This window comes from Siphateles boraxobius, unplaced genomic scaffold, assembly GCF_051911475.1.
Source record: "Siphateles boraxobius isolate OS27281-9 unplaced genomic scaffold, OSU_SipBor_1 12, whole genome shotgun sequence".
Taxonomy (NCBI): domain Eukaryota; kingdom Metazoa; phylum Chordata; class Actinopteri; order Cypriniformes; family Leuciscidae; genus Siphateles; species Siphateles boraxobius.
In genome coordinates this window covers 17,880,023-17,982,546 of record NW_027508722.1, presented here as the reverse complement: position 1 = coordinate 17,982,546, position 102,524 = coordinate 17,880,023, and the positions used below count along the sequence as shown (strand labels likewise).

At 41.4% G+C, this 102,524-nt stretch overlaps 1 protein-coding gene across 1 annotated transcript; it reads right to left on the bottom strand.

The window, feature by feature from the left end:
• Positions 1 to 4,892: 4,892 nt before the first annotated feature.
• Positions 4,893 to 100,980, bottom strand: grin2db (glutamate receptor, ionotropic, N-methyl D-aspartate 2D, b). The gene is made up of 15 exons (XM_077209701.1): positions 99,854 to 100,980; positions 58,604 to 58,936; positions 57,346 to 57,552; positions 55,393 to 55,659; positions 53,171 to 53,499; positions 50,196 to 50,310; positions 42,309 to 42,514; positions 33,140 to 33,308; positions 21,706 to 21,859; positions 21,095 to 21,220; positions 20,421 to 20,650; positions 18,948 to 19,108; positions 17,791 to 17,978; positions 13,304 to 13,545; positions 4,893 to 13,106 (listed from the first exon to the last, which is right to left on the bottom strand). The coding sequence occupies exons 2-15, from the start codon at positions 58,904 to 58,906 to the stop codon at positions 9,930 to 9,932; spliced, it is 5,874 nt and encodes a 1,957-aa protein (XP_077065816.1). The 5' UTR covers positions 58,907 to 58,936; positions 99,854 to 100,980; the 3' UTR covers positions 4,893 to 9,929.
• Between the last annotated feature and the right edge of the window lie 1,544 nt (positions 100,981 to 102,524).

Here is a 102,524-nt window from a genome sequence, read left to right as displayed (position 1 = left end):
CAAAACCCAAATTAAGATATTTTTGATGAAATCTGAGAGCTTTCTGGCCCCCCCGACTGCAACGTTATCACCACTTTCAAGGCCCAAAAGGGTAGAAAAGACATTGTTAAAGTAGTCCATGTGACTACAGAGGTTTTTTTTGTGAACAAAAAAACTAAAATAAAGACTTTATTCAACAATTTCTTCTCTTCCCTGTCAGTCTCTGATGCTGTTCATGTAGTAATACAGTGCAGAACTTCCGGTTTCTATGTCAGAAGGCCGTCTCAGTATTGGCCGGCTCCTGCGTCAGCATCACACGCATGTGTCGTGGTGATTACAGCAACAGAGACTGACACAGAAGAGTAGAAATTGTTGTATAGTCGTTATTTTGTTTTTTGTGCACGGAAAGTATTATGGGTTTGGAATGACATGAGAGTGAGTAATTAATGACAGAAATTAAATTTTGGGGTGAACTAACTCTTTAATGACACACGCTTTGCATTCGCCAGACACTTTGGGGGCAGTCATGGCCTAATGGTAACAGAGTTGGACTGGTGACTCAAAGGTTGCTGGTTCGATTCCAGTACCGGCAGGAATATGACTGAGGTGTCCTTGAGCAAGGCACCTAACCCCCAATCGCTCCCCGGGCGCCACTCAAGGCTGCCCGCTGCTCTGGGTGTGTGTATCCATGTTTGCAGTGTGTGTGTGTTCACTACTCACTACTCTGCTCCTAATGTGTGTGCACTTACTTGGATGGGTTAAATGCAGAGGTCAAATTCCAAGTATGGGTTACTATACTTGGCCATCACGTGTCACTTTCACTTTCACTTTCACTTTGTGTTTGCTCAAAAAACCTATGCGTTCCCCAAAAAAACTTTGCCACCACTCGCAAGCGAACGCAAAATTTATCGGGGAAACGCAAAAACTGACCGAACGCGAAAGCATTGAAATATATTTCTTCCATCACAATGTCCCTTTAGGGGCTCCGTACATTCATTGCATTATTTTCTTTTTCTGCATTCACCGTTCACAGTAAACACACTCTATTCAGAACCTTGTTTTCCATCATATTTCCATGATATACATTTCATATTTTCTAAGTTTGAGTTTGGCTGGTTGGCAAAGTCCAGTAAGCTCCTGCTGGTAGATTCTCCTGCCAAAAAGCATCTCTCTCTATTGACGTTCAAAAATTGCAGTGTATTATGTAAACATTTAATTATGTTATAGATATTTAGTCAGTGCCCATTTTCTTTGAAATGATCTTAAAAGCATGAAATGGGCTTATGTTTATCCCTGTCTGCTGCCTTTGGCGTCACGGCTTATATACAGACGGGACTTTAGTAAAAGGTTTGATACTGGCACCAGTCAATCAGGATAGCCATTACGTCATTTCCCTGGGGCTTTACAGCTCAGGTGACTGGCTCAAAAACTTCACTTGCAATTGTAACTTAAGACTCTCTAGATTATTTCATTCATGCAATGTGATCCACTCTGTACTTTAACCAAACACAGACAGACAAAGCGCTTAGACAACAATCAAGAAGCCAAACACACACAAAGCAAAACCCGCAGCTTTCTTTATTTCCAGCTCGTTGATCTTAACCGCAGGGTAGATTAGTTAGGAACTCTCAGACGCTGATGAAATTTGGCCATCCCAGTTGAGTGCACTGACTGGCCAACTAATCACTCTAATTAGCTTAATTACTCAATTAGCTACTCAGGTATAACAAGTTGCAGCATGTATACCCCTCAAGAATCCAGATAAATGAAGGTCAAAAGAGTAAAGATCTATCCGTTTCAGTGGTAATAAACCACAAGCTGCGTAACATTTGGAAATTCACATCTATCATGGTCACACTGATCTGAATAAATATATCTTCCAAATAACGAGGATTAATTGTTCAAAGGGAAGCTATATTGAACTGGCAGCTTTGTGGTCAGAAACCATAAAATGCTAAACAAATTATGCAGCTTTTTTCCCGGTAATTATTTTCTGTGACACCACTGTTCAACCACACCACATTAATGGCTTCGAGAGCTTTGTACACAGCTTATGATATACACTTATGAAATATTTGTTTACAGAGAGATAAAGGTAGATTCAGAAGATTAGAACATCAAAGTGCATCTCTCTCTTTACTGTACAAAGCAGAGTTTATACTGGCCACAAGCCATCAGAGCTTATTAGTCCTGACATTGCACTAATGAAGAGGAAAAATTCTGCATCTATACCATCCCCAGACTTCTTTTTTTCTACCTCCTCTCTTCTCTCTCTTCTCTCTCTCTCTCTCTCTCAAGACGACCAAAATCTGACCAATTACATGAATCTATTACAGCAAAATGAAAACATCCAAATGTGCTTGTGTCTGGTCTTGCTTTTCCTACTTTCAAATGAAATTAGACACAAATTACATTTCAGAAACATTGCTTCTGGAAACCAAAAGACACCGGCAGATAGCATCTGCAATTCCCACAGAAAACTACTCAACTGTGCCATCCCGTAATGATCACATTTAAATTAAACATATGCATCGGTTATTATAAACTTTTCATTTTTATTCACTTTAAAAGAGGATTTTAACTATTTGAGAACCAAGAGCCTATTTCAGGTGCACACTGAATGGCACAAAGCAGCTGCAAAGGATCCAAAGGCATTTGAACTGACAAAAATAACTGGGAAAAACAAGCGACTTTAATCGCCTCTGCACCATGTGCAGCATTCGCTCGAAATGGTTTTATCTATAAAAGCAGCAACAAAGTCCTGCAAGATAAATTGACATTAATGCTAATGTCAATAATGATGGGAGACGAGCACTATGCCATGTGAAGTTGGAGTATGCCCCAGTGAATTCTGGGTAATTTGTCACTCCGTCCCAGCGCAGTAATAGGCTATGCACGTGAAAAAAAGGAGATCTGACATGATTTGCTTTGTGGATGAAAATATGCTCTCTATCCCTCTCTCTGTCTTTTCCCTGTTCTTGCATTTTTCTTGTTTTTTATTGAGAGATCAAGTCGATGCTCTGGTGCAGCTTGCGGCACGCTGGGCTAATGATGAAAGAGAGAGTATTGCTGCTTCTATCATATATATGAGAGTGCGTGCGAGCATCAAATCCAGTTACACTTTCTTCGCTCGCTCGCGCACACGTGCGGTGTTAATCTGAGCATTGATGCTAGTGAGAGGATAAGTGAGGACTCAGATTCTGCTGTGCCGCGGCAGAACTCTTCATACTCGCGCGGCTTTTGAGTGACATAAACACGGCTCAGAGTTGATCGATGTGCAGACATCAGCACACCCCAGAGATGGATCATCTACAGCCGCTGAAAACACTCCCAAGACGAGGCTGAAAGCTCTCCGCAATCACAGCGATAACACTAGATATAGTGAAGTTCAGCTATCTCACTCACACAGCATGCATAAAACACAAGATATCCGACAATCTCTTTCTCGCCCCAGCGGGCACACATACACACGCGGCTCCAGGGTAAGCGAGGACGGCAAGAGCAAGAGCTGATTTCCAACAGCAGAGGTTATTATTTGGCTATCATATGCTTATATTTCAAGAATGTTTTTTTAGGGATAGTTCACCCATAAATGAAAATTCTGTATGACTTCCTTACTTCTGCTCAACACAGAAGATATTGTGAAGAATGTTGGTAACAGTTTTAGTAGCCTAACAATTGATAGGCTGATAGGCTACATTTTTCGAAATAGTTCCACAATAGTTCTACATGTTCCACAGAAGAAACAGTCATACAGGTCGGGAACGAGATTAGGGCAAGTATGAGAAATTACATTTTTGTGCGAAATATCCCTTTAAATTTAACTTGACACTAAAATTACACTAGTCACATTTACCGTTCAGCTAATTTTCATGGACGAAATTCGGTAATTTCAATAGGAATCCAGCAATGAATCTGAAAGCCCCTTTACCCTCAAATAGGGCGCTATTTGAAGGGACAGCCATTTGTACTGTATGGTGTCCGAAACCATAGTGGACGTTACTGAGGGCACTCATTAAATCCCACAATGCACCGCAATAACGAGTGTAGGCTACAACCGATATACGCTCAACGGCTGTCCGAATCCACTCACTCGTTTTCATTCACTCCCTCAAGTGGACTATTAATGGATTCATGTAGGGAATAGTGAATGAGGGTATAGGGGGCGATTTCAAACACAGCCCTAGATGCAGGGGGGAAAAAGTTGCCTCGAGTCATGCGACTGAATAATTTGCTCATAAAAGACCCAAGTGACTAATTTCCATTTCCGTATTTATTTTAAGCCAATTTCTCTGTAAGTGATGATTTTGCTTGAACAAATGCAACAAAATGCTGCCTTAACTTATTGTTTTTCAACACTTTTTCATTAAATGTGAACCTTGGTAACATGTAATAATAATTACAAAGTTAATTAAAATATTATATGAATAATCGAACTACCCATTTTTCTATCTAGACTAAGTTCAGTTTAAAAAAAAAGAGAGATAAATTGATTTAAGACAGAAACACAAATACGAATGCAGGCTTGCACATAATTCATTAATATGTTAACGCATTGATAATAATATTGTGCAATACTGTGTGCAGTTTGTATTTGTCCTTTTAACTGACAATAGAGGAAGATCACATGACTGTGTACAGAGATGGTGGCTTAAATAAGGTCAGGTCTGGTCTTCAAAGATCAAAGCTCAGAACACATCGCTCAAAGGAATAGAGAGGGGGGTGATTCAGAGAAACACGTACCAAGAAACTGAAGAAAATTCTTACCATGATACAAGAGAATTTACTTCATCACCTCCACAGGCATGTGTGGAAGGCAAGACACAACATTCTCACCCGCACAGACAAACACATAAGCATGCCTTCACACACACACAAATACAGTTACAGGACAAATAAGCGAAGGCAATGAGTATTTTAAAGAGTATTCTTTATGAAGCAATTCTTAGCACTGACCCCTTCAAACCCCTTCCCACGACATGATGTCAAAACCAAACAAACTCTGATTGGTGGATGAATTCTGTCTGGACTGTACAGTGCAAAGGCAACAAACATCCTCAACTGCTGCCTGTCACACACATACACACTCACACTGCCTTTAGTTACAGTGCAGTTTACACAATGCCACATCAATCATTTAAAATAAAATAGTGAGAAAGTAAAAAAAATAAAAACTCCCCAAAATTTTCACAATAAAAAAGATTTGCTCAAAAATAAAATCTTAGACAGAATCATTTCTAGCTGTTAAGACTAAAGTAAAACAGTAATTACTCCTTTTCCTTCTGTATTTTGAATGGGAGATGGGATTATATGATTGTGATGTGACATGAAGGACCCTGTTTAAATATGGGTTTCACAACATGTAAGAGCTCATTAATTGTATGACAAAACAAAAATATAGTGAATTTCCAAGCCTTGAATCTCATTCATTATTGTTGGTATTCAGCTGCAGCTTGTGTAATAAGGGTAGGCTAAGTAAAACATGTAGTGGTCTATCACAGGGGCTGACCTGCTTTCACACAAACACACACTGATCTCTGCTCAGCTGTGATCAAGAGGGAAGAGCTGCGCTTTTATCCGTCGAGCTGACTGTCAAGTAATGCCTCACATCATCGTGCCAACAGCTACCTGGAACAACTCTGAGTCTCAAGCTCCTGAGGGAGAGAGAGAGAGCCAGAGAAAGTTCTAGAACACCTGCAGGATTTGTGCTATCCTTGAAGCTGCAGGGAGTGTGTGAGTATGTATGTCTGTCCTGAGTGAGTGAATTATGCATTATAGCAGCCCGACGAGTGAGAGGAAACAGTTGAAAAAACAATTGATTTAAAAGAGGAAAAAGGAGACAGAGACTTTGTATTGGTGTATATATAAATGCTGTATGCACACACACACTTTCTTACGTACAATCACCACATAAATAATGAAATGCCTACAAAGCTACTGTATATGCAGTGCAAACCAGCACATAATCTTTCTCTTTCTCTTCCTCATTCACTCAAGTACAGAGCCTAAATTCATTGCTACACTCACTTGGCAAGTCCAGATGGAATCTGAAGACCTTTTAAAAGTTTACTGGGGAAAATCGTCAAAAAGGATTTATATTTGATACAGTGTGTTAAATGGAACTTGAACAGTTCTAAAAATATATTGCTAGCTGAAAGCTTAATCAATAAGCCCAAATATTTAATACAATACCGTTCAAAAGTTTGGGTCTGTAATTTTAGGTTTAATTTGAATATATTTGTAAAAAAAATTCCAGTGATGGTAAAGCTGAATTTTCAGCATCATTACTCCAGTCTTTAGTGTCACATGACCCTTCAGATATCATTCTATGCTGATTTGGAGCTAAATAAACATTTCTTCTCAATATCAATGTTGATAATATTTCTATGAAAACTGTGATACATTTTTTTCAGGATTATTTGATGAACATCATTTATTTGAAATTATTTTTTGTAACATTATAAATATCTTTACTACCACTTTGGATCAGTTTAATACATCCTTGCTAAAGAAAAGTATTAAACTTTTCACACACTGAATCTAAAGTAGCAGCTGACCAGCCCTTAACACAATTATGTGACTTTAATTTCCCAGCCAAATATTGACCACCATGGACAATTCTACCAACAATATCCAACCCTTGAACTTGGTCAATTTCACAATCAGATCACAAGTCTAAACTGACAAGGGGAAGCCTTTAGTGAGTGTTTGTTTGGAGATGAGTTGACATATCTATTGCCTACGGTACCTCATGAGTCAACAGTACGCCAACATTATGTTACAGTTACACACATTACCCATCATGCATCTAGTCAGCACAGTAACAAAGAGTTGTGTACAGTACAGCCCAGACTCTCACTACAGTGTAATGGTCATCAAGTACAACTCTTCAGTCATTTATCAATTACATCATATCTTTAATTGATCATTATCTTAAATAATCAATTGATAGGAGCAGGAACACAGTAGCTACTGGTCTCTGTTTTTTTTCTTTTTTCGTGTTTTGTTTTTTTTGCTAGCTGAGAGAACATACAGAGGGATAAACAGGGAGATTAAAAATATCTAAAAAAGGAAATGCCAGAGGTACATTGTTTAAGTTGCCTAATCATTGGTGTTGTGGAAAAAAGATATTAAGTATACTACAGAATAAGAAGAAATCAGTAGTTATTATTAGACTGATGGGTGGCTGAATGGATGGATGGAATACTAACTGGCTTGATGGACAGTTGGAATGGCAGAATATCAAAGGGACAGACAGCGATGAGGGCAAAGGGCTAAAACACAAATGATATGAAAGCTATTTAGGTAGTATTAGAGTAATTGTGAAGATCTGCTATAAATAAGAAAAGATGGACAGAAAGATGGATGGATGGATGGATGGATGGATGAAAGGATATTAGACTTGTTTTTTCTTCTTCACAGGCACTAATGTTTTCACAGTCATATAGGAGGAATCAAAATTCAAAAATGTCTCCAGAGTCTAGAATTGCTACAAAGCTAAAACATTTAAAACTATTTCTACCACTTCCTCCAAGTATATCAAACTTAACTCATTATATATATATATACACCTGTCTGTATATATATGTATATATTTATTTGTACATATATATTTTGTATAGATAAATTATATGATGGCAATGAAAACTGAATACAATGGGCAATAAAATATCTATGTCAATTCACAGTATAACATGATACATTCTCAAAAACATAGTATATAGAGATAATATTTCTTTTTTGTTCTCAAGAAAAAGCTACATGGGAATTATAAGTCTGTTCTGTACATGCAGTCACAGAATTCTGTGTTAGCTTCTCTGACTCAGTAAGGGTCAATGACAGATCAAGTGTACTCATGGCACACTATATTAATTCAATCATTCTACATCCATCTTCCTGCCCCTCCCCCTTCCATGCCGGGTGCGCTGGACTTTCCGCTGACGCACCCGTATTCCCGGCATTGGAAGAAATGCTGACCGAGGGGATTAAGTGGCTGTGTGTGATTCAGTTTACACAACACGCAATTCAATACCTGAGCTTGTTATTTCTTGACTCATGCGATGACAGGTGCGTCTTTAAAATGTGAAAAAGCCCTAAATTTTATTGTAGTTGATGACGAACCTTCCCCAGGGGGTCTTGTTTAAATGAACAAGATATGAAAGGGAGACAAACATCACTTATATGAAATAAAGGGCAATCAAATCTGTTGATCTGTGACAACATGTACAAGCCCTCTATGCCCCCCAGAATAAAAGTGTAATTGTCACTTCTTGTGATGAGTAACTGCATCCAGAATGCTACAAAATCTACCGCATGTCTACTTTTTGCTAAATCATTTCAAAGCTACATTCAACTACAACAGGGGCAAATAAGCGGTGCCTGACGTCAAATAGGTATTCAGAAACCGAATTTCTGTATGACTGACATCAATACTCTAGCCAAAATAAATGGTGTAGGATGCTTTTGGTTAAAAATCGATAAGAAATGTTTGTCCTTGACTCTTCATTATCATATGTTAACATTTGCACTGACAAGAGCCAGCAACTTGTGCTTTATTATATGCAACTCTGCACTGGAAGTAGGCTTGACTTGATTATGCACAATCAGTGACAACGACAGCCACAGCTTTTTTAAACATTGCCCTTAACCATCCCAGAAACACAGCAAGCTGTCTGTTCGAAACCTAATGCGTGATGATTAAGGAACAAAACAAGCATGATCCACTCATGGTCCACCATTTATAATTGTTAACATACGGTTTTTAATATTATGTAGCCATCTAGTGCCAATCATAAATATTGCAACCCATCATCATATGATGAAAGACAAGTATTGCTTGTATGCAAAGAAAGGACCATCACACTGGGCAGCGCCGTGGATCTAGTTGTGACAATTTGAAAATTCTGTTATCAAAAGAAATAACTAATTAAAAATTGCCTTCACATCTATAATCCCACTATTTAACATCAGACACAGCTGGTTTACCCTTTTGTTAAAATACGACCACAGTGAGAGCAATAAACAGCATAAAAGAAAAGGAAACCTGAAAGGAAAAGAAAATATACAGAAACAATTGCTACATTTTTGTTTTGTTTGTGTTCTTATTGTTTATCTTTTGAAGTCTGTCTCTTTAGAACATAAGGTCATCCCTATTTGATGTCAAAGTGACACCATGGCATTGGAGTTTTGATAGGACAACAAAAGTTCTGATGAGTGAAATGGCTCCATGTAGATTCTGATTATCTTTGAATCAGAAATACAGAAAGAGTGACAGTTTACTCTCGTTTACTTTGAGGTCTAATTTCAATTCATAATTTTCCAGCATGGCCTTGAAAGAGGAAGCCAAACAGGTACTGATGCCATAACATCACTGTTGCAAGTGTCAAAAAAAGAAAGAAAAAAGGGTATTTCTGTATCTATGAGCATCAGGTTGTCATGGAGACAATTTTTCAGTCAGTGGGTTGATGCTGATCATCTGAGGCTCTCCAAGACCGCATTCAGATTGAATTTATATTAATTTTGAGTCATCTGTAAATAAACTGAATAGCCAGTTTGAGCCACAGCAGTATTTGTTGTCTGTAGTCACATGTTGTGTGTGGACGATCCAAAAATGTCTTTTCCTTGTTTGAGGGAGTGTATATGTGTAAACATGACATCATTACTCACAGAAAGATCCCAGACATTTGCTATCCACTGTTCTCATTGGAGGAGAGGAGCACAGAGGACATCATAATACTCAGCTCAGACCGAAGATGGAGCACGGCTGGAGTATCCATTGTGACCGAGGCAGAATCTGTTGAGCCTTTCCCTGCTTTGACTGCTGTTTCTTTGCTGCTCTGGTCACTGTCGTGGATGTTATCCTCGTCTTGGTGCGGCGCATGTATGTGCATCACACTCCAGCTGCGCTTCACAGTAGAGCTCACATAAACGCGCAGCAGCGAAGCCCCGTGTCATACTTCACTCTCTAGGCTGGAGAAATGGGCAGAACCACGGCGTGAGCATAAGCTCTTGGCTTTGAGTGGCAGGTGTGGGGAGTAGAATCGTCTTGGCTGGGGCACAGACCGAAGTCTCTGGTACTGAAGCTTAGCACTGGCGGTGGCTGCCTGGGAGGAGCCGGAAGCAGCCCCAGGGGAAAGCACAGGTGGAGGGGACATGGATGCAGAGGATGGAGGTGGAGGAATGGGCATGGGTAGGGAGTTGGGAGCAGAAGGTACAGATAATGAGGGCAGGAGTGGCTGAGGTGAGGAGGGAGATGCCTGGGGTATGTGTTCTGAGAGCTGGGCTTGCTGGGAGCTTAGGTTGGACTGGCTTCCGGATTTGGATTTGTCAGGATTAGGGGGTGCTTTGGGCCGAGAGCTTCCACTGAAGCTGTGGCAGTGAGGAAGCATATCCTCCTGACTATGGGACTGAGCACTGCTGTGTTTGTGGTGTATGTGGGGTCTACCGTGCCCATACTCTGTACACGTACATGATGCTGCATCTTGCATTCTATCCCGAGACCTCTGACCTTTGCTTTTTGGCCCACTGCGGCTACGCTTCTCACCCTTCATCTGTAGTTTGTCCACTGACCAATAGCGTCGCGGTGGTGGAAGGGAGGTGGGAGGGGGTGGCCACTGTGAATCCAGCCCTCCACTGCCTCCCCCAGAACCCCATCCAATCCCTGGACCTGAACCCCAGAAATCACCTGCCACACCCCAACCTTCAGCCCGACCCAAAATGGAGTCATCTCTACTGTTGACACTTCCACCTTTCTCTCGAGCAGGGTATGTTCCAAAAAACCATCCCCCACCCCCAATTCCACTGGCTCCACCTACACCAGTTCCTTCCCAGTACCTCTCAAAACGGCCAAACTCTCCTGAGGACCCCTCATCAGAAAAGCTTTCCTCTGCTCGTATTCTGTCCCTCTCTGACTCAGACACTGCTCCTCTCCCTGCACACCGCACTCTCTCCTCTATTCTCTCCCTCTCTCGTTCTCTCAATCTCTCTTCTTCTTCCCCTTCCTCATCCTCATCCTCAGAGTCCCACTCATGGAGGGACAGGCCTTCTCTTGTGTTAACTCGCCCCCTTTCATAGTGGAGAAGCAGTGGCTTGCGCTCTCCTACTCTCCCTTCTGCATCTCTCTCTACCCCACTACTCCTCCGTCTCTTGGACGAGGAGAGGAGTGTATGTAAAGAGGAGGGAGGGGAGGGTCCGGAGGCCTCAGTGCCACCTGCTTCTCCTCCACTGACCCAGAATTTGACTGAAGAGGGGAGTTTGTTGAGGTTGGGATAGCGTTTACTGGATGGTCGATGTTGTGAATGGGAGCTTTTGGGTCTTCTCTCCCTTCCTCTACCCCCCCCACTCTCGTCCTCTCTATCATCCCCTTCGTCCTCACCTCCATCTCTCCTCCCTCGTTCTCTCTCTACCTCCCAAGCTGAAAGACTGCCTTTGTCCACAAATGCGCTGCGGTACTGAGTGGAAAATGATGAGTACTCTCCTTCTCTATCACCATCCCCCTCTCCATCTCTCTCTGCCTCCACATCAGCCTCCTCTGGCTCTGAACGCTTACCGGAAGACACTTTCTTCTTCTTTTTTGTTTTCATTGCCTTCTTTTTCTTCTTTTTCACCTTGCGTCGCTTCCTTTCTCTTTCTCTTTCCCTTTCACGCTCCTCCCTCTTTTTCCGTTTTTTGTTTTTCTTCTTCTTTTTCTTTTTCTCTTTGTCTCTCTCTTTCCTACGTTTCTTCTCTCTTTTCCTTTCTGTGTCTCCCTGGGCTCCACTACTCCTCTCTCTATCCCTCTCTCTCTCTGCCCACCCTGCCCACCATTCCTGGAGCTGTGCTAGCTGACTGCCACCCCTCTCTCTTTCTCTATCCTTCTTATGCTCCCTGTCTCCAAAGGTGCCCCACGGTTTACGTGGGGGTATAGGAGGAGGAGGTCCATGAGTGAGAGATCTAGGGGAAAGGATGGACCGTTCTCTGTCCCTGGTTCTGTTGTGGCCCTGCAGAAGACTAGACTCTTCAGTCAGCTCATCCAAATCCTCCTCATCCTCTTCCTCACCCTCTCGATCTCGGGTGCTTCGAGATGATGCTGTGGAAGTGGATGATGGAGAGGTGGAACGTGAGGATGTGGCTGAAGTTGTGGTTGAGGAGCTGGTGGTGGATGAGGAGGATGATGTGGAGGTGTAGGGGAGTGAGGGAGAGGGTGATGGAGGAGTGTAGGATGGGGAATGTGTGACTGGCACAGGGATGGGGAGAGGAGGAGAGGGTCTCGGTCTTCGACTCACTTCCCTGCCTCCACCTCTCCGGCCCAGTGGCAGGATGTTTTCATACAGTGGGCCACCAGGTTCTTTGGGCTTTTTTGGTCGCCGCTTCCTCCAAAAGGATGAAGGGAGAGGGGGAGAGGGGTGCTGCAGCGGGGGGTTAGGTGTCAGCGGGGCTGGGGCCTGGCTTTTAGGAGGAAGCCTTGGAGTTCCCAGAGATTTAACCCCTCCACCAGTACCCACTCCCACCTTCTTCCCAATGCCATGGTCCATGCTCTTCTCCTGATAGAAAGCCACACTAGTTGGTGGGGGTTGTTGGTGGGCTCTGGGGACAGTTTTTGGAGTTTGAGAACCTGTCTGTTGTTCCAGACATGTCCCAAGTCCCTCCGGATCAATAGGTCCATAGTAGCGCTTATATCCATCTAGACCACTACCCGTACCTCCACCACTTGCCCAGGTAGGTGCCACCTTTTGGGGTAAGGGCCCTGTTTCTGCTAGGGCTCCTCTCACACCCATGGAGGTGGTGGCACTAGCGGTTTTGGGTAGTCTCCAGCGGTCCACAACCGCCAGTCTGCGATCTGGCCGGGGTAGGAAAGTAGTGCATGGGAGCGGAGCTCCTATAAGTTGAGTATTTGCAGGACCCAGGGCTGCTCCAGAATGAACAATTGTGGGAGGGGAACCAGGAAGAGGTGTTTTGTAAGACTGAGGAGGTTGAGGCTGTTGTGGTTGCTGCTGCTGCACCATGGCAATGGCTGGATTGGATACAGCTGAAGTGACCACATGTGAGGAAGAAGCAGGAATCATGGCAGTGTGATGGTGGCCAGGAACTGTGACTTTAACCCCACCTTGTGCAGTTTCATCTTCAAAACTGCAGCAGCTATACATTCCCTAAGAATACAATACATTTTGTTAAGTCATTTTCTGATAATAGGGGCAAATTTGCATCACTCTCACCCTATGTGTAATACCACAGGCATGTCCATGTTACCATCTTTCTTCTACTCAAACTTTCAACCAGTCTTTTATCCAGTGTCTAATAATCACTCACTATTTCACTTTACACTCTCACTTTCACTCTCTCTCACCCTGCTGAAGGCGAGTAGGAAGTCCAGTTTACCAGACTGGCCCATTTTGTTCATGCAGTGCCGCAGCCTCCAGTAAACCAGGTGTTCCCAGGCGAAGACCAGCAGACTTAGGCCCATGGCGACCAGCAGCATGTAGAACACACCGGCCATGTTGTCTATGTCTAGTTTGGAGCTCATCACTTCAATTTTATCATTATGACAGATTCCTGAGAGCCAGAGACGCTCTAGCATCTCAATCTCATCTGAGTGGAGAGGGGAGAGAAATACAAGGCATTAACATTACTAATTTTCTCATTTAATAAGTGATACAACTACTTGGCACAGATGTATCAATAAAACATGTATGAATGCAATATGGCATTGCGTTGCCTTTCTCTCATGCTTGCTGTAGCAGGAAGCAGATGCTAATACTAAATGTGTGTAAATCTGTTGTGAACCTAAGTCAGGTGCTATTTTGAGATCTGTAGAGTTTTATACTGAAAACATTACAGGTCAGAGGTCAAGTGAACAGATCACTGTGGGTAAATGGGAACGTTATTGTTAAGGTCTGTTTAGAAGCTGATCAAATGGTGAAGTTTTTGTTAATTTTGAAAGAGTGAAAGGAAGAGGAAAAGAGCAAGAGGCCTGTAGGCTAGCAAAGGCTAGGTCCTGCATAATGATCTACCCATATCCTCTTTTCCTCAGAGGGTAAATGAGAAGATAAAAAAGGAAGGAGAGCAAAGTTCTTTGTCTTTTCAATGCTGCATTGTATCATGGGAAATGAGAGGATGAGAAGAAATAAGTAAAAGGCATGTGGAAAAGAAGAAGAGAGTGACTTTGTCATTATGACAAATAGCAGAGGAACCTTTTCTATTCAGAGAGGATAAAGTTAACATAAAAAGAGGGATGAAGACAGATGGTAAAAGGGGGAAAACAGTACATGTGCATGTACATGTTTGTCTGTGTGTGTGTACAGGTTGTTAAAGATGGAACAGAACAGGGAAAATAAAATAAAGGAGGAGCAACAGAGTGATAGGCAGAGGGTAGAAAAACAAGAGGACAGAGAGGGAGACAGAACGGTGAAAGGGTGAGATCATAATCATTTAATTGTGCTGGAAGATGGTCAGGCCTGCTGCAAACTCAAGAGAAAATCAGAATCTCACCTTTTATCTACAGAAAGACGAGCTTGTGAATTACTGCAATCCTTACTAGACCGAGGCATGTACTGCAGCATTAACTGCTTTGTTGAGAACTGGCCAACTGCACCACGTTATCTCAGTATGGGGCATCTCAAAATAGTGTTGTGTAACACAATAAAAGTACATCACCCATCACACTGTAAATGACAGTTGCGTTGATCTCACAGAGTTTGAATTATGGCATCTGTCTCTTATGCTATCAAAACAAACTATCCAGCAAGCGTAACCTGCGGGCATTAATCACAATGTAGATGAGGTGCCGAAGACACATCACATAAAATATTTCACAAAAGAAAATGCAGTCAAGCAGGCCGACGAAGCGCAAGCTGAATCACACATGGGACTTGAACAGATAACAGCACGAGCCCGGCTTGGATTCAAGCACTGCCTCACTCTGTTGACACTGTCCATTCACCTCCTTCTGACTCCTGCCAGTGGCTCTGGCAAACCACTTCACTGACCACAGCCAAACTTAGCAGGTGTGTCCTACTGAGAACATACATATACACACACACAGCTATATTATAAACACACAAACACCATTCACACACTTGCACAGCTTTACAGATGCACGCTAAGTTACAAATACACACCCACACATTCAGTACAAATGTGCGCATGGCACATTCTAACACATGTAGACATACTTTCACACCTTTGCTCTTGCCATAACAGCTTCTGTTTGGCAATGGAACTCATGGTTGGCACGATTAAGTGGGCACATTTTAACAGCTAATGCTTTAGCAAGGTCTTTAAACTCAGGCAGACAGCCAGTCTGTGCCATTTGTGTGACCTCCAACACTGTTCCCTGTGCAGCACCCTCTGATCCCATCCTGACCCAAACCAAACCACTATCATGCTAAAGCAAACATTGCTCTTGGATCAGCCTTAAAGGTCAACACTTTTATAAACCGATCGCAACCACAGAGGCATCTCGGACCACTGTAATAAGTCCTCTGAAATTGTTAGTAGGTAAAAGGACTCCTATTCTAGACGATCACAGCAAAGAAAGATGCTGGCCCTGAGTTAAAATAACATAACGCTTTTAGCAGGTAAGAAGTGCTTTTGCGTGGTACGGACCAATAAGGTTACCTGTGGAGTTTAAAAGAAATGAAAAGGTTGCAGATAGACAAGTGGTTTCCTGGGGCTTTTAAGGGCTCAAAAGAAACATAAAAGTACAAATTATAGCTGTAGCTGTTGTACCTCAGAAAAATTATTCAGTACCTCCATAGTAACTTCCCACATGTTTAAGCTTCAGAGCTAATTTCTTGGATTGGCACAATTTCATTAGTTATTTTCATGTTATTTTGTGTTAATACAGTATGCAATCAACAAATATGCTTATGTAGAAAAGACAACCTTTAAACTTAAGAAGCAGCTAAATTTTAGCAACAGCACTGACATTTTCTTTAATAATTGTCCAATGAAGCATTTTGAAAAAGAAGAGTGATAAGAGCTGCCATAACAGCAGAAATTCGTTAAATCAATGAGATTAAAATATTTGACAAAATATATATATATATATATATAGACTCATTATCCCCAGAAAACCACAATGGTTTTTAACATTTTAAAGGTTAAACAAGGACAGAATTCAGAAAATAACATCAGATAAAACTCCCACCAACCAGATGAATAAAAAAAAGTCACTGTTCATTTCACTTGTTAAGCTTCTCAGCTGTTAAATTGTGGTGTTAGCTAATAGAACCTGGCACCAGTGTGACGATCGCACTGTGGGAACCTGGCGTACACAAACATTCTTTCAGTCTCTCTCTCTCTGACACACCAAAAGCCAAAGAGGATTTAAACAGCAATCAAACAAACCATCCAGTTGAAACAAAACACTGTGTGAGATAGCTAGTGCATTTATGTGTTTGTGTATGTGTGTGTTGGGAGAAAGCAGGGAGGATGGTGTATAAATGACAATTAAAGAATTAGTACTTGGACAAGCACATTTGAATCAGATGCGTTCCACTCTGACATTGCAAATCCATAACAGCTAATCCTCTATAGAGTGTGAGAATGGACAGTCACTCAACACACACATCTCACACAATTGTTTGGTTCCAAAACCTAGTGAGCTGACTAGCTATCTGCTGCTAACACAGGCAACTGCCTGTGTAGTTTTCCTAACCATTATGGAACTGTCTAACTTACTAGTTTGGAATTTGGAATCCTTCGTGGCCTACACACCATACAAACAGCACAGGAGAAACAACTCACAACAGTTTGCTGTTTGCATGTTTTTTAAGCTTACAACGTGATACGTGATTACACATGGTCACAAAAAATATTTGTTGTCTATAGTCAATAAAAAAGGTTGGTTGTCTATTGTCAATGGTGTAAAGTGAAGGCTTTCTGTTGGTCAATGCAGCAAATCCAGGTGACCAACTTGAACCTGTTGCGAAGTCGGCATGGGAAAACCTTTCACTCTCACACAAAATTCCAGAGCGCACGTTTCCTATTAAAATGGCTGTATTTCACATGCAAAAATTTGACAAACTACATTAAAGTCCCTTTGTAGTCAATAATTTTATCCCTTAAAACTCATCTTTGATCACCAAAATAACATATTTAAAAAAGGTTCCTTGAAAAAAAATTCTTCATGCCTTAAAATAGCTTGAATGTAACTCTACACCCTTGCCTCCACGCACTCACACCAGCTCAGAGAACAACTCATTGACGTGATTGGTTACAAGGTAGTTTGTGATGTCAGAAACACCAGCGTTTTTGATACTGTCTTTGGTTCACTGCAGAAAACACTGCAATGGTGTTGACTTATGAATTTGCACGTGGTTTGTCTTAAAGCATATTAAAAAAACAATATAGTCATATAAACCACATTAAAAACTTGATTTTCACCACATGGGGTCTTTAAATACACAGCTTGATGACCCACAATCCTGCATCAGGCAGCTCATAGGTTTTGAAACAGAACACAGACTTACTAACTCCATTTCTCTCTCTCACACACCACTTCTGTCATTCCCAAGACTGAATCTCTGATACATGATACATCTCTTTTATGCATCAATAGGTTGCCATCATCTCCTTTAAATCAGTAAACAGCCTGCTAGCACAAAGACAAATGTCACCTAGCAGACAGCAGATATTGCGTCATGTTAAGGAAACTGGATTACAACAAAATGGCTGGGAAGATGGCTTGAAGCTAACAGTACAGGCTAATGAAGTCTTGTTAAACATACATAAAAAAGACTTTAATCTCCTACATCCCAACAGCATAAGTGCACCAATATACAATTCCTCCAATTTTAGCTCTATGATACTGCAGAACCTTCCGACTCTCACCGTCGCCCACCAGCTGCAGTAAGGCCAGGTCCAATGGCCGTTTCCAGCGGGAGTTCTTGATCAGAGCGATGCCGTAACCAGTTGTGGCGAATACTTTCCCTGAGCCGATGGTCATTACTTTGCAGCCTTCATCTTTACGAGCCATGTAGTTCAACACTGCAGCATCATAGATTAAGGCATCCAGCTTACTGCAGACACAGACAGGAAGAGTAGGAGTCAGAAGAGACAGAGAGTGGGATGGAAGAGGGAGATAGACAGAAAGAGAGCAGAGAGGAAAGTTGTATTGTGGCAGCATTATATTATCACTTTTGCTAAAAATAGATAAGGAAATGGCAGGCTCAGGAAAAAACACGGTTTGGATTAACAACTCATGATAAATAGAGAAAGAGTGTGTGAGGTGTACAGGGCTAACAGAGGTAGTGTGGGAGGAGGGAAAAAGTGCAAACACATCGTAAAGAAACTCCTGTTCGTGAGAGCAACATGGGGCTTGGAGGTGTAAGGAAGCGAGTGGAAAAGGGAGAGATGTTAGACAACATGTTGAAAACAAGGTTATTATTCTTTATGTAAACAATTACAAAGACAGAAACTAAATAAACACAGCGGAAGTATTTTCATTAACAGAAATATAAATGAGTTTGCAAAGGAATGAAAGCTACACTGAAATGATCAGGGTTTAAGTACTGCTGGAACTTTAAGAATTTGTTTTTGTTTTTTATATAAAGCATTTCTCAGCCAATCAGTTATTTGAGGACAATTAGAGAAGAGATCTGACCAATCAAATTTATCAATCAAAAACAGTAGGTTTTTACCGCTTGATCCCAAAACTATAAATGTGCACTGTGAATGGAAATTAAACATAATAACAAAAATATAACTTTTGATTTTGATTTTGACTTTTTGATTGTTTTTGCTTATGAAACACTCTTGAACTCCAATGTGGATCCAGTCCAAATGAAAAGCTAGGGTGATTAGTAATGGTCAGTTAAATGGTGATGTTGGTCAGTTATTCAGTTAAATATACATTACAAACAAGAAAGAATCATCTATGCACCATTAAAACTAAAACTGAAAACCATTATACAATACAATACAAAATTCAAAACTGTATGAGAAATAGAATGACGGAAGTCAGTGAGAGTAAGAAAACCAGCACAGACCCAGATTTGAGGTGGGAGATGGCGTCCTCCACACTCCTCTGGTTGTATTTGATCATGTACTGGTGCATGTCTGGATAGTTACTGCGGATGTTTTTCTCTGTGCTTCCGTTAGGGACCGTTCCAAACTTCAGAGGGGGGTACTGCTCTGTGGGGTGCTGAAACTGAGAGAGGGAAACACAGTATGAAACAGTGATTGAAATTGATGTTGCATTTGTTTTTTCAAAGTAATTAGTGGACTAACAATAGAGCACAATGAAAAAAATATTGCAAGAATAAACATGAATGACGTGTGACAGTGAACGCATGTTAGAAACAGACTAGAACTACTGCAGCTGTCAAAACCAACTATAATACATCATAAAAACAGAACAATATACAAAGCAGCAGTGCTGACATGCACATTGTGTTCATTCTGCTTCACAATAGTGAAGCAGATGGGGGAAACTATTTCCATTTAAAAAGGGATTACAAAATGAACATCAGGCACTTAGAAAAAGATTCAACAAAAGCCACCACAAGTTAAATGATTTTAAGTATCCAGATTTGATGTAGCTTCTTTTCTGAAAATGACAAAAACACAATGGGACTCAAATACATTTCATTTAGTGTACATACGTACATTCATTTGCCATGAAAGCAAAACAGTGTTTTTTTTTATGTCAGTGTGTTTCCTCAAGAATCCCTGTAGATTCTTCAAGGTCAACACTAAGAGCGAGGGCAAAGGAACATTTTCACGCTAGAATGGCAAATTACTGAACATCTCACAGACCCACGAGCACTATCAACGTATTAAAACGCAAGCACAAGTATAGAGGCAATATACTCTTGAGTATAAATTGTCCTTATTGTTAGCTATGATAAGGTCTTTTATAGAATTAGGCAGCTTTTCATGTAATACAGGAGCTGAATGGTAAAGATGTAAAGATGAGAATGCAGGGCTATCAAATACTTGCAAGTGTGTGTGTGTGTTTGTGTGTACACCGTTAAAATGTTTGAGGTCGATTTTATGTTTTGAAAATAAATCTCCTTCACATTAAGGTTCACATGATCTACAGATTTGGTGCTCAAGAAACATTTCTTATTATTATCAATGTTCAAAACAGTAGTGCTGCTTAATATTTTGTGTGTAGTTTATACATATTTTATTACATTTTAAAATCAACGTAATAGTCTTTCTTCCAAAATGTGTCATTTCACTAATAGACTTTGAAAGCATAGGCTCTTCAAAAGACAAACAGTGAGAAAATGTTTCTTCATGCTGTTCATCCACTTAACAGCCAATTTAAGCTACTGTCAATCTCAAATTCCAGTCTAACTCTAGTCTCTGTAGTCTTAAAGTATATTGATCCCAAAATCCATGTCAACACCACATCACAAATTATGAAAACGTTATATGTCCATCTACAGTATACGCACCAACAAACACAAGCTCTCTCTGCATCTACAGTATCTCTGAAACCGCTATTCCCTTACCTTTTTATCGCTGAGGCCAGACACAGTGTCAATGTATTCCTCTTGGATCATGAAGGCAGCCAGGTTGGCAGTGTAGCTAGCCAGAAAGATGACAGCAAAGAAAGCCCAGACAAGAACCATGATCTTGCTAGTAGTTCCTTTGGGGTTCTCCACTGGAACGGAGTTATTAAAGACCAGTGCCCAAAGAAGCCAGATTGACTTCCCTATTGTGAACGTAGAACCTCCGGCCTCTGACAGGGAAATGCAAGCGAAACAGAGAAAGAAAGACTTTTAACATGGCCTTGAATTTTAAAGGCACTTTAATTATTCAGAAGCTCAAAACAAACTAAAAAATATCATAACTGCTAAATTGATAAAAAAAAGGTCTTCCTAAGCTATGCAGACGATGAGACGTGAGAGGAGTGCCAGTGCCAGAGGATGAAGAAGAGAACAGAGGGAGAGGAATACAGAGCACATGTCTGCAGTGCTTTATTATACATGAGTATCTGAGAAACTGCCTGAACCAGATATCAAGCCCACGTCCAGGCCAAAAAAGAGGGAGGTGAACTCAACCATTAGAACTCCTGAATAAACTCAGCGCCTGACACGCAACTGATCACATTTATCTCTGTTAAAATAACGCTTGAGACTACTAATTATTATTACGTGCAGGACTTAAAACAACCCAGACTCACTCTTGCCACTCTGAAGGCTGCGGTTGTACCCCACTGGACTGAAGAACTCAAAGATGAAAACCGTCACTGCTACCACGGTCAGGCACATAACAAACATCATCACCCACACAGCAGGGCTGTACGGCTCTGAGAGAGGGCACAGAGAAAGAGAAGAGGACAGAGGAATCAAAACCATTAGTAGTAGTTTTTCTACTTGGTTTGTACACAAAAGAGCAGAAATCAATACCAAGCTTGTAGCAAACATTAGAACTGGAGGAGACTTTTGGAAATGATTCAATTTGAATTTGAATCAAATGAACTTATTAACTTGACTAGGCTTTTAAAACCATGTTATATTTGTGAAAAATAAAAATAAAAAATAAAATAAGTTTATTATAAAAAATAAAAATAAAATAAAAAGCCTGTTTGTAAAAATGTTGATTTAGTACTTCTCACTGAAGTGTGAAAAATAGTTTGTTTTGAAAGGGAACTGTAAGTCTGATTGATGAGCTCTGGAAAGATACGCACCAGTACCTGAAAAGTCATACATCATAATCACATGCAGCAGAGACTGATTAAAGTCAAATATGAAGAAACATTATGGCTCACATTATGGCTCACATGAGACTCACCAAGAAAAGCAGAGGGAGAGACAGTTCCGTTACTGCGAGAGACCATGACGCTGATTCCCGTCTCTACAAAGGGAACAGAGAAGTCCACGACCTCTGACCTTTCCTCGTTGATAGTGAGGGAGCCGATCGCCATGTCTGCCCGCTTGTACACAACCTAGAGACCAGGAGAAAGTAGAGGATTGTATTTTTGCCCTTTTGCCACTTTTATTTGTAGCAGGAACATTTTATTTACAGGATTTATAGGGACTCTTTTTACAGGAGCACGATTCCCTGTAAAATGCTGCTGTGGCCCAGTAAAGTTTTACTGATTCATCCTTGTTTGACAAGGAAAATTATATACTGACATGAGAAACTAAGCTGTCTGAGTCAATGGATTTGATCATCTCCAAAATGTCAGAGACTAAGTCAAGGTGGGAACCTCTTTCCTTACCTTTGATCTTCGTGGGAACCTCAGGTTTTGCTCAGAGATCATGTGGCCGCAGTGACTTGCAGAGGAATAAGAGATTGAAAGGTAGCTAGCTACCATGCTAACTAATGTGTGAATGAGTAGCTATTGCAAATCCCTATATTTAACTGGACAGTGAAGAAGTGACAGGAAACTACAGGAAAAGTGAGGGAGAAACACGACTGGGATTGGGACTCGAACCCAGGTCCCCACGAGCGCAACAATACTACAGGGCTGTTGAATGCTTGCATCTGATTGGTTGACAAATGTTCTAAGGTGTACAATTATTTCCAGGGAAACGCACAGCAAAAGTAGAAGGTGTACAATTATTTCCAGGGAAACGCACAGCAAAAGTAGTTCCAGGCAAATCTTGAACCGCATTAAAGCTCCATATCACTTCGCATTGTTAACTGTAATAACGGAAGATAGGATACAATTCATAACAAGAAAAAAAAAACACAGATAATTGTGCTTGATCTGCAGTTTTCGATCTAACTTCACAATCAACTGAAACGCGCAGTTTTTTTTAAACTTTCAAGTAATTAAAGAATACTGGGAAAGTGTATCACTGTTTCCACAATAATATCAAACAGCACAACCGTTTTCAACATAGATAATAAGAAAGGTTGGACCAAATAATCATTTTTGAATGATTTCTGAAGGATCATGTGACACTGAAGACTGGAGTAATAAATAATATACTTATTAGTAATAATAATAATATTACTTATCAAATAAATGAAGCCTTATTGAACATAAGAGACTTACATTTTTTTTGCAATGTATTATATATTTTAAACCTTTTTAGCACCTTATATATAGCCATTTATATAATTAAATTATATTTAATTAAAATACATATTTTTTAACAAATATAATTAACAGAATAAATAATTATTATAATAATCGTTAGTTGTAGTCCAAAGTTTAGGAGGCCGAAGCTCTCAAGGTAATGTTTAAAGTCAACTTTATTTAGGCTCTATTTTCTTTGTCAAAGATAAGGTAAAGGTTGACTTTTAAAAACATGTTAAGCTTAGAATTATGTAAATAAGAAACTGGACTACCAAAATAATCTGTTACCCATAGTTACATTAATGCCACACAATAGTACTGCTCCAAAAGTCACCAGAATTAAACACTTTGGTTCTTTGAACCCTACCTCCAGGCCCCCCAAGAAAATAAGGATGCACTTTTTTTTTTTTACTTGAAGGGGAGAAATGCCAGCAATGCCCCTGGTAGAAAGAGGACATAAAATATTAGGGAGAGAAGAGTGGAACGAGCTGGGGAATTGACACAAAGATGAATCAAACTTGTGATGCCCGCATGAGCACCACGGTCCAAAATTTCCTCTACACTTTACTGATCAAAGCACTCACTGTGCACTAAAACTAGACATTCAAAGAATTATCAAGAACTGGTAAAGTACAACGGCAAGGAAGTCCTCGGCAAGGAATCAGCATTTTGCCTGAACACAGGGGCCATATGTGGTGTGTAACAGGTGGTCTATCTGCAAATTCAGAGAACCTCCATCTCTAATTAATATTCAATCCACATACTGGCTGCATTCCAGTATCCATAAATTGGTCGGGCAGATAGTGTAGTAAGAAGCCTGCACACATAGACGCTCCAGGAGGCAGGTTATCCATCTCAAGACAGTATACCCCATACAGAGAGAAAGCATGTACGGGAATACCAAAAAGGAAGGAAAACATTAACATCTTTACTTTCCAGTGCAGCTCTTTTCTCACTTTGCATTTTGTTTTATATTCCTAAATGGTGTGAAAAAGCTCATGATGCAGAGGAATGGGATTTATGGTGACGAGTGCAGAGTTGAGTCACTGCCTAAAGTCAACCAGGTTACAAGCTTTCCCAAATCTCCTTTGACAGTTTGAACGCTGCATTGATTCTGAAAAGATGCGGACCTGCCTGTGCCTATAAATGTGTATGTGGGAGACGGGATTGTTTAGGTAGTGTAATTTCAAGTGTGCAGCAAAAGCTTTTGCATCCTTGTGGAAAGTGAGCCTGCATGTTTGTGGGTCTGCAGAGAATGTGGAAAGAACATCGATGAAGTTGTTTCCTTGTGAGCACGCTGCAGTCCCGGTCCTGCTGCAGGCCGGCACAACGCACCGGGGAAATGTGGACCTGTCGTTGATAGAAGATCAAAGCCGCTCACGCACACACACTCTCGCAGCCTGAGAAAATAACCCTTAGCACTGCGCCTACAGGGGCCGTGCTGACAGCTGATTGGCTGAGCATCAAAATATGCAGTGAAAAGACCAAAAGCGAGTGAGAGAGGGAGAGAGAGAGAGAGAGAGAGAGAGAGAGAGAGAGAGAGAGAGAGAGAGAGAGAGAGAGAGAGAGGGAAAGGAAAAGATTGAGGAAAAGAAAAAGATGTGGTCACAGAAAAAGAGACATGTTGAAAACCAAGGAGCAGGGGGAGAAAAAAAGAGAACACATAAGATACCATGAGAAATATTAAGAATAGAAGGATGGAAATGAAGAAGGAATGAGACGGAGAAAAGAGCTGTTTCCATTCCCTAGCAACTGTCTCGAACAGGCGTCACTCCAGGGTGTGAGTACCACAGCGGGGTCTCGCTCTCAAAACAACAACCTCCTGTCTGTCATTCACACTCACATGCATTGGCAAGTCTTTTTGGGCTGGCTTCAGGCCTCTGTCTTGAATACATCGGTGTATGTGCGTGTGAGCCATTAGTCAAATTCCTCCGCGCTGTGTTAAGAGGGTTCAGAGTGTTTCAGCAGTCCTGGAGGCCGGCAGATACGGGTGGGAATTCAGTCATCAAACAGGCCAAGTTACATCACGCACTGTCCTGGGAACTCTTTACAAAGAGCAGCACTCAGCCCTACAGTCCTAGAAACCAAGCACTCTCAAGGACCCCATGTAAAAATAAACAAAAGCCTTGATTTCTTCAGCTACCCTTTACAATAACTTTCATTAAGAAAATTAGAGATGACATTCTTATCTCTAATCTTATGAAAACAGAAGTTCAAGATGTTTTTTCTTCTTTATGGAGAAGGTCTTTACCCCCTTTTTAAAAGAAATTAATACTTTTATTAATGCATTAAATTGATTAAAAGTGACACTAATAACATGTTCTTTTGTAACTGTAGGCTCTTTTTTAAACTTACTATTTAATCAAAGAATCCTGAAAAAAAGTTATCATGGTTTCCTCAACAATATTAAGTAGCACAACTGTTTTTAACATTGATAATAATGAGAAATGTTTCTTGAGCCCCAAATCAGCATATTAGAATGATTTCTGAAGGATCATGTGACACCAAAGACTGGAGAAATAGCTGATGAAATTTCAGCTTTGCCATAAAAGGAACAAATTACATTTAATTAAATATATTATTACAAATATATTACAATAGAAAACAATTATTTTAAAAAGAAAAATATTAAATAATGGTAACATAAGGGATTTGGTTAAATATACTTAATTCAAATTACAAACACACCTTAATTTTTTTTCTGAGATTAATCGTTTTAATCGTTTTTAACAGATATAAATAAAAAGCAAATATATATACATGTTTGTGGAAAATAAATATTTCTTGTTTTGTTTTAACTTCCGAAGGATTTTTTACCTGTCCAGTCTTTTTTTTTTTTTTTCTTGCTCACTCATGGTTTTATGGCAATATGCCCTCGGGAACAATATTTATGCTTATTGAATTGGAATTGAAAACATAACTGTACTGGTAGAAAATAAATACACACTTTTATTTTTAATTACTTTCATTTTAAATGCAATTAAAACAAACAAGTATTGAATATAAAATATTTCCAGATATTTTGATTTGTTTTAGTTTTACTGCAATGACAATAAAAAAGCCAATTATTTAAGTTCGGAACAACATATTGTCTATATAATATTACCCTATTATATTTTACTATATACTGTATTAGCTGTTATAGGGTCTGAGAAAAATTGCATATATTAAAATATAAAGCTGCTATTACATTTTAGGAAGTGAGTCCCTCTCAAGGGGATCATCATATTTGAAGGTCCTTGGCATGAAAAGGTTTGCAAACCCCTGCCTTAGAGTTGAAAACCCTGGATACTCTCTCACCACACACTCATAGGGCTGGTCGGTATGATGGTATATATCGTTACCGCGGTAGAAAATGTCAACCGTAACACCTTTTTTTATTCTGTGTATACCAGAGTAACCCCAGAGTGCAGTCTGGACGATGGGGCGGGGCGACACTTTTAGGTGGGGCGACACATGTCGCTCCACCCCCACCCGATTTTATTGGTTTATAATACAGCAATCTTATTGGCATAGACGCATGAGCATGCGCATTCCTTTATGTAGAACGAATGGTACGAGTTTATGAATGATCTACGACACTGTTTGGCCGTACTATATTAAGTGATAGCCATGGCGATTTCAGTAACGATCAATTAGATAATGTTTTGATGAACTTACGAATCAAGATAGATGAAGTTACTGTCAAAATGTATTCGTATAGTGCTCAATTGACATCGTTTCAAAGCAGCTTTACAAAAAGTCATATTGTAAGCTTTAATATTGAGCAGTTTTATGGCATGTCGATATCACAAAATATGTTGCTGATAAATCATACACTGTCTGAGATTTAGCCTAGCTATACTATATTAATTTACCCTGCAGATAAGTCAGTGCCACTTTTGGTGGGCAATGAGCATGCCTGCATGAAATTACTAGCATATGAAAGGAGAGATCATTTCTAAATGGGCTGATTTAGACAATATTTTTCCGCATGTCATGCAGGGCTCTGTAATTTTACATCATTCGTTTATGCTTCTTCGTTTTTCCATTAGGATCAGTGAATAAACACAAACTCGGGATTTTACACAAATGATGATAATTCCCTGTATTTCAGTAAAACATCGGATAAATCCTAAAGTGTGTTTTATTTTATTTTAAAGCAAAACCACGGTGACAAATAAGACAATAATCGGCTACCAAATAGCATACAAGCCCTGGCCATTGATTTTTGTGCCTACAATGGGAATAAAATCCGTGCAGCGCTCCAATGTGAAAATAAATAAATATATATATTTTCTTTTTTTTACTAAAACAGATGTTTATGTCGATCTATAGCAAATATTATCATGTATTTTACAGAACCAATAGGCCCTCATATTCTATGAACAGGTAAACAACCAGGAAACATGTTCCATTAAACATTTTATTTGCAGTTTGTACCAAATAATGCAAGCATTGGACAACAAATCTCGTTATAAAAATGACAACAAAAAACGGTTGTGCTGTAGAATTTAAATTCAGCTGCTTACATTCTTACAGTGAATTATCATCATTTGCTGTTTGTGCTGATCGACAGATCCTGATAGAAATATGAAGAAGCCAAGTGAATGACGCACTAATGTAAAACATCTCCCTGAAGTACAGGTGTCGTCATCAAGCTTTCGTTTTTAAACAATAACTTCATCTATTCTGTGTCTTAAGTATAATAAAGTTTTAGCCAATAGATATTAACAAAAATTACCATGGTAAACCAATAATAAGATACGATTAAAGTTAGCATTTAATATTTATTTAATACGGCCAAATCATTCACAAAATCGTACATAAAAGAATGTGCATGCTCAGACCTGTATCGTCTACACCAATAAGATTGTGGTATTATAAACCAATTAAATTGGGGGTGGGCCTAAAAGTGTCGCCCCGCCCCATCGTCCAGACTGCATTCTGGGGTACTATGTATACCACGATGTAAATAAGTAAATAAGAGATTTGTAAAAGAAACATGGAGAAAGCAGATAAAGAGGATCCATGGGAATTACGTTTTTCTAAAGGGTTGTTGTCAACGTGATATTTTCGGGGAAAAAAGCGCAGCAGTCAACTAGAGCAGTGTAGCACCAGTAGGCTACAGTTTAGAGGAGTGCACGTTCGCAATGGGGAAAGCATGAAGCTTACTTGACAACAACAGTTCATATATCAATATTATAACAAATAGAAATAACTTTAAATAATGTATAGTTAGCTGCATCTCTCCTTCTCTTGTGTGTAGTTACTTTTTAAACACGAAATTCGCATTCAGCATGACACGCAAGCGGTTGCCGTGGTACTGAACAACCTGCTTGTTAAAGCTAATGTACAATCCTGTATCTGAGGCAAAATTACTAAATATGCAGCGTGAGTTATATTTCTAACTCCAAACAATTGGCCACTGAAGCAGCTGATAAAATCTTCCTTTGATTCGATACGCGATTACTATTTGACACTTAAATTAACCGATCGCGTTTTACTGATACAAAGACGCGCGCGTACACATGCACTGAGAGGGAGCGCGGAGTGTCAGTGTTCCCTTTCGAGAACGTTCACTTCGTATTGCGTAGCTATACGCAGTGGGAAAACTCCTTTTCTCAGGAATATTGAAGCCATTATTTTAAAACGCAATGCAGCTGCACAGCGAGCACAGAGCAGAGCGTCTAGCCCCGCCCAGCGGCCAAAGGTCACGACGCCTAAAGGCTGCAAAGCACTACCTGTTCCCGGTACGTCAGGGCCACCGTTCCAAGCCTCGGGAGCCATCCTAGTTGAACGACAGGGAGGAAAAGAGAGGGTTTAAGTCCCGCTGCGGCCGGACCACCCTCAAAGAAAGCTTGAGTACTTCTCTCAGACCCCTCTTCAGTTCAGGTGACTGGAGATGTTCTAAATGTAGTAAGTGGGCCCCTACAAACAAACGCTGTTTTAACAGCGACCCAAATAAAGCTCAAACAGAGCGAGAACTGAGTGTCTTCCTAACAGCCCCCCTTACAGTTCGGCTGGCTGGAAATGTTCAAAAATCAGTCGCCAGTCCCGTTACAAAGCATGCGCCACTGATAACAAAAGCTGCCTTTATAGCAAACCCAAACACACTTGAAAATAATATTTTTCTAGCTCTCAAAGTCCAGGCGGTCGGGTCCCCGTCACAAGGCACCCCGCCCCCAGATTTCATTCAACCCCCTAGCCACACGGGCCAAGGCCTGGCAGGTCATCCCCGGGGTATCAGACTAGGTAATGAAAACAATAAAGTGAGGCTACTCGCTCCAGTTCACTCGCAGACCCCGCGCTTTCGCTCACATCCTTCGCACCGAAGTGTCAAACCTACTAATGAAAGGAGCTGTCGAGACAGTTCCCCCATCATTAAGTGAGTCGGGCTTCTACAGTTGCTACTTCCTCGTACCAATTCTAGATCTCAGACACCAGAACAAGGACCTTATGAAACGGCCATTCAAAATGCTTACAACCAAACAAATCCTCACGCAAATTCGCCCAGGGGATTGATTCTTCTCAGTGGATCTGAAAGATGCTTACTTTCCATCCAAATAGCCCACCACCAAAGGCCATTCTGAGATTCGCCTTTGGGGGCGGGCTTATCAATATTCAGTCCTACCATTCGGTCTGTCTCTGGCACCCCGTGCATTCACAAAATGCATGGATGCTGCGCTTATTCACCTGAGACAACGGGAAATGCGCATCTTGAACTACCTCGTCCTCGACGATTGGCTCATCCTATCCCAATCGGAGAGCGAGTTGCTAACCCACAGATCCTGGCTCCTCAGCCATCTAGTATGCTGGAAACCCTGAAAACCTTCCTCCCACATCTGGCGGGACACCACTGGCATATTGTCCGTGCGGACCAGGACGTGGTGTCCCTATATAAATCCCTATATAAATCGCCAGGGCGGTCTCAGATCGGCAGCCTGGACGCTATGGCCAGACTCCTCCTCCTTTGGGCAACCTGCACTCGCTAAGGGCGGTGCATGTACCAGGCAATCTAAACCAGGGTGCGGATATGTTATCCAGAGACTATGTCCCCCCAGGGGAATGGTCTCTCCACCCTCAGACGGTTCACATGATCTGGAGCACCTTTGGCAAGGCAGAGGTTGACCTCTTCACCTCAGAAGACAATGCTCACTGCCCATTTTTCTGGCCCAGCCGCCCTCTTTATGCGTTCCCTCCGGTCTCGATGCTCCCACATGTCATCGAGCGGATCAGGGAGAGTAAGTTCTCAGTCCTCCTCATTGCCCCCCTCTGGAGATCCAAAACTCGGTTCCCAGACCTGACAAAACTGCTGAAGTCAGCTCCCTCACCCATGCCACTGAAGAAGGACCTCCTTACGAGGGCAAACTGGTCAATCTAGCACCCACGGCCAGATCTGTTGGCCTTACATGTATGGCCCCTCAATGGATATCCAGGGACCTCCTAGAAGGAGTCCAAAATACCATGATTGAAACTAGAGCACCATCTACCAGATGCCTCTATGCCCTCAAGTGGTCAGCGTTCGTAACCTGGTGTGCAGCACGAAACGTAGACCCACAGATATGTGAAGTACCTCTAGTACTTTCCTTTCTTCAGGAGCTGCTGGACGCGGGCAGGACCCCCTCCACGCTCAAAGTATATGCGGCAGCCATAGCGGCTTTTCACACCCCTGTGGCCAGCCTTTCCATGGCGAAAAGTGACCTGGTCATTCGTTTCCTCAAGGGGGCCAGGAGGCTCAACCCACCTCGGCCCCCCTCTGTCCCCTCCTGGGACCTATCTACGGTCCTCAGGGCCCTTAGGGGACCCCCGTTTGAGCCACTCCAGACGGCTGACGTTAATCCACTTTCACTCAAAAAAAGCACTCCTGCTAGCGCTGTTATTGGTCAAAAAAGGTAAGCGACCTGCAAGCACTTTCCATAAGCCCTGCATGCCTTGAGTTTGGGCCTGGCGACTCCAGAGTTGTGCTCAGACCGAGGCACGGCTATGTTCCTAAGGTGCTCTCAAGACCGTTCAGAGCCCAGGTGATATCGCTATCAGCTCTTCCCCCATCGGAAGATGATAATAATTTGAATCTGGTCTGCCCTGTCAGGACTCACAGAATCTATCTGGAGCGCTCCGTCACATTCAGATAGTCGGAACAGCTCTTTGTTTGTTTCGGGGGCCGCACTAAAGGTCTGCCGGTCACGAAACAGAAACTTTCTCCATGGGCCTTCAATGCCCCATAGGTGTTAGAGCTCATTCCACTAGAGGCACGGCCTCCTCATGGGCTTGGTCCAGTGGTGTACCAATGTACAAGACATGTGTAATAGACATTTGTATTGTCTATTATGATATTGTAATCAATGTTTTAACTGTATACGAGGCACTGTGAGCTGACATCGCATTTGTCTATCGTCCTTTCACTGCTGTGTGCGGTTCATAGGTAGGCTATATCCCAAAATTAGTTTATGTCTTATATTTATATCATATTATGTTCTTATATTAGAATATCAGATCAGCAAGAGTGCCGTTTTCCCGTGCACGATTGCAACTGTGATATTGATGTTATACAACAGTTAAATTAACAATAAGTGAACATTGGGAGTTACTTTTTAGACACAATATTGTCAATATTGTTTGTTTTCCCTTTATTTCGCCGACTAGAATTTCAAAATGAAACCGTAAAAGAGTCTCAATGCAACAGACAGCGATGATTTATTGACTGAAATCCGCGTTTTGAAGGAATCACTTGCTCCTTTCCCGAATGAATCAGCCGTTTGAACAAATCGGTTGAATTAATGACTCCCTCAACTCACTTATTAAGACCGTGACTTGCCGCCGCCTACTGGCGGTTTTAGGTTCATATTTAAAGTACCCTTTAATTAGAACATTACAATTAGAAATCATTTCATATTTAAATATTGATTTAAAAAAAAATCTCATAGCTTTATTTATGCAATTATAAATGGAGTGTAAATATATTAATGCCGCTTCTGTGTCACCTCTAGACTGCACTGCAAAGATGGATTTTGATTAAATGATTTCATTTGACTGGTAACAGTGGTACTGTATAATTATTGTATAATTAAGTATTATTGTATAAATAAGTATAATTACTGTATAATTTGAATGTTAGTATTTGACATAAAAGGTGATTCATAACTCTAAATAAGTTTAGAAAGAATGTCCATATATAGGTGAAAATGCCCCTGGAAATCAATTTAAGGTGGCAAATTAAATGAATAAAACATTTATTAAAAAATTAATTTCGGTCCCTGCTTTTAACTGACCACTGCATAGAATATTAAAAAATATGAATATCTTTGTGAGTCTGCTGTCAACAACAGGCCTAAACCAGCCATGTCACCAGCACAAAAACACAATCAGTAAAATATCATCTAATTATCAACAAAACATTGAAAATATTGAGATATATTTTTGTTAATATTGCACACCCCTAATGTACGGTATGAATTTTGATTTCTTCAGGTCTTAAAAAGCCTTAAATTTGACTTTAAAAAGTGTGCAGGAACCCTGTAAACGGTTAGTAGTTACCTAGCAAGTCAGTTATTTTCAGTAAATGAATTAATACGCTTCTTGGTCCCCATTGCTTTTGCTCTATAGTTCTCACCAAAATGAAGAGAAAGAAGGACATCATGTCAATTACAGTTACTGTGACTAATACTGAATATGTAATGCAAATGTAAAAATATAATGGAAATGCAAATGCATTGTTGAATGATTATAAACATGGTATTTTGCCTGTTAATGTCTGCAGTGCAGTGCAGAAAATGATATGTCAACAATAAGGTCTAAATGTAACTGGCCCCTATAACAGTACAACTGGCCCTATCTTGGCCCCCCCAGTTGAAATGGTCTAGAACCGCCACTGGCTCTCACATACATCCTTATACAAAGAACATTGAAAGATATCATAGGCTCACATTGCTTTCTTACTGCAAATACACTGCACCATGACCTCGTCTATCCCATAATCCCAGTATTTGATCATCATGAGTACTAATACTAAAGGGAATAGCAGCCTTGCCTTTAATCTGTCCTCTCTCTACCTAATGCCTGTATTTACATATGCAAGTAAAGTCTTAGAGATATCGCTGACAGTGCATCCAGGGCACTTGCTCATCAGAATAAGGAGAATAAAGAGAGGCGCTGATGGGAATACAACAAGCCTGGCCAGTTTAAATTAGACGAAAGATTTTAAAAAGCCTTTCTCACCTCTCCCACCATCCCGTTCCAAACACCATCAATCTTTTTCCCATGTTTCCCATTGGTCACCAAGTAGAGGTCATAGGTAAAGCCAACAATTCTGGCCAATCGCTTAAGAATGTCAATGCAGAATCCCTTGCAGCACTGTTTCATAGGTGCCACCCCTTCCTGAAGTGCACTGTAATCAGAGAGAAAGTGCCCACTTAGCTTTATTGGACGTGACAAGAAAATCCATCACATTGCAAAAAAGGTTCAAATTATTAACATTTGTTAATGCATTTGGTACCCAACATTTTATCATTCCTTTTTAGGAATGATATATTTAGCAATAAAAATAAAAAAATTAAAAAAAAAAAAAGTTTAGAAGTTTGGGAACAGTAAAAAAAAAAAAAAAGGACATTCACATTTTTATTCGGCAAGGATGCATTCAATTAATCAAAAGTCACAGTAAAGTATTTTCTTTCATCAAAGAATCCTGAAAAAAAACACTATCACAGCTGACACAGAATACTGGAGTAATGATGCTTAAAAATTCAGCTGTACCATCACAGGAATACATTTTAAAATATATTCAAATAAAAAACAGTTCTTTTAAAGGGTAATAATGTTATTACTTTTTATAATATTATTATCTAATAATTATTATTATCTAACCCAGGACGACCCCCCCAAGACAAAACAAGAGAAACACTGTTAGCAGAGTGACAGAGAGTTACAGAGGGAATGTGAAATAAGGAAAGACAGAATAATGAGAAGGTCAAGATTTTCAGTAGTAAGTTGTCTTGGTACAAGTCCTGTGATAAAACTTAAATTGATGTAATGAGATGAAACACAGACGCAGAAACACACGTACACAACAAGAGCTCAAGCAGATTGACAAGTAACATGATGGCTAAGTATGAGTAGAGATCGCCACAAGGCAAATCAAAATGGGGGGGGTATAGCCCCAGGAACTTCACAGTAATATCTTGGGGGAAGAAAGTGATATCTTGGGGGAAGAAAGTGAGAGACAGAGATAAAGACAAAATTGAAAGATTGTGACAAATGACTGGAGAAAGATGACCAAAGCATCCAAAGAAAATTCGTTGGAACAAGATAAAAAAATAAATAAAACAAATAGACCTTGCTCCTATACAGTATCGGTCATATGCCTATCAAAGTTGCATTAATTTGATCAAAAATACAGAAAAAAACAGTAATATTATGAATATTGTTAAAATAATGATTTTCTTTTTTAATATAATTCGTTACATTTATATAGCGCTTTTCTGAGTACTCAAAGCGTTTTACATGGAAGGGGGGATCTCCTCAACCAACACCTTTAATATACTAATTAATATACTTTAAAATATTATTTATTTATTTGATGCAAAGCTGAATTTTCATCAGCCATTACTCCAGTCTTCAGTGTCAAATGATCCTTCACTTTTATTCAGCAAGGATTATTATTATTCAGCACTTTTTAAATTGATAAAAAGTGACAGTAAAAATGTATATTGTTAGAAGATTTCTATTATGAATAAATGCTGTAGCAGCACAGGTTCCAAAAAATAATAAGCAACACAACTGTTTCACAACATTGATAATAACCGAGTATCAAATCAGCATATTAGGATGATTTCTGAAGAATCATGTGACGCTGAAGACTGGAGTAATGGGTGATTCAAATTCAGCTTTACATCGGAGAGATAAATTATATTTTAAAATGTATTAAAATAGAAAACGTCTCAGGTTACGTATGTAACCCTGGTTCCCTGATAGGGAACGAGACGCTGCGTTTGAGACGCGGTGGGAACGCTCTGCGTGATTACGTCGTGAAGCACGTGTAAAATCAGTCCAATGGAAGCCCGCTACGACATAGGTGACGTTATAGACCAGTAAACTATAAAGCAACTCTGAAATCAGACCGCGATAGCTTCTGAAAAACCTGAAGCAAGTCGATCAGGGCATGCAGGAAGTATGGCAGGCAAACGCAGCGTCTCGTTCCCTATCAGGGAACCAGGGTTCTTCTCCTTCTCCTTCTTCTTGTTCGTCCATCAAAAATTGATGATGACCATGGCACGTTTGTCATTTTGTTGGGTTTTGATGAGTGCGCAGATGGCTAAAGAGGCCAATCCGAGCCCGGAATTCCCTGTGGCACACTGGACAGGTCAGGAAGGATGTAGAACTCTGAGGTGCATCCACTTGTTCTTTCTTGGTAACTTTGCGCTGCTGCCTCTTCAAGATAGCACAGGAGCTTCTCCTGCTCTCACAGAGGATTGCACCGTCCTGGACTTTTCTACTCCAGGCAGATCGGTCCTGTGCTAGGGATTCCCAGCTTTTCAGGTCGAGTCCAAAACTCTTCAAGGAAACTTTAAGAGTGTCCTTGTAGCGCTTTTTGGGGCCACCTTGTGCTCGCTTGCCTTTTTTCAGCTCGCCAAATAAAACTTGTTTTGGAAGTCTCACGTTAGACATTCTAGTCACGTGACCAGTCCATCTAAGCTGTTCCTTCGCAAGCATGGTGTAGATGCTGGGGATATTTGCCTTGCTGAGGACTTCCGTGTCAGGAATTCTGTCTTGCCACTTGATCCTCAGCAGTTTCCTCAGACAGCTCAAGTGGATATGATTCAATTTTTTGGCATGGCGCTGGTAGACTGTCCAAGCTTCGCACCCATAAAGAAGAGTTGGCAAAACAACAGCCCGGTAGACCTTCAATTTTGTCTCCTGCTTGATGCCAGTCCTTTCCCATACTGAGTCACGTAGACGTCCAAAGGCTGCACTGGCCTTGACAATCCTGATGTTAACTTCATCATCTATGTGCACAGCACGAGACAGTGTACTACCAAGGTAAGTAAACTTGTCAACGGCTGAAAGCTTTTGCCCATTCACAAAGATGGTTGGCTCAGTATAGGGTTTACCAGGAGCAGGTTGGTATAAGACTTCAGTCTTCTTTGTGCTAATTGTTAGGCCGAAGTTGTTGCAAGCTGAGGAGAGGTGGTCCATACTGTCCTGTAGATCTTTATTTGAGCCAGCAGCCAGAGCACAGTCATCAGCAAACAAGAGTTCCCGAACAGTTACTTCCTCCACTCTAGTTTTGGCTTGCATCCTCCGCAGATTGAATAGCCCGCCATCAAAACGGTAGATGGTGTTAATCCCAGTGTTGTGATTGTGGAATGAGTCTTGCAGCATGGCAGAAAACACCATGCTGAAGAGCGTTGGCGCTAAAACGCAGCCTTGCTTCACCCCGCTTGTGATTGGGAACGGATCAGAGAGTTCTTGCTGATCTCTGACGCTGGCCATCATGCCATCATGGAGATTGCGCACAATGCCAATGAACTTGTCTGGACACCCATACTTGGACATGATTTTCCATAGGCCCTCCCGGCTGACTGTGTCGAATGCTTTTGTTAGATCAACGAAAGCCATATATAGATCAACATTTTGTTCTTGGCATTTCTCCTGTAACTGCCGAGCAGTAAATACCATGTCAGTGGTTCCGCGGTCTTTTCTGAAGCCACACTGACTCTCAGGTAGCAGACCCTGGTCTAGGTGAACAATTAGGCGGTTCAGAAGGATTCTTGCCAAGATTTTGCCAGCGACTGATAGTATGGAAATGCCTCTATGGTTGTCACAGTCCTGCCGATTGCCTTTCCTTTTATATAGATTGATTATAGTAGTATCCTTGAACTCCTTAGGAACAGCTTCTAATTTCCACATGGCCTGGAAGAGATCGGTCAGTTTCTCGACTAAGCGAGGCCCTCCAGCCTTGTAGATTTCTGCTGGAATGGCATCGGACCCTGGAGCTTTGCCTGATGAAAGAAGTGTTATGGCTCTGCTGGTTTCCTCAGTGGATGGTAGAACAGCCAAGGACTGGTTTATTTCAACTTGAGGCAATCTCGCAATTGCCTCCTCATTTATGCATGATGGCCGATTGAGGACCGCGCTGTAGTGTTCGACCCACCTTTCAAGTATTTTGTCCTTCTCCGTAAGGAGTGTTGTTCCATCTAAGTTCAGGAGAGATGAAGTTCCTGAGTGTTGGAACTTACGTACGTAATCTAAGACGTTCCCTTTCAAGGGAACTCGAGCTGCATTTGAGACGCGGTGGGAACCCCACACCCACTACGCCATAGTGACAAATGCCTGTTCTGTGTGAAGTCCTGTGCACACTAAGAAGCAAGCAACCTCGCCCCAGGAGTGGAGAGGTCAAGGTCATAAAACCTGACAAATGTATGCGGAGAGGACCATCCTGCCACATTACACATGTCAAGAAAGGAAACTCCCGAAATTAAGGCCATAGAGGCCGCCATACTCCGGGTAGAATGGGCCCGCACAGCCATAGGTGAAGGCTGTCCGGCCGCTTCATAAGCCAATGAAATAGCCTCGACTATCCATTTACTCATAACCTGCTTAGATGCAGGGCATCCTCTCTTGAGTGACCCAAAATAGACAAATAGTTGCTCAGATTTACGCCACAGGGCAGCTCTGTGAACGTAGGCATCTAAAGCCCGGACTGGACATAACAGGTTAAGCTGTTCCTGGTCAGGGGTATTAAAGGGTGGAGGATAAATGGCCTGCAGCACTATTGGGCCCCCAACATTCAGTGGGACCTTAGGAATATAACCCGGCCTGGGGTAGAGAAATGCCTTCACCATACAAGGTGCAAAATCCAGACATGAAGGAGCAACCGACAGAGCATGTAAATCACCACTTATCTTGATAGATGAGATAGCAAGGAGAAATAAAGTCTTTAGAGTGAGGAATTTTTCTGAAACCTCCTCGATGGGCTCGAAGGGAGCTAAAGCCAGACCCTCTAGTACAATGGCCAAGTCCCAAGCCGGTGCTCTAGAGTGCAGTGCAGGTCTCAACCTCAATGTACCACGGAGAAAGCGAGTAATTAAAGGGTTTCTCTCGATAGAAGTACCCCCAGAGGGGTGTGGTAGGCAGATATGGCTGCCACGTAAACCTTTAGGGTGGAAGGAGATAACCTGGCCGAGAAACGGTCTTGCAGAAAATCAAGAACTGAACCAAAAGGTCAGTTAACAGGATCTAACTGACGTTCAACACACCACGTGGTGAATAGTTTCCATTTTAGCGCATACTGCCTTCTCGTGGAAGGAGCTCTGAATTGAAGAATGGTTTCTACAACATCGGTCGAAAGACCGGTTTCCCTGAGCCTGGCTCCCTCAGAGGCCAGGCCCACAGTTTCCACAACTCCGGCCGAGGGTGAAATATCGTGCCCCCCGCCTTGGACAGGAGGTCCAACCTGAGTGGGATCTCCAAGGGGGAGCCGTCCAGCAGAGACACCAAGTCCGAGAACCAAACTCGGGTCGGCCGATAAGGGGCTACTAGTAGCAGACGAGCCCCTTCTCGGCGAACCCTCTCCAGACCCCCTGAAGCATAGATATTGGCGGAAAGGCGTACAGGTGCAGCCTCGGCCACACCTGCACCATTGCATCCAGACCGAGAGAAGCTGGCGTTAGAGAGAACCACATGGGACAATGGGTTGAATCTGATGATGCGAAAAGGTCTACCTGAGCACGACCAAACTCTTCCCACAGGAGCTCCATCACTTCGGGTTGAAGTCTCCACTCCCCGGGCCTCAGCCCCTGTCTCGACAGAATATCTGCTCCCACATTCTGACGCCCCGGAATATATACCGCCTTGAGTGACAATAACTTCCCCTGGGCCCATAGGAGGATCTGATGGGCCAATTTGCAAAGATGAAGCGACCTAAGACCCCCCGGATGGTTGATATAGGGGACCACCGAAGTGTTGTTTGTGCGGACCAACACATGATGGCCTCTCAGGTCTGGCAGGAAATATTTGAGTGCTCAAAATACCGCCATCAACTCCAAACGATTTATGTGCCAGGAACATCGATGGTCCTTCCAAAGACCCTGCGCCGAGCGGCCACTCATGACCGCCCCCCATCCTGTGAGGGAAGCATCCGTCGAAAGCGTGACGTGTCGACAAGGAGCCCCCAACACTGGGCCCTGGGTGAGGAAACAAGGTTTCTTCCACATGACCAAGGCACGAAGGCATAGCCGCGTGACCTTGATCCTGCGGAACGGATTTCCCCTCGGAGAAAACCCCTTGGTCCTGAGCCACCACTGCAGGGGTCTCATGTACAGTAGGACAAAAATTAATACCGTTGGACGCAGCTGCCAGTAGACCCAACAGTCTCTGAAACTTTTTCACAGTGAGTGACTGGCCTAGTTTGACATTCTTTGCGGCTGTGAGAATCGCAGAAATACCAGCAGGAGACAGGCGTGCCTGCATTGTGATCGAATCCCAAATTATACCTGGAAAAGTGGTCCTCTGAACAGGAAGGAGCACACTCTTTTTGATGTTGAGCCGCAACCCCAAACTCTTTATGTGGGACAGAACAGCATCTTGATGCTGAACTGCCACCTGCTCTGACTGAGCTAAAATCAACCAATCGTCGATGTAATTTAATACGCGGATGCCCTGGAGTCTCAACGGAGCAAGAGCTGCATACACGCATTTTGTAAAAGTGCGGGGAGATAAACTTAGGCCAAATGGAAGAACCCGATATTGGTACGCTTCGCCCCTGAAAGCGAACCTCAGGAACCTCCTGTGATGAGGATGGATAGATACATGGAAGTACGCGTCCTTCAAGTCTATTGTGACAAACCAGTCCTCGGACTGAATCTGTGATACAATCTATTTGAGTGTAAGCATTCTGAACTTGAGTTTCTGAACTCTGCTGTTTAACTGGCGCAGATCTAGAATAGGACGCAACCCTCCATCCTTATTTGGAACAACGAAGTAACGGCTGTAAAACCCTGACTCTCTGCTGGGAGGAGAAACCCATTCTATAGCTCCTTTTCGAAGAAGTACTTCTTGCTCCACAACCAGAGCCTGCTGTGAGTCCACCACCGTGGGGAGGACCCCTTGAAATCTGGGCGGACGAGAACTGAACTGAATTCTGTAACCCTTTTCTATTATGTGCAGGACCCATAGAGAAATATTTGGCAGAAGTTTCCACGCTGTCAGAAATTCCGATAAGGGAACCAGTCTCTCGAGACTGGCCTCTGGATTTGATTGAACAATCATTTCGGCGGCCTAAAGCGGCGAACCGGCAGGGAACAACCGAACTGACCGTTCTACAACCCTCCTCAGAGGATTGCACGGGGACGCTGACACCTCGGCGCCCTGAAGCGGCGAACCGGCAGGGAACAACCGAAGTGGCAACGCTGCGGCTCTCCTCGGAGAGTCGCCCCCCGGAGGGTGCCAAGGAGGGACGGTTCCTCGGAATCGTTCCTCCCTGGAGGGGACCACCCTCAGAAACCTGATAGCCTTTTTGGCGTCAGGACTTCTTCTTAGACCAAGCTCTCCTAGAGATAACAGTCCTCAGATCTTGTCTACCCCTAACAGGCTTGGGCTGCGACCGCCACTCAGGAACCGTAGATTGAGGTGGTGCCCGAGCGACGACGCTCTGTTTTTGCTGAATTCTGTGAGCGGAGCTCGTAGACGGACGTAGCCTTTATACCACGAGCAGCCTCGGGGACACTAGACCCGCGAGGAAGAAACCTCTGAAACACAGCCGCTTGTTTCTTATTTTCTTGAAACCTATAGACAACACAATTTATAGCGTCGCCGAACAGACTTGTAGGTGACAGCGGTGTGTCCAGAAGAACAGATCTATCTTTATCCTTTATTTCAAATAAATTTAACCATAAATGGCGTTCCGTGGCCGGAGAGATAAATCTGTCGTGCAACGCAATTCTCGAATTGCGTCAGCACTAACTTCCTCACAATCGTCTATGTCCCTCAGCAGGTCAGCCTGGTACGCTTGGAGAATCGACATAGTGTGCAAACATGCCGTGGCCTGACCTGCTGCCGAATACGCTTTACCCACCAACAAAGATGTATTTTTTAAAGGTTTGGTGGGTAACGTCGGGGCTTTCAGAGGAGAAGATGACTCGGGGGAAAGATAACTCGCTAGTGTGTCTTCCGCGCGAGGCATAGAAAGATAACCAAAATGCTCAATACCTTGAATTTTGCTATAATTACTGGTCTGAGGGTTATGTACTCTGAAAGATGCCGGTTTGATCCACGATCTCGACACCTCAGTGTGGAGTACGGGAAAGAACGGGAGTTCCTGACAAGGAGGTCGTGATCTAGATGGTAGAAAACGCTCATCTAACAGACTTTTTCTAGATTCCACATCAACATCATCGGCTGGCCAGTCAATATTTAATTTAGCTACAGCACGAGATAAAACCTCCATAAGCTCCTCATCAGCAGGGGTATGAGCTGGCAAACACTCAAAATCCCCCATACTCCCGACATCCAGATCCTCAGAACTGGATAGCCGCAATATTGGTGCCCCAGCCCGGGAAGGAGAAGCCACTGAGCGGGCTCCTTCCTGGGCAGAGACACCGGATCCAGCAGGTAAGGGCTGAGAAAGGGCCGTGCCCGTCTCAAGCCCCGCTACTAGATCCATCTGCGAAACCCAAGATGAAAGTCGACGCTGAGCCTCAGCAGCAGCGGGACCCGCACCCCGGGGAACGCAAACCGAACCGTCCTCAAAGAACGATCGGCGGGAGCGGAGCGTCCTTATAGATAGGCTCATACAATGCTCACAATCAGCCCCCTCGAGGCCTTTATAGTTTCCTGGTCTATGACGTTACCTATGTCGTAGCGGGCTTCCATTGGACTGATTTTACACGTGCTTCACGACGTAATCACGCAGAGTGTTCAAAAGACAGAAGACAGCATACAAAAGACAGATAAAATACAATAAAATAAAATTTAAATTATTGAAATTTGGCAAGATATTAAGACATTTAAACAACTAAGACTACTCTATTATATACAAACAATGAATGAGTTAATATAAAGATTATAGCTTTGAAATCTGAGGGTTTGCAGTACTAATAGAAACTTGGTTGTAACAGATGCATGGCTAAAACTCCTCCACTAACACCTGCATTTGATCAGTTTCAGACAGTTTAGGAAAATGCGGAATGACATTGGAATGCCTGTCTCACCGAAAGGTCATATACTAATCGTACAGGGAAGAAACTCCTTACCCTGTCCACTGAAACGCACAATTTTCTAATTTAACATTGTTGTGTATTGTTCAAGTGAGTCCCATGAAACCAAGGTTCCTTTTCCCCAGTATAGAAAAGCCCTGATAAATGGCAGAAGAGGAGGTCTGATGATTACTAACCTGGCATTAAGAGGCCGTCGGCATGGCACAGAGTCCCTAATGCAGGTTCCAGAGGCAGGGTCTGCAAGCTCCACGATAACGAAGGGGCGCTCCTCCAGGGTCACAACCCTCAGGTGCTGGGCATCATCGGGCGGCTGCAGGAAGGGGCCATAGCGAGACCAAGCAGGGTATCTCAGACGTAACACCCCGTTCTCCCACCATCCTACCTACGACCACACAGACAGTGCATGGTCGAGGGTCAGAGATCATTTGCGACTTGCGGTTGCAAAAATGTGGCCAATAATATAAAATAATAATCATTGTGGCCATGATAAATCAATAATATATGAAAGTCAAAGGTCTTTTCAGCGATTTCAGCTATTTAAAATGGTCTATTCTAAACAAGTCACTGAGGCTGGATTACAGGCAGGAATGGCTCCCCTTACTCAGGTTAAGCCTGTAAAGTGGGGAAGGATAGTGAAAAGTGAAAAATGAAAGACTATCGCCTCTATGTTCCTCTGTGAGCTTATAGCTGAGGGCTCTCTAAAAACAGTCCTGTGCCCTTTTTACTCACTGGGGAAGGAGCGGATTTTTCTTCAGAGGAAAAAAAGACAGATTTTTAGCTAAGTGATGGGCCACAGAGGAAAAGGTTACGAGCCTGAGAAAATCCAAAGAATGGGTAAAATGTGTCAAGATTGCCTATGACAGCATATCTGAGCTCATAATCCATATACAGAAGATCAAGACCTGCAGAATTGTACTGTATGTATCAGAGACAGTAGTACACACACAGACCTTGATAGGAAATAAACCACAACAAAGTTGGCAAATGCATGCTTGATGCAATTAAGTATTATTTATTCATGCATTTTTTTCATCAAATAATAATATATTATTGTATATTAGGATTTATTACAATTTCTATTATTAATATATGTAGATTATACTTTGTATAAAAAAGTCTTTATACAAAAAGTATAATCTGCATGTATTAATAATAATTAATAATATTTAATTCCAGTGTTGTGCAAGTTACTTCCAAACTGTAATACATTATATATTACTTGTTACTGTTATTTAAAAGTAATTCATTACCTTACAATATTACTGTCTCAGAATTGTAATGCGTTACATTACTCCTGTATTACTTTTGAGTTACTTTCACCAAAATAACAATACAGGAGAAGAACTTAACATTCTAAAATAAGGCTGTGAGGATATGCCATATCCTATGAAACCGAAACGCGACACTCAGATCCACGAACCTGCAGAATCGCGACACACCCCTTCCAAGTCCCAGCGTTATCCATACCGTCCAGATCCAATGCTACCACATCTTTAAATTACTATTAGTATTATCTGAAGTTAACTTAACATTATAAAATACGTAGACCTACACCACAAAACTAGTTGAGGATAAATTATTTAAAATTTGGGAATTCCAGCTTTATGGACATGACATTTGCAGTCAAAACTTGAAATATAAATTCTCAGAAAATGCATTAATACCAAAATATTGAAACGTCTGTTTATCCATAGGCTCCTCCCTGAAAGGAGTCCAGACATTAGAAAAATATCAGTCTACACATGCGTTTTATATTTAATATTATGGAAATAGACAGTCATGCGTGACAAAAAAATCTTTAACTTTTAGGAGGCAACGATTATTTTTTTTATTCTGTGAATTACACTGCGCAAATCGGATGAAGAAGGGTTGGCTCTCCACAGAACATAAAATATTCATGTTATTTTATTTTTCGTGTTCCCATTTATGAGGAAAAAACAATGTTACAGACGTGACAGTTCTCCGTTACGGACGCGACCGCTCTGAAGCGGCACTAAAAGACTGCTTTAAAACTTTCACAGAGACCTTACACACACAAAGCCTTTCTTTAAAGTGAATTTCGTTTTGTATTAATTGTATCTTAATTTTAACCAACGTTTCGTCAACCAATTGCCTGGATTTAAGCGCGTGAACTGGAGCGCGTCTCATAAATGAACCGAAACTCAGCGTATAAGTAGCCTATAGCCTATTCACGGACTTGAAAAATATATCTATATTGAAATGTCTACTTGTAAACAGAACAATTCAAAACGAAAGAAAACAGACTGCTCTCTGCTTATGAAATGAAATGTGCATTTCTCTCTGGTGCATTCACTAGCCTACGGCGAAGATCGCGAGTCAGCATCGTCAACTTCATCTTGACTTTATTAATAGACAGTTAAAATGTCTCCTTGCTATATTTGACATATTCATAATCATTGCTTTTGCCGGTTCTTTTTGACAGCTTTTAGGTGCTTTATCGGCAGCGCCGCCGCCCTTACATGAACGCGTCACACCGCATCAAAAACATGATTGCGTGATGAAAACATGAAAAATACCACATAAACATAGCCTAACTGTTTAGAAAGAAAACACAGAACGAATAGCCTAATGCGCGTACGTCCATCTCGCGAATGTATAGTCTTCTTCATGCCATCTTCACCATTAGCTGCTTTTCCACTGGCGAGCACAGAAGCCTAAATCATAGGCTACCTCACGGCACTTCTGTAAAAAATAAATCGCTATACAAATATTTCAGACGCTACCATTTAGTCTTTATTTACAGACTTGGACACCACACGCGGCTATTGACTGACCACGAACAGTTAATTTAGCCTACTTGCATTTTTCATTCGTTAATGTCTCGCGGTCTTGCTGTTTTTTGTTGTTGTTTGTTTTACAATTAAAACTAAAAGTCTGTTGTAACGCAAGCCTTACTGAACATGTACCGAGTAAAATATTACTGAAAATTGATAAGTAATGCCTTACACTACTGCGTTACAGCAAAAAGTAATATGTTACTGTAATGCATTACTTTTGTAACGCGTTACTCCCAACACTGTTTAATTCTTATCCTTAATAATAATAATAATACTAATACATTTTCTTATACCTCTTATACACAAAACACAACTAAAAAAAGTTGTTACTAAAACTAATTTGGAAGACCTTTATCCAAAGCAAAACACATACAGTATAAGAAATGCTACAACACAAGTAATTGATCATAAGACAGCAATAACAGGAATAGCTGCCATACAAAGCATCAGTTCAATTTAAAGAGATATTTCACAGATATTTCCATATGCCACAAAAAAATTTATATTTAAAGAATCTTCACATAAATCTTTTTCATACAACAGCTAATAGTGATCAAATGTTGTCAAGCTTCAAAATGGCCAAAAAAGCAATGCAAAAAGCACCATAAACATGCAATCCATATATTTACATTCAGACTGAAATTGAAGTCTCATAACCCAACGCCATGATGTCATGACATCAAATATCTGAGACAAATGACAAACCTGCAAAAAGGTCATATGTGCATCTACTTTAAAACCCCCTTTAGAGTGCTTTTATTTCATTTCAAAAGCTTGACAGTTTGTGATCCATGATCTGTCACTGCATGAAAAAAATATGATGATTTGCTTGTGAAAAAATAACATACAGGTTTGGAATGACACGTGGGTGAGTAAATAATGACAGAATTTTTCCGCTTTCAGAAATATTCCTATAGGACACAACAACCTCTCGTTTGTAAGCAGCAAACACTTCACGCACAACTGTCCTGTCCCAATCCCAACTCAAACTTTGTTCCCAGCATTGAGCCATAGGAGTCTCCTCAACACACCGGCAGAGACTGGCAGCTATCAGCCCCAAAACAGCCCTGGAGAGCTATTCAGATACAGCAAAAGATGTTCAGCTCTTATAAAACTGTTACAAAGTCTCCATGGCAGGCGAAGAATAAATATACTTCTCATACGCTGTGTATGTGCAAGCATACGACTCTAAGAGATCAGACAGAGGCTGGCAGCTAGAAGACTGCATATTAGCACAGGATCAGTGCAGAGGCAACTAATTGAAAGGAATAGAGCAGGAAATGGCAGCAGTCAGCATGTGGATTCCTGCGAGCGCTAGTCTCATTGAGCTAGTTATCCCACTTTCTAACTGCCCTGTAACAGAGGCTGTGCCACTACAAAGGCTCCGAAATCAAACGCATCCGGGGCGGATCATTGGAAATTACAAAAAGCCGATTCGGCGACATCAGCTCACCTGGTCGCTGTCTCGTTCTCTGTTCATCAATCTGTCTGCTTGGGTCGGTTTGACTGTCCATTTGTCTGCTTTCTCTCTCTCTGTCACTCTCTCCACCCTTCTTAAACATCCACGTTTACAGTGTGTTAATCCAAAGATCTATTTTCTCTGAGCGCCACTGACAGGAGGGAAGAAAAAAGAAAGGGAATGTTGTGTCTGCATCTGACAGACAGCCTCATCCCAGAATCAGCCGCGGAAAGAGAATCAGCCACACATCTCAACAGGTGACAATGTCTTGTATTAAGGATGTCTGAACAGCTTCATAAAATATGCATGGCGTGTCACAAAGTAGCACGACCAGGCAAGATAGGACTGTGTGGGATCCGAGTGGCTTTTTGCTGCTGCTTGAGGGATAGAAATGCTAATCATGCAGAGTGTTTAGTGTCATGTCCTTACAATACTCTCTAATGTGTTTGAACATGCTGTTGGGTTTCTCTTCTCCCTTTCTCTTCTCTGATCCTTCTCCTTTTTCCCCCTGAATCTTTCTTAGCATCTCCCACCTCCGAAATGCGGCAAGTTCTCAGGGCCGATCCGTGTCAGCCAGACGTCTTAACTCTTCTCGACATCGGAATTTGGGCCGACAAAACGACCGAAATAGGAGTGTTGAAGCATGTGTGGAGATCCAGAGATCCTGCAGTGAATAACAAAGAGCTGGAGTAGCAGAGATCTGGGCCCAAGCTGTGGGGGCAGAGCCTCACGCAGGCAGAGGTAGAGCAGGGGCCTGATCAAACACAGTCTCCCCCGGGAACCGATAATACTTTCACAGGGTGAACTACAAACACGCTTCCATGACACCCCCGTCCCTGTGAAAGTCCCTGTGAGAGGAGGATGAAACGAGGCGTTTTTACCCCAGTGCGATCCTTACAAATCCACTAGAAGATTTACACAGCATAAACACACATGGACACATCCTGACAGGTACAAAGAGGGTTTGGAAAAATGTGCCTGGCATTTCATTTCTTAAACGTCTCCCCCCCTGATATGTATCGATTTATGAGAACAGCATGGACAAATGGGATCAAAAGCACTGTAGATGGTAGTTTGCTAAAGCACTATAAATGCTGCATGTGGAAGCCGTCACATGAAGTGCCTTGTGCACGAAAGCTTCTGGTAGTTGAGTCATCCGCATCCATTGTCTACTCCATGTTAGACGGAACGCATTTAAGACAACCAGAGACAAAACGGAGCGAAGACAAAGACGGCGTGCATCACATTTTAATAGAGTGCCCTACTAAAACAAATGAAATCGAAAACCTCCTATAGTCAGCGTGGAAGCCTTTTAAACATACATTATGGCACCCCATTAAATATTTTATGTGAATCACAAAGACTCCGTGACTCTGAAGTACAAAAGCATCCAGACGTCTCTAACAGCACTTTTCTCCAGAACATATCTGCAAATGAGACGCAGGCGACAAAGCCAGAACTAGCACCATGCAACCCTTAACAGACTGTTGCACCGTTTGATGGGTTTTTTAAGAGTTGTTCCGTGCAAAGATTTCAAAAACTACAAAATACCACTGTTTTCTATAGAGTGTGCCATTGCTTGACCAAAAGTTTTAATGGAATAGAAAACGAAAACTTCTATCAAGATTTACTCATGACATTTCAAAAACAGTCATTTTGGCTATCTGGCACACAAAGCTATCGAACACACTCTGATAGCAATTCATAACTATTTTCCTATTTGGCGAATTGGTATGAATTTGTACAGTCTCATTTGTACTTTTTCGTATGATGTGCTTACACCACACTCATGGATCTTCATGCTTACAGTTTTTTTTCTAAAAACAATTGTATGTTTTCGTACAAATTACATTGTACGAATTCACATGAAATCGCCACCATATTAAATAGTTTTGTAATGAGATCAGGTTGAGCTATAATAAGACTTCAGAAGATTTTGAATATAGAACATGATTTAAATGAAGCTCTTTTACTGTGACTTTTTTTGCAGTCCCAGTAGTCACCAGAAAGTGTGTAGAAAAGAACATGATTAAAACACTGCTTAGCATCTCCTTTTATGGTCGACAGAAGATAGAAAATCATTTGGGTTTGAAACAACATGAGAGTAAATGACAGAATTCTATTTTTGGTTAAACTATCTGTTCAATACAGGATGAAATAAAAGATTTTGAGGAAATGAAAGACTGGCCTGCTTCAGAATGGACTAAATGTAGAACAGGCAGTGAAGAGGAGCTCATTGGCTGGCACCTAAACAAAGCCTATACAAGAACATCGACAAAACGAACACTCAACCTTTCAAGACGCCCTGGGCAACACAATCCCTTTGCATCCTCTCACTTTCCTACAGGAGCATGTTAAGGTGAATCTGTTGCATGATAGAACGCGCTGCCGTTTGAAGTGCTATCAGTGGCATGACAATACTCGTGAAAAGCATTGATTTTAAGCTATGTTGTGCTACTGAATACACAGAGTACAGTATATAAAGCACACAAATAAATATGGATGGTGAAAAGCAATGGGAATCAGCAGAAAAATAACCCCCACTCTATATCGATACTTTTTTGCTCTTATGGCTCAATGTCAGTGAATATCGCCCGAAGGAGTCAGAATTTCTCCCAAGTACATAATCCGCTGTCTTTTTCTCTGTTAACAGATTGTACAGGTGGAGAACACAAGCGCTGCCAGGGATTACAATTTCAGTCTCTACCCTTGTCTTTGTGGCATCTAAATATTAATAATTCTGTTTTAAGGCACAGTTTGAGTGGCACCTTCATGTATATGACATTCTCCCCGGCTATATTTACTTAGTTGGGTTTGGTATCAGTTATTTTGTCTCACGACAGCAGTGCTCTGCGGGATAAATGTAGAGCCACAACGTCCCATGTGGCACCAACGATATGCTGATATACAAGAAGCCAATACATTTAAAAGAGTTTTTATTCGTTTATTTATTTATTTATTTTCCGCTCAGAGATACTTAACACAAGCATAACTAGCGAAGTAAGGGGAAGAGGGAAAAGAGGAAATTCAAATCCACTCTCTAAAACCATTTCACAATTGTTTATTTTCCGTTTATTGCTATTCACATAATAATAATAAAGTCGCAAGCTAATAATGTAGGAAAGCATTGCTAATCTTAATAACATACTGAGGGTACCATGGATATGCATAGATAACAAGGCCAAATGTAAACATGAGCTAATTGTACATTATGTACGTCCTCTTGAAACCCTAATTATATGTTTATATCACTGATGCTTTAACGTTTCTCTGCAGTACAGCAGAATTGCACCGTTAACACCACAACGCTCTCTCTCCTGCACAATGTGATGCATTGTTCAGAGTTAATTGTAATGGGGTTTTTTTCTGCTGTGGACTGTCATGGGAAATGGTTTTCGAAATTAGAGTAGTGTCAAGTAGTATATCATTTTAAAACTGTTTTCAATCTATATGTCTTACTGCTACAATCTGTAATATTAGGTTTTCAGCTCTTAGACAGCAAGTACATCATTACGATAGTCATGATGGAGTAAATCGCACATTTTATTAGAGCACTGTGCTGTCATTACCTTTAAATCCCAATACGTACCGCAATCGCTCTTATGCATAATTAACAGCGCACAAAACAGTCCATGTCATAAACAGACATCTCGAATGATATGTGGTCTCTCAAAATCCTTTCCAGCGCATTGGTACTGCAGTGCTCAGCATGGCTACTGCAATGCTGCTTTTCATCCTGGACATTACCAATCCATAACAGCAGTTACACAAGAACGAACAGAAATAGAATTCTGATTAGTTCTTACGTCTTCCCAGCCACTCCCAGGCGTGTAGGAGATGACATCCAGAAAGGGATTGGCCAGATAGCCCTCGTTACTGAACGAATAGTCCCGCCCACCGAGAGTGATGTTACTGAAATACCTGCAAAGTGAAGAAAACAGAGCAAAAACAGTCTGTTGAGATGGAGGACACCCAGAAAGAATTAGTATTAAAGACTCAAGAGGACACGTCAAAGAGGAAATCTCACACAGAAAACTTCACAAACATCCTAATTAGGTCAGATTGCAAGAGTTTGTTGAAGGTAACCATTTTATTTCCTTCAGCAATGGAATCAAAGGAGGCAGTCACTCTATTTCGAGCACTTAATCTAAACCAGTAAAATACCCAGAACAGTGCCTAAATGTGACATTCTTCAAATGAATCTTTTTATCTTAAATCCAATATGCTTTTGGCAAAATGAAGACTTGCACACTTAAAAAAATTGACTGGGTGAACAAGTTTAAAGGAGCAAAGTTTCCTCTGCTCTGTTCTTATGAGCCTTTTGTGAATATTCCTCACAAAATTCTGCCAAAGATCTGTGCGATAAATGCGTGCAAAACCATTATGTATAAGCCTATTTAGCAAACCCTTATTACAAAAGCAGCACTAATAAACAGGTGAATCTCTTTTCCCCATCAATCCTCTTCTGATGTGTAATGAGTGTGAGTGACACTGGTTGTTAAGTTGAGAGTTACTGCTCAGTGAGTCCATATCATGTCTCCTTACTACATCTAAAACATGTTATAAATGATGATTAACATTTATTTTTTTTCATTCAGGCTATTGTTCAGAAATTCTAGTTTCATCACTAGCAGCCAGTGTTTTTCTCATCAAAATTATTGATGAAATTGTTTGTTAATGAAACTTTTTTTATTTTGCAGACGATAAACGATTTTAACTAAATTTAATTTAAACATACAGTACTGTTGACGAAAATAAGATGAGAAAAAATTACACTGATTCTTTGAATGAATTTATTCTTAGCAATAATGTCAGGGATATAAAATGTTTGAATATTTCAGTACATTTGTCTACTAAATACTTTAGTCTACTAAAATTAGATGCCATTTTTGTCAAATTTTACTTAAATAAAGAATATCAAATTACAAAGTTTTAGCTAAAAAGGAAGATTTAAAAAAACGGCTCACGTCATGACAAAATTATCCATGCAAGACTTCTGATTCATAAGCCACTATAGAGCAGTAAATGTTCATATTATTTTGCACTATAACAAGTGTTTATGATTATGATATATGCTAAAATAATATGATAAGTACCAGTCTGCAATATAAAGGTCAAGACTGTTTTTGTACATCTAAAACAACTGGAAGCAGCTGATACATCCTTGCACATTCAAGTTAAAAACGGACCCATTCACTCTTACTGTACGTAAGGTGAGTAACGTTCCCATTATAATAAATGAAACTGGCACATGCTTGCTAATTATAATGGGACTATTCTAGTTTTGTTTTGTTGCTTGCTTTCAGGATAGAGACAGCGTCAAACTGCTGCAATTGTTTATCCGCTCCCATCCACTTTGTTGTCTTAAACACAGGGGCATGTTGAACGCCTCTTCTACAGTCCCTGTGGTGGGGGAGTAAAGGACATCCATGCCCCAAAGGTGCAGTACTTTCACTCTCATTAGAGTGTGTCATTAAGGATAACCTGACTTACTATAAATGCAACAAAGCAGCAAAAAAAAATAAAAATAAAAATATTGTAAAGTTGAAGGTTAATACCAAACAAAATGAGCTTTAAACACAGTTCTCAGGGTGAACATAAATTGAGTGCTTTTAAAAGATTTTCAAGATCACACAGTATAATAACACCATAAACTACGCTGAAAGAACCATTTATTTGCATGTGCTGGTTTAGCACTTGATTCACTAAATGAATTATACAGGCAATATCATGCACACACGTTCACAAAAGCAGCTTTATTAGAGCTGCAATACCATGGGCAAAAATGGTTTAACTCTTTAGTAAATTTGCTCCAATGGGAGTGTCTAAATTAATTACGTATATGGTTGATATAACTATGGCTACTCCATATATTACAAAATTGAAATGTACTTTCTAAATAAATGTCACTGGTTATACTGTCCACAGTTCATCACAAAAATAATTGTTTAATAATCAATTATCAAAAAAAATTTTTTTGAACTTTTTCATTATTTTTGACCAATACAAATACACATGTATTATATATTATTATATATGTACTACTATACAAAAGTTTGGTGTAAGAAAGATTTCTAATATTTAAAAAGTATTTTATGTTCAACAAGGCTGCATTTATTTGAACAAAAAACAGTTATAATGTGAAATATTATTACAATTTAAAATAAGTTTTCTATTTCTAAATATTTTAAACAGCTATTTATTCCTGTGGTGGCAAAAATGTCAGCATCATTACTCCAGTCTTCAGTGTCACATGATCCTTCAAAAATCATTCTAATAAACTGATTTACTGCTCAAGAACCATTTCTTCTTATTATCAATGTAGAAAACATGTCTGCTTCTTAATATTTTTGTGGAAACCGTAATGCATATTTTTCAGGATTATTTGATGAATCGAAAATTCTAAAAAACAGCATTTATTTGAAATATTGTTTTTTGTAAAAGTCTTTACTGTCAATTTTTTTTCAAGGTAATGCATCCTTGCTGAATAAAAGTATTGATCTCTTTTTTTACTGATCTCAAACTTTTGAACAGTTGTACGTTTATTTTAAAAACTATTTTACAGCCTTCTTTCACTGCCCAATGAAATCTCATTTGCTAAAAATCAAATCCCGTCATAAATGTCCCACTGAATATTAATTTTCACTTAATACAACACATTACATTAGTTAAATGTTTTCTAATTCCTATAACATAGTGTTGTGCTTGGTGTAAAACATGTATCTTTCTGTGCAAAACATACAAGTTAAATCTTGCATCGATGGAAAGAACTATCTCTTACTTCATTCTACCGCGAATCCTCTGCGTTCTGTTGCCATCCGTCTGGCAGTTAGTGACAAAGTGTGGACCTCCAGTGGCTCCGTAGTCCTTGCGCAACGCAACAGCTCCGTGGGTAAGGATGGACACCCCACGGGCGATACGTCTGCGGGGCTCGTCCCTCCAACCCTGCGGTCTGACTGCAAAAAGGCGATTGGGTAGTCCGGTCATGCCCAGCTCGGACAGAGCTGGACCCACCGCGAACCATATGTGGGAGGCACTGGCCTGACCAGCTGCCCAAGCAGCTTGGAACACCTGTTCTGCTTCCTCCTGAGAGCAGTACAACAACCGCACCTACAGTAGGAGTGGGGGCAAAGAGGACAGAGGGGACCAAGATGAAAACCAGAGAGCAGGAGCAAGAGAGGAAACAAAAGGAGACAAACAAGAACACAGAGGTCAAAAGGGAGGAACAGACCACGAGCAGAATGAGAAGAGGAAATGGAAGAGAGGATAGGAGAGGTATTGGGATTATATATTTCAGTGCTGGAACCGAAGTGTAAAATGATCATGAAAATGTCACGTCTTTGCGATGTACTTGGGAGAGCCTCTTTCAGTGTTTGAAAAACGTCTTAAAAAACAACATTTAATTACATTTTACTGTTAAATTCTTATAATGAGAGTATTTCCATTTACACGAGAGCATCCTAATATCAAAAGAGCGATTAAAATGTCGCCGTCATCATTAAATTTCAGATACTTCATAGAGCACATGCAGATCAAATGGAGCACAACAGAAAGGGAATGCAATCACTTGGATCAGTGCATTTGGATTGAAATTTGAAACCCTATACGCACTGCAATTAATGATATATGAACAGTAACTTTAATGGGATTACTGAAAAATAAAGGGTTCATTACAGGAACTAATAAACTGATTACAGTAGACTGATGTACTACAGTATGTACCATGTTCAGAGGGCAGAATGTGTTTGTTCCTGCAGAGTCTCAAGTTCTACCTCTTAACAGTAAACTTTGCTATTTAAATGTTTTTTTAAACATGTAATAGATAGAAATGTCTAATTGTGTTACAGGAGAGGAGCAGCTTTGGAGTAATGGTGCTGGGACATTCCTTAACGAAGAAAGACAGATACCGGATGGAAAGAGAAGGAGAGAAAGAAAAAGGGAAGAAATGAGAGTAGCACAATCTGGGAAGGAGAGAGAAAGGAAGAAAATAACAGAAATAGCTAGGCTAAATACTTCACCTTTACAATATATGAGAGAGAAAACAAAACAAAAGAGACTGTAAAAAGAAGAAGAAAAGGTCAGTAGAGAACTAGAAAAAGAACTAGAGAACGAGGGGAAAAAAGAGAGAATTCAACCTGTATCTGAACTCACCAGACCTGAACAAAACAGACTAAGTGTTGATATTATGTTCTTTTCTGTGTGTGTGTTTATGTAGAGTATACAGTATATCCTGTCCGTGTCTAAAGTAGGGGTGTGCGGTACCTCGAAAATCACGGTATGAGAAATATCACGTTCATGGTAAATGTATATATCACATTATAAAATGGACAGGCCTGGTCCTAGCTTCTGATTGGTCAACGCAGCATTCCAGCCATGCTAAAATCCAAATTTTAAATCACGCAGCAGATACGCTGAAGAACTATAGCAATCACTACTGACTGAAGCATTTTTACCACCATCATACTACTTATTGTATTCTACTAAGTAACTTTCGGTTTTCAATTTTTTTAACGCATACTTTATATATGTGTGTAATATTTATTTCAGTGTGTGTGTGTGTGTGTGTGTGTGTAATTGAGCAGAAGCACTGCAGACTGAATCTAATGCATACGGCATTGGGTTGCACCGCCACAGGCTCTGTGTTATATTAACACTGACATCAGTGTACTGGGACCCACAAGGCACAATAACACCCTCTAACACACACATACACAGAACAATAACAGCCTGGAGCCAGGGGGAGACAGAGGACAACCTGTGACACACATACACATTACACAAATATAGGTAGAGATGGGAAAGAGAATGAGAATGAGAGGAGAACGGAAAAAGGACAGTGAGAGGTCACAGAAATAGGGTGGAGTAAACAGCCAAAAGAAAAAGTCAAAGAAATGGTTAAGGACAGGAAGTGATGTCAGGTGGAGGGAGGAAGAATAAGTAAATGATTAAATGAGCGAGTAAGCGAATAAGTGAGACATAAATGCAATGACCTTCCCTCTCTACCTGTGCTTCATTCTCTTTCAGCAGCCGTCGTGCTCGCGCTCCTCCTGGGTCATCGGTTAAATTTAACATCACTATGCTCTTCTTCTCCCAACCGATGAATGACCCGTCGGTCAAACCTTCCACTATCGACAGGAAGTCCTGGTAGCCATGGTGACGTGTGGACACCACTGAGAAGGCCGTCCAATCGTACTCCTCCAGCACCTCAAAGATCACCTCCAATTGGAGTGCGGTGGAAGAGCTGAACTGTAGGAAGATTGAGCCGGTCTCCTGCAGAGCAATTAAGAAGGTAAACGACTACATTTCCCAAGACTAAAGACTGTCGATTCATTCCTTGCATAAGGCATCATGGGAACTACTTTTCTAATGTGACAATCCCTAATCGTGACATCAGACAGAGCTAGTCTTCTACAGTGCAATTAAGGGGAAAAAATAACTAAATTTCCTGTGATTGAAGACTATTTATTGCCTCCATAAAGCATCATAGGAATTCAATTTCTTATAAAGAGTTTCTGAGATATGCAGCCGCTGTAGAAACAGGAGGAAGGTACTTCAGTGACTCCAATCGTCACCGGAGTGCGTTGCACAGATTCCAATTTAATTTGCAATGGAATGGAGTGTGCGTGTAGGTCCGTGAGAATGTAGGATTCAATGCAACATCATCAAAAGGATTTAATATCATGTCTCCAGAGTTAATAATAATAATAATAAAACATTTGTAAATGAAAAAATCATGTCTTTTTCCTTTTGTAGTTTTCATACTCTGCTAAAGAGAACATGTTATAAATGTCGAGGTGAGCAACTGAAATTGCGAAACCCAGACCGTAGCACTTCAGTGAACACAAGAGAGAAAAAAGAGAGCAGACCATATGGCCTGCAGTGGTAATGCATGACCCTTGGCCTTGCTATTTATCCAAATGGATGTTAGTAATGCCATTCCTTCCTACAGTTATCGGTGTGCCCTGATCAGGCCCCGACAGAGACGACGGCAGCCCTATCTCTGTCCGTTTAACACTCCTCCTCAGGCGGTACCATTAACAAACAATGCCCTTATAGCACTGCAGCAAGCCAAACACTATCTAGCAAGTGTTAGAACTCATTAACACCAAGAGCTTGCAGAGAGATGTTTGTGAGGAATTTCCACAATCCAAAGAAACTCCAATATTGTTTTTTTCTTTAAAAGGAAAATAGTGCTCCCAAATTATTCAGTGCAGTTAAAGTGCATCTGACACTGTTTAAACTGGTCTGTTGTGAGAAATCCTCAATGGCCCAGTTTTATTTTGTTATTAAATGGCATAGACAGTACAGTTTATCAGGAAAAAACACTATTTATTTCAAGACAGCTATACTTCAAAATTAAAATCAATCGTACTGGCTGTGAACAATCGCTTTTAATAGGCATTTGACTTAGCATTTCCTTACACTAGCAGGGTTATAAGAAATGCTTTATAAAGGACAAGTTTAAGTCTGTAGACTTTGGTTCTGTATTTAAAATCATTTATTTAGTAGGCATCAGTCTATATTGAAAGATTTGCTGTGAAATACAAGGTTGATCAATTAAATGTGCACAGAGGTTAAGTCAAATTAATTTAACTCAGAGTATGGAATCATTGTAAATTATCACTAGTTGCTTTCTAACTTTAATGCACTTACAGTAATTGAGTGAAATCAAACTTGCAGCCACATTGGTGAAATTTCGCATACAAAAAAAAGGTTTATTAAGGTTAAGTGTAGCAATACATGAAGCTCTGATCACACAGCCTCACTCATTTACAAACCAAACAGCTGTTTGTTGGTCAACGCGTCGAATTCGCATGACCAACTTGAACATGGGTGAAATCTGCTCGGGGAACTCCAAATTGTGTGGATTCCTATTGAAATGACAGGATTTCATCTGCAAAATTTCTTTGAGCAAGAGTAAATGTGACTGCATCTTAATTCTGTAAACAGCCATACCTGTGGTACCCTGCCCAGACCCGCTCCCCCTCCCACAGCAACGATGGGGAGGCCGGTCTGGGCCGAAACGAACTCCAGCATGGGGGCCAGGGGGCCGGAGGCCAGTGGAAGGGGTCTCTCATCTTCATACACTAGTCCCTGAAGGGGTCTGGCTGCCAGCAGGTCACATAGCTGAGAGAGCAGCGTCCTGGGACTGCTGTCATTCACCTGTAGTCAATTCACATTCACTTCACATTCATGTTCACATTCACACCACATTAACTTCTGTAGTTTTGAAGCACTCCTGTTTAAGTGCCTATAATATTACTCTAATTTTGAAGCACTTCAGATAACTTAAAGTCCACCTGTGGTGAAAATCAAGTTTTTAATGTTGTTTATATGTCTATGTGTTGTTTTTAATGTGCTTTAAGTCAAACCATGTGCAAATTCATAAGTCAACATCATTGCTGAGTATTTTCTCCTTAAAACTGCAGTGAAAAAAAGACAGTCTCGAAAACACCATTCTGACATCACAAACTACCTTGTAGCCAATCACGTCAACGTGCCGGTGGGCTCTGGCATATCATTAACAGCGAACAAGCAGGGAGTCTCAAGAGATGCCAGGTTATCCCGGTATATATCTTTTTGTTGATATGAAAAATCAGGTAAATTTCTAGCAATATAGCGGATGAATTATGTATATTACGATGTTATGATGAATTATATGCCTTTCTCCACTGAAGTTCTGAGTTGTTCAAAATGTTTCTGACGATTGTTACTTATAAGGCAGACTGAGAAGGACGAACGGGAACATAGTTTGTGCAACATTAGCAAAACATTATTAGCTGTTTGATAACATAGTCAAGCAAAATGCCAATCATATTAATTACCGTTATGTGTCCGACGTTGTAAAGAGCGATACCATTGTGCAGCGTTTACCTCAGTAAGTTGGCCTAGTGAATCTGTGAGCTGGCGTGAGTGGAGGTGGGGCTAATTAGCATATTCATGATTCCGCGTATTCTAAATGAATCAAGGGTGTAGAGTTACATTCAAACTATTCTAAGGCACCAAAAAAATTCACAGGAAAAAAACCCCTTTTAAACATGTAATTTTGGTGATCAAAGATGAATTTAAAGGGATACAATTATTGAGTACAGGGGGACTTTAAATTAACAAAGTGTTTAGGTATTCTAGGTTACTCTATAGGTAAAATCACAATCTGTCTCCACCCTGAAAGCAATCAACTCCGTTCTAGTTGCATGACCTCTTTCAGACTGACCTGAAGCCAGATTACGTTTGCAGATCCCCACTGGGTGACGACGCTCTCACCAAAGCTGCTGTGCACACGTCCGAAACCTGGGTACGGCACCCGACCCGCAGCTGCTGCTGTCCCTGCTTCCCCTTGTTGAACGGTTGAGCCCGCGTGGATCACTGCGATGTTGAAGTGCATTGATGCCACCGGGTCCCGTTCACGCTCTCGGGGCCGGAGCAAGAGATGAGGGGAGGAGCTAGTCTGACCCGCCCATTCTACAAGGGCCAATAGCAGAGACAGCGTGGGTACTGTGACCATGGCAACAAACATGGAGGCCAAACGAGAGGGCACAAAGAAAGCCTGAGTGAAACCAGGAAGGGAAAAGTAAGAGAGAAACTGCAATTAAAATAAAATTATAAATTCAATATATTGCATACAATTTTTTAAAAAACTTGAGAGATACAGAAAGTAAAGAATGAGAGAAAGAGTAGAACAAGAAAGATACCAAGAAAGTAATAGAACAGACAAAAGAAGGGAAGAAAATGAAATGGGCTTTATTCAGGCCACAGGCTGCAATGGAGCAACACAGGAGGAAAACAAACACAGAGAGAGGGTAATTGATTGAGAGATAGAGAGAAACTGCATGTGATTTTGTGCATGTACAGGTTTAGCTGGTCTAATGAAGGCCTAAATGTCCTAGTGAACCCGTCTTGTGAGAGAATCTGAAGTGGACTTAACTATTTGGAGGGCTCACCGATCAGCCAAATCATGTTTTACTTTAAAGGGATAGTTCACCCAAAAATGTATATTTTGTCATAATTTACTCATCCACGTGCTGTTCCAAACCCGTAAGACTTTTGTTCATCTTTGAAACACAAATTAAGATATTTTCATTATAACAGCTGCACAACTACCACTTTGACGCTGCAAAAATTTCATAAAGCGATTGTAAAACTATATGAATTGAGCAAATCCAAATTTTCTGAAGAGACACAATAGCTTAATGATGAGCAGAATGAATGTAGGCTTTTATTCACTCAGATCTTATTAAAAAATATGTTCATTTGTGTTCCTGAGAGGAACAACCCTTACGGGTCTGGAACGACATGAGGGTGAGTAAATGATGACATTTTTTTCTGTTTGGGTGAACTAGGCCTAACCCTTTAAATGTAATCATGTCAACAGGCTTGTTTCAAGGGTTTTGCCTACATTATATAGGCCATTGACTAAAAAATCTTTTAAATCTACTTTAAAACTCATTTGCATGTATTCTGGATTCATGTTAGTTTTAACTTTTTTACAAATATGTAATACATGATGTGAATGTACACATCCTAGTCATTATTTTAAATATGACAAAAAAAACAAAGGTTATAAGTAAATATTTAAGGTAAACCAAGAAAGCAATTCGTAACCATTTTATATTTTGGTGAATTTGTATGAATTTTCAGAATCACATTTGTACGTTTTTGAGCGATCTGCTTTCGCCCTACTGAGGGTTAGTGGTCTCTGTAAGGAGTAGAAGCAAAGAAACACACGAGACAGGAGTAACAAACTTCATCAATCTTGTTTACTCTTCACTTCCGATCTCACACATTACACCACTACACAACACTTCGTTATAACACCCTTTTAAAATAGTAGTCCCAAAAACAATTCTACCTATGCACAAACACAACAGTTAGATTTAGGGGTGGAGTTTCATTCTTATTTTTTTTTTCTAAAAATCCTGCGATTTCAGCAATCCTATAAGACCATTACAAATCACACTGTAGGACATGGATCTATTAAACTTGGGAACGTATAGAAGTATAGAAGAATAAAACAGCATCTGCATGTGCTAGTGGTAAACCAATAGAACAAGATGAATCGCACCTTCGCAAATGTTGTTTTTATGTGTGCTGGGAAAAAAAGGATAAAGCGAAAGAAGAGAATATGGACAATGTCATGGATATAAAAGAGGCCTGCTCGGCATGCCAATTTTGAAAAGAGAGCTTGAGGTAAGTAGTTTTAAGTTTAAGTGCAATATCAGGTTAATCAATATACCATTTCATGTTTTCATGGACAAAAGTTTTAAAATTTAAGCAGTGAAGCAGTTTTTTCCCCCTGAAAAATAAAGACTATGCCAAACTAATTCAGAAAAAAAAAATCATCACCTCATTAATAATATAGCTTCTAAAGTCTGTGTGTGCACACTAATAAAAACAGTCAAGGAATGAATGGTGGTTACTAAGGTGAATAAATAATAACAAACAATAAAATATAAACACCCCCATAAATACTTCATACCCACACTCACATCAACATCACCAAACACACGCACCAATAAAATGATTTAGAGAGTTAGAGGTTAGTGCAGTTGATATGTAAGAAAGTATCTCCACTGTCTTAATCTCCTTTCTATCTCAGCCACACACACACACACACACACACACACACACACACACACACACACACACACACACACACACACACACACACACACACACACACACACACACACACACACACACACACACACAATACAAGCAAATCATTTTCAATTTACTTTTGTGGCAGCCTCCTCCTGCCTGCTCCTCTCAGTTTCATGACTTCGGCTGCTAATGCAATTGCTTGGAATCACCAGGCTCTGACATAATATTCCCTCTCTCCCAAATCTGTCACCACTCTCTGGGTTTCTTCTCTTTTTGTTGTATTCTCTTTCTCCCTCTGTTATATTTATCTATCTCTATATCTGTTGGTCTGTTGACCCTGACAAGTCCTTCAGATGAAGGAGAGAAAGAATTAAGAGGCCAAAGACGACGAAAGAATGAGAAGAATATGGGAGGGATGAAGACAGAGAGAGAGAAGGAGGGAGACAGGCAGACATTGGAATTCTGTTTGGCTGAAAGAGGTAAATATAGTCATAATGACTAAGATGTGGACAGAGATGGGGAGGAGAGGGAAATGGAAGCAGTGGAGAAAAAGAAAGAGGGATGAAATATGGAGGAATAGAGGAAAGGAGAGAAATATTGATTACTGGGGTATGTGTACGTGTTTGGCCTGACCAAACACACTGGCAATCCTCCAGTTTTGACAGACAAGGGATTGTGTGTGTGCGTGTGTGTGTGTGTGTGCGTGTGTGTGTCTGTGTCTGTGTCTGTGTGTGTGTGTGTGTGTGTGTGTGTGTGTGTGTGTGTGTGTGTGTGTGTGTGTGTGTGTGTGTGTGTGTGTGTGCGTGCGTGCGTGCGTGCGTGCGTGCGTGCGTGCGTGCGTGCGTGTGGGGTTGGGGTTGGAACGCACGTAAGAGCACAAGACCACATTCCACAACAGCATATTACTGTTTTTGAGTCACTTCAAATTAACCTGGTGTAATCACAGCCTGGGCTTGTCATTTGGGATCCCACTGTGCTAATGTTGTGCAAAAGCAGCAATTTACAGCCGCTTCCACAGGTTGCATTGTACAGTAGGAGATGTGGGAAGTGCACATGCAGTCCTGAATTCATCAAAGAGAGCCAAAAAAACTCAATGATATATCATCCGCAAAGGAAGGGACATGTGCTTCCCTGTTGCTTACAGACCCCCAGGCGATTCTAAAATACTACAGAGTACATTACTATAACGGCTCCATATAAATTTAAATCTTTTGTGTCCCTGACTGGTTTATTAAATGTGCTGTGAACACTATGCTTGAACAGACAAGTTCAGTTCAGTTATTTTCAATGAAGTCTATGATCATACAGCACAAAGTATATGTTTAAACAATTATTAGATTAATAAGACACAAGGTCAATATCATTATATTCATGCATTTAACATAAATATACATATTAGCAATATTTCCACATATAAAAGGTCTATTTTGCCAAGTCTGAAATTAAATACTTTTTGAGATAAAAAAAATTGACATTTGCTCTAGCTCTGTTTACCATGCTCATGAGAGGAACAGCAATGTTTGATTTATGAAAAAAATCTGTATTTTAAGGCATATCTTTTCCAATTAATTGTTGATCCAGTTGACAAAAGCAGTCTGAATGATTTATTTAGAAAACGTGTCTGGTTACTCACGTAACCTATGTTCTCTGAATAGGGAACGAGACGCTGCATAGCTTTAAGCCGCAGTGGGAACGCCCTCTGGGTGTGCCGATTGTCTGAAGCCCTTATAGAATCACACCAATTCATTGGCTGATGGCGCGGGCGCGGCCCCGACGCTCTAATGTCGTAACATTATATACGTGCGCGCGCCATCTGCTCCTCAGATTTCTCTGCCGGAAAAGAAACTTGTCGGCAGCACAAGGAGCTTGGCAGTGAACGCAGTGTCTCGTTCCCTATTCAGAGAACATAGGTTATGTGAGAAACCAGAGACGTTCTCTTTCATAGGTTCACTCAATGCTGCGTAGCTTTAAGACGCAGTGGGAACGAAATACCAAACTCGCCAAGCTAACGCGCTGCCAAAGCTAGTAAAAGACCAGAAATTTTACACGACCGGTTCAAGCAGATAAAACTTGGGACCCTGGAGTCATGTCAAGATCCAAACTATAGAATCTGACAAAAGTGTGTGAAGAGGACCAACCTGGCACCACACAAATGTCTTCCAAGAGGGCCCGTCTAAAAAAGGCTTGAGAGGAAGCCACACTTCTAGTGGAGTGTGCTCTGATGCTAAGAGGTGAAGGCAGTCCACGCACCTCATAAGCCAGTAAAAATAGCATCCGTAACCCAGTGAGAAATCCTTTGCTTTGATGCGGCAAGCCCGCGGCGGCCAGCACCAAAATATACCAAGAGCTGGTTTGATTATCTCCAAACGCCCGAGCGATCCACATAGAACCTCAAAGCTCGAACTGGACAGAGCAAATTGAGCTTCCTGTCCCCTTCAGAGGCAAAAGGAGGAGGATGGAAAGCGCTAAGGTTAATAACTTGAGAGTGGAACGTTGTGGACAGAACCTTGGGTACATACCCTGGTCTCGGCCTTAAGGTAAGCTTGACCAGGCCAGGAGCGAAGTCTAAGCATGACTGTCTAATAGACAGAGCCTGTAAATCCCCTATCCGCTTTAAAGAAGTTAAAGCTAACAAAAAAGCCACCTTAAGAGTCAGAATCAGCTCAGGGGTTGACTCGAAGGGCTCGAAGGGAGCCTCTGTCAAGCCCTCCAGGACGACTGATAGGTCCCACGAGGGAATTCCAGGAATCTCGTCTGACTCTCTACGAGTGGCGAGAGCCGCAACGTATACTCTAAGAGTGGTAGCGGCCGCTCCAGAAGCAAACTTTTCTTTTAGGAATTCCAGCACTGAGCCAACTGGGAAGCTAACTGGCTTCCTATCATGTGCTGAACACCATGACTCAAACACCCTCCACTTGGAGGAATACAGCCTCCTCGTAGAAGGGGCTCTCGCATTTGCAATGGTCTCCTGAACATCAGCTGAGAGACCAACGCTTAAAGCTAGCGGTCTCTTATGGGCCAAATGTACAGCTTCCAAATGTTGGGGCGAGGATGCCATATCCTGCCCCGAAGTTGGGAAAGTAGATCCTCCCTGCAGAAGAATAAGCTCCAAAAACCACGGCTGGGATGGCCAGAATGGGGCTACAAGAAGGATGCGGACTCCGCTCTCACTCTGGACAGAACCGCCTGAATCAACTTGATGGGTGGGAAGGCATAACGTTTCCTTATCGGCCACAGGTGGGCGAATGCATCTATCCCCAACAGAGCTGGTGGACTCAGGGAGAACCAGAGCGGGCATTGGGACGACTCCTGAAATGCAAAGAGGTCCACCTCTGCTTCCCCGAACATCTCTCAGATCAGAGCCACCGCCTGACGGTTCAACGTCCATTCCCCTGATCTGAGCTTCTAACTCGACAGGAAATCTGCTGCGAGGTTCAGAATCCCCGGAACATGAACTGCTCTCAGAGAGAGGAACTTGTCCTGGGACCACAGTAGGAGGTGACGCGCATGCCTGTCCAGGGTGCGTGACCGTGAACCCCCCTGCTGGTTTACATGGGACACTACTGCCATATTGTCTGTTCTGACAATGACATGGTGTTCTTTGAGAAAAGGGAGAAAGTGATGCAGAGCCAGGAAGACGGCTCTCAGCTCCAAGCTAATTATGTGCCAAGAGAGGGTCTTGCCGGACCAGATCCGACCAAACCGATCCCCAGCCGGTCAGAGAGGCATCCGTCGTAATCATCTGGCGACGGAATACCGCACCCATGTTGACCCCTTTCCGAAGGAAGAGGGGGTCTTGCCAAATGCACAGGGCGCGGAAGCAATTGCACAACACCTTCAATAGTCGAAGGGCTGAACCAGTGGGCCGAGCCCCTGAAAGTTTCATCCACCACAGAAAAGGCCTCATGTGGAACAGACCCAATGGTAGTACAGGGGAGGCTTCGGCCATGAGGCCCAGAAGCCTGCGGCAAGTGCCCACAGAAACATGATGGCCTAGCGTGAAGCGGGCCAAACATGTCACCAAACTGGAAATCCGCGCAGGAGCCAAGCGGGCCTGCATAAGAACGGAATCCATGTGCACCCCTAAGAAAGCCGTGTTGGGCTGGGGTAAGAATACTCTTCTCCGTATTTAACCTCAAACCGAGAGACTGAATATGACGAAGGACAATGTCCCTGTGGTGAGTCACCAGCTCCCTGGAGTGGGCTAAAAGGAGTCAATCGTCCAGGTAGTTGAGAATATGGATGCCCTGAAGCCGCAACGGGGCCAGAGCAGCATCCATACACTTCGTGAACGTCCTCGGTGCTAGAGCGAGGCCGAAGGGGAGGACTCTGTATTGGTACACTCTTTCTCGAAAGGCGAACCTGAGGAACCTCCTGTGTCGTCGCTCCTGGATGTGAAAATATGCATCCTTGAGGTCTACTGTCACGAACCAACCGAATTTGAGATATGACAGCTTTCAGCGTCAGCATCTTGAATTTTCCTTTGTAAATTTAGACGGCAGAGGTCTAGAATGGGTCGTCGGCCACCGCCATTCTTCGGGACTAGGAAATAACGGCTGTAGAAGCCCTGTTCGATTTCCCCCAAAGGAACCTTCTCTATCGCCCCTTTGAGTAGAAGGGACGAAATCTCCTGCTGTAGTACAGAAGCCTCTGTGGCGCTGTTGACTACAGTGGGCAAGACCCCGCTGAAACAGGGGGGGGGGGCTGTGACAAAACTGAAGCGTGTAGCTGAGTCGAACTGTGCGAAGGATCCAAGGCGATACCCCTGGTAGGCGCTCCCATTCTTGTGAGAAATGTGATAGAGGAAGAGGGGTGCTGCAGGTCAGAGGACATACCTGAGTCAGGGTGTCTCGCTGGTTCCCGTGGGGTGGCGTAGTTGTTCGTGGAGGAGAGCACCTGGCGTCCTGACACGTGATGGGAGATACCACTGCCTGGATCAGAGTGACTGGGTCTGCCTGTTCCTGAGGAAAATGAATTGTGCCTTCGCGGATGCGGTCGGCAGGTATAGAATGCGTCGGGGGTTAGGGGAAAAAGAAAAATGCGTCTCCTTCCTCCCGCACCGGACTGAGTAAAAAGGGTAAAATAGGGTCTGCACTTCGAAACACGCTGGGTGGCGAAGGTGTCAGGGTGGGAAAAGGAGAGCGGGATAGAGGCGGGCAGAAACGCTTGCGTGGTCTGTTCCAACCTCGTAGATGGAGTGGAGCTCTCCTTTTTCTGACTAGAAGGTCAGGAACAACTCAAGGCAGCTGGAGTGGCCGGCTTGTTGGACCGCTTCAACTGAAGACGTCTGTGAGGTCGCTGGCGGGGAAATGGGCGACCGCGGGCTCCCCAAACCGTGGTTGGTGGGAGATGAGACAGGTCAGTCCTCCTAGTAGCGAACTCCGCTCTATGAGAGGGGCGTTCTCTGGGTTGAGAAGGGGAGGGGTTGGAGGATTCCCTAACCCCCCTAGACATAAACTGCTTAAACGCAGCCGACTGAGATTTAGCAGCTCGGAATTTCTCAACCACCGTGTTGACCGCCTCCCCAAAAAGACCAGACTGTGAAATAGGGGTGTCTAGGAGAAAAACTTTCTCCTTGTCGCGGATCTCAGTGAGATTAAGCCATAGGTGGCGCTCCGCAGCAACCGCACCCGCCATAGAACGGCCTACAACGCGTGCGGTGTGCTTGGTGGCTCTTAGGGCCAGATCGGTGGCTTTACCAAGGAGTCACTCCATTTCCCAGGAGTCAGGAGTCACTCCATTTCCCTCGTCCATTTCCTTAAGGACGTCCGCCTGGTAGGCCTGAAGAATGGCCATAGTGTGTAGGGCCATGCCTGCCTCACCAGCTGCCATGTAGGATTTTCCGATAAGGGAAGAAGTAGTACTTCACGCTTTAGAAGGAAGGAGGGGACGCGACTTTCAAGATGGCACCGACGACGGAGCGAGGTCATTAGCCAACGTGTCCTCGACTGCTGGAATGGCGGAATAACCCTGCTCCACGAACCCACGAGGTTGGTGAAGTCAGCGGCTGCCGCGTTAGTTAGACGAGTGGAGAAAGGCTGCTTCCAGGATCTGGAAATCTCGTGATGCAGATCACCGAAAAATCAGCTTTCTTCGCTCTGGCCTAGAATTAGGGCCACTAAGAAACCTCTCGTCGAGTTTAGACGACTGTGACTCGCGGGGCTCGTCAGGCCAGTCGATAGAGAGCTTTTCCGTAGCGCGTGAAAGTACGTCCATAAGCTCCGTGTAAGCCACTGTAGGCTGCGTTTCCTGGCCGCTAGGCGGGATAAAGTCATGAGTTAAAGCAGGCCTGAAATCTTCGGAGTCAGAAGCTGCAGTAAAAATTACGTCTTCCAGCCCGAAAGAAACTGTGTCGCGTGCTCCCGGGCTGGGGCATCAATAACCATGCGCGAACTTGACTGGCATGCAACGTGCGTGCTCGGGAGATGCGTGCTCATACTCCACATCTTCGAGCTCTACATCCGAACCCCAGGTCGCGGATCCTCGAGAGGCCTCGGCGGTCTCTGGAGCGCGATGGGGGGAAACGATTGACTCCTTCTCAAAAACCGCGAGCCTAGAGCGGAGGGTTTTGAGAAGCAGATTGTCACAGTATTTACATTTAGACGATCCTAAAACAGTCTCACGCCCATGTGAAAAACCCAAACACTCAACGCAATTACTGTGAGGGTCGTTGCTCGCAATGAAGCGAGCACATGGCGGAGAGCAACGACGATAATCCATTGCACTTCACCGTAAGGAGAACAGAGTTCCACTTATTCCAGTCGCTGAAGTGCGGAAGACGACAAAGCAGATGTAATCCTCGAAATTTTGGCTCAGAAAAACCGAAAGCGAAGGGCATGAAATAGCCGCTTCGTGAAGGCAGAGAAATCTGAGGAGCAGATGGCGCGCGCACGTATATAATGTTACGACGTAAGAGCGTCGGGGCGGCGCCCGCGCAATCAGCCAATGAATTGGCGTGATTCTATAAGGGCTTCAGACAATCGACACACCCAGAGGGCATTCCCACTGCGTCTTAAAGCTACGCAGCGTTGAGTGATTCCATTTTAAAGTTATTCCATTTTAAAGTTAGAGCCGGAAAACTGTTTTTGAGTGCGGTAAGTGTATTCTTTCGTGAGGTACTTTTTTTTGACTGACAAGTTGTATTTATTGTTTCATGTGCCATTGTAATGATAATACGGCAGGTGTATTAGTACTGTATAACACACCGTGAAGTGTACATTATCAGAGTTTTTTAGTTTAAGTGCAAAACAGGTTTAACTGGAAGGAGGAGCTGTCGGGACGGTTGAAACAAGTGTTCATCATTTTGTTATGTTCATAATAACAGGCTATTCAACTAGCAAACACTCAATATAACTCAAGGAAGAAATGTAAGAAAATGAATTGTAAACTGATTTGTCTGTCTTCGTCAAAATAGCCTATGAGATTATGCAAAATGCGCATAGGCTTATTATCGCCTATTGTCTATTGGGCAACAGAACAAAAATGGTTAATATGAACCTTTAAATTTAAATAAATTACAAAATATGTTTGTAACAATATGTACATAAGTTACTTGTCAGGTATTGTTCATAAAAACAAGCATTAGATGAATAGTTGCCGTTTTAACTGTTATGTTTCATCCGTCCCACACGTGTGTTTCAATCACCCAGCTCATGCGGGACGATTGAAACAAAGCACAACTACCTTTCAAAGTAAATTTTTACTTAAATCATTCTATATTTGTACCGAATAACACATGATGCTAAGAGAACATGTATGTGAGTTGTTGATCACAAAAAGAACGACCATAAACGACGTTTATCTGAAAAGTATTTCAACTGTCCGGGCTCTCCCCTACTTTTTTAAAATCTTTCAATATAATTAAATTGTGGTACTTTTACTTTACCTTGAGTTGAATAAAAATAAAGTATTCTACTTCACTACATTTATTTTTCATCTAAAGTAAGTACTTTGACAAGGGTGCTGACGGAGCAACAGGGAGGGCTGGCACTTTTCAAACTACTGCGGTGGAGCACTGCGCTTCAGCCAGTAGCAGACAGGTCTGACTCAGGAGCAAAACCAATCAAAACTTCCCGTTCAGTTGAGCTGGGGGACGGGTCGTTCAAACCGCTTTTTGACAGTCAATCACTGGCACTTGCATTTTGAATCAGTATCGTATCCACCTTATATTTTAAGTAAGAGTGGGCACCACCATTTTTTAAATATAATGTGTAAGATTTCCGGTAAGTCACTTCCGCCAATCGTAATGTATTATGAACTCGTAGTTTTGCGACGACTTTTGACTGGCTAGCTAACTTTTAAAATGGACTACAGACAGACTGGTGTCCTTTGTGCAGTTAGTGGGTGCCATAATAGAGTGGTTCAAGGCAAGCGTAAAAAATACCTGCAAGATATTTGTTTTAGCCATAATCCACGCACCAGAACTGAATGTGGATGTGGGGCACCCTATGATCTTCACGCTGCAAGAAGCTCGTCGGCTTTGGTTAAAAGCATTATTGTAATGTGTGAACACGCTGGCAATGCAAGTTGCTTGTTTTGCTAGTTTTAGTCGAATAGTTAACAGTGTATCTGTTGCATTAACCGTTCAATCGTCATTTTGAGTACTTTGCATGCACATGCTTAATGTGTGACACAATGCAGAAATGGTGTATGTAAAATTATGTTATTAAGGTTCTAAACCCAGAAGTTTATGCATTTCTCTTGTGTGTATTTGAGCAACAAATTTCTGTACGTTTTTTCTTTCCACTTCGTTAATGGCAGACCCACAGAAGATCATCCCTTTAATATTTGGCCACTTCTTTAAGATATGCTACAGTCACTGTAATATCTTGAACAATAACATTTGGACATCAAAACATGCAAACTCAGAGTGAGGGTTTAAACTTTTATATTGAAATAATCGCGATGAATGAACAGTTTGCATATTTAGAAACATGTCAATGTATTCTTGATGTATTGGCATAGGTTTATAGATGATTTACATTACAAATCTGATGAAATGGCACACATTGCGTTTCCATATGAACATCATAAGCAACCCAAACTCACAGAATATGCAGAGATGCTGTTTGTTAAACGAGCTGCTGAGAAGTGGAAGACCCGTCTCTGAGTGACAACACAAATGATTGAAAATATTCTCATAAGATGTCAGGCCACTTCTTCATTTCATCCCCCACTGTGATATACACTGGGGCTCTGGTAAATATTTACCATCATGGTGTTTCATAGTGTTTTGTGCATGCTCCCACAACATTGCTCCTTACCCACCAGCTAGCGAAACGGAAGCCTAACAAAATAGAAGGAAGTACATCATCGTATTTACTTCTGCGTCGCGAAATAAGGTTGATACTGTATCTACGTATGTATGTATGTATGTATGCATGCATGTATGTATGTGTGTTTGTATGTATGTGTATGTATGTATGCGTGTATGTATGTATGTATGTATGTATGTACGTATGCATTTATGTATGTACGTATTTGAAATGGGTCATACCATTGATATTCCACAGCCATGAGCAGGTGAAATAAATAGAAAACCTGGCTCATACAAGTATGCAGTTATTGCATGGACGGAGCAAGAACAATGTAAGTGTCTGAAATGCATGCACACAACTCAGTTTAATGGTTAAGCTTGCCCTCTTTATCAATGCAGTTAAACAATGTACAAAGCAAACTTTGTACGAAGCTGAAAACAACCTCAACATTAACAACAGTGAAATAAGATCGCATGATTTATCTGTCAATCAGATGCACGTAAAAGTGTAGTTCATTACTATAGCAACAGTCGGCTCCCGGCACATTTTTGGTAGCACGAAAAAATATCATTTTATTTAACATGTTAACCCGTACCCCCACTTTTGTTTTTGTATTTTACTGACACTTTTTCTATTCATACTGTTTTATTCCCTCATTTGATCAGACCTCTCACTTAGCCGAGAAGTTAACTTATTTGAAAGCAGAATGATCTCAAGACAAATCCTTCCTTTAAGTTTCGTCAAGGGAGACATGTTTAAGAACAGAAAACACAAGAGCTGTAAGAAACTTCGCTTAGCACACACCGTGCACCGTCTCTCGCTGGAGCGCATTATTGTTACCCCCCCATAAAAAAAATAAAAACAAACACACAACACAACAAATGGACAACATAATGCTCGAGACATGAGATGGACTGCATTCACAAACACTGGCTGGATCTGGGGCCATATGCATTGACAGCTCGTGATCATTATGGCTGAGTCCATGGCTGCACTGGCTGTGAGAAGGCTTCCCTTTACTGCACGGCTGTAAACACAGCTCGTAAAATGCTTCCCATGCACCGTGATGACCGACGCTATCGAAAGCACTTTAGCTGACAAACGACCACGTCATCCATCAACCTTCCACACAGGCACAGATCCTCGGCAGAATAACAAAGCCCATGCTGCACTGCACAAAAACATTACTACACTATTTAGATACCATGAGTATGTTAAACGCGTTTAACAGAGATGCTGCAGTATCACTATAAAGAAGTGAGTTTAATCTAGTTCAACTCCAAGATCTCTACTTCAAGAGTGTGGTACAAAGTAATCTTACTCACAAGACAATAGCTGTCTTATCTTGCTCCATTACCAGATTTTCATCCTCAATCTCAGCAGACTAAGAGAAAACAAGCTGTTTCCCCTAATTCACTCTTCAGCATTAAACAACATGCATGCTATAATGCCCTGACAAATTAAGAAAATCAAATGTTTCCATTCTGTAAGGTGTTTGCACCACATTTCATAAAAATGTAAACCGAAAGTACTAAAACATTGTTCAAACCTCTCCACCAGTTGGTAAATTGGTTAAACATTCACATAATCAGCAACTTAGTTGGTAAACTGAGTTGCCAAGAAGTTGCAGATCTATTGCAAGTCGATGAGTAAAAGGTTGTAGGTTTGAATCCCACAAGGAGCAATTTATGAACTATTATCATTGTGCCCTTGGGCAAGACACTTAACCTTAGGTTGCTCCAGGGGGGCCTTCCCTGTAATACTCTTTGGATAAAAGTGTCAGCTAAATGATAAAATAGCAAAAGTGCTCTGAGCATATTTTTTCTCCCAAATACAAAACTCTCAGTACCTGACAGAGGTCTATGAGAAAGAGATGTAAGTGCACTCGTAGGGCCTCATCTCCAAAGCATTTCTGCAACTAAATGCATTTCTCATTTGGCTTGATTTAACCCTTTTTAAAAGGATTTCGTTCTAGACAATCCTACGGTGGCCGATAGAGCTCAAAGCGCTGCAACTGAAGAAAACACATGCAAATAGAAAAATACCCGCAAATTAAGAAAAACTCTTCATCAGTTTCACAACAAATGTGTGCTCCAAATACTCACAACGCGCAGCAAAAGTTCACAACACAACCAAATACAGAAACGCACTGCAAATAGCACAGATCACAAAGAGATGTTTCCAGGGGACCCCAATAAGTGACGAACCCGGCTGGGACATGCTTATTGCTCGTGAGCATCCCTATGCCCTACTCCCTTCGAAGGGTAGAGCCCTTGAAGTGGGCACTTTGGAGTGAGCAGGGCACTTGTGTGCCATTATGTAGCCATTTGGATCGCACTTGGTGAAGGGAGCAACGAAAGACAATAACGTAATTTCCTCATTATTTTCCCCAGGGATGTTCCCATGACAACGCAGCACTGTGTACATCAGCTGAATAGCTGTTCTTACGACAGAAATTTCTTATTATTCCTGTTAACATAACTGTTACAAATAAATATACAGTTTAAACAAAAAAGTTTTTAAAATATGCATTATAGGCCTATCTGTGCGTGAGTGTCTCAACTTTAAAACTTGCCATTTCACCTTTGGACCCTGCATTATTATGAAACTTATTTAAACATAGCATGACAAAAATGTGTACAATGTAACTGATGTATAGATTAATATCTTACTTATATGTTCTTATTTATTTATTTATTTATTTTAGTTTTCAGCTCATTGTTAACTCTTCTTTTCTCATTTGTATTCTGATGACATTGAACTTATTGTTAATACATTTTGTTTATTGCATACAGAGTTATATGTCATAAATATGTAATCTCTGTATGTTTTGCACAAAAAAAAAGTTAAAAAAATAAAATAATATAAAAAAAGTAGACTTTGAGCAATAAGCATGTCCCAGCCGGGTTCGTCACTTATTGGGATCCCCTGGAAACATTTCCATTGTGGTCTGTGCTATTTGCAGTGCGTTTCTGTATTTGGTTGTATTGTGAACTTATGCAGTGCGTTTCTGTATTTGGTTGTGTTGTGAACTTATGCAGTGCGTTTCTGTATTTGGTTGTGTTGTGAGTATTTGGAGCACACATGTTGTAAAACTGATGAAGATGTTTTCTTAATCTGCGGGTGTTTTTTCTATTTGCATGTGTTTTCTTCAGTTGCAGTGCGTTGAAATCTCTCTCGGCCACGGTACAATCCAAATGTTTGAGAGAAATAGAAAAGATGTTCCAAAACCTAGTGAGCTGCCTTGCTGTCTACATAGGCATCTCTGTGCTCCGTACAAATAGGGTTCCTCACACACAGTGCATGGGAGACTCAATACGGGAAGCACAAGTGGAGGGATTGAATAATCTAATAGGCTGTTGACCTTTGAGATGACATGCTGTTCTCCATCTGAAAGCATTTTAAACAGAATTAGCTAATTATTTTAAAATTGTTAAACGTCCAGCTTTACTTACTTTTATTATTTAAAAGACTACATGGAATATTTGTACTTTTAAAAATTCATTTGTCATCACAAATGAAGCAGTACAGGCAAAATACAGGCAAAGTGATTAAAAACATTACAATTAACCTTTAAAAAAATTAAGAAAATGTCAATCATGACAACTCTCGATTGTATTTTTAGCAAGTTATATGGAATATAATATGGAATGTTGAAGTACATGAATTTGGTCTAGTTTGCTACATGCTGCTTGCTACTGCCATTAGATACACAGACGTAGGTTTGGGCGATATGACCAATATCTCATTTCACGATGTAAGTAATCTCATATCTCGATAACGACATATATCACGATATAGTATATTTTCTGTAAATTCAATCAATTAATAGTTTATACATATTTACCACACGGAAAAGACGATTTCTTTTCTACATTTTAATGTATATAGTCTACGCAAAAATGTATTCATTCATATGTGAGTATTTTTCTCCCTTTATTTAGAGCTTCTGGGCAAATGTTAGATTAAGAATGTAGAAAAATAAAATATGAATGAAATCTAAAACGCTTTTCGAAAACAAATGGTTACAGGTCCAACATAAAATATTGCTTTATAAAATGCCAGATGTAAACATTGTACTTTCAAGTTTAAAATGTAGCAGCAATCAGGGCTCCGAACCCGTTCAATCGTTCTGAACAGAAACGCTTATTTGAAATGACCATTATCCGGTTAATAATGTTATTTAATTGTTCTGTTAAATATTTTAATTTGCCAGTCAACCAATCACGAATTCAAATAGTACAGACTGTGCAAATGTGATATTGACACAGCCTATCCAACGTGAGTGAAATGCCAACACTCAGCTGTCAAGTCATCATAGGTAAGTCGCAATGGCAATGCGCTGGCGGTAGTTTTTCCGAGGATATACTGTATATGTCACCAACTTTCAAACAATTAGGCCTACATTTCAGTGAAAATGAATAGCAGGTAATATGCAGCTTGTTGTGTGTTTTGAAACCAGCGAAAATTGCAGGATAGTGTAGAACATGGATTAAAACAACGTCTCATCACGCACTTAAATCGCTTCTGTGAATGAAAAAAAAACAGAATAAAACTACATTTTTATTTTATTTTAATAAAACTAAATTTACTTTATTTTATTTTGCGACACCATGCACGAAATAAATGATAGAGCATAATATGATAGACTTTTTATTTCGTCCATCCGATAGGCCTATATATCGTCATATAGCCAGCCCTACACAGAAGTGCTGATGTGAGCATGTAAGATATGCAGCTGCATGAATAGCACACATACATCCCATAGCAGATATAGGCAGGTGGAACTTGAGGGTTTTTTCATACAGCGAAAACTGAACCAGACTATTTATATGCTGAGAAAGCAATCTCATTGATTGCAGAATCAGCAATGGCCAATCAGCTTGTGCCATGTGTTAATGGTGAGATAGCTTGCAGACTAAACTAGATATGGTACACACATTTTTTTTTCATGCATACATTAGTATTATATTTTTCAGTATTAAATTATAATATTTCAACTAATAAATTAAACTATATTATAAGTTAACTATAAATTAGTTCACATTTCTCTCACTTCTAAGCAATCTTAAATTTATTTCACTGAGCTCATTTCAGTGCATTATGGAATTGCCTTCTCCACAAAGAATACGAACAACCTTTGTGCCAGAAGTACAACTATGATGCCATAAAATTCTACATAGGCAGCTCACTGGCTAATGTTCACTTCCCTATTAAGGTTTTTACAGTACCAAATTTTCAGTAGTCTGTACCAATACCAATACATTTTTGCGGTTCTCTGTAACAATTTTGGTATCAGTTCAAAAACTGTTGAATTAATTACTTTAAAAATTTGTGTCACATTATCGAATTTAAATACAGTTGTAAAACCAGAAACTTGATAAAATAAACAACGAGCAAGTGAAGAGCCCTCCCTTCATAATCACTAAGGGGCCATTCACACAAATTATTTTTTCCATTCCGCTGTGCTATTTTTCAATGTAAACACGTGCTAGGCAGACGTCTTCAACTGTGCGTTCACACCGGACGCGAATAGCGCGTCAAATTCCCGTCTACCGCGTCTAGTTTGACGCTTGACCACTTTGTGTTAATTCGCGCGACAAGAGTGGAACTGACGCGCGTAAAAACAAAAGTTTGAAGCGAAATTTACGCGTGTCACGCGCATCAGAGGGGAAAGTTTCAAAAGTTTCGAACCCCGTTTGCGGCCATCTTTTTACAAGATGTCTGTTGTTGATGGGTCATTTATCGAGAGAGTCACCGCTCTGTATTTGCTCTGGAGAGCAGAACAGCGGCGTAGGGATCATTATTCGCCGTATTTGGATCCACCAGACCCTTCGGAGGCGAACCCAGTTCGGAGAGTTTCACCATTTGCCCCAGGAGCTGCGCCTGGATGACGGCAGCTTTCAGCGGTACTACCGCCTGTCCCGCGCCCAGTTCAATGACCTGCTGTCCCGCATCGGAGCGAGAATCACCCTCGCCCTCACCCACCTAATCTGTAATTTATTTTTGTTTTGATGATAAATGGATCCAGCCTAGGCTACTACAAAAGTGATTAAACTGTCCTGTGTTTTTTTCCCTCACACAATACAGACACGAACTATGTTCTTCCACTAAAGTATGTTGGTTCCCTTTACATTAGAATAAAAATAATGTTTCATATAATCTAGATTAGATATGGAATAAATAGCATACAAAATGAATGTCTCGTATATTAAAATCAAGTTTTTATGTGGTAAAATATTTACTTCACCACATGACAGTAGCAAGCTGGCTCCTGATTGGTTAACGCGGCGCGAATTTGACGCAGAAGTTCAGATTTTTCAACTTGGGCAGCAGACGCGAATTCGCGTCAAACGCATGAATGCACAAAAAGCACTAACGGTGTGTTCACACCGAACGCGAATTGAATTATTTGCCCGAATAGATTACATACAAAGTCAATGCAAAGACGTGAATAGACGTATCATTCGCGCCGGGCGTCGCGAATGACGCGAATTGGGCGACGCGTTTGCTGCGAATGCTTCCGCGCAAGTTGAAAAATTTTAACTCGAGCGAATGTTCAAGCATCTAACAAGACGCGATAGACGCGTATATGAACACACCATAAATAAATAATTTGCGCGGAACACGCCAGACACTCAATTCGCGCTATTCGCGCCATCGCCTGAACTTGACGCGCGAATTTTTTACGCGCATAACGCGTCTTTGCATTGACTTAACATTGAAATCACTCGCGCTAGACGCTCTATTCGCGTCCGGTGTGAACGCACCACAACAGTTGCGCTCAAGTCTCGCATCCTTTGTAGCGTCACACACTTAACACAGCATTGTGAAAAAACGGCGCTCAAGTAAAAATAAGTTAAACTTTTAAAAAACGCATTTTTAGATGCATCTCTTTTTTTTCTTCCACTGACCTGTGTCTTGCTTTTTTTTACAGCAAAAACATGTTCTGTGTGAACCGGCCCTAAGGCTGTCAATTTCTATAGTGTCACTGAAATCACTAAATTCTGCACTCTCGCTAAAACTCTCATTATAATAAAAAAAGCAAAGAAACTCTCATACATTGTGCTTACACTTTGTTGTTTATAATGAAATGATTTACTAGCGCGCAGCTCGCCTTGGACAGCGATGTTAAGTGGATTCTGACTAACTTACTGACTAGCTCTCTGATAGGCCACAGCATTCACATGCTCAACAAATATGATTGTGATTGGCTACAACTCTCAAGCTTGTAAAAACACTCTGTAACAGAAACCTATGACTCACAGAGAGTACTCAAACAAACACGAAAGTGGGCGTTTTAAAGCAGCGTCTTTCAGCTGGTACCGAATATACTCGATACTGCAGAACTTATGGTACCATCAACTTTATTTTTTAGTAACGATTGTTACTGGTAGCACTAGTCCGTTTGACAACCCCATTCCCTGCTATATAGTATTCAAAAAACGGTAGGTGAAAATATCATTGTCCTACTAATTCCAACATGATTCTGGAGTCTGCATTTGATGTTTTACCATCCCATAAGGCCACAGGAGAAGAGTCATGAATGGCAGAGAAGCAACACCATAGATCACAACAGAGCCAACATGGCGGGTCTTGGATTTCATTCATACTACACACATTCATAAAACAAAAGTTTAACAGATGCAGTAAGTTCTTCATTAAATTAGCCTACTGAGTATGCAATTTCGGGCAGAGTAGGTTTTGGAACCACATTCGTGTCTACATCAAATAAATTCAATACAAATAGATGAAAAATGAGCAGCTAGTTGACACAGACTTTTTTTTTAGTCCTGAAAATGAGAAGTCTTACGAATGTTGATATTGGTCTTAAATAATAACCATTCCACTTTCCTTCATTGTGACTCAAAACCAGCACAACATTCACTGTCAGAAATAGCAGAGCCTCGATGGCAGCCTCTTTCTCATTATCTCGTAATTTATTTCACTGATGAAGGCAGGAAGCAGAGATGTTTAAAACAGCAGCCACATCTGAACAAATAAACAAGAACAACACTATAGAAAAAAAAAGAAAAAAAACCTCTCAGTGTGAATCATTTTTTTCAATTCATTCTGGAAAACCGGAGAGCTGAAATGAGAAATTTTTGAGCTGGCCTTTCCACACAGCCCTCTATGCAGCATTTTTGCTCACTTTCTTTCTCACACTCGCTCACATTTTCCCACTCACTTTCTGCCTTCTGTTTGGAGGCCCTGAACTGCTTTAAAGGTTGAAGAACGCTATGTTCTTGTGTAGTGTGCCAGCTGATCACACCGTGCCTCTGCCTCAAACGTGCACATTTTCGTGGTTATGCTGAGTCGATTCGATCCAACAGGCTCCTCTGTCCCCATTCACAAAACAAAGAAACACCTTTGAATCCTCCCATTCATAAATCAGCACCCTAATAACTTCCATTCACTAAAAACAACCCCCATGGCCTCAATTAACACAACAAGCTACGCCAAAGACATTAATTTGCCCAATTTACCCATGCTGAGAAAACAAGTTTCCCGTCCATAAGGAAAGAACAATTTCACAAACCATTCTAATAAAATAGATCCCCTGCAATTCATGCACTGCATTTACAAAAGAACGATGCTCCTAATTCACCTTGCTTTATTTACCTTATGAAACATCCTTACACTTCTTCTTTTTTTTCTTTTTTTAAAACAGCCCCTCAAACAACATCATGCCATGTCTCTGCCCAATCTTCACCAACTATGGTATCTAACATTTTCCAACCCAGGCTCATTGAAAAAGCATGCCTGTAGCAACATTTATGCAAAATCATATTACATTGCTTCTTGCACATTTTGAAACACTTTCAAATTGAAATGTTGCTCTAAAACTGTTCAATTTTATCTGAAATAGATGAAGGTGAATGTGGCAACATTTTATTACATTGATTGTTGCACGTATTGTGTATCATGCAGTCAGTTCGGAAATTAAATGTCCGGTGAGTGATGCTAAAGGGTTAATGCTCTATCGCATTAAAAAGAATAACGGACCACCTACACCCTACCCTAAACCTAACTCAAGGTGTCACAAAAGTGAGGGGGTAAAAGGCATTTGCTGAAGCAACCATGCCATTTTAGCTTGCTTACACAAGACTTTTGAGCTTTTTTATAGCAACTCGTAGTTAATGTGATGCAAATGTCGACATGTGGGCCCATTAGTTTAAAAATCAAGCAGTATGGTAAAAGTGTTTTGAGGTCACAAAATAATATTGTGTAAGGAACTGCATGAAAATAAGTCTTTATTAATTTATAATCTGCATGTGTAATCATAATTTGTGTGAAAAGGATTAAAAGTTGCATGTGTTATACCGCAACTAGAAGTAATTTCAGCTGGAAACAGTGAATTGCATGTATAGGTACAATTTTGGAGTTTTGCAAAAATGTAGGTAGACACATGCAAGACACAGGCACATTTTTCCATTAAGCCTAGGTTGAATATTTGTCTGCTATTCAGAGGCTCTGCATTAATGAATAGGCTCCTGGAAACTGTTACCAGCCGGCAGCTGGCTCCGAGGACCCTCGAGTAGGAGTTCAGCGCCACAAACCTCCGATGCCCTGCCTGGGGTAGGCTCAACCAGCACATCCCTTAAGCTTCCAGGCCCCACTGAGATCCTGCATCCTGCCTTTCTGTCAAGCACAAAGGAGTGTTTTAAGGATTAGACCCGTTCTAAGGACACACCGAGGGAAATGCCATGAGTCAACTTGGATCATACACCATCCAAAATCTATGAGCCCTTGGACAGCGTCTGCCCTAAGATCCGACTTCACCCTCTATAACACCACCCGTCCTCAGAAGATCCTAGCTTCTGTATAACCCACAAAGAATCTGATCACCTCAAGGCAGGATATGGATTTCTATAACAAGTGTTGGTCGTTGAATTTCCTTTTTCCTTGTACAGGTGGATTTAACTAGAGAAGCTGATTTATGGCAGCTTTAAAAGATTGTTAGCACTAAACAACAGCGGTAAATGATGCGTGTAAGTCAAGCTTCAGCTGTTGAATCAAAGGCTCCTCCAAAGATACAGGGCACTCTAACCGACTCTTAACTAAAATTTAATTATAAATGACCAGGAATGGCCTCCTCCTGCCTCTATCCACAGATAATTGACTACCTACCATGAGCATTAGCTATTCATTGGTCGCCTAGATTAATCTCACAGTTTCATTTTAAAAAACCTGAAAAACCTCATTAAATTGGTTGGGGGTTTAGTAAAAAAAAAACATTAAAAAAAAAACAGTTGCCCTGTGTTGTGCCACTCTACCATTTGAATATGATTGAGATTTAAAGTGGAAATTGCCCTGGAGAAAGAGACCCGACTTTCTGAGAGCGAGGGAAATAAGCAAGCAAGCCAGGAGATGCAATCCATCAGGGAGAGTGGCCTCTTCGCTGATCGCTAAAAGACCATTATCCAGCAAAAACACACAGATTTAGATGCAATGATATCATAACAGTCAGGTCAACGACGCAACACTCTATTTAAATTACTCTGTATCTTTAAATTACCTCCAATACTACTCATTAAAAATGCAATGTCTTTGACTAGAATACACATTGTCTATGATGAGCATGTTTGCAATTTCATAATTGCAAAAAGTCAAAAATGTTAGGCCGATATAACTGTCCTGATGTCTTAATTAAAAAAATACCCTCACTGAAACAAAATCTTAATATTAAAAACCTTAAGTAGTTTTACATATTTAAATTAGTATTTCTTAGAAAAAATATTTTAACAAAGCCTCTTTAGTGTTTAGTACTGTATTTGAAAAACGTTTGTACACCAAATCAAAGTCAGGTACTCTAGTGCAACCAAGCAACATGTCATGACCCCTCATGATTGTCAATAATTATATTAAACTATCAGATAATTTGACCTTTTTTCATGACAAGGCAGGCAAGTTCAAGTTATAAAATGTGATGTGGTGCCACTCCCCAAAAATATACAAATGAATAATTCATAATTTGTAATATATAAGCCTACAATATATATATAAAAAAAAAATATATATATATATATATATATATATATATATATATATATATATATATATATATTTAGAGAGAGAGAGAGAGAGAGAGAGAGAGAGAGAGAGAGAGAGAGAGAGAGAGATCTTTTATTATAAAGATCATACTTGATATATTTTCTTTAGACATAAGCCAGAATGTTTCTTAATGTAGTTATCTATAAATATAATATATCAATATAACATTTTTGGGGCTTTTTCCTTTTTTCAAAACAATATTTCAAAACAATATTTCAAAACAATTTGAAAATTGTATTTTCAAAACAATATGAAACCAACATGAATAAAAATAACTTTGCACAAACTAAAAACTACTGCGTCAAACTACATTTTTAAAAGATTATTCCTTACATTTATCATGGACACTCATACAGTACATGTCATTGACCCATTCATTGAATCTTATGAATCAACTAGAGTGTTTTGTGTTTAAATTTTTTTGTGATGATTACCACAAAATCAAAACATTGTCATATTTCGCTATGTGGCTTTATTCAGAGGGCAGCCCAAACAAGCATATTGTTTTACATTTTTGGCAAATCGAGAATGAAGTCTTTCAAAAAACCTAATGAAGCATCTGATGAGCATCCAAAAATGAAAGGCGGTTACAGTTCTACATGAGCCAAAGTGAATGTAGAGCTCATATCTGTTCAGTGCGATGTGGAGAGAAAGGACTGGGAGCCAGTGGAGTGGCACAGGATGAGTGGGAGGTGCTGATGAGAGGAGATGAAGGAGGAGGAGAGCTCGAGCTGAAAGCCAGCAGTCTTAAAGCATCCCTCCTCACACCTCTCAGACACACACCGCTGTGAGGAGGGAGCTTCACTGACGACCGCTGCATAATAAAACACACACATAGTAAAACAATGCGTGTAGTCATACACTGAAGAAAAAATATATACTTTGGAAAAAATACCCTATAATTTGTTACAGCAAAATGACTTAGTTTCTCAAATTATATTTATTATTTAGTTTAAAATCTTAAATTTTGAATTAATATTAATCAAAAAATATTTATTTTCCATTTTTATTATAAAGATCATACTTGATATATTTTCTTTAGACATAAGCCAGAATGTTACTTAATGTAGTTATCTATAAATATAATATATCAATATAACATTGTTGGGGCTTTTTCCTTAACTTAGTTTCACCTTAAACAAAAGCTAAATTAGCTGGACTATAACATGAAACATTTTGCTAGACAATGTTTAGTTTAGTTTAATTTATTTTTAAAAAAAGGTCTTTTGAAGTTCTTTTTATAATGCGATTTCTTTTTACAAGTATGTATCATGTTTTCTGTTATGTACCAAAAATGTATAAATTAATCAAATACAATTAATAAAACCCACAATCATTTCTGCAGTCAGTAAAGTTAGCCAGTATGTGTTTTACACATTACACTCTGGTGTCAAGTGAAAATATTATTTAAACAAAATAGTTTTTCTATGCAAGTAAGTTTAAACTGAAAACGTACTCGGTTACTAACGTAACCTCGGTTCTCTCTAGAGAGGGAACGAGTACTGCGTAATATCTTACGCTATGGGGAAAACCTCTTTTCCACAAGATATTGAAGCCAAAAAATTATCCTTAATTTTGAATTAATGTAAAACGCTGTGCAGCAGCATGCAGACATAGGCAGGACGGCTCGCACGCCTATTGGCTGCCCTGCGGCAACAGCAGCAGCCTATCGAGAGAGGCGCTGCGTGACACCATATCCAATCGGGGCATTTCGCGCCCATTTCGCCACGTCCCGCCAGAAAGGGCGTGGTCTCGCCCTATAACTATAGCTCGATAAGGCTGGTACACTGGTTTTCATCGCCGAAGCGAACCAGAGCTGTGTATGCACGGCAAGATACGCAGTACTCGTTCCCTCTCTAGAGAGAACCGAGGTTACATTAGTAACCGAGTACGTTCTCTTACGAGAGTATCTCTCGTACTGCGTAATATCTTACGCTATGGGGAACACAATGCAAAACGCCGTGCGTACTGGGATCCGACACCAAAGTCCCAAGGGCAGTAACCCAGGGCTCATATAGTGCATAATCACCATAGACTCACAGAGAGTCGGAGAAGAGAGGCTGCAAGCATTATTCCCCATGAAATAGCATCCTACAGGAGCTAGTTCTGTTAACAGTGTTTCACGCAGACAGGGTGAACGTGTTCAGCCTGAACTGGGTAATAGTACGGGTTATTCAACACCCATGGAGCTGTTTTATCGCTCAGTGAGCGATGCACAAGCAAAACTCAGCATCTGGGCCGGCACAGCGGGGCAGATAGCACTGAATTCTATACCGACAGAAGCTTGGCTTGTAAGGCGGGAACTTCTAGGTCGTAAAACCTTATAAATGTAGACGGCGAGGCCCAGCCCGCGGCCGTACAGATATCGGTAACCCCACTATACCACGCCCACGACAAGCCACGCCTCTCGTGGAATGTGCTCTGACACCCAAAGGACACTGCAGGCCCTTAGAAGTGTAAGCCAGTGCTATGGCGTCGACTATCCATCTGGATAGGCTCTGTTTTGATGCGGCCAGTCCCTTGGAGCGTCCGCCAAACAAAACGAAGAGCTGCTCAGTCTGTCTGAAGACCGACGAGCGGGACACATAAGCTCTCAGTGCCCTGACAGGGCAGAGGAGACTCGCATCCTTCTCCTCATCACGAACCGGGAGGGCGCACAGGGAAATAACCTGGGCCCTGAACGGTGTGTTGAGGGATGTGGGCACGTACCCGTGCCTTGGTTTGAGTATGACTTTTGAGTCATTAGGCCCAAACTCCACGCATGATGCGCTTACCGAAAGCGCTGGCAAGTCCCCTACGCGCTTCACTGAAGTGAGAGCCATAAGGAGTATTCCTTTTTGAGAGACAGATGTTTTATGTCTGACAAATGGATTGGCTCGAATGGGGCACCTTTCATGGCTTCCAAAACCGTAGAAAGGTCCCACACAGGGACTGAGGGGGGTCTGGGAGGATTCAGCCTACGAGCTCCCCTGAGGAATCGCACAACCAGGTCGTTTTCCCCAGTGACTGGCCAGACGTCAGCTTTGCAAGCGCCGCTATGGCCGCCACGTATACTTTGAGCGTGGATGGGGTTCTGCCCTTATCCAGCAGCTCCTGAAGGAAGGAGAGCACTTCCGTAACCCCGCAGTCTGCGGGTGAAAAGCCCTGAGCTTGACACCAGGCAGAGAAAACTGACCACTTTGAGGAATAGAGCCGTCTAGTAGACGGGGCTCTAGCCTGCGTGATTGTATTTAACACTCCCTCTGGGAGGTTAGCGGGTACCCGTTGATGGCCCATGCATGTAGGCACCATAATTCCGGGCGAGGATGCCAAATCGAGCTCTTTGCCTGAGAGATGAGGTCTCTCCCCACCGGTATCGGCCACAGGGCAGTGCTGGTCCGCCGCATTAGGACTGGGAACCAATTCTGGTTTTTCCAGAGCGGAGCCACGAGTAGCACTGGGCATCCGTTTTCCCTGATTCGTTCCAGCACTTGAGGCTGGAGCGAGAGGGGGGGGGAAACAGAGGGGGCAGCGGGTCCATACGTGGGCCAGCGCGTCCCTGCTCTTGGAGAAAAAGTTCGGACAGTGAGCGTTTTCTTGGGACGCGAACAGGTCCACCTGCGCTCTGCCAAATGTCTCCTACAGCAGTTGGATCGTCTGCAGGTGCAGCGACCATTCCCCTGCTGGGACATTGTTTCTGGACAGACGGTCTTGTCCCAGATTCAGGCGACCAGGCACATGCGCTGCTTTCAGTGAAAGCAGGTTGTGCTGAGCCCAGACCAGGAGGCGTTCCGTCAGCCTGTAAGGTTTCGGGACCTGACGCCACCCTGGTGATTTATGTATGCCACCACTGACATGTTGTCCAACCGGACTAAGACGTGGCGGCCTTTTATCTGGGGACAAAAGCGCCATAGCGCGTTGTCGACTGGCATTTGCGTAGGAGCTTTCCCCGTTCTGACCACTGGCCGAAGAGCGGTCTGCCCTCGAGCAGCGCTCCCCATCCCGAGGTGGAGGCGTCTGTGGACACCACCGTCACACTCGAGGGAGTCCCCAGACTCACGCCTGACTGATACCAGTCGGCTATTTTCCAAGGTTCCAGAGCCGTAACGCATTTCATGTCGACCCTGAGGTGAAACAGACCAGAGTGGAACTCGCACTTTCAGCCATAACTGCAGTGGGCGTATGCGAAGCAGGCCCAGCTGGAGTACTGAAGATGCCGAGGCCGTGAGGCCCAGCATTTTCTGAAACCTTTGAGCGGGACCATAGAGCCGCGGCGAAAGGATTTCGCGGCGCGCTGAATGTCCAGTTCTCACTCTGGCGACAGACGTGCTGTCATAGAAAGCGAGTCCAGTACTGTTCCCAGAAAAGAGATCTTCTGGCTGGGGAACAGCGAGCTCTTCGCCCAATTGACTGTGAGACCCAGATTCTCGAGATGCTCGAGTAATGTGGTTCTGTGTTTTATGAGCTCTGAATGTAATCGAGCTAGAATCAGCCAATCGTCCAAGTAGTTCAAAACTCCCATGCCCTGAAGTCTCAGGGGTGCGAGGGCCGCGTCCATGCACTTCGTAAATGTACGGGGTGCTAGGGATAGGCCGAACGGTAGGACTGTGTATTGATATGCCTGGCCCTCGAAGGCGAATCTCAAGAATCGCCTGTGACGTGACGCTATTTGTATTTGGAAATAAGCGTCTTTCAGATCTATTGACATAAACCAGTCTCCCTGGCGCACTTGCGCGAGGATTTTCCTGGTTGTCAGCATTCTGAACTGGCGCTTCATAAGCACTCTGTTCAGCTGTCGCAGATCTAGAATGGGCCTGAGACCCACATCTTTTTCGGTACCAGAAAATATCTGCTGTATAGCCCCCCCTTCGCTCTGAGCCTGAGATAAAGGTTCTATGGCCACTTTGCTCAGCAGTTTCGCTATTTCGGCTTGAAGTAGATGAGATACTTCGTTGTTTACCGTGGTTTCGACTCGCGCCGTGTAACGTCAGGGACGCCGAGCGAACTGTAGCGAAGAGCCTCTTTTTATAGTGTTCAACACCCATTCTGATACCCCGGGAAGCTTTGCCCACGCATCTGCGTGAATAGCTAGGGGTAGAATGAAATCCGGGCTCTGGCCGCAGCATAGCGGCGGCTGCAGAGCTTCGGTGTGCTGAGACATAAACACTGTGTTTATAGTGTGTGAGGCGGGAGGCGCGCCGATCACGGCGGGCAGCCTGGCCGCACTCAAATTCTCTATGACAGGTTATGGAGAGCGAGAGAGCGGGACAAACCCCGTGGGGTTGAGCGTGTCTGTGAAGGAATGTGGGCGCGGGACGGTGGGCACATTCACTGCACTGAGAACACCGTCGGCTTGTGCTGACTGAATGTGTGTCGGTTTCGTTTTTACAGAAAACGAGGGACACGCATCGTGTAGTGTTTGTGGGCACTGTGTCGTGGGCACATTCACTACATTTTTGCACAATCGACATGAGTCGATTTTATTTGTGCTAGCCCTGAACTGTGGCGGGCTGTGTCTCTGTGTGGGAATGGGCAATGGGACGTGGGCATTCTTACAACACTCATAACACCATCGGCCGTGGCCGGAATACCAGAAAATACACTCTTTTGGGATTTATCTGGGTCGCCGTAAAAATGGCATTTGTGTGCAGGCAAGCGGGCTGTGGTGCCGGCTTGTTTACTGCGAAATACACTGGAACAGTCACATTGTTTGGAACTGAACGAGCGAGAAGTTTCGGTGGAGTCTGGCCGCGGCGAGACTTAAACACCGTGGGTTTTAGCTGACTGTATGTGTGTTGGTTTCGTTTGACAGAAAACGTGGCACATGCAGTGTGTAGTGTTTGTGGGCACTGGGTTGTGGGCACATTCACTACATTTAATGCACAATGACATGAGTCAATCTCATTTGTGCGTGCCCTGCACTGTGGCGGGCTGTTTTTGTGTGTAGAAATGAACACTGGGCAGTGGGCATTTTTATTACACTCATAACACCATCGGCTGTGGCCGGAATACCAGAAAATACACTGCTTATATGATTTTTCTGGGTCGCCGTGGAAACGGCATTCTTGTGCAGGCAAGCGGGCCATGGTACCGGCATGTTTACTGCAAAATTCACTGGAACAGTCACATTTTCTTGGAACTGAACGAGCGAAAAGTTTGACTTGCCGAAAAAATGTTATCTGCTGCGAGATCTGGGATCGAACACTGGTCTCCCGTGCGAAGGCTTTGGGTTTCGCCACTGAGCCACAGGGGGTAACGACGAAAGCTTAAAATAGCTCGAGCGGATAAGAGAGCGTCATCACAGTTTGTGTGTGTTGGCGTTTGTTTGCAGGCGTGTGTGTTATACAACAGGCTCATTGCTGCAATATTGACATTTTCAGCCGCTCAAACTCAGAGGAGCTGAGAAATGTTTGAGAAATGGAGATTGGTCCAGCCTCAGCGGGACTAAAAATACACTCTTTCTTCATTTCGCCGGTGACGCATGCCCACGGGGGGCGGGGGCGGGGTAGCTTTCTTATAACGTAAAGAAAGCTAGCCGCTGTTTTGATGCTGGCCCGTTTCCCTGACGACTCGCGGGCAGAAGGGGGAGGTCCACAGAGCTCGCCCAATCCTCACTGTCCGACGCCAGGATAGAGCAGCTGGCCTTCTCTACAGATGCAGCTATCTCGTCGTCATTAATGGCGGAAGCGGCGGCGCGCGGCAGCCGTTGTCCGTCAGCGACCGACTCGAGTGAAGCTGGTGAAGCTGGCGGGCTAACCGGTGAGCTATCACGGGCTGGAGAAGGCTCGGGGCTGTTTCGTCAACCTCAATGGCGGAAGCGGCGGCAGACGGCGGCCGCTGTCCGTCGGGGAGGGACTCGAGCGATGCCGGCGAAGCTGGCGGGCGATCCGGCGATCTTTGGCGGGCAGGAGAATGCTCGGGGCTGCGCTGGGCACGGCGCTTTTACGGCGCGGCGCTACAGCGGGCTGAAGTGCAGGCTCTGAGAATGATGCCAGGCGAGTCCTCAGAGTCACCATCGGCAGTAGCTCACAGTGAGGGCATCCGCCGTCGACGAGAGCGAGAGCCGCATGATCCTCACCCAGGCAGGAAACGCAGATGACATGACAGTCCCAGTCGCTGAGTGTGGCTCGGCACGAGCCGCAGGATCTTTGCATCTTGAAAAAGACGCAGCTCTTTTAGCAGAGAGAGAGACAGTGACAAAAATGTGTGTCGCAGCGGCGAACACACACACACAGTATGAAAAGGATATAACGCCGGAAAGCGTAGCAGGTACGGCGGCTAAAGGCGGCGATGCCAGCGACTTCAGACTCAATGGCTCGTCCCGCTGTGTGCTTATCTCAGACGGCGTGGCTTCTCACTCCGGATTCAGCGATGCGTGATGCTTCGCTGAAGAGATGAAAATCAGTGTACCAGCCTTATCGAGCTATAGTTACAGGGCGAGACCACGCCCTTTCTGGCGGGACGTGACGAAATGGGCGCGAAATGCCCCCATTGGATATGGTGTCACGCAGCGCCTCTCTCGATAGGCTGCTGCAGTTGCCGCAGGGCAGCCAATAGGCGCGCGAGCCGTCCTGCCTATGTCTGCATGCTGCTGCACAGCGTTTTACATTAATTCAAAATTAAGGATAATTTTTTGGCTTCAATATCTCGTGGAAAAGAGGTTTTCCCCATAGCGTAAGATATTACGCAGTACGAGAGATACTCTCGTAAGAGAACCATGATTTTCGATTAGACCAATATAAAAATGCACTTTAAATAAATGACACGGTTGTTTCACTTGTGCCGAACTGATCTACAAACAGAGACTCTCTGGAACTAACCTACACTCTTAAAACAAACCAAATTGTTTGTGAAGTTTCGTCTACATATCCGCAACGACAACTTGGATTGGAAATAAGGACAAGCATCAAATTACACTCTCTCAATCAGTCACACACATGCTTTCACACCACATCTGGCCAGTCCTCACACACACCGGGTGCCAGAAAAGAAGCCGGATACACACTGTGCACATCAACACAATCTTCATGGACACTGATACACTCTCACAGCTGTCAGCTTCCTCCTGTGCCCGCCTCAACACACACACACACACACACACACACACACAAACAGACAGACATACACTTGCAAGAGAACACTTGGCTTTACCCACTAACATGTAATTTCAGGCACAGATGCGCAAGGCGACCACACACACACCCGCTCGCTCGCACACAGACATACATTATAAAATTGGTGATAGGGAGCACATGTGCTCACATGGCATAATGACACTTACACTCGTGTGCACCCCAGTACTCCACTGCACATCCAACACACAAACATGCTGCGGTTTGTAGCGATGCAACGCACGAAGCCTCTTGCAAATCACTATTGGTAGAAGAGCGTCTGCCAAGAAAATAAATGTAAATGTAATCGGAAATGGTCGTGTTATTGGCCTCGCCTGCCCTTCGCTGTGCAAGTGCTGTGACTCTTTGTTTGACATGGTCATTATTAAAGGTCAATGGGAATGTTGTTAACATGACAAAAAGCCTGTCGTGGACTTTCAATCTTTGACACGACTGCTATGAAACATGCACGGTTTGGATTGTTTTACAGGTAACACCAACTCCCACCATATGGCATTATTGGGTCATTTGTGCTGTTGTGGAGATGTCTGTTTGCTTGCATGTTACAAGGTGTCGTGAATCGTTAATGAAGAAACTGGGAGACGTGGGCGGAATTAAAAATCAACACAACTTAAATAAAAGGGGAAAATTACAAAATAATATTAAATGGATAGTTCGGCCAAAAATTAAAATTCTGTCATTACCTCACCCTCATAATGTTTTAAACCCACAAGATTTTGGTTCATCTTCGAAATATAAATGAAGATATTTTTAATGAAACCTGACAGATTTCTGCCCTTCCATTGAAGAACCATTACACCAAAAATTTGCCACTTCAAAAAGTTCATAATGACATCATATAAGTAATCTATGAATCAAACCGTTTAATCCAAGTCTGAGGAGACACAATTGCTTTATATGATAAACAGATTTAATTGATAATTTATCAACATTGAATAACGCAAACAGGGCAGATCGTTCTTGACATGCAAGAACAGACCCTAATGTTTGTTCTTATTTTTCTGTACTGAATAACATACTGTAGGCCTACTAAAAGCACATGTAAAGCACTTCATTTTAGTTTTAAGTGTGTTGTTCAATATTACTTTTAATGTTAATCCATTTTAAAGGTACACTATGCAACTGTCAGGCCTCTAGCAGTTAAAAAAAACTGCTCTCATTTTGCAGAAGAACATTGTTTTGGTTGTGCTTCGGCTCTTTGACTTTACGTATGAATATGGTTCTTTCTCATTACTAAAAAAAAGAGAGAGAGATTATCCTACTGCTCATAAAAGATTTACTACAAGGCTTAAGAAATAGTTTATATATATAGTAGATCTGCTGTATATATCCATCTATAGTTTAGAAGGAAAAGATCTCAATCTGATTAATTGAAGACGTTACTGTATATCCCCATTAATGGTCAAGGTACATCCTTGAAAATAAATTCCAGCACAGCAAAAGAAATTACCCTTTACAATAGATAATGCTTTACAATGAACTGTTAAAGAGCTACATATGGCAATTTTTCTGTTCAATAAAATACCTTATTCGAAGTATGCACAAATCCAGATCCAGAAAACTTTAGACAGGTGCACGGTCAGATCAAGCACTTCACTAGAGAGTAAACATAAGTCGGCACACTGCCACTGCTGCTTCCAAAGAATCATCTCAATAGATTGTTCAATAAATTGATTATTTGGAAGCAACAGTGGCAGCGTGCCGACTTTCGTTTACTCTCCAAAACCTTACTCACCTGTTCAGTAATAAAAACGGCTATAATGTATACAACATACGCTTTTACAACATTTCAAATCCATCAGTTCTCACAAGAGATGCACTAAAAGATCGCGATCTCGATTCAAACATACACGCAACCTTTTTTCTAAATGACAACGATTCGCCTGTGCCTAAACCTTTGACAAAATTATACCGGAACATTCAAATTGCTGTTTGCGCTGCCATTGACCTAGAGAAAGCAGTTTTGAACCACACTATATTGTTATTTATGTGTTAATCGTTCATTCATTCAAAGTAATCATTCATTCAAAACCAATTTTCCCCCCCAAATTAATTAATTCAAATTAATTCAACATTTTTAAATAAACTGCAGCAATTAATATTTTGTCAATATTAATTCCGGTGTTCTGACATTGAACCCGGAAAGGCCGTTTACACAATGCGAACAGCGTTAGTGACTGACAAGGAAGAGAAGAAATTATTATTTTTGTTTGTTTGTTTTTTTTGTTCAAAATGTATTCTCGTAGCTTCATAAAATTAAGGCTGAACCACTATAGTCACATGGACTATTTATCAATATCTTTACTACTTTTCCAGGCCTTGAAAGTGGTATTTGCGTTTCTGTATGGGGGATCAGAAAGCTCTCGGATTTCATCAAAAATATCTTAATTTGTGTTCCGAAGATTAACGGAGGTTTTACGGGTTTGGAACGACACAAGGGTGAGTAATTGATGACAGAAATTTAATTTTTTGGGTGAACTAACCCTTTAACTTTGTTTTAGAGTTTTGATTATTAGTGTCATTTATTGTTTTGAGCAAAATATAAAAATGGTCCAGACTTTTCTTAAGAGGAAAACAGCTGCACCCCCAGTATGTTTTCTAAGTCCCAATGCCTTCTATGAGCCATACATATAAGTGTCCAAAAACAGCAAATCTTAACTTTTAATGTTCATTTTCAATTGGAAGAAATATTTACTTTTTTGCCATCAAATACATTAAAATACTCAGGACTTAAGATTCTCATCTTTGATGACTATTTTGAGTGTTTAGGGGGTTTTCTTTTACAAAGTAAAACGGCTGCCCCGATGGAACTTTTCCAAAAAAGTATTGTCCGGATCTCTGCTCGGAATTTAATATAAAGAACGGACCTCTTGGAATTTAAAGTGTAAGTTTTAAAGTGTATTTTTTTTTTTCAGTAATTAGTACTCCATTACAGAATAGTATGCTAAAATATATTTATTTTTCAAAAGGATATGTGCAATTGTGCATTGAGCTATGTTTATTTGTGAATAAAAGGCTGAACAAAAGTTTGTAAAGACATATATATATAGCGTATATATATATTGAACCTTTAAGCTTCAAAAACTTTGTAAAGACATATATATATATATATATGTCTTTACAAAGTTTTTGAAGCTTAAAGGTTTGTGAGGGACATAAGTTTCTCTGGTATCCATAAAAAACATAAGTATTTCGAAGATGAACAAAAATATTTAGGGTTTGGAAAACATGAGACTGAGTAAATTATGACAGAACTCTCATTTGAATCTCTTTTGGGTGAGCTATCCCTTTAAAGGCAACAGCATTTTAGGGAATTGAATTTATGATTAATATTCTTTGTTTAATGCTGACGCCCATCGTCTTGCAGTTTTGTGACTGTGTATTGAGCTTTTCAGATGGGCTTATTAAGCATGCAAAGTACTATGCTATTAGTATGTATATTAGACTCAAGGTAATCTCTCTAGGTTGCTTATGTGCAGTTGCCCCTAATTACCACGTGTGGTGGGAAGAGAGAGATGATGAGAGAGAGAGAGAGAGAGAGAGAGAGAGAGAGAGAGAGATAGAGAGAGAGAGAGAGAGGTGTCTGACAAAGCAATGGGGGGAGCTCATAATTCCTGTACTTTTAATGAAAGTTGTTGGGAAAACTTCACTGAGACAACAAAGCAAAAAACAAACAAAAAAAAAGAGTCTGTGTCAGAGTAGCACAGAGTTTAAATGAATGCATTCATTTCATAAATTCAGCCTTGCGTTGTCCCATTTCTTTACAACAGATGACAGTTGTTGCCCAATAAGATAGTTTCTCTCATGCTCAGTTACCATGCTGCGAGTTAACCAGCAAATTATGGCTGTAATAACGCAAGAACACCCTCCTCTCTTCAATCATTTAGACAGTGTATAGATATTTAACAACTAAATGCAGGCAGCATTCCTAAACAAACATGTACAAAGGGTAAACAGGATTGGATTAAGAAATGCCAGACCCTAAAGCCACATAAAGATAATAATTTATGATATTTAAACTACATGGCAAACAATTGTTACAATCAGACGGCGTTGCACGGATGTAACAGCACTGCTCATATAGCCTAGGCCTGCAGCAACATTACATTACTGATGCACCAACATGCACACCTGTGCATCACATGCTTGATTACACTTACAATCTCTTTCTCTGTCTTTCCCTATCTCTCCTTCTATCTCTCACACACACACATGCACAACTGGACTGAAGGTGAATACTTTGAACAGGAAATCTGAGCAAACAATCTACTCTACATGGATATTTATACTTCATACCTACTTTTATCGCAATTCAAAAACAATAAAAAACAAATACAGGTGAGGAGGATTAACACTCAAATAAGTGTAGCAATAACAAAACATGGTATTTTGAAGGGGTAAAAAAAAAAAGAGGATTTACTGCTGGTCCAGCTGGTTTAAATTATTACTCAGCCTAGGGCTGGGCGATATGGAGCAAAAAATATATCTCGATATATTTTGAAGATCTCGATATACGATATATATCTCGATATCTTTACAGGAAAAATAACCCCAAAAAAAATACTACTGCAAAAACAAATATGCCAAATACCACAGTCTTTTTTTTATTGAAGTGCAAAGAGGTAGGCAGTTCATGTAGGAATAAAGTACTTCTGCGACATACAAAAATAATAATTTAACTGTGAAATAAAGGAAGAAAAAATACATATTGCCTTCTTTTCATTCAAAAATGAAACAACTCAACTCAAGGTAGGCAGTGCATATAGGAACAAAGTGCTTCTGCCTGCCTAATGTGTTTTCTCTCTAAATTCATGCTCACATTCTGTATTTTAATATAATATAATATAATATAGCCGTCGCCGAATGTCCAATAAAGCTGTTCTCATTTCCTATATTATTTTTGTCAGACAATAGAACAAGTAGCTATGATATAGTGAATGACTACATTTTTTTATATGTGTAAAATTAACTGAATTGAGAGAGTTTGGGAACTGGGTGAAAGCAATGTGATAGTGAGTATTACAAGTAATAAGCAAAAGAAAGGAAATTAAAATGGTCAAACAAAACTTTAAATATAAAACAAAAGAGAAGCAGATAAGTGACAAGTCCGTGGAAAAACAAAAAAACTGGCGCGCGCTCAACACATGAATGTGCTGCTGCTCGTCTCAGCCATTCACTGAACAAGGTAGACGCAGTTAGAGAGAGTGACGCCAGGGAGAAAGCAAGAGCTTGCGCTCGCAGAACAGTACTAGTGGCAACATCTGGAGGTTACAGAGGTTTGTCTAAAAAGTCGCTAGATTTGTCACTAGTCGCTTTTTTGAAAAAAAAATTCGCTAAAGGGGTCTGAAAAGTCGCTAAAATAGCGAAAAAGGTGCTAAGTTGGCAACACTGCACGCGAGGGGAGGGGGAACAAAAACAAGGAGGCGGGGGCGAGCACAGCACAGAGAAATCAAACAAGCAAAGTGGCGAAATCAGAATTAAACATGAACAATATATCGATATATACGATATGTCAAAATCCATATCGTGTTTAAAAAATATCTCGATATATTTTAAATATCGAGATATCGCCCACCCCTTACTCAGCCCTGACTTCACATATAGGCCTAGTTCTTTTATTTTTAGAAACATATTTTATATCTGTCAGAAAACATATAATGTACTTCAAACTATTTGGGTTGGCCTAGTTTACCCAAAACAAGGGATTTTATGTACTCACCCTCATGTCAGTCATTCCAAACCGGTTTGACTTTGTCTTCTCTGGAGCATACAGGTTTGGAACAACATAAGGATGAGTTAATGAATCAATGTGGGGTGGTGAACTATCCTTTTCACATTTAGTTATATTTATGTCCTGTTACAATCAGCAAAATTTGTAACAACATTTAATACGTCACAGTATACCAAATGTTTAGTTTTAAAGGCATGATAACACAAGAACACGATCAACGGGCGCAAGATATTATGCAACTAATTCACTGTAACAAAATGTGAAAATCTAGCACTGCTCACTTTTGAAGTATGTTGTTGTTAACAGTTTTAGCATAGTAAGTAACTATGACTATAGAGTGGATGAGGGATGATGTCAAAACCCAGAAGACTAATTCGCCAGTGGATCCCTTGGGATTTTCCTATTGGTTTTTTTTAAATGGGGTTTTTCAATTAATGAGTAAAATAAGGTCTGTGCTAAACATAAGGTTACGACACTTGGGCATTTTGCTCAACAACATAAATTACACACACACATATCGAAAAGTAGTGTAGTGCTTATTAGATTACATACATTCCTGGCTTATAACTCTTTAAAGAATACTTAAGAAATCTCAATGGTAAAAATACTTCTGGAACCAAGGCTACTAAAATAAAACTGGAATGAGCACTCTATTAGGCATACTGAGAGAAAAACTAAGGACCGGTATGTAGTCCATTTCAAAAACATCTGCGAAACTAAAAGTTATCAAACTTATGGTTAATATGGTGGTGGTTGAGGAGAGATCTCCTGATATGATTGTACAGCGCTGTGGGTGTACAGTAGTACATATGAAAGCGCTATATAAATGCCTCATTCATTCATTCATCAATGAACCATTTCTGTTCTTGCCTTGATCTAAACAAAAATATTTCAGCTTTGTCTTTTCTAGATCTGTGTCAGGTAAAAGCATGCCACCTTTCTTGTCCTCCTCCTTCTCCATTAACATACTGAACAGAAATCTGTCAGTATGATCAATCAGCACTTTGAATACATACAGCCCAAAATGTCTCCTCAGCCTGGTCCACCATTATCCGTGTCATTTCACTGCCCCTGAATCTCATCTTGTTTCATCCAACAGCTGCTATACACATCTCTGCACCTCTCCATTTCACAGAAACAGCATCACAATACCGGTCTTATCACTAGAGACCTCCTCAAGGGGAAAGCAAGGCCCACGCTGGCTTGATTTTCAGCCATTGTTAGTTTACATCTGTCAATAGCATTTTATGGACATGTCTTTGATTGGATATCAGAAATGAATGAATCAAGAGAAGCCGTGATCTCACACAGTGTCAGCGAGCTCACGTTAAGCTGTCAGGTGAATTGTCTATGCATGGCAACGAGGAAAATCTTGCAGGGATTTCCGTGGTAACTGTACAGGACCGCAGTTGTAGTTAGACCGAAATATCCGTGGTTACGGTAACCGTGGAGATGGGTGAAAGGGAAGACTCGGCTTCCTGTGGAAACTCATGGTTGATTAGAACAGGATGCCACTGAGTGCCGCACTTTCTGTGTCAACGTTTCCTCTTAATATGCTAACATTTCCGGCTTTTTAGTTAAAAGTCGCTTCGGTTTCCCTTTTTATAGAAACACTCTCCTTTTTATTTTCCTCCTTCCATTGCTCCTTTACTACCACTTGGCCTTAGCTGTATAACACTAAGGTGCCGTTTACACAAAATGCTTTTAAAAATGTTAGGGTTAGGTTGCGCTCACGTCTTTTGCTGCGTCTTGAAAATGAGACGTTATTCTAAAAACACGACAAGTTAATATGGAATCCCAATTTTAGCCACATAAAAAAAGATTTGGTAAATCATTATTAAGGCATACAAAAAGGAATAGCCTAATTATTCGATAAAAATAACTAAATAAAAATAAAAAATATTTATAATAGAATAAAAAATCATTATGAAAGTCAGATTTCTTTGTTATAATTGACTTGTCATAATTATGAATTTTATTTCATACAACTTGAATGAAAATGATGACATTGTGTAGATGATTTTTACTTTTTGTCATAATTGTGACATCTCAGAATTTTGACTTTCTGTCAATTTCGACTAATCTCTTATTTTCTCATTTTGACTTTGTATCTCATACTTGTTTAACATAACAATTTTGACTATTTTTGTCAATTCTGATTTCTCATACTCATGACATGTCATAATAACTCTTAGTAAAAAAATGTACTTATAGTATAATAATGTTGACTTTTTGTCAATTTTGACTTTTTACCTCACAATTATGATTTATCAAAGCATCTCATGTGGTGGAAAACGGCTTCCATAAGATAAAAGAAGTAAAAAAAAAAAAGTGTCTCTAAACCTTGTTTTTGTGTCATTCCACTGCCCAGCATCATGTGTTTATAAAATAAAAAATGCTTTCAATGTAAACTGCCCTAACGCAGCAATAGCTCTGTGTGAGAGACAGGGTGGGCTGCTTTATTTGGGTCTGAATGCCAGAGCAACTGTGGTGTCCCACGTGCTTTCTCCATCTGACCCCGAGCACCCAAACTGCGTCTGAGGTCTAATGTAAATTAGAATGGCCTTTATCAATAGCGAGCCAGTCTAACCTCTGGGGAGTCGGGGGAGAGGGGAGCAATGTAATCTCTTTCAAACACCAGCCTATGATCTCGTTAAAGACTAATTGATGTTCTGTGTTAACGAGCTTTACCTTAATTAGTCACATTTAAGTGAACGGGGGATACTGAGAGGGAGTTGGATACAGTTTGGGGCATGCTGGACTCATCAACACAGCTATGTGAACAAAAAAATAGAGAGAGGAAAGTAATCAGATGAAGAGACTGATACAGAAACGCTGAAGAGAGGGATCCAGCAGAAAAAAGAGATGTTTAAAAAAGCAGCAATACTCTAGAGCCAGAAAGCCCGAGAGAGGGAATGATAAAGAGGATAGAGAGCAAAGGTAAAGGAGAAGATAAAGAATCAATGCACTGAAACAGAAAAAGGAGAAAGAGGAAAAGAGAAATGCAAACGTTGATTCAAGCTGCTCTCATCTTTCTGTCTGAGCCCTCCAACCATGTTCAGTCTCAAATATTCAATTCCTCTTCTCGCTTTCTTCCTCTCTTTCATTTCCTCCTCTCACTCCCTCATTCTGTTTGCACTGTATTTCTCTTCTCCCCATCCTTCACTGTATTTCTGTCTAAGAGTCTTCTCCTCCCCGTCCAGCTTCATCTGTATCCACACCTCTGCTACATCCTCCTCTTCAGTGCATTATAGTCTCTCACCTTCTTTCATTCTATACTCTTTCATTCTTTCACTCTCCCTCCTTCTTTATAAGTGCACTCCCCCTCCCTCTACAGTAAAGCCTGGAAAGCAGCTGTAAGACAGACCGCTGGAGTGAAGCTATATTGACACTGAAGGCAACAAATTAACATTACTGTGCGCATTACAGTACTGCAGTGTGTGTGTGTGTGTGTGTGTGTGTGTGTGTGTGTGTGTAGTCCTGGTGATTTGCGTGCCCAGTATCCACAACATGCCTTGTTCAATAAATGTGTTTTTTTTTTTTTTGGAGGTCATAATCTTTTCTCACCTATAGCAGATATATGTGTTCTGTATGTGAAAAGAGTCTCAAGACAGCAAGTCAGTACAGCGTGAAGATTATGAAAGGTCACGTTGCACAACAGGCTGCTAGTACACTAAAACACATAATTGAACTAAAATGTTTTCTGTGTATGATGTATGCCAGCACTGATCTCAGGCCTGTCTTGGTGTACATTCAGACCTCACATTCCCTCTGCAGGACTCCAGGCTCCATTTTAACAGCTTTAATAAGTTTGGCGCAAGGAGGGAGTAAAACTTATTACAGAATATGAAGCAGAAGCCCCACATAAATGATTTTACTTCATCTAAACGCCAACGGTTTGATTCATATCGCAGGAGGAAAACTGTGGGCCTATGATGGGCTCATATGAAATTAACATAATGAGCGCTGCTCATAAATCTCCCTGATTTCTTACCCAACTCTAAAAAGCAAGTGACCAGACTTTGAAAGACGACAGCAATTGGTGTATTGAGATATTTCAATGCACTGTTTACCCATTTAAATGATTATAAAAAATACTCGAAAATAAATAGGCTATGCTATGTAAATAAGCTCGCATGGCACTGAAACACCAAGAATATCAAACACACTGAGACACTGAAAACTGCTCAGTAAAATTGATAAATCCGCAGTTTACATACACAACTGGAGACGAGCTGCCTGACAGCGCAGCGCATCGACACGATCATTAGCCGCACCGAAGCAGCATTTTAAACACGTTTTAATATTCAGTTGCTTCACAGTTGTTGTTTTTATGAAAATCACTAATTGTGCCCGCAGACTGCGCGTGTCTCAGTGCCGTTTCCAGACGCGTGCGTTTTCGCGTGTTGCTGTAATCTCTGCGCGTATCTGTGCAGTGAGAGAGCAAGAAAAGTCTAAGTATGTGCCGTTTCACTGAGGAACAAGTGGGCTTATAAGCACTGGCATATGTGCGCGCGTGCAGCAATGACAGAAGGGTCAAACCCCAGCGCGCGCCGGCCGTATCCATCTATCTTTCGCGTGCCATCCATCTTTTCCAGTAACGTTACCCTCACTCGGAGCCTCCGGTGTACTGTCAGTGCCATGTCTCCTCGCTCCACGCAGTCAAGTCCGTGCAAAAACACAGCAGTATTCATTAAACTGTTACTTACTGTGTTTTCACGCGCCTGTCCCCCCTCTCTCCTTTCGGCCCTCCATTCTCTTCACATCATTCCCCTCGAGGTATCCTTTTTGCGGCTTCTACGGGGGAAATACACCTAGAAATATATATATTCTACATGTATTCAATTTTCGCGAGCTCTCTCTCTCTCCACCTATCTCCCGCTCCCTCCTCTCTCTCTCTTGCTCCTCTCTCCCACTCTCTCTCTCTCTCCGCTCTTTTGTTAAAATTCAGTATATGCGCCTCGTCACCTAGCAACCGTCAACCTCCCTCTCTCGAGCGCGCGCGCGCCTCCCGCTTCTCTCTCTCTCCATCACTTACGACACGTGTTGAATGCTAAACTTAGCGGTGTAGAATAATATTAATAACTGGGTGGTTCGAGGTCTCTTCCTCTGCCTCTCACTCCCTCTCCCACTCCACACACACACACTCACGCTATCGCGCACACACACCTCCTCCTTTCGCTCGCGCATATCATCATGCAATATAAATATTTACTAGAGCCACTCAGTCCTCTGTTGCATGCCCCCCGCAGCCCCCGTCCGTGTCTCTCTCCCCTCCCATCATCCCGTACTGCGAATCAATGGAGCCGTGTCGCCACTTCTGCTTATCCGAGCAAAACGGAGAGGTGTGTGTCCGTCACCAAGTCCATCCGTTTCACTAGACACGCGTGTATCCATACAGCAAAGACATGGGAAAAAATACGCACCGACCGTGAGCGCGCACGCGTGTTCTGGAGAGTGAGTTACCGTTGCCTATGCCGGGAAATGGATTGAGTAAGTAGCTTGAGCTGCAGTCACCGTGTTAATATATTTTTTTAAAATATTTTTTATTTCGTTAAGTGCTTGTATTATTTCACCGGTTAGATTTTTTTTTACCTTTATATCTGTGGTCTACTGGAAGTGGTCGCTTGTCAATCGATTAATAAACCAATAACTCAATCGCCCGTGATTAATACTGACACTCTGTGTTTCATTTAGTGAGCTCTGATGATAAATGGTCAATTTTTTTTTTCAGAAGGTCGCTGACTGAATCCCAGCGTGACGCAGCGCTATTGATGAAATACCGTTCAGCCATTTAAAGCAGTCGTTTCCAACCCTGTTCCTGGAGGCCCCCCAACGCTACACATTTTGGATGTCTCCCTCATCTAACATACATATTTAAAGTCTTGGAGTACTCTACTAATGAGCTGACGAGTTTAATCAGGTGTGTTTGATTTGGGAGACATCCAAAGTGAGTACTGTTGGGAGCCCTCCAGGAACAGGGTTGGAAACCAGCGTTTTAAAGCATAAACTAAACTACTGATCCGTTTCCTCATCTCCACTAAAGAAATCTATCAGCATCATGTCTGTGCAAGAGAATATACTTGGTATAACAGTCAAAAACACTCACTTGTTCAATGCCTAAGTGTAATGCAATTACAGTTCATTCATATCTGCTTCATTCTTAAAGTTATTAGTTATCATTATCAGGTCCTTAGAAGAACACGGGCCAGTTGTAAGTTATATGATAAATAAGCAACTTTAAGTTCAAACACAAAATTCTAAAGATAGCTGTGCACTTGTTTATCTGGTCCATAAGGTCTATTTGAAAAATAAAGTACATTTCATATTATGCAACACATAGCTTTCCTTTTTGCTTAGAACCGTAGCCAAGTCTTCCCTTAAAGTTATAGATTAAAATTTAAGTTTTGAATGAGGGCCGGTGAGTATAAACGATGAAAGAGTTTTCCATTTTTGGGTGAATTGTCAAGTCATGATAAAATGAAAGTAGCAGATCTTTCCTTCTGTATTGTGACACATCTGATCTGATTTATCAAAAAAAAAAAAAAAAGATTAAATCTATGGAGAGGACTTCTATGCATCAGTTGCTGATTTGATTTTGAGAAGTGGGCAAGAAAGGGCATTAAAAATAAAGTCCTGTATACATAGAGAGAATTCTGCCGTTTTCACTGGAAGATTCCATATAACATTTTTGATTTAACATTTTAAGGTAAAAAAAAAATTGTTTTGTTCACATAGAGATCTATAACATGCACTATAAGGTAAAACATTTTTGTTTTGTTCACATAGAGATCAATAACATGCATATGGAAAATAGAAAAATATGCTTACTGCAAGACTGGTGCAACCAAATGAAGTACAGGCTTAGTTCCAAACTTACCAGTAGTTACTAAGCCCCAAGTGTAAACTTTACATCCCAATTTAAAGGGAGTGTTCAACCAAATATAAAAGTTCCATTATGATTATAATTACCCTCATAATGTTTTAAACCTGTATGACTTTCTTCTGTGGAAAGGCCAGTGAAATTCAAGGGTTTTCAATGTTGTATTGGACACCATTGAAAATTAAGCTGAATTTTTTTTCCACAGAAGAAAACAAGCCATACAGATTTGGAACAATATGATAGAATCATTATTTATTTTTTTCACACAAATGGAATGGTCCAATCTACCCAGGTCATAACAATGATTTTTGTGAGAGAACAAGGGAACCAGTGTTGTAGTTGTCAGGTTGCACAAACCCACATATCAGTCACCAGTCTGAATCTCACTGGCCAGCGACAGATGTCATTTGAATGGTTCGCAACATAAACTGTCAAAGTGACTGTGTGTGATTTTGAAGTGAGGGCATGTTAACAAGTTTCATTCAGTGGAATTTATG

Bases quoted from the DNA above. Each gene is read 5' to 3' on its own strand.
- grin2db (XM_077209701.1), bottom strand. From the start codon at position 58,906: ATGTTTGTTGCCATGGTCACAGTACCCACGCTGTCTCTGCTATTGGCC. The intron at 55,660-57,345 runs GTATGGCTGTTT...ATTGCTCTGCAG, and splicing joins GTCTGGGCAGGGTACCACAG to GAGACCGGCTCAATCTTCCT. The intron at 53,500-55,392 runs GTAGAGAGGGAA...CTCCTACTGTAG, and splicing joins TGAAAGAGAATGAAGCACAG to GTGCGGTTGTTGTACTGCTC.